The sequence below is a fragment of the Phaenicophaeus curvirostris genome, chromosome 13 (assembly GCF_032191515.1).
Source record: "Phaenicophaeus curvirostris isolate KB17595 chromosome 13, BPBGC_Pcur_1.0, whole genome shotgun sequence".
NCBI classification, from domain to species: Eukaryota; Metazoa; Chordata; class Aves; order Cuculiformes; family Cuculidae; genus Phaenicophaeus; species Phaenicophaeus curvirostris.
In genome coordinates this window covers 9,475,356-9,597,251 of record NC_091404.1, presented here as the reverse complement: position 1 = coordinate 9,597,251, position 121,896 = coordinate 9,475,356, and the positions used below count along the sequence as shown (strand labels likewise).

Here is a 121,896-nt window from a genome sequence, read left to right as displayed (position 1 = left end):
TCCTCTCTACAATAGCACCATTCAGATAAGTAACACTGACCAATCTACAGGGCCGCAACATTTTTCAAAGGACAAAAAGCATTTCTTTCCCATTGAGTTAGCAGGATATTTATTTCCTTGCAACAAAGACTTTTCTGAACTGCTGAGAGATTTGTCAAAATGGAATCACAAGTGATACATTAAACAACCAGAGGGGAGAACTTATTACGAGACATTAATAGAGAAAGCTGCAAGTTCACAAATAAGAATAAGACTGTGTACTTGACTTTGTAAATTCTCAGTTAATGAGAAATCAAACATGAAAGGCAAACATTTAATCTAGAATAAATTTAGTCATTTAAATCACAGTCACTCACAATCCTGCTGTCTTACGCTTCATAATACACAGTAAAGGGCAACTAGCAGGGCATAAACATGTGCCTGCTCAGTGCTCCGGAATATGCTATGGTTATTTAAATATGAGTTATCAAACCACCAGAAGGAACTTTATATTGAGAAAATGCCAGCTCGCTCCATTGCAATCTAGCCCATAATAAAAGGCAGGTCATTGAACTGGCCTCAGCGGTTCCTGGGGCAAGACAACATCTTTCTGTTTCCAAGGACATGCCCTGCTCACAGGGCTAGAAAGTCTCATTGCCTTCATTTGGATGGTTAATTGCAAACGCCCAGAAGGTCACAGCACGCTCAGTGGGCTAGTGTTTTAGGACTTACTCAAGAAAGAAGGAAAGGTGATTTTCCATTCCCACAGGCCAACCACCATATCAGATCTGGATGTCCTACACTCCAGATTTCAGCCATGAAAAGTAAAAGGAGAGAGTAACTTCTGCCTCCTCCACCAGCCTAAGTACCAACTACTGTGTTTTAGGAAGGGACAGCACAATACATAATATTCAGAAAATAGTTTGTATAAGCAAAAATAATACACCTAGCTCCTTCTGAAATTGACTTATTAAGTTATAACACTAACAGAAGAGATTTTTTAGAATTAAATCTTTTTAGAATTCCTTATTTTTAAAAAAAACAATATACACCATGAGAACATGATAAGGATCCGAGTGTTTCATGAAAGATTGTGCAGATTTTCACAGAGAGGAGAAATACAAAGTTGATGCAAATTTTGTCCTCATAGCTATTCCCCTAACCAATGATGTTAAAGAAATCCAAATGCCTAAAGATGGTAAAGGCACATCCATAGCTTAGTGATGGAGAGGAAGATTAGAAATAAAAGAACCGTCATGGTTCTTGATTTGAATAGTTTCTTTTATTCAGCATTAAAAATGGACTCACCCTACCATTTCAGAATTTCATTCTCTGTGGTTGAACCATGTCCTGGATTATCATGCGCTAACACAATTATCCCGCAGGCAGTCAAATATAAGCTTTCCTCTCCTGTTCATCTCTCATGTACATCCATGAGCACATATGGTGTCTCTCTCTAATGTTCCTCCAGCACAAGCAGCTCTTCATTCATTACTGCAATCAAGGCTAATGCTGGAGGATAAAACAAAGAGTGAAAAAACAGCACTGGAACTCTAGGACAGTTGGTCTATGCTGTGAACACACATTGAATAACAGGAGGAATATATTGGTATTTATTGCCATCTGCCCATGGCTAGAACAGCTGAATGGTCCCCATTACATGTACATATCCAGTGCTTTCTGACTTTAGGAAAAGCATTGATAAGAATACACAGACTATTTCAACCCATCAAAGATCCATCTAATAAAGTGTTAGGATGTGGCAGCTGGAACCATCTCCCTGCCTCTGTCCCAGGTGCTTTTCTTGCTCCAATATCATTTCCTATAAGGAACACTTGGGGCTTTTCGTTGGTTGGGTTGGGTTTTATGGGGAGTCTTTTTTCTTAATCTAACATGTCTCCCTAGCAGCGAAAGTTAATCTTAATTGATGAATGCAAAATCTTAGAGAAACCACAAATGCTCTATTCAGCATGTCAGGCTTACAAACGAAGTTCTGGTTCTATCAGGTTTCCACACCACATACAGCTGCAACATTGGCTTGTATTACTAATCATTTGCAGCGTTAGTATCTTGGGTTGTAACAGATGGTGTTTGTGAGGCATGCAAAAGCTTCAGATAGCCAAATGGTACAGCAGTTGAGATAAGGGGAAAAATCCTCAAAACAAAACACCCAACCCTACTGTGGAGGCTGGAATTTGAGCAGTGTTTAAAGTATTCCTAGCCTCTGCAAGCACAGTGGATTTACAGACTCTTAACCCCAAAGAGAATTAGACTCAATCTTTCATATTTCATTATCCCAGCAAACCTGCACAATGCCAGCTAATAGACATTAAGCACAGTAATACAAGTCAAGAACTCAGAATAGGTACGTTTCTGATACTTTGAAAGGCTTGAGCTCCAGATTGTACCAATGGAACTCAGGTGCAGCTCACGAATGTTTTGGTAACATCTCAGTTCTGATGGCAACCAGAAGTATGTGATATGCTAGGGCATTTGAAAATTCAACATGATGTACCAGTAATTCAATTCTGTTGTTTGTAGAGTGTGTAGTAACGTGCTCTATTGTAGCCCAACAAGCTGTAATTCTCATTGCTGAGTTGTTAGCAAATTTTAGGGGACATCTCTGAGCCTCCACCTCAGGGGGATCATTGAGCTTTTTTGCTCACATGATGACCAGGCTTAATAGGCACAGAATGAATGAAGGACACAATGCACATGTTCATACCAGCACTTAACTTTCTGACATCTCAGGAGATCTCTCAGTTTCACATTTAACAAAGAAAGAAAGATGCTACAGCCCAGGGCAGCTGCCAGCCAAAACTACCTAGGCTTGTTTTGAGATGAAAGTATAGAGACAACAGAATTCATTTCTGTCAACTCTGCTGGATTCAAGTCAATAGTAGGTCTTTCTAATAGCATTCTCAAATAATGCAGTAATAAAACGATGACTGTTTGTGTATTGCCTTTGGTTACATAACAATCATTCAGCAAAACATCGGCATTAGGGGAAAAGGCCTACCTCAGAACTAAAAATCGTAGCTGATATTGCACTTTCTTAGACAACAAAATAGGCCCTCCACAAATTCGATCGTTCACTCTCTATCTTCCTTTTACATTAAAAACTTAGGAACAAGACAAATATTAAGTTTTCTTCATTCAATAAAAGCAAATGCCTCTAAAAATATTTTTTAAGACAGCCTTATTTTTTTTCTATAAATAAAACTCTTAGAAGATACTCTGACCACTGCTGCACACCATTGTGGAGAGCTGACTTGCATTAAACTGAAAGCAGCTGGGCTAACTTATTTCTAACTTATTTCCAGGGGTTGTTAGCACTGAAAGACCATCCTGCATTGCTTTTAAAACCTCTTCCAACATACAGGCTTCAGATTTTTTTCACCTCTGGCTAGTGGGTTTTGTTTGATGGTGATATACATGCTGCCTTTGCTTTTAAAGCTGCCTACTTTTGTTTAAACAATGATAATATTTAAGCACAAGGCCAGTCTAAACAGTTCTTTCTACAGGTTTACATGACCTTGACATGCAGCAACACTGGTGTTTATTACCAGTGATATCTGGATGATATTTTTTGATGTCTCACTATCAAATTTGGAAGCACTGAAGAAAGAAAAGCTTTACTATTACTCTTTGTTGGAGCAGGACTAGTTCTGTAGAGGGATGCCCAAGAACATCACCATAGAATCTTGAGAATCTTGTTACTGTAGAACATAAAGCACAGACAATTAATACAGCACTAAAATAAAGAAAAAAGTTCTTGACTGGGCCATTTCAGATAATGCATAGGTAGAAGTGGAACACACCATTCACAGAAGATTTATATGAGCACCCAACAAAACACAGCCAATCACATCTTTCTGTGGTAGCAAACCCAGTCACTTGCCCAGATAATCAACGTTTGCCTTTATTCCTCAGCATGTTAGCCTCACAAAGAAATCTGCAATCTGCTTGTCTGAGTGCTTTCAAAGGGTGTGATCATGGAAAAAAGCAAGTGTTTTCTCAGGTCTTTTCTCAGAGAGGCCAGAAGAAAGTTGAGAAACTTCAGCACTGCACAAAATAGACACATATTGTTGGTCTATTTGCTTCTGCTGTACTGTAGAATTACAAGGAAGTCAATGCAAGTGGAAGAAAAATGGCTTGGCATATATAACCCACAGAGAAGCTCCCAAGATACCCAGTACCTACTCCTAGTTGTACCAGAGAACACATGGATAACCTCACAAAGGTCAGCTGTTGTCTTCCTTAGGTCTTCCATTTATGTTACTACAAAATGATAGCACCAATCACCAGCACAAATTGTTTTTTTCTTTTAAACCATCCCCAAAATCATGGCACCTTACAAGGATTTATTTGCCTCCTCTCATTGCACAATACAGCCATGCACAGAAAAAACAGAGGCATGCTGTGTCAGACACACAGAGACATTAGTATTATTGCTCACTACTCCTGCAGCGGGCTTCATTGCATGCATTTAACTGGCGATTCTCAATTCTAGTTCCTTCCTAATCTTCATTGTTCCACAACAATCAGAGTATTTCAGTGTCTGGTCAGGCAACACTTCCATCAGTTGTATCCTCTACTAGTTACCATTAATGACCAAGCGAGAGTATAAAATTTGGGTTGAAATTCTCTCTACATGTGGAGCTGGAAGTTGTGGAGAGGAGGGAGCTGGGCTCTTCATCCAAATGACAGGGGACAGGACAAGAGGGAATGGCCTCCAGCTCCACCAGGGAAGGTTCAGGCTGTACATTAGGAAAAAATTTTTCACGGAAAAGGTCATTGGGCACTGGCAGAGGCTGCCCAGGGAGGTGGTTGAGTCACCTTCCCTGAAGGTGTTTAAGGCACGGGTGGACGAGGAGCTGAGGGACATGGTTTAGTGTTTGATAGGAATGGTTGGACTCGATGATCTGATGGGTCTCTTCCAACCTAGTGATTCTATGATTCTATGAATGTGGAACTAACCTTCTGCCATAGAGATATGCCGGATATTGAACTTGAGGTTGTTTGCATTAAAAGCAGGTCTGAACTGGAAGCCTTCCGTTAAGTCAGCCGTCTTACAGCAGAGATATCAGCTTCTTAGGTATACAAGCCGCTGGAGATGTAAAATCACATGCTACAGTAACAGAAGCTACATTTTTAGTATTATTAAGCAAAATCACTTGATTGCTATTAATGGTTAAAAAAGGAAATGATTTCTCAAAGAGGCAATCGATCTAGCTAAAGTACATGAGCATAAACTGAATCAGAGCTTCAGAAACTCACTTTACATTTTATGTAAAACCAGAAAAAGTAATATATGCAACAGAGCCATTAAAATGCATGTGCATTTGTGTGCAAGTTCTTTCTTCTCTTCCTTTCCTTCCCAGCTTGATAACTATATTGTTGATAGGAATAAAATATCAGCCTTTACTTGTACACATACCCGAGATCTTGTAAGTCATTACAACGTGTTTTTGAGATTTGCCACTTCACTGCTCTATAAAAAGCTTCCTGAAAAAGTCTTAACAGATGGCCTCTTACTCTCTGAGACTGTTCGCAATACACCAGATGGCAACCTGAAAGAGAAAATCCAACTTACATTTTCAAAACTGAAAGAAATGTGACAATATCCTCACAATAAATATACAGCATGAAGGTAGTAATAAATGATCCGTTTGAAGCAAACTGGCTTTCTTTATTTAAGCAGTGAATCCAGCCCTCATTTTATAACATATTGCAGAATGCTTCATACTCAATGCTGGAAGTAATTTCTGATGCAAGCACAAAGTTTGCTTTAAATGAGCAACAGATTTGAGAGGCAAGTTTATTTGAAAGGGTGAAAAAATGGGCCAATAGCCTTGGGGGTTAAGACTTCATATACTGGATCCTTGGTATCTGGTTTGTGTCTGAGAACTAGTCAGTAGGTTGCAGCATTTTTGCTATTAATCTTAGAAGTATTAAACTTGAGTTGCCAGTCAGGCTCTTGTTAGGGGAAGGTAATGACTGTTCCAGATACTCACTGCTTTCAAGCTTTCTAATTCACCTGCTAGACAGGAGCTCAGCTCATAAGAACTGAATTACGCAGCTAAACACAATCAGCCATTCTCGGAGTTACTAGCTGTTTTTTGGGGCCAGACTATCACTTAGTGAATCAGGATATCTTCAGATAGTGGCAATAATCCCTACCCCACATGTCCTACTAAAACACAAGAACCACTGATGTGGTTAGAGACGTCTTCCAGCAAACATCAGGAAACCCCAAAAGAGGTCTTCATACTTGTACAACATTGGCATGATAGGCGTTCTTGTTTGGATAAAGCTTTGAGGTGTCGCTCTAGTTTCAGCAACATTCATCTAAGTTGTGATCCTGTTCCTAATTGCAAAGCCCTAAAGTATTCTGAAGGGACTAAAAGGGGAGGACAGGTAACTTTCCAACTATCTCAAACAATGGATCAGTGCAATTGTTCCTACCAAGTTCACCTATCACATGCAGGAAATACCTGGAAAGCCCACCAGTTTATTTCTCCAAAGAGTTACCCAGAGACTGGCAGTGGAAATATAAATGCCTACACCTGCCTTCATGGAAATACAGTTATCTGTTGTGCCATCAGGTTCTAAGCAGGATTCCCTGTTAAAGGCAACATGCCATAAGCACAAAATTGCCTGCAGGACACATTACAAAATTACAAACTAGACAGCTGTCCTATCATCACCCATAAAAAGGAAAACATTTCTATAAAACTGCTATTTATTATTAATAATATAAAATATTTATAATTATACCAGATGTATGAAAATTGTCACAGTGATAGTTTCCTTCTTTGCCTTCTCATTGGCAATAAGCCCACTTTCACAAGTTATAAACAATAACAAAAATAACTCTATGAACATAACAATAGGACTAAAGCAAGGCTTTCTGTGCAAGTGTACCACCATGTAGCTGAAAGACCTTTTCTTGTTAGTCTGAGACAGTAGAATGTATGAGTAGATTGGAGAGTTTCAGGGAAGAGGAGAAATCTGCTGAGTTCCAACCCTTTAGGCTGAACTGCAATATGCCTACAAATTTCACCTAGAGCTGAAACAACCCATTCACCCTGAAAACAAACATTGGTTTAGTTGTGTGTTAATATTGTACCACTCTATCATTTTCTGACTAGATATTAGATCCATAATAGCAAAAACTACACCATACAAAAATTAATCTTCAGAAGAACACAGAATAAAGCGACATCGCAATGTGAATATTATTAATGGGGTTTTTTTGGTCATTATGCAGGTTGCCAGTATTATGCTTGATTCGCAGCATTTAAATGGTCTTGTATTTGACAAAGAAGTCAGCATTTTACAATCTTGAGATTGCCCAATTTGAAAAGTGACGGCATTGGACCCCCCCGGTTTTATTACTCTTTAAACTGTTGTTCATGATATGAGCTCATCTCATCCAGTTCCCCACCTGGTGCTCATCAGCTTCTGGAACAAAGCCACACTACCACCTTCACCCCCCGCAACATACTAGTGCACATCTCCTAATTGCACTACTGCCTCCACAGAACTACAACATGCCTTGCAAAGCCACTTTAAAAGCACAGATACATTGCTAAGAAAGGGAATGGTAGTTGTATTGCCTTCATCTGTCATCTTTACCTAGGTGCTAAGTTCTGCAAGGTAGGAGCTGTGTCGGAGGTCACACACTCCTTCCTGCTCTGGGGCTCCTCTGGCTCCTTGGTGAGCTAAGAAGAAAAAAAAGTGGGTTTTGTTGGGTTATCAAGTGGAACCAGCTCCCAAGGAATCAGACATGCACCAACAGAAGGGTGAGGGCAGAGCCAGCCAGCTGTGAATGGCAGCGGGGAGATGGAACCATCCCTGCTATTGGCAGTCAGCTCAGCCGCAGCACAAACCTCCCCCTGTGATGGCTTGCGCGATGCCTAAGCACAACTGGGCCCTCATCCAGTTAGTCTCTCTAGACTCAACTGAGAATGGGAGACTTGAACACTGAACATTTTCATGTAAAAAACCCCGCAAACACAGCACAACTTAAGCAACAAATCTACCTTTGCCACTTGAGTGAGACAGCACAAATATGCAAATCCCAGGGGCTTTCATGCAGTCACATCAGCAAACTTATTCACTTTATGAAAGAGGTTAAAAAAACCTAGAGTCACCATTACATTTCTTTTCCCCTATTCATTCAATGATTAAATGCACGAAAGTCCTTACTTCTACCCCATAAGCCTGGGTTTCCAGTTTAAAACTGATTGAATGACAAGGGATAACAGACGATGAGGGCCTGTCACCATTCACTTCTGGAGCTGGCAGGCTGGAGTGGAGCGCGTTGCCAATGTACAAGCTCAAGAAACAGAGATGCCAGACCCTAAGACATGACTGTGCTGGGCTTTCAGAAGCAGTTATCCTGTTCAACCTCCCCCCGGTGACTGCTATCGATGAAGAGCTCTTTCCTTGCTGGTGCTAGAAAAGGAGGTGCTGGCATCACACCAAATGGGCCAAGGTTACTCATCATGAGATAGTAATCACGAAAGTGCAAGTTGGTCAGACGAGTTATGCTGCTGTACAGCCTGAAGGCCGCCTGGAGAAGATAACTGAAGCAAGGGCATTACTTTTCAGCCTGAGCCCAGTTCCAAATATAAATATTGTTAATAATATCCTTACAAAACTAAAATAACCCTCTGATTCATCTCCACTGTCCTGCCCATAACATTATGAAGGCATAATCCTTTCTTAAAACCAAACACTTCTAGACTAACGCATTTTGCTGCTCCAACACAAGAAGTCTCCTGTTTTGCAGCTCACAACAGGAGCTCCACTGACCCGATTTTATAACCAAGTTTTCAGTTCAAATTACAATATTAATTCCGTAATGCAAACATGACTTTATATTCCCCTTCTACAAAAGGTTCCTTATGAACTTGTCTGTACAGATAGGAACCAACCTGCATTGAGAAAACGTGCATCTCAGAGACTTTGCTTTATTATTTCTGTTGCATCTCCTGAATGTAAAGAGGAGGGGGAAAGTGGGGGGGGAATCCAAAACCAAAGAAGAGAACCAGCTGAAATTAAGTGTGTAGCTCAGTTTTGAGCCAAGCTTATGAGAAACCTGTGCTAGATAGCATAATTACCTTTACTGTCTTATTTCAGTACGAGATATTTTGAACTTCAACAAGCTTAGTGAAGCCTTTGGGATCAGGGCTGATAGCAGGTCTGTCACTCTAGGTTGCTGCTAAATTGAGAAATGCTTTTATCTCTCATCTTGATATTATTAATTAGAATCACATCATTCTTATAATTGTTGTTAAGATTTTACATTTTAGAAAGACTAGGTCTAGTTCCACTCTTAGTAACTAAATAAATCACAATGTAGTAAAAATGGTGTAAGGGAGGAAGGAATCAGGACTTGTGTAAGATGACTATTGAAATGCCTTGGCTTAGGCTCCTTGGGGCAGGGCAAAAACCCAATCAGCTTAGCTAAAGCAAGAATGCTGGGAAATAGCGATTTCTTCTTCATAAAGACTAAGAGCACAGCTCTTAGGAGTGCAGCATTCGAATAAGAATCAGCGTTTTAGCTGGAGACAAATGCAGTAATCACGGTCGTGAACACAGCTGAACTAAATGCCTCAGCAAAACCACTCAGTAATGGCATTAGTCATGATAAAGGAAATGAGTATTTTCAGGATAGGACATACTCAAAGAATACAAACAATCCTTTCTGCCTTCTTCTACGAAGGAACAATTCAGAATATGTATTTGAAAAGCTCGCTACTAAAATAGCAGCACAGTTCAAGACATCTTTTACAGAAATGTGTCTGGAAGATAAAGAGCTCCTCCATAAATTGTTTTTTAATTGTCCTGGTGACTAATTCCTTTATCACCGAGCAGGAACAGTTTGGCAGAAAAAAAAAAAAAAAACAAAACCCAAACCAGTAAGTGTTATTTTTAAAGTAAATTAAAACAACAAAAAAAAATCTCTGTTTTACCTTTAAGCATTCCTAAACTTCCCCTTTATTGAAAAGTGACTGATCTGTTCTGTACTCTATGAAGTTGTAAGGACATGACAAACAGGACTTTGAGCCTATTTGTAAAGTAATCTACTTTTAACCACACCAGCTTCACACACTGATCTTTTCTTCCAAGCACATTAGCCAGCACTGCATGAAGAAAATGCCAATGCAACCAAAGAGATTATATAAAGATTTAGCAGCAAAATCTCCCAGAAATCAGGGGGGTTTTAAACTACATATCACATGAAAATATGCAACTTATGATGTAAGAACAAATGATATTAAAAGGGTGATAATTTTTCTTTTTGCTTAAAATTTGGAAGCACTACTTCCAAGATGCTTCTGATATTAAACAAATAGACAACAGAAGCATTCTACTGCTCTGGTCATATCTCTCAGTGACTTACAGCTGATGACGGTCGACCATATCACAAGCCTTCATTTCAAATGCAAAATAAAGTGTCTAGTGGTAGCTAATATCCCACAGCTTGAATTTCTGTCTCGTGTTCTTTGATGTGTTACTGACCTCTAGTCGAGGAGCTCTGGAATTACAGGGCAGAGCTGCTCCCACATAGGCAGGTGACATCTGAAGAGTTATTACAACATCCTAACAAAGAAGTGACAGCCTGGAGGACTTCTGCCTTGTTTCAGCTGTGGTCCCAAAAAATGCAAAGTGTAGACAAGTATGATCTGTAAAGCAGATGGAAGGTGTATATGAGGTTTATATCTGCGTGAGATTTTATGTAGGAACATCATGTATTTGCACTTCGGAGCTTTTATGTTTAATGTCTTGTTAAATGTCTTGTGACTCATTTAAGCTTCTCAAACAAAGTAAAAAGTTCCTGATCTGCAATCAAGGATACAAGAAGCTGAGAAATCCAGACCTGGCTACTCTTTCAAACTAATAAATGTGTAGGAGAGAGAAGGGACAGATGCAAGAGAGGTATGGGAGCCTTATGAAGCCTAACGAGCACAGAAATTTCATTCTGTGCTACCAAACCTTGCCACATAAACCAAATACGTTCTTGAAAAGTGAACAACTGACCTTAAAACACAGAGCATCAAGACTTTTTTTTTTTCTAGCTGGAAAGAATTCTTAATAATACTCAGTTACAGCCACTCAGGGAGGTCTCCTCAGCCCACTGGCTTCCTTTGGCAGCACTAGCACTGAGGTGCATGTGCTACAGTCTTCCGACACTGGTTCAGCAAAGCATTTTAAACACATACTTAGCAAATCCACTTAAGTGTTTTAGTGAATAGCAATGTACTTCAGTGCATGGCTTAGTGCGTTATTAAGACAGGGTCTATCTTTATTTAATAAAGGTAAATGAAGATTAGCACTTACTTCTTTCACACAGTGAGTACTGAAAGAATCCTTAGGCAAATCATCACTTACAAAGACAGTGAAAAAGTCTGATCTCATTTACGTGGGTTTACATCACAAAGAACACCATTGCTTTAGCAGAGCAACATGGAACAAACACAAAACATACTGGAGGTGTTCCCACCAAGTATTATCTTGGAAAAGAGAGATTGTAGGCAAGAGTAACAAATAACCCTCAAAAGAAATGAAGGTTTGCAAATTCTTAAAATAAGAAGACCCATTTAAAGCAAACCCAGCACAGCTGTGTGGTTCAGAACGCTATACCTCCAAAATAAATAGCTTTAATCAGGGCTAATCTTATTTCAGCAAAGAAAAGCTAAAACTGGCAACAAGAAAATGATTATACTATCAAGTTCAATAAGACAATCTATTCATTTTTAACATCCCTGACCTTGATTTTGTTTAGTAAAACAAGGTATCCAAGTTTTCCAGCTGAGCAGATAAAGGAAAAAGATGAGTATCCCACAGCTGCATGTAATAAGGGCTCCCCAAGTAATGGATCACATCCTTCTTGCTGTGAAATATTTGAGAGGGCTCGAGTAAAAAGAATCATTTCCTTCAGCACAAGATCAAACTCACTTGAAAACAGGAAAATGTGGGAAGTATTAGGCTAGGCTGTAGGTTCAATCAAGGATAGATATTATACACTTCATACCTGCCAAGATTTGTCTTCTAGGAATTATATCCTAATTCTATTACCAGGAAAGTATTTCAGAAAAGGCTCTGTTCTTTAAAGCTTCAATAGCAGACACAGAGATCAAAACTAACTTTTTCCAGACATATGATTAATCCTTGCCCTTTTATTAGGCAATTTGTTGGAGAGAAAGCCCTGCTTAAGATTCACGGCAGCTCTCTGGCCAGGGGAAACATTTCTCTGGCACTGCAGGAGCTGAGCAGCCTGGCTTTCCAGGAAGGAGGACAGGGAGCGGTGTCCTACTGACAGCAGGACAGGGTGAGCCTGTGAAGCAGGACAACAGAGTTTGGTGGAAGGGGAGGTACCAAGGGAAATGGAACAAAGAGCTGCTGCTCTCTTTTTCAGAGAGGAATTACCACTAGCTTTTTCCAGTTGGGCCCCTGTTCTTCATGGCAGCGTCTCCTCATCTCCAACTACTTTGTGTCATCTGTAAACCACATTCAGAAAGCTTTGGAAAAGCTGGAACAGCCTTGGGTTAAAACACCAGATGTGGAATTAATATAGTTTTAGATCCATGTCAGCGCACAGTTCTTGTGTGACCTTGAGTAAAAATTTCAGTTCTGTGGGCTGGAGTCCTCGACCTGTAAGGGAGCAGCAGCCTTCTCTGACTGCCCCCTCTCATCCTTCTGGAGCACAGACACCACGGTCTCTCTGGATCGTTCCAAACTGAAACAGCCTAAACCCAACTACAGCTATCTACACTCTGCTAATGGGAATAATTATTCATAGAGCCAGATTATAATTTAATACCATAAGAAGCTGCATGAATTGAGATATTTAGACCACTTCCTTGTTGCCAACATTTTGAGGTTTTCCCGCAACACAAAATTTACAAAAAAATCTGGTTTAAAAACTTGAATTGACACTTGTGAAATGAGCTATTTCATTTCAACAAAGGTGAAAACTTGCCTTCTGAAGTCAAAGTTTTTTTGTTTGACTTTATTATTTTCACAAAGTAATTGCATTCTCATTTGTTATAATACCCTATTATATTATGTCAAAATTATGCAATATAATAAAAATTGAAATAAAATCGAAGTGAAGGTCCCTGATCTTATCAAAGCAAAACTTTTCAATAAAACTGTCACCAAAGCAATATCTCTACATAAGACAGTTTGATTTAATCAAATAAACATTTTCCTGACAAAATAAGACTGCAGTCAGATGATGCTGAAGCAGCTCTTATAATCTCTACAAAGGATGCATAAGCAATACTTTTCTTATTTGCAGCTACACGTGCAGCCCAGTATAGCCCTGAAGCATGACCAGAGTATGACTGCACTTGTATCTACCTCACCAAGCAGCTTCAGCAGGTTGCAGCATGTTTAAACAATTAGGAATATGTAACTTAGGGGGAACTGCTCTTCAGTTACACAGTAAGGAGTAAACTAGGAATCTTAAGCACAAGTCTGTAATGTACTAAAAATTATGGACTTTGATTCTACTATGGCATCAGGACTAAAAGAAAAGACCAAGGGTTTTGAATACATGTATAATGACAAACTGAGTATATCCAGGACAAAATCACAACACACATTCCAGGGGTAGGTTTTTGAAAATGCTCCAGAAAACAAAGAACTTGTGCAGTCAGTCACGACAAGTACAAAGCTCACCCATTTTATACCCAAAACACAGAAATCAATTAGAGCAGAAAGAGGAAGACCTGAGTACCACTCAGTGTCTGCAGTGTCTAAATCCAGAGATATCAAATATTCCCTTTCCAGTCTTGCTCTCTTTAGATTTGTTCTTTCTACCTCTTTGCTGGATCCTAATCTTTCAGATCATGACTTCATATCCAATTTTACTGTTCTTTACATCTTACTGTTCCCTTCCTCTCTGCTTCTTCAGTGCATCAGCCCCGCTCCATGTCCAACTGCACCTATAGAAATATCACAGACTTTGCTATCTCCTTGTGCTCACTCAAAGCTCCATTATAGTTGGAGCCTTCACACACTGCTGGATAAAAATGTTCTACTACTCCTCAGCATTATGCCAAGTGTTAAAGACAGAGGGCAAAAGGCTCTTTTTGCTGCTTCGTATGGTGGATCTTGACATTGGTAGTCTATCTTCTTTCATAAGCCGAATTCCCACAGACTTTAAAAGGAGATCCATGCATATAAGCAGAGAACATTGGAGTCAAGATCCACCCATACAGATCTGAAGAAAATTTTCATTAGCTAGGAAGTCAAACACAGAGGCATAAGAAGTTTTGACACAATGTCATCTTAACTTGGCTGGGAGTTTCTGATGTGAAGAGCAAGAAGGTCTATAGCCTAAAAAACTGTATAGTGCTGAAAAACCTAGTTACCAAGAGGGTAATTTCATTCTTTATGTAGCATTTCACATTTGAACACTAAGTAACCACTAGAGAGAAAAAAAAAAAAATCAGTGAAGGATTTCAACTGCAATCACTACATACTTCCCAAATATAATTTGATACTCTTTCTATACTAAAGGTCTGAAGTCTAAGCTAAGCACAGGGCCCTGCAAAGGCTTGGTGTTGACCATGACATTTTGGCCACTTTGCCAACAGTGATACTGCTGCCTATCAGAGAAAATACACATTAGCACCAAGAATGAAGGAACAACTCGGACAGAAGCATCATGCCTGTATCTCATCCCTCATGCTGTGGAACATTCATTCCAGCAGGGGACTCCACTTGACCAATACAACAGAACAGCAAGTCACTAATACCTCATTAATGTGCAACAGTGATTAATTAGGTAACATCTGACCAATAACTGGGATATTCAGCTGCTTTTGCCTCTCTCACCACACAGAATCATTTGCAACTCACAAAAAAATCCCAGCTATTAATTCAAAATGCATCCCATTTCCCTCCAGCAAGCAGAGAGCACGGGCCAAAGTCGGGGGACTCCAATCTGTTGCACAGCACAATATGCAGCTACGGCATTTCCATACACTCCAGTGTGCACAGCATGCCTGAAATTAGATCCAAATCTTTCCTTTGCAAACAGCAGGCTGTCAACATTCGAGGAGAGTGTTACAGAGCACACCCAAATACACTGCCATCTCCATTTTCTAAAGATTCTTATTGCTTCTGCTTTGTACATGGTGTATTTTTTCAGTTTTCTTTAAAAACTTTGATTATAGGATGTTGCACATCTATACATTAGAAAGAATGTCATGAGTTATGATTGACTGATGCACAGCTGTTTAGGAACCAAAATATTAATTCCATTGCTTAATCGCTGCTGTAGATTAGCTTATTAACAGAGGCCAGTTTATTGACTCTGCTTTGTGCCAAGTGCTTACGACGGCTACTCTGGGTCCCCGGTGGAATCTCTCCATACATATACCACAGGTAACAATTCCTGCTGATGCAGCATCATGCTGTTCTTCCAGCTGTTCTGGTGCCACCCTGAGAACTAGCGTTAGCACTGGCATCTCATTTATTTCCTGATGCTTGGCTTGCATCCTCTATCCTCTAGAGAGAACAAGAGCACTTTACTTTTATTGCTCCCGTTAAGCTCTTTTGTTCTTCAGCGGAGGCTGCTCAGGCTAGCAAAGCCCAGGGCTCAGGCTCTACAGGGGAATTGTAGAATGGTTTGGTTTGGAAGGGACATCCAGTTCCAGCCCCCCTGCCATGGGCAGGGACACCTCCCACTGGATCAGGCTGCCCAAGGCCCATCCAACTTGGCCTTGAACACCTCCAGGGATGGGGCAGCAACAACTTCCCTGGGCAACCTGTTCCAGTACCTCACCACTCTCATTGTGAAGAAATTCTTCTTTATGTCTAGAAGCAATATTCTGGTTCGTTTGGAAAAAAAAAAGTGCCTTCTCCCTTTCTGTCAGCTGATTTCGCATTTCACTTAAACTATGTCATAAAAAAACCTAACTCGCATAGCACTTGCAAGAGCAAAGTTCTTTTTCACTGCTATGCCTTGGTCATTCTCAGAAGCGTTATGCCTCAACGCAGCAGTGTGCAGAAAGAAGCAGCTTGCAAGATGGACACAGCCTGCTCAGCAGCTCACGCTTATTCCAGAAGGTCCCTTCCCTGAGCACGTAGATACCAGTCTTGATTCACCAGCTGTCAAAGACCATTCTGGTTCACGTCTCCCCAAAAGATTACTGGATTTTGATTAAGAAAGGTCAAGGGTAGCTTTTCCCTTCTAATATAGAGAATGACTTGAGGAAAAAAATACTCATCATCTAGCACTAGGACTTTTATCTCCACTTGAAAAACCAAATTGCCTGAAGTGATGGGAGGCTTACAGAGTATGCACAAGAAAGGAATTTATTTGCATGAAAACAAAGTCATTTATCTAGATACTATGATTTTAAAGTCACCCCAAAAACTTGGGGTTTTATACAAGTGTTTTGCAGAACAAAATGCACAGCTCAGGTAGCTAAGTCTAAGATAATCACCATTCGCCAGATCAATTTTAATTGTACACTGTACTACTGACCTAGCCTAGCAGAGACTTAGATTAATCCTTAACACTTCAATACATCCCCCCAAAAGAACTTTCCCAATATTTGATTTTCTTTTGAAGGAAAGTGTGTCAGAGATATAATTAGCTTTAGCATTAGACTCCAAATCTCTGCCTGGCACCATTCTCAATAAAACACACCTTCAACCAGTGTAAAATCGGTATAGCTGATACAACTGCAGCATTTCACACCAGCTGAGGATCTAGGCATACATGCATAAGTGAGGGAAAAATATGTTTTCATCATGAATAATAATGTTGCAGAACACATGGCATCTTGGGCTGAGTAAAACAAATAACAAGTTCATAAGAAATATACTCTTCTAATTTAGTTTAAGGCAGTAAATAACCACTGTCTTCTAACAGAGAATCAGATTCATGGTAGGTATCTCTACATTAATTAGAAATAAGACTGCCACATGGATTTTCATGAAATAAAGTTATGTCTGTGGCTTCTCTAGGATATTAAAGTCAATTTATCTGAGGAAGATAAGTTATGGCTGACTTTTTCTTCTGGTAGGAATTGGAGCACTTTGAGGATGGTAGCAAGAGTTAAGACTGTCTGAACAATCTCTTATCTATTAAGATACATATTCTAAGAGCCATGGAGGATCCCAAGATGGAATTGCAGTGATCCAGCAGGCTGAGAGAACACAACACAAATTAATGCCATCACACTAGAGCACAGAGTACCTCGTGGCTGTGAGCATAAGGTACGCAAAGCACTTATACACTCAGCCAAAACATTTTTCTCAGATACAAGCTCCCAAACATATTTACCTTAATGTACTTGGCCATATGGAAATCTACTTACCAGCATATCTTCGGACAATTGATGTTCCCCATCCTATGTTGCTAAATGCCACACTATGAAAATGTGAAACTAAATGCGAAAGTTTTAAGTATCATAGTCCAACACCAAGACTGCCAACCCTCATCTAGCACCTAAGCACGTGAAGATCCAAGTTTCACTGGACATGGCAACCCTTAAGTGCACTGAGCAGTTCAGCAGCTATAGCAACTAGCAAGATACAACAGCTAAAAGGCTTCCACCTCTCTTTACTTGTGAGGCCTCATTGAACAAATCCTCATGAAAAAACACAGAGGAGCATAATGGTGTTACCTTAACCTCTTATTTAGTGCTTCAGCGATGAAAGCACTAACTTCATATATATAAATAAATAAATAAGATTCCCTCCTGTATGATAAGAAGTGTGAATCTCCAAATTAAAGCTTTTATTTAAAATAATTAAATTTTGAATGAAACACAAAGTTTCTCTTTTAGCTGTAGTGAGAGGTAAGGCTGATGACAGCAAAAGCCTCAGTACCTCATCACTATCAAATGTCTCCTTGACCACTCTAGCCCCAAGTCTCCTAGATAAAGTGGGCAGAACCTGTTTACTTACACACATTCTCTGCACAGCCTTTCAAACACAGAAGTTCCTCTTTTTCCACCTTTCACAACAGCAGTTTTAGCACAGAACAGAAGACCATAGAGATGATTCAAAGTATGGCCCTGTGTACCCTTGCGTGGCCTTTTTAGAAGTGTTGTGAGCCTGTGTTTGAAAACACAACTGTGTTTCACTCTGACTCCTTCAGTATAACAACAGCTACGATGAGACAAAAGCAATAGCTAATGTTTTGATACAAACAGAATTTTAATTCAATCCAAGTGTTTTGTGTACAACAGGAAGGTTTTATACAAAAAAAGGGAACTGTCTCTTCAGTTGCAAGAATGCACACGAAGAAGTTTCTGAATCCTAGTGCTTCAGGAAGGCAAGAATTTTTTTGAGCAAATTACCATGTGAGGTATTGCTATAGATGTTATAATCCTGGTTTGGATCAGTCTCCATTATGTACAATTCTCCTGCATGGACATCCTCAAAGTCAGCACTGAAGTTGTTAGGATTAAACCCAACCCATACAGTATACCTGTAGTCAATTGTACGCATGGAATAGCCCATTATTCTGATGTCCTTCAGCTTTGGCTTGTCAGAATTCCATTGAGGAGCATCTGCAGGCCGAGGATATTGGCTGAAAGCAACAGGTTCTTCATTAAAACACCTGTAAGTGTCATTGCACCCATCCTTCTCTTCCTCCACCTTCTCTCTGGAGGCATCGAAGTAGTGGACAATACTTGTCCCCTCAGTGCACAGGGCAACATGAAATGAACTCTCTGGGCACACAGGAGGAATTTGCAGGCCAGCAAGTTCAGCAAGTGTTGGAAACAGAGACACAAGCTCAACCACTTTTTTGCTTTGCCCTAGAAGAAACATCAACATACAAGTTATGGAACACGACACTTTGACAGACATTGGTAGAACATTTAAGAAACTTATTCTGATAATTAAGTTGGTGTTATATTGAACGTGCTTTGTTCGGATTTGTGGGGTAACAAACTCGAGGTAATTAAGGGGTGGCAGTTAGCTCTGAAGATACTGGCCTATGCATATATGATGAATGATGAACTTTTAACACGAAAATTTTTGCTCTTATGTTTGTCAGATGTGCAGCCTTCAAGACAATAATATTAATTTCTTCAAACAAAAACTCTTCAGAAAGATAAAGCAAGTTCTAGTGGCAATATAGTGACATGAGAGTGCCTCCATCCAAACAGTTTTCAATGCCACCATTTGAAGTACAGATGCTACACAGAGAATGTTTACTAATTGCTGTTGGAAAGACAGCAGTCACCACTACAAAAGGTCAGTCAACTATCCTTTTAGATACCTAAACCACATAAAAATAAATTGCCTGCTGTGTTAATGCAGACATCTAGCTGTTTCTACTAAAGCAGATCTAACCAAAGCAGAAGTTTGTGTCCAAGGAGTCCCTTCCCCATCTTGTTCCTCATCAGTACAAGAAGCAGAGTCAATGACACTGACTCAAGCTGTAGGTAAAGTAGCGTTACGTCACTGCTTCTTTACATATATGCACTGCAAACAAAAAAAATGCTGGAAACTTACCTTGAGGTACCAAGCCTAAACCAGGGCCAAAGGGGTCAAGGTAAGGGAAGATCCTCTCCCTTTCACTAACAGAGGAAGTTGTCACTCCTGGTACATAAAACATCAGTGGCACACGGGTAGCAACATCAAAATTGCTGTATTTTGCCCATTCACCATGTTCTCCCAGGGACCATCCTAGATGACAAAAAGCAGATTTCAGAGCAGATACTAGGTTGTAATTTAGTAGCCTTTTTTTTTTTACTGTAAATTGGCTCTGGCTGTTGAGGCCACTAGTTTGTTATCAAGGTTATATTAAAAGGCAAATAACAATCTGTGTTTAAATATAACGAAATATTCCTCTAACATGAAAGCTATTTCAACAGCCACCTAAATCTTGCAAGTTGATACTCTTATTAGGGAAATAATTACACCTTTCCTTTTTTCCCCTACTTTAGGTTAGAATTAGCATTAAAACAGCAGAAAATAAGAACTGGGGTGTGTCACAGTGCCTACAAGTCTCCAGATCAATTCCACAAAGCACTCATTCAAGTTCTGGGCAGCTGCCAGCTCTCCAATACTCCTGTTAACACTGTAACTGAGCATCCCTTGGAGCCAAGGCTGCTAGCTATGCCAGACTGCCATATCAAGATGTTACCCCTGAGGAAGCAATAGAGATTAAACCTCTTTAGCTCTCCTCTTCCTCTCAGAAGAGATGCCAACAGGCAGATCTGTTGCCAACTTCACTTTGGGGGAAGACAAAGGAATTCTACGACAGCTATGTTAACACAATTTTTTTGATCCCTTTGCTAGCCATGGTACCAGAAACACAAACTATTTACAGTTAACCACAGCAAGGAAAAGAGGAATTAATTTTAGAACACAAAGTCCAAGTCAAAGTGGCAAGTCAGAAGGAAAATCTAGAGTCACTTCACTACCAGAAGCATTAAACCTATTGTTCCACAGCTCATAAGGGCTTGTTTATACACACGTGCTCACAGAAGTCAAGCCAAATTAACTAAATATGTGACTTTAAATTGATTTAGTTAAGCCATATCCTAACTGTCTTCAGTCAGCTAAGCCACCCCCAAGTTAAAGGGATCAAGGGGAGTTATTTTAATTAATATTAGAGTATTGAAACAAACATGAAATGCTTGTGGTATTTGTCCCATTACTCCAATTCATTTTTTCACCACGAGGATCCAGAGTGTGGAAGACCTCAGTTATGGGGGGAAGCCATATTGCTGCTTGCAGAGCATCTAAACTGATAGCACCGAGAAGTACAAAACACATTTCAGCAGTTAACGAGAAAGCCTGTCACCTACTGTACCAGATGGCTTTTTACAAATTATAAGGGGGGAGGAGCGGTCGCTAGCCTTTCACAGCACTGTTCCCAGCAAGAGTCACTCCTTGGGTAGGAGGTGGAAACAGAGCAAAGCTCAGCCCAGCGTCCTGGCAGACAGCCTCACCACTCACTAGCAAACCCTGAGCCTGATTAAAGAGAGGTGCCTGCAGGGGGACAGAACTGTGCAGACACAGAAGCCTGTGTCAGTCCATTTAATTAGAGATGGAACAGCCAGATATACAAGGTGTGGTAGCTCTGCTGTACATTATATAAACACACACTTGATTACTATGCTAGCACAGAGTTGCACAATTACGTTATTAACAGTGAGCTGGAGAAAGACTTAAATGCTTACCGTGATCAGCAGTAAAAACTACTATTGTGCTATTTGAGAGTCCTACATCATCCAAAGCATTCAAGAGCAGGCCAACTTGTGTATCCAGGTAAGAAACTGCTGCATAATAGCTCTGACGAATCTGCCGCTGCAAGTTAAGAAAACAGAGGAGATACGGTGGAGGGAAAAGTTAATTTTTCCCCAGACACACAGACAGGAGCATCAGGGGGTGGCTGCATAAGTAAAGGAAATGGAGGATTTTACTTGTAAAGCTTTTTTTTTTCAAGTGTCTGTAGCCTCATTAATGTCCCAGAGAAAGTAAACAGGGAGGGGGCAGTTAGAAAATTCTATCTGCCAGAAGTTCTTTCAAGTAAGACGTTGCAAACCAATCAGTTCTGCTGCTCTCAGGGTCCAGCCAGTGCACCTTATTTTGACACAAGCACTGGAAAGTCAAGACAAATCTTGCAAAGAAGAGATACTGAATGGATTGAAGCAGATGAACAGAGTCAGACAATGAGAATCACTGGTAACTGCTACACACATTCCCTTATACCAGGAGCACATACTACTACCACTAGCTGATGACTGATCTCTTCCTCCCTGCACCCCCTGGCCTGACTGCAGTTACAGCGAAGGTTTGCCTAGACATGAACAGCATGCAAGGTAGGGAATTCATAGTATTTGCAAACTGTCAGTTACTGAATATCTGGGAACATCTAAGAGCAGCAGACCACTCCTTTGTATTTGACAAGTTAAGGCAGTTTGACGTCAGTGCACTATATCAATGGCTTACCTGGAAGTCATCCGGAAGTGGTCCATAAGGGAAACTAACATTTAATGCTTTCACATCGTCCCTCTGTCTGACATCCATCCAGGGGTTGTATGCCACAGAAGGCAGTTTCTCTGGCACCCAGGGATCTGGGGCTAATGTGATGTTTTCCAACGGGTACAACTTGAGAAATTCCTTTACAATACAAACACAGATGAAGATTGCCCCACTTCAAAGGTCTATTTTAAACTTCGTGTTGTACAGCTGCAACCATTTCCCCTTGCATGATCCTTTGATATTCTTACAGTTCATTCCCGCTTCCCCAGAGCATAAAAGGTAGCAACACTGCAAGTCAGCCCAAATCAATTCCTGAAAAAACACTGAGTTAGTAAGTACCCAAAACTAGCCTCCAGTATCACAAAGTAATACTGAAACTAAAGGTCCAGCACCACCTCCTCTGAAATGAGTAAGAGTTTTGAGCAGAGTTTTGCCGCCAACTTGAACAGGGAATGGAGTACAGGATCTTGTAAGGCCTCATTATGTCACACTCTATCAAGCCAAATGTTACCGCCACACAACAGCAGTCACTGTTACGGTGGTAGGAGCTTGGCTTCTAGCTGCATGGTCACAATTCATTCACATTAAACATTCTGAAATGCACAGGCAACTGCTAAAGTTAAACCAAATCAAGGCTGGTTTTCAGTTTGCTTTCCAGAAACAATAGCAATAAAGCTTCTGCAGAAAAAGCTTTGAAAAATAAAAGCAAAGCTTGTATGTTTCCCCGCAGGCTTCAGTTTTCTTACCTGTGGGTACCTCAGTGGGATATGTGGTTTATGGTAACCAACAGCCAGGAAGAATTTCTGCTTTTTCGTTTTCAAAACATTCAGTAAGTGTATGGCCTCTTCAGTGCTCTGCATATCAGGCAGAGTACCACTGGGCATTTCTGTCACGTCCACTGGGCACACCAAGTTAGCATAAAGTTTTCCATCTTTTCCCCTACAAGTCTTAAAAAAAAAAAAAAAAGTAACTTCTGTACTTTTCAGACCAATTTGTTTATAAATCCTTCTACCAGCAAAAGATTGTAGACTGCATACAAAAAGGAATTTCACAGTTTCTGTGAACACAAAAGGTGCCAGGTGCGTTAACAACCAAGCAGACAGTTAGTTTCAGGAGCTGAAGAATACAACTTCCACATCTATGGAAAAGCAGAATCCTCTCTAAAGCTGGACAGAAAATTAAATGTAGTCATATGAGAAAACACACAGTTTCTATGATGAATAGAATCTCCAACCTATTGGCAATAAGGCAGAAAATAGTTACACGATCTACACGCACTTTCAATCTTTCTGATCCCAAGAGCTTAGAGAAAGCTGCCTGGAAATTGACTTAGTTTCTGAGTAAATGCCACCAGTGGCTGATGTACAATCAGCAAAGAAAGATAAATTAGACTAAATGGTTACCAGCAAAAGGTGGCCTCAGCAGGATGTTTGGTAGAATTGTTAAATAAAAAAAAAATATGCCACAGATACAAATAGCGTTGTTAAAACCAGTTTTTTTCAGCAGCAAATGCAAGAACAAAGCATAGCCAAGGCTGTCTGTAGCCTCATGGTTGGGGCTCCTAGGTTTGCAGTGTATAGACTTCAAGACATGACATATTACAATGTTTGCATATATGTAGAACAGAATCTTTTGACACTTAAGAACAACAAACTTTTCTAGAAAACTGAATCAGACGGCAAAGTTTCAGATCATTTAAAGATCATTTTAATTATGACTTCCACCCACTCAGCATAGAGCTCTTTATTAAGTTGATTTAAGTTCACCAAGCCTATGGACAATGTTTTGTCACTTACTAAGCAGAGCAAGTTTAGTATGGAAGTTGACAACTGCACTTTTCAGATAGAGATTTGTGACCTAGAACACTCTTTCTTGCAAGCCCTTTATATCCAGTAACTTAAGTTTCAAAATACCAATATAGAAATATTTAAAACACCTGCAGGATGGTCACAAGTTAAAATGATCCACAACTGAAGAGTCAGACCTTCTTCTGGAAGGCTAAGAAACAGAATGCTGGACTGGTTAGTAGTATCCCTGCACAAGGCTGCAGTCTTAAAACCCACAGAACAAAGCCTGTGCTTGACACAAAGAGCTTAGTTGTATCCTGAAAACCCTTCTTTGTTAGGGCCCCACAAATCACCCTTACCTTATCATTTTCATACTTTTCAGTTGAAGGATGAAAGGGTGGAACAGACCAGCTGTACGGGTAGTCATCACTGTAATTGGATGAAACCCCTGAAAAGGGTAAAGACATTAGAAATGTTCTAGTAGTCCACTGAACCATGAGGAGCTTAAATACAGGTGTTTTTTGTTGAAAGGTACTTTTTAATGGTGAGGGAGACTAAGGCCTCTAGAAGAGCCTTACTTCAGAGAACAGCATCAAAAACTCCACTAAACCCCACGATTAATTCCAGTCTTTATGTACATCTTTAATTAGCTCTACTATCAATTGGAAGTTCACATGCCTACACCAGTTTAGTTTGGGGGGTACAGAACTACCAAGAAGAAAGTTAGTATTATAGTATTTTTCAACTCAGTGTTATTGCTTCTTAACTACTGAACTACTTTCCTATTTAATTTGTAGTATTAGTCATACATTCTATATCTCCTGAAACATGAAACATATATATGCATAATTAAGACAATGAGACTGTCCACTACTTTAATCTTCAGTGGATGCCTAACTCCCAGACATATTTTTAGAATTTTACACATTTATTCCCACAATCCCTAAACAAGATGTGAAAACATTCATTAGGTAAGAGTCATCCAATATACAAACCTCTAATACCTTAAGATTTAAAATTAAGACTTAAAGACAACTTACAATTATTGAACAATATGGTTCACGATTATGATTTAGCTTGCCAATACAGGCAAGAATCACACAGTTTTTACTTATATGTAAAGTCTGTTTGCAAGAATACAAACATTAAGCACGCGTACATTAAGTAGATGACAATTGAAACCATACCAGGATGAAAAACTTTCCCCACAGATAGGGTCATGTAGCCATTCTCCTTGAAATACTGGGGCATTGTGGAATAGTTTCCTGCATGTACTCTCCAGTAGGAATAGAAATCATACAGTCGAGTAGTATCAGGTCTGCGCCCAGTAAGAAACGACACTCTACTGGGAGCACACACAGCTTGCTGAGGAGAGAGACACCCGAAAAGAGAATCAATTTGGAACAAGAAGTAAAACACATGTACAAACTGACCTAGGTGTAAGCTGGGCAAAACATCTGAGGGCTTAGGAACTGCACTGAAAATGTTCCCTAGCACTTCAATCTCGAACAAACAGCATCCTTATTAAGACTATCAATTCCCAGTTTTTAGCAAGAGACACATTTATCTAGAATTTGTCCTCAAATAAGCAATTCCAAAGCAGTAAAAGCTTTGGTTATGCATCTAGTAGCACAGACATACATTTTTCTTAGTTTAGTAAAGATAGGTTCATGCAGTACAGTTCAACCCAACCATTTACTTTCTACTGGAAGTACTTAAGGTTAATAAATTCTTGCTTTTTCCAACAGTCTGCCTAGCACCTACTCTGATAAAACCCGTAATTATTTTGTATAGAGAAAACATTTGTATTAAGTTCCTTGTCTCACCTGTGCATATGCATTGCTGAAAACCATACTCTGAGAAGCGAGTTGATCGATGTTTGGTGATTTCACAATCTCATCTCCATAGCAGCCCAAAACAGGTCGCAGATCATCCACGACGATAAACAAGACATTCATGCCATCTAGGAAGAAACAGAATTAGGAATACATTAACTTGAGATACAGTAGAGGCTACGTCACACCAATTTTATATCATTTTTCAACCCTGAAGTATACTTAAGACAAAAATAATATAGTAAGTAAGAACATCTAACAGTTTTATGAAGGAACGCCAACAGGAGGATAAATTCCTTCAACACATAGGAGCTCTTATTTGCCCTAGACAGAACCAGAGCAGCTTTCGCATCAGTTCCCGTCTCCCTGCTTCTTCCAGCTGCCTTCGGACAGTCCAGGGGGTGGTGGGGAACAACGGGGTGAGGTGGGGAACAACGGGGAGCTACAGCTCTGCTGCTACTCAACCCCACTGCCTGCAAGCTCCGAGAGGGGACTTCAGCTGCAGGTGAACCCCAGAGACTGTCATGCCACGAAATCCTGCTCCACAAAGATAAGAAAATGCTTTTTAAAGTTAGGCATCTCATTTTAACAACACCCTCCAGCGCAGCTCAGCCCCTGCTCCCATACAAGTGGTTACAGTTACAACAAGGGGGATATTTTGATTTAAGCTAAAGTTTCATCTAATTAACTGCGCTCCTTCGAAGTTAGATGGCATTTCCCCACTGACAGTATGTTTTCTTTAGCAGAGTTTTCCAGACACTGCTACTTCTTTGGAGACGATATCGGCTGGTGCTTGCTATCTGCTGAAGAGGGGGATCTGCTTGCAGGGCTTCCTCATCTCAAACGCGAGGCCAGGCAGAGCTGGAGCCAAAGCTCCAAATTAGAATCATGGAATCATAGAATCACCAGGTTGGAAGAGACCCACTGGATCATCAAGTCCAACCATTCCTATCAAACACTAAACCATGCCCCTCAGTGCCTCATCCACCCGCCCCTTAAACACCTCCAGGGAAGGTGACTCAACCCCCTCCCTGGGCAGCCTCTGCCAGGGCCCAATGACCCTTTCTGTGAAAAATGTTTTCCTAATGTTCAGCCTAAACCTCCCCTGGTGGAGCTTGAGGCCATTCCCTCTTGTCCTGTCCCCTGTCACTTGGGAGAAGAGCCCAGCTCCCTCCTCTCCACAACCTCCCTTCAGGCAGTTGTAGAGAGCAATGAGGTCTCCCCTCAGCCTCCTCTTCTCCAGGCTAAACACCCCCAGCTCTCTCAGCCGTTCCTCCTAAGGCCTGTAAACAAAAGCTTTGACTGTTACGAAGTTCATAATATTAGAATTACTCCTCGAAAACCAACAGAATACGCATAAGATTTCTGGGAAGCTTTATCCCTGTGCCTGTGAGGGGGAAATCCCTCCTGCCCCGGCTCCCGCCCGGCTGCACGCTCTGACGGGGGTCACCGCCCGCCCCGAGAGAGGCCGCTCGCTGTCCGGCACTCCAGGGCGAGTCTCAGAACGCCTCCGTGCCGGCACTCCGGGTGCCAGCCCGCCCCGGCTTCCCCCACACCCCCCTGACCCCCGGTGCCGCCGCACCTCCCGCCGCGCCGAGCCACCCCAGCAGCCACAGCCACAGCCACGGGCGGGGCCCAGCGGCAGCGCTGCCCGCCGCCATCTCCGGGGCGGGACACGCTGACGGCCTTTAACCCGCCCCGCTCCCCGGCTCGGACCGCCCGCTAGGGCAGCTCCACCGGGGACGGGGGCTCCTGCGGCTCGGAGCCACGTCCGGAGTCCGGGCTCTTCCCGCAGTAGCTCCCTGGGAAGGGGAGCAGCGTGGCATTCTGACAGTGTTTTCTTTCTCATGCAAATAACGGTGGGGAATAAGGAAATCCAGGTTTGGTATTTAGAGTAGCTGTCTCAGAGTCGTATTTGACTTTCATCCCATTTGTTAATCATAGAATCACTAGATTGGAAAAGACCCACCGGATCATCGAGTCCAGCCATTCCTATCAAACACTAAACCATGTCCCTCAGCACCTCGTCCACCCGTGCCTTAAACACCTCCAGGGAAGGTGACTCAACCCCCTCCCTGGGCAGCCTCTGCCAGTGCCCAATGACCCTTTCTGTGAAATATTTTTTGCTAATGTCCAGCCTAAACCTCCCCTGGTGGAGCTTGAGGCCATTCCCTCTCGTCCTGTCCCCTGTCACTTGGGAGAAGAGCCCAGCTCCCTCCTCTCCACAACCTCCTCTCAGGGAGTTGGAGAGAGCAATGAGGTCTCCCCTCAGCCTCCTCTTCTCCAGGCTAAACACCCCCAGCTCTCCCAGCCTCTCCTCGTAAGACCTGCTCTCCAGCCCCTTCACCAGCGAATAACAATGAAGAAGTCACATAATGACAGTGTTTGAAAAAGCCATTAAAGGAAACAAAAATCAAATCTCACTAGTTCCTGGATCTGTTTAATTTTAGTTAATGAAGAAAATGTTACCTAAAATACTTGATGAATATACACAGTACAAAAAAAAAAAAAAAAAGTAAACCCAGGTTAGGTTGACCTGTGTCCTCCAGTTCATACAAAACTGACCTCACTTTGACTTCATTTGAATCAATAAGTACACCACCGCAATCTTTATGTGAGCCATACTGGGCTCCTCTTTTAATCCCCATACAGCACAAAGCTGCTATGGGGGTAGTTTGTTGGTCACTAAGTACTAAAATCTCCAGTGCTGTAAAGACCTGGCAAATTATCTGGCACTTTTATGCCAAAAGTTAGAAACGCAAGATAAAACCGCGTTGCTTCAATGACAATGGAGATGACATGGAAAGCATCGGTAATTCTAAACACTCATGACACTGGCAGATATATTAGCTACGGCACCCACAGCACTGATTTGGTATGAAAGGAGGTGATATAGGGATTTGACATGGAGGGACCACTTAGAGATATAATAGTTGCATTAGTACTTGGACACTATGTACTCAGTGTGTGTGCCGATATCCTGTTATTCTATACACTGAAGGCCAAATGTAGAAACTATATCCTGTTATTCTATACACTGAAGGCCAAATGTAGAGACTATATCCTGTTATTCTATACACTGAAGGCCGAATGTAGAAATTGTGTGTGCTCGGCCTTGTACTTTGTTCTGTGCTAATTTCCTGTTATCTCTGAACAATGCATACTCAGCAAACGGACTGTGGTCAGCTATATAACTTGTATACCATAAAAGGAAAACACATAGGATCGTGAGCTAAGGAGCTGACTGCGCAGACGCAAAAGCTAGAGGTTCAAGGAAAGGACAAGTGAGGAAGACTATGCTCGACCACCAGAAGACCCCTGAAGACCACCGAGGGATAGGACTGCGGCTGCGCAAGGACATTTGAAAATGTAAACTGATTTCCTGGAAAAATCATGAATATGTAAATGAGTTCTGAAAAAAGTAATGAATATGTATACTTGAGCTAGATAAAAGCAGACAGTATTTGTGCTACGATGCACATGTTCGGAGGAGTGATCCCCCATGTGCCTGGCGCTGCAATAAAGAATACCTGCTGCTAGATCGTGTCTGTCTTTGACTCAATCTGGCGACCCAGATGGGACATTCTCTGCTCGGCTGCAAGACCCGCTGAGAACAGGACTCCCTTGGGTACCCCCGAGATTTTCTCGGAGGGACTCCTCGCCTCACCCGGATCATTGCAGGAGCAGACAAGGACTCCATCCGCTCTAAAACAGCACAGGTATTCTTTAATGTTTGTTTTGGGACCGGTCATTTGGGTAGCTTTCCATAAGACATAGAATTAATCTATGCGGGATAGCATTTGTTATACGATCGTATTTGTTTTCGGGTTGTTCAAATAATATTTGTTCTTAGTTTTGTTTTGTTTTGCTTTGGCTCAGAAAAAGGTTTGGATAACGAATTCAGAGACAAGATTAATGGTTTTGGAAACTTATTGGTATTGGGTCCTTATCATAGGAGTGATTTTAGTGATTGTGGGTGTTTTGTGTTGTTGTAAGAAGTGTCCTGTTTGGTGTATAGTATAAAAGTATAAGAATGGGAGGACGGCAGAGTGGAGGAATTGTGAAGAAGAGCCCGTTGGGGTGTGTTTTGGCACATTGGAAAGACGTTGGAGGAGTTCCGGGGGGGAATGTGAATAAGAAAACGCTGATTAAGTATTGTAATCAATGGTGGCCATTATATAAATTAGAGAGTGGCGAAAAATGGCCATTTAATGGGACCCTGCAGTACAATACCCTGTTGCAATTAATGTTGTTTTTACGGCGAGAAGGGAAATGGGATGAAGTAATGTATGCAGATATGTTCTTTACCCTAAGAAATCATCCAGAATGGCAGAAAGAATGCGGGATAAATTTAGCCCCCCAAGACCCTTTAGTGTTAGCTATAGAAAAAGAGCATAAGAAAAATGGGAGCAAGTTAAAGAGATGTTGCTCGGCTTGTAGCATAGGACAAAGGTGCATAAAACTTAAGGAAGTAGAAGAAAGACTGGAGGACTATGTTTCCCCGCCTCGACCCCCTACCCCTCCTGGACCTCCTACCCCTCCCAGACCTAGACCCCCTACCCCATCAGGAGAGTCAGTTGAGGACGAAAATTCAGAGAACTCAGGCGAAGGAGTAAGCGATGATACTCCTGGTAGTGCGAGCTTTTCCCCTATCACAGCTCGTACTCGGAGCAAAGTGGGTCCAATAATTCAAGCCCCATTACAGCAGGCAGTGGGGACAGCAGGACCTACCAGAATTAAAATCCCCTTTTCAATGAGTGATCTGGATACTTGGCGGGAGATCGTAAAGGGATATCGGGATGACCCCGAAGGGGTAGCAAAGAGATTTGAACTCATTATTAAGAATCAAGACCCTGACTGGAAAGATATAGATTTAATGTTAGATGCACTAACGGAGACTGAAAAACAATTAATAATCAAGAGTGCCCGCACTCAAGTCCAGATCCAGATTACGGCTGGGACCCTCCCAGGTACGGTTGAAGTCCACGTACCTAGGGACGATCCTAATTGGGATCCGAATAATGATCAAGAATATCGATTGTTGAAAAGATACCAAGAGTGGATCAGAATAGGCATTGAGACTGCCGTACCAAAGGCGGTTAATTGGTCAAACCTGTATGAAATCAAGCAAAATTTAGCAGAAACCCCCACTGAGTTTCTCGACAGGCTGAGGACAGCAATGAGAAAATATACTACTTTAGATCCGGTGTCCGATACGGGGAGGCAGCAGCTAGTGTCCTTGTTTTTGAGACAATCCTCAGAAGACATCAGGCGAAAACTTCAGAAACTGAAAGAACCTGATATTAGGGACTTAGAAAAATTACTGGAGGAAGCATGGAGAATTTACAGGAATAGGGAAGAACAGAGTAAACAGAGGATGGGACAAATGATTGCGGAGGCAACAGTAGCAGTCTTAGAAAGACCAAGAGGCAGGGGACAGGGGAATAGACAAAGGGAACCACGTCAAACGTTACGACCAAACCAGTGTGCTTATTGTAAAGAAATAGGACATTGGAAAGGGAAATGTCCCAAATTAACCAAAAGACCTCCTGTATTAGCCCAAATAAGTTCAGATCAATGAAGAGGACCGGGGGAATCTACCCTAGCAGATCCCCTGGTTAAAATTGAGCTAGGGGAAGAGAAGAAAGAAGTAGATTTTCTCATTGACACCGGAGCCTCATACTCAGTACTAAACCAAAGACTAATGCCAAAAGATAAGGATTTTATAACAGTAATTGGGGCCACTGGGCAACCAGAAAAGGCTTATTTTTTGAAACCACTTAACTATCGATTGGGAAAACAAATTGGAATACATAGGTTTTTGTATTTACCGAATTCCCCGAAGCCATTATTAGGACGAGATTTATTAGAACAATTAGAGGCAAAGATTGTTTTTCAAAAGGGAAAGGTCAAATTTCAGGTACAAGAACAACAATTGGTAGAAGTTCTAAGTTTGGCATTATTACAGACTCAGCATCATTTAGAAATACCCACAGAAGTCTTAGATTCAGTATATCCAGGAATATGGGCTAGTGAAGTGCCAGGAAGGGCTAAGAATGCTAGCCCCATAATAATTAAGCTAAAATCAGAAGCAAGGCCAGTAAGAATTAAACAATACCCTTTGAAGTTAGAAGACAGGAAGGGAATCAAAGAAATAATTGATCGGTTTCTACAATATAATTTGCTGACGGAATGCGAATCAGAATATAATACGCCTATATTACCAGTCAAAAAGGCAGATGGGAAAAGTTACAGATTAGTACAAGATTTGAGAGCGATTAACAAAATAGTTGAGGACATTTATCCTGTAGTGGCCAATCCATATACGTTACTCACCAAGTTAAAAGACACGTTACATTGGTTTACCGTGTTGGATCTTAAAGACGCCTTCTTCTGCCTACCGCTGGCTTCAGAAAGTCAGAAGCTATTTGCTTTTGAATGGGAAAATCCTGAATCAGGGAGAAAGACACAATTGACCTGGACTGTATTACCCCAAGGGTTTAAAAACAGTCCTACAATTTTTGGAAATCAATCGATTAAACTACCAGAGAAAGTGGCCATTATGCATTGCCGAGGACACCAGAAGGGGAATACAGATCCAGAGGTGGGAAATCGATTGGCTGATAATGAGGCTAAGCGAGTGGCAGAGGAAGCCCAGGTTTGTGCTTTGATACCGGGCGGTAAACCAATGAATTTTGAGCAACCACCTAAATATTCAAAAGAGGATCTAAAACTGATTGAAGACTTAAAAGGTAAGCAAGGAGCAGAAGGGTGGGTTCAGCTGGAAGATGGCCGGATTGTAATACCATTCAATATGACGTGGCCATTGGTGAGGGCAGAACATACCAAGACACATTGGGGAGCAGACGCATTATACAAAGAATTAACCAAAAGAATAATAGGACGCAATTTATATACTACAGTAAAGCAAGTGACACAACAATGTGAAATCTGCCAACGGAATAACCCAGATACAACTAGCCGGTTAAAACTAGGAACAATTGGCAAAGGGAATTATCCCGGGCAACAGTGGCAGATTGATTTCTCTGAACTCCCAAGAAAAGGGGGGTACAGATATCTTTTGGTTTTGACAGACACCTTTTCAGGGTGGCCGGAAGCATACCCCTGTAGGACTAATAAGGCAAGAGAAGTAACCAGGATATTGCTAAGTGAAATTATTCCCCGCTTCGGGATCCCAGCAACTATATCCTCAGATAGAGGACCACATTTTTGTGCTAAGATAGTTCAACAGGTAGGGAAAGCATTAGAGATAGATTGGCAGTTGCACACTCCTTATAGGCCTCAGGCAAGTGGCCAAGTAGAGAAGATGAATCACATGATTAAGCAACAGATAGCAAAAATTAGCCAGGAGGCGAATTTGACCTGGCCACAGGCCTTACCATTAGCATTGCTCAGGATACGAGTTAAACCCCGAACGAAGGAAAATTTAAGTCCTTTTGAAATATTATATGGAAGACCATATCAGTTTCAGTTTAAGGGTGAGGAATTAACTCAGATAGGGGAAGGATATTTGTACGAATACATGAAATCATTACAAAAACAGTTAACAAAAATTCATAAGAATGTCTTAGGAACTCGAGCAAGAGGATTAGATCAGCCGCTTCATGCCTTTGAACCTGGTGATTATATATATGTAAAGAATTTTTCAGGACACCCTTTAGAAGAGAAGTGGAAAGGACCATACCAAGTGCTGCTGACAACGTTCACCGCGGTGAAGATTAAAGAGCAACCAGCTTGGATCCATTACTCAAAGATAAAGAAAGCTCCAACAAAACCATGGACTACTACCCTCGCTGGACCTACCAGATTGCGATTCTCCAGGTTATATTAATTTATGGGGGAACTGAAGCCCGGTGGGATTTAAATATACACCTTTCTTTGACAGAAGGTATTTCACGAATTTTAAATAAGACAAACTGCTGGATATGTACACACATGCCAGAATATAGTGGGAAAAGAATCTCATTAATAGGTATTCCTATACCAGGCAATGAGTCATGGGTAACGTTCTGGGAAAACACTTCTTAGCCTAACTATACTTACAGAACTCAACCTTTAGAAATTTATAGCCCCTCAGTAAGAGAACCTTATTGTAAATGTGTGCAAAGGTGCAATCCAGCCAGAGGAATGGATAAAGGTGGAGAGTGTGAGAATACTATTTATGTAAGAAATCACGCTAGATGCAATAAGACTAACTACATTGGAGCCTCCACCTCTATTAATACTACACTTTGGCCAGTCCCAGAAGGAAAGGGATGGTATTGGTTATGTAATGATACAGCATGGAAGGTATTACCTGAAAATTGGGCGGGGACGTGTACTTTGGGAGCAGTGGTTCCGAATATAACCATCCATGATTATCTGTCAAAAGGTTGGCTCCAGACTCATATTCGGAGAATTGAGCGAGGAATAGAAAATCCCTTAGTAAAACGGCAAACAGCGTTTCACTCCTTTGCTAGGTGGTTCCTCCCATGGTTGGGGGTGAGTGAGCTTGAAAAAGCGATAGTGAATATTTCAGCTGTAGTAGAAGAAATTGAAAATAGAACAGTAGATGCAATACAAGCACAACAGCTTGAAATAAACAGTCTAGCACAAGTAGTGCAGCAGAATAGGATGGCATTAGATTTGCTATTAGCATCACGAGGAGGAGTATGCACAATTATAAATACGAGTTGTTGTATGTATATAGATCGGAGTGGCCGAATTGCTACAGATTTAAGTGAAATATGGGAACAGACAAAAGTACTACATGAGGTAACTAAAGATGATACCACCTGGGGATTCCAAGAAGTGTGGGAAACACTCACCTCATGGTTACCTAATTTACAGCGGCTAAAGCAGGCCTTCATTGCTATAATAGTTATTGTAATCTTAGTAATATTAGTTTGCATATCAGTTAAGTGTGTCCTATCCTGTGGCCAACGGACTACCGAGAGTTATGAGGCCTGGAAGAAAAATAAACTAAAACATCAGGTAGAAACAGGAAGGTATTTTATTAAAACCTTGGATAATAATGGGGTTGTGTAATTGCAAAAGAATTTGCAATGTGTATAGAAAAGGGGGGACTTGATATAGGGATTTGACATGGAGGGACCACTTAGAGATATAATAGTTGCATTAGTACTTGGACACTATGTACTCAGTGTGTGTGCCGATATCCTGTTATTCTATACACTGAAGGCCAAATGTAGAAACTATATCCTGTTATTCTATACACTGAAGGCCAAATGTAGAGACTATATCCTGTTATTCTATACACTGAAGGCCGAATGTAGAAATTGTGTGTGCTCGGCCTTGTACTTTGTTCTGTGCTAATTTCCTGTTATCTCTGAACAATGCATACTCAGCAAACGGACTGTGGTCAGCTATATAACTTGTATACCATAAAAGGAAAACACATAGGATCGTGAGCTAAGGAGCTGACTGCGCAGACGCAAAAGCTAGAGGTTCAAGGAAAGGACAAGTGAGGAAGACTATGCTCGACCACCAGAAGACCCCTGAAGACCACCGAGGGATAGGACTGCGGCTGCGCAAGGACATTTGAAAATGTAAACTGATTTCCTGGAAAAATCATGAATATGTAAATGAGTTCTGAAAAAAGTAATGAATATGTATACTTGAGCTAGATAAAAGCAGACAGTATTTGTGCTACGATGCACATGTTCGGAGGAGTGATCCCCCATGTGCCTGGCGCTGCAATAAAGAATACCTGCTGCTAGATCGTGTCTGTCTTTGACTCAGAGGGCCTGGGAGACTTGCAGGCTGATCTTTCCGTTTTAAGGTTAATAGCATCTCTAACCTCTCCCTATGAATATGATAGCAAAAATCTAGCTTATCCAGTTTTCTGTTTGGCTGGAGCGCCCTTAAATGGCTTTTGTCTCTTGGAGCTGAACATCTCTCAGCTGGTGTCTTCCTGAAGAGGTCACTGCCTTGTTCTCTCAAAAACATAGCTCCATTGAGAAATTTATGGAACTTCCTTAAATGATTATGGGTTCAGTTGGTCCATGTCACCTGACAGCATGATAGGGCTGAAAGTGAAACAACTGACAGCAAGAGTCATGTTTTGTGCTGGATGCTTCATCTCTATCACGTTTTCTGTAACTTGGGATTTCTTTCCTACCTTTTTGTCCCTTGTAGGAGCTATTTTGCTGCCTGGGCAGTCAGCCAAACATTGTAACTGCAGAAGAAATCTTCCTTGATTTACTCCTACAGGCCTGGCCTTAGAAATGGGATCCTGGTTTATTAGCCTTCTGAATTATTAACAGTTCTCAAGTTAAGATAATATTGTTAAGATAATATTGTTAATATTATTTTGACTTTGTTTTATTATTGTGTCTGGCTAAGGATAATGCTTACAGGTGACATACTGTCTTGCGTTGCAGTAGATGTATTTTATCTTGCATAAATATATTATGAATCATTTTTCTCTTTCCCAAACTATTAAGACTCAACTTTTGAAAAAGCAGAATGAAAAACAAGGTTCTAGTTTCTAATTTTTTAAGCCTGGTAATTCTTTGGTTTCTTAGAAGTTTGTGTACTGCCTTGCCACAGATCCTGTTGTACAGGCACGTCTCTTCGGTGTTTGGAGACTGCTGGTCACTCATCCTTTCCTTCCCTTTTCTTCCATAATATTTTCATGCTTTTCTCTCATCCTGATTTCTTACCAGCCTTCTCACACACCCTCCCTGCTGCCGTTTCCTCGCTTTCTCATAGCCTTTGACTTGTTCTTGCCTTATCAGTTGAATACATTGTGCAGAAAGCTCATGGTGTGCAAGTCTGTCAGCTGTTGCCAAAGGAGTTAACATTGTTGTCCACAATTTGCCAGTGAGTATCTCCAGATAAATCACATCTTTGAGTAGATCTGTATTAGGTAATGAATATTGCCAAGGGCTACACGTAGCTATGGCTTTTAATAAATCACATTGCATGTAAGCCTTGCTTCTTAGCTGGTATAAATTATCAGTCCTGTTAGCACTGGATGAAGATTTAGACCATTTAATTTTCAGTCCTTTTTTTCATCTTTCCACAGAAGCAAGAGCTTAAGCTATGATAAATTTTTTCTTTTATGAGCATTTCACTTGCAATGTAATCTTGATTAGTGAGGAGCTATGGGGATTTTCAGTTCTGAAAGTCATCAGATAATCTATCCCAATATAGAATCATCACATAATCTTTCCTGATCTGCTAGGTAACTTCATAACCCTTGTTACAGTCAGGCTCACTGACTTGAGATTGAACAGCATATATCTGCCACAAAGGTACCTGGACTTCATTTAAAAATGAAAAATCCCCTGTTTCTCAGGGTCATTGGTTCCAACAGCTAATTACTTTCACTTAAAAGAAAACCACAAAAGAAACAGAAGGAAGAAAAAGGTTTCTTTAGGCAAAAGAAACCCCACCTCTCTCCTCCCTAGTCAATATTTGTTTAGGTGAATCCTCAGCCTTGATTCTTGTTATGCCTTTTCTAGCTTGGCTGAAGAGTCTTCTAGTACTTAATAGCATGTCTCCAAGAAGCTATGTACAGGACACAATTAAGTGATCTTTTTTTCTTTTTTTCCTTTTTTCTTGCTGTACACATTGATTCATATCTAGAGTAATAACAAAAATTATTGTACAGGCAGTTTTTCCACAATAATAAATAGACCAAAACTCTTGAAATCATGTCCACAGAAGGATTAGTTTAAAAGAATGCTGGCAGAAAAACTGCCTGCTCCACCATGTTACTTTTGTATTCCATTTGCCCAAGGACAAACCTAAGTAACAAACACATTAAGACTGCTTTTAGTTCTTCAGACAACTTGCTGGGTAATGCTGAAAAAAAGAAGTTAACGTAGTTTTTTTCCACCTTTAAAATGACACTTTGAGATTTCCTAGTAATTTTGCTGGAGATAAAATTAAACAAATATTACGTATCAGTGCCCTAAAAATCAGCTGGACATTTACAGTGAGGTAAATGTTTCCAATATGAGTATACAAAGGAAAACAAGCCATAAAAAGAGTGGTTCAAGAGGGACAAACCCCTAGGTGTTATTCTGATGTGACTGCAAAGATGAAATATTGTCCAAGATTTGTCCATTCCTACCTCTGCTTCTACTACCTGGGAGGAGCTAAGCCTGCAGTGGGTAGCATACTTAAGCCCAAACCCACTTCTTCTGTCTTCTTGTGTTGATTCTTACTTCCAGTAGTATATTCCCTTCTAGCAGAATTTGCTAGTATTATATTTTCGTGTAAGATTAGCCTGTTCAATCTGATGATGGCCAGATAGAACTGTCAGTTAATGGGAATGTCCCTGAAGACAATCAGACACTCATGATGCATCCAAATATCATACGATTTCATAGAATCATAGAATCACCAGGTTGGAAGAGACCCACTGGATCATCGAGTCCAACCATTCCTATCAAACACTAAACCATGCCCCTCAGCACATCATCCACCTGTCCCTTAAACCCCTCCAGGGAAGGTGACTCAAGCCCCTCCCTGGGCAGCCTCTGCCAGTGCCCAATGACCCTTTCTGTGAAAATTTTTTTCCTAATGTTCAGCCTAAACCTCCCCTGGTGGAGCTTGAGGCCATTCCCTCTCATCCTGTCCCCTGTCACTTGGGAGAAGAGCCCAGCTCCCTCCTCTCCACAACCTCCTCTCAGGGAGTTGGAGAGAGCAATGAGGTCTCCCCTCAGCCTCCTCTTCTCCAGGCTAAACACCCCCAGGGCCCTCAGACTTGTTCTCCAGCCCCTTCCCCAGCTTCGTTGCTCTTCTCTGGACTCACTCCAGAGCCTCAACATCCTTCTTGTGGTGAGGGGCCCACAACTGACCCCAGGATTCAAGGAGTGGTCTCCCCAGAGCCGAGTCCAGAGGGAGAAGAACCTCCCTGGACCTGCTGGCCATGCTGTGTCTGATCCAAGCCAAGATCCCCTTGGCCTTCTTGGCCCCCTGGGCTCCTGCTGGCTCCTGTTCAACCAACACCCCCAGGTCCTTCTCCTCCAGGCAGCTTTCCAGCCAGACTTCTCCTAGTCTGTAGCACTGCAATTACAAGGAGTTCAAAGACACTGCAGGACAGAAATCAGCTTCACAGCTGACGCCAGCCCTAGCTCTTCACAGTGGGGTGACCGTTGCCACCCACCCCCAAATCCAGCAGCAGATTTCCAGCAGGGCTCAGGCACAAAATCACTGAGGGCACAACGCCCTCAGCCCCACGGTGACCGCCGGAGCTCCCGTGGACCCCTCCCGCTCGGGCCTCTCCTGCTCGGGCCCCTCCCGCTCGGTGCCCGAGCAGGAGAGGCCCGAGCGGGAGGGCCGCCCCCCACCCCGTGCTCAGCGCGCGTGCGCGGAGCAGCGTGTGTTTTCCCCGCCCCCCGGCGCATGCGCGGTGCGGTGCGCGCCGCCCGGTTCCGGCGGGGGCGGGGCGAGGCCGGGGCTGCTGCGGGGCGGCGGCCGCGCCATGCGTGCCTGGTAGAGAGCGGCGGGAGGCCGAGCCGCGATGAACCTGCGCGGCTTGTTCCAGGACTTCAACCCCAGGTGAGGGCGGCGGCGGCGGCGGGGCCCAGGCTGCCTCCGAGGAAGCGGCGGGCGCGGCTCCGCTGGGAGGGGCCCGGGGCGCGCTGCCATCGCGCCGCTCCCGGCGGCCGCCGCCTGCTTGCCGGGCCGGGCCGGGCCGTCTCGTTATGTAACGTTTGAGTTGTTGGGCTTGGTGAGCGGGGGGTTAAGGGCTCGGCTCTGCGGGGCTGAAGGCGTCGCCTTAACCCCAGGCTGGACACGGAGGGCGAACAGGAAAGCTGGGGAGGGAGTCTGTGCAAGGGCACGTAGCGATAAACAAGGGGAAATGGCTTCAGGTTGGAAGGGGGGAAGAGTTAGACTAGACATAAGGAAGAATTTCTTCGCAGTGAGGGTGGGGAGGCCCTGGCCCAGGTTGCCCAGGGAAGCTGTGGCTGCCCCATCCCTGGAGGGGTTCAAGGCCAGGTTGGTTGGGCCTAGGGCAGCCTGATCTGGTGGGAGGCGTCCTTGCCCATGGGAGGGGGTTGGAATTGGAGCGGCTTTGAGGTCCCTTCCAACCCAATCTATTGTATGAACTGTTGACTGTCAGTCTTCTTTGGGTCTCTCTTGCAATTAACAAGATGACAGGCACTGCAGCTTGGAGCTATGCTATCTTGCCAAGCAAGTATGGATACATGTAACTTGTAACAAAACTGAATCAGTTGTATTTTACTGGCTCTGCTGGTACCAGATATTTTAAGACCAGAGGATAAAGCCCCTCCAGTAACTTGTGCAGGGCAGCATGAAATACTGAGTCTCCCGGAAGAATCTTGCTTGTGTAAGAGGCCTTACATGATTGCAGTTACGAAAAGCTGTGTTCGGTTGGTTGTTGAAGCAAACAGATGGGTAACTAATGCTTCAGAAAAAACATTGTTGCAGAGAGGTTGAAATGAACAATTTAAGTATGCATGGTTGGTAGTAATGGAAAAGTAGGAATAGAAGCTTATAAAGGTTTGTTATTGCAAGCAATGCTTGTTGTGTGTTTGGATGGCTCTAAATGGAATGAGCAAGCTGAACATTGGACTTGTGCAGGTAAGTTCATCTTGGATGTTTTGATGTTTGCTGGAACTCTTAGGGAGCATTGGTATTTTACCACATAGTATTTTATTTCTGTATTTATTGAGGAGCAGGGAAAGCAGAAATTGCACAAAAATTGCATGTTGGGAAAGTATGAATAGTCTAGGAAGCTGAGGGATCTCTTTGTTGCTGTGAGGAGTGGCTGTTGTTTTATATCATCCTATGCTGATGTGGTTCCATGAAGCATGTGACGATATGCTGACATGCTAAAACTGCTTTTTCTTAGTAAGGGGTGTCTAAGGCAATGCTGATCTAATTATAAATAAACAATTTTATTATGTGATGAGAGTGAAAGTGGGTAGCTGAGTTGTGCTCTTGGAGTAAGGGTGGTACTTCTGACTATTGCAGCTTTACCCTGTAGTAAGTACTGTACCTGAGGTTATCCATGTTTTAAAATACATACAACTACTTCACTGAAGTGTTAAAGCCTAATTATGTGTTTCATAAAGCAGTATGTGAACCTCTGGTGAATGGGTGGGTGAGGTTTTCCCCTCCTGCATGTGAGGAAATAATGTGCTATGTAATTATTTTGTCTGATTTTTTTGTGGTACAGGCAATTGCTATGCTGCTGCTCTTAAGTATTCTGGATACATTTATTCATTCTTAGGTTGACTGGTTCATAAAATACATCAAAAAAACTGTTTTAAACTTGTAAGCGCCATTCTCCATATTCCAGTTAGAAACTTCACTCTAGATCAGTAACTTTGTTATGTAATTTTATCCACAATATTTTTTACACTCTGATTTGACTTGTATCTAAGAACCCATTTTCTAAAAACATGTACAACTGGTATATTTCTGAGCCTCTAGTAATGCAGCTCCTGACTGGATCCTTGTGGGAGGGAACTATTTATAGATATCCATTCATTAAGTTTGTCATGCAAGAATGCTTTTGATGTGTTCCCTTGAAGCAATGGTTTTATAAGTGCAAGAGATGACATATAATTATGATGAAATACTTGACTTTTCAGAACCGATTTGATTCTTTGCAAAGAAGTTTGACACACGTTTTTTGGTGAGGAAGCATCTGGATTAAATTTCAACTAAGACTGATTTTCTTGTTCTCTACAAAGTTCATGTTAATTTACTTGCCTTAATTTCTGATTCTGTTTTCTTTTGTTTGTTTAATAGCAAATTTCTTATTTATGCCTGCCTGCTGCTTTTTTCTGTGTTGCTCTCTCTACGTCTGGATGACAAAATCCAATGGAGTTACTGGGCGGTGTTTGCTCCCATATGGCTATGGAAGTTAATGGTGATTGTTGGTGCCTCGGTGGGAACAGGAGTATGGGCCCGACACCCGCAGTATCGGTAAGTTGAGGAGATTTCTTTTGAGAAATAGAAGGGACACAATGTGTTTCCCATACTCAGTCAAATTAATCAAAGGGTTTTTTTTAATATCATAAGATACAGCATCCGTATGTTCGTGGAATAGTGTGGTTTTTTATCAGCAAGTGAACTGACTGCTTCCTCCTCCTCTCTTTAGAGCAGAAGGAGAAACCTGTGTGGAGTTCAAAGCTATGTTAATTGCAGTAGGCATCCACCTGCTGCTGCTGATGTTTGAAGTTCTGGTGTGTGACAGGATTGAAAGAGGAACCCATTTCTGGCTTCTGGTCTTCATGCCATTATTCTTTGTATCTCCAGTGTCAGTTGCAGCCTGTGTGTGGGGGTTCCGACATGACCGGTCTCTGGAGGTAACGCTTCATTTGTTATGTGTAAAATTTGTGGCTATGCAAGACTGTCAATTTGGTTACAGTTCATCTCTCAGTAAAGCATGATATGGATGACTGCATCAGTTGAATTAAATGTTTGCACTGACTTGCCAGAGTGCAAATTCAGGATCAGGAATAATATATTTTTTCTAATCTCTCCTAGTTTCTTTTCAGCTACGAAACTGCAGCATGTTTTAAACCTGCTTTTTTTTATTTTTAGTTGTTAACAGAACTCACCACAATCACTAGAATACAGACTAATTCTAGACACTTAAAGGGAAATTACTTAAGAAAATTCCACTGATGGCAAGCACTGTCCCTAGGCAGACATGAGTTTTCAGGGCCCTAGAAAATCAGAGCTGAAAATTTCTTACTGTCTCAGTGTGTTTAGTCTTTAATTTGGGAATGTGGACACTAGGTATAAACCAGTAGGTTTTTTATTTTCTGTCTCCATCTTCTTTATAAGGATTCTTAAGGTCTTCCCACAGTTGTGGCATTTCACAATAAATTTAGAATTCTTACTGAATTGTTTTCTTGTTTTAAGGAATTTTTTTTTCTTTTGCTATGTCCTCAGACTACCCCGTGACAATTAAAAATCCAGTTTTTAGATGAGGTTCAGCTTTTTCAGATTTTTTTAATTGGGATCCCAGCCTTCCAAATTTAGGCATGCTTAATAATACTTAATGTAAATGGAAATGATGTTCCATGTTGCAGTAAGCCAGAAAATTTGTTTGACAGATTCCTTGGTTATCTTGGAAACAGTTTTCTCATGCTAAGAGTTAACTAATCTGTTTTCTTTTTCTAGCTGGAAATTTTGTGTTCTGTCAATATTCTACAGTTCATATTTATTGCACTCAGATTAGATGAGATCATCAGATGGCCGTGGCTTGTACGTAACAAACATTTTCTTTTTATCTTTGTTTAAATGCTGAATTTCATAAAGACATTTACTGTAGGAACAGTAAAGCTGTGCTTCAGGGGAGAGGGACGTGCCATCAACTGCAATTAATGCTCTGATCACTTGTTGAAAGAGAAATCCTAACCAAACGATCCCAACCGGGACACTAAACCAGACATGAAAATGACTGATGAGTTAGGGAATGTGTTGGTAAACATGGTGTGGTAAATAACTAGTTTTATTTGTTGTGTTGCTATGTATGTAAATCTACTTATTCTGCAAGTGGTCACTGTCAAAACTGCTGAGATCTCCTGTCCCAAGTGCCTTTAGAATACAAAAGTGCTGTTTCTGTGCCTAGGTTTTTGTAAACTACCATAAGACTGATAATCCGGCATGATTGTGACAGTCCTTCCTATTTTCAAAAAAACTAGGAAAGAGATCTAGTCTAGAAACTGTTTCAAGTAAGGTGTTCTGCAAGTAAGGTGCAGAAAATATTTGCTAAAATCAATTTCAAGTACTGTTTTAAGTTCATGTGAAATCACAGAAGTCTTATTGAAGTTGAACTCCATTGTCTTACTTTCAAATTGTTTCAGCTTCATGGGGTTTACAAAGCTGAGGAACCTGAATAGTTACGGCTCCTAACAGTGCATGTGATTTGTGAAGCTTTTCTCTTAGAGATTGTTAGTTAAAGAACACTAGACTTAAATTTTGTTTTCTTGTTTTAGGCTGAATATGTAGATCTGAAACTAATAAATAAAACGTATCACTGTTGGGGAGAAAAGAAGTTAATTTCCTTTTCTTTCAGGTTGTTTGTGTTCCCCTGTGGATCTTGATGTCCTTTCTGTGTCTAGTAGTGCTCTATTACATTGTATGGTCTGTTCTATTCTTGCGCTCGATGGATGTGATTGCTGAGCAAAGGAGGACACACATAACAATGGCTGTCAGCTGGATGACAATTGTAGTTCCACTGCTCACATTTGAGGTAGGAGAAAGCATGACAGGTTTTATGTATCTAGTTCTTTTTTCAGTGAGTGATGAATATTGCTATGTCTCTTTTTGAACTTATTAAAATGAGGGTACTGCTTTTTGTTCTGCAATAAAATACTAACAGCAAATATGAAAGAAACCCAAGAGTTCTATGTTTCTGTGCAGTTTTTTCAGTAAAATATGCATCACATTGGAAATGTAACCGCATGTTTCTATGGAGGCTGTTTTCTTCACAGATGGCTGACGTTAAAGATCTGAGATCAGCATATGTTTTAAGAAGCTTGAAAGGGAGTATTGCAATGAAACTGACATAGTGTAATATTATTTTTTTTGCCATTTAGATCTTGCTAGTACACAGACTGGATGGGCATAATTCTTTTTCTTTTATACCCATATTTGTTCCTCTCTGGCTTTCGCTGATAACTTTAATGGCCACAACGTTTGGACAAAAAGGAGGAAATCACTGTAAGTATTTTAAAAATCATAGATACAGACTGAAATTCAAGACTTAAATGTATTGTATGATTGTATTTTCATGAAGGGCATTTTTGTATCTGTTCTCTCTTAAGTGTTCAGATGTGTCTGTTACTAATGTTTTCAGTGTCTGTAGTGTCTCTTGGTTTTTTTTCCTTATTCCTGTAAGAGCCTGAATTCTGCTTAGACTCAACTTGAAATCCCAATGGGCTTTTAATTGCAACTTAGCCTTTTATCCTTCCCTGTTTCCATGGGTTTCGTTCTCATGGGATGTGACTGGAGCTTTCTGCTCTGGGTTCTGAAAATAGTGTAGCACCTACCATTTTTAATTAGCAGGTGTTCTAGTAAGCTGAGCTAGCGTCCTCTTTGGCCAAATAGTGGTCTGTGCTGCTTAATTTTAACTTCAGTTGCCTGAATGGCCAGTGTAGATTTAAGTCTTTCATCTCCACCGCAACTAGCTCCGCCAAAAGGAGTGTTTCCACTTTCAGCCATCTAATGTTAATGAACCAGTGCAGATGAGTAGCTCTTCCCAGCCATGCTGCAGTTCTTGTTTCTTGTTGAAAGGCAATAATATTTATTAGGGTATTTCAGAGTTGAAAGGAAACAACTGTGATGCTTATTATATAAACTCACTTTGGTTTTTGTCCAATTATGAAGTATATTGCAGATTTCTTTCTTTGGTCATTACTAAGCTAATCTCCATACGTTTATTTTACTTTTATATTGTTATTGTATGAAAAATTGGTACTTTTAAATTCTTTTTTTTTTAAAACCTACCCTTGATAATTTATGGCCCAAGTAGCTCTCGGAAAGCCACATGTTGTTTTATCTTCTGTAGGGTCAGGAAGTATTTATGTAAACTTTTAAGAAAGACTATTGACCTGAAGTGAACTTTGGAAGACTTGTGTGAAAATCCACCTTTAAAGTGCTAAGAGAAATACACCAGTTGGCCATGAAGTATAATCTCTGCAAAAAGATGGATAGGTTATATGGGATCTTGTCTGGCAAATGCTTAAAACCTTGATTTTGTTCAGTGTGACAAATTTGACTTGGGCAGGCTGTTCCTTTGAACACTCACCTTTGGCACTGGTTAATAGAGGACTGCCATCTGCTGAATCACAAGTATCACTTATTTAAATGCTCTTTCCAAGTCTTTCATTTAGCAAAATACAGGACGAACACAGAATAAGTACTTTTTTTCTAATCTAGCGCAGGTAATATCAAGGCTGAGGTACGCCTGTCATCACATCATATTTGGCTCTTTGGGAATACTGAATGCATACATTTACTAATCTGTGTGTGCTTATGCCATCACATTCCCTCTGGTACTGGAGCTTCTATGTATCTAACAAGTTGGTATAAATGTCTTCCCACGTAGCACTGATTGCTTTAAGATGCCAAGTCTTTTTGTGTTCTTTCTCTGTGTACTGATGTGACCTGATGCAGCTTAACACGTGAAATGAAATGGATTCTTGCTGTGGTGGTACAGCTGTAACTTATATGTCCGTGTGTATCAATACATGCATGTGCAGAGATGCAGAGGCATGCAAATGCAAGCATATATTCCGTGTGTATATAATCAGAATTGCAACGTTATATGATGGGTGTAAGTAACACACTGAGAAGCAGCACTAATGAATTTGGTATTGTTCATATTGAAACAATCAAAGAGAACTTAAGAGATTGGATTACGTCTGCTGAATTAATTAAATTTCCATTCTCTTTTTTCCATTCTCTATTCTGCAATAATGTGAAATGATTTTTGGTTTTTTTTAGGGTGGTTTGGAATTCGCAAAGACTTTTGCCAGTTCTTGCTTGAAATTTTCCCATTCTTACGAGAATATGGAAATATTTCTTATGATCTTCATCATGAAGATAATGAGGAAACAGAAGAAACACCACTGCCTGAACCACCAAAAATTGCACCAATGTTTCGAAAAAAGACTGGGGTAGTCATTACACAGAGTCCTGGAAAATACGTAATTCCACCTCCGAAATTAAACATTGATATGCCAGATTAAGATGACAGTAGCATATTAAACTTGAACTGGGAATCAGCAGACAAATGTATTTCATCTCATGCCTTGTCCCACTTACTTTAAAATAGGTATTGTTGAATCAGTGGCTTGGATTACACAAATCTGAGATTTTGAAGATAATCTGAGAGTTTTTCCAGAGATATGTGGTGGTCTAATTCGTGAACCTTCCTAACGGGTTGGTTGCACGCTTGCCTGTATAGTATTTATATGAACATTTTAGCAGTGTAATATATTGTTTAAAAGTCTTGTTGTGTACAGTGTAAGTATTATCTAAAAGTATTTTTTTAAAAACCCTGTATGAAATGCCTATGCTGTTCCAGGTGTCTTAGGTCCTAAATATACACTTGATTTCCATGTGTGTTTTAAATGCTTTTTTTTGGGGATGCTTTAATGTAGTGCCTCTTCTACTTCTTTTTCTGTTCAGCCACAATCATTGTCTTAACCAGAGAGGCACAGGAGTGTTGGAACTTCTCAGGCAAGACTAGAAGCCCCTAGGGCTATCCTTACCTCATATGATTTATTTCTCAATGACCCCACAACTATAAGTTTGAGAGGAAGCTGTGAACCAGATGTCATATAAATGATGGCAGTCTGCTTTCAAGAACCATTTTTCTGAAGGAGCCTCCACACTCTTCCTTCCTCATCTGGGACAGACGCATTGCACGATATGGTTCTATTTACTTGCATGTTAAATTTGCACACAATACATCAGTCATGTCTTTTAAAAAAATAAGCACATTTGGAGTTCTTTATATAGGAAAAATCTAGAAAATAATTTTCAGTACTGGTCATAAAAAATACATCTTGTTTATTTTGCCTCAAAAGTGCAGTTCTATAAGTGTATTTGCTATTTCCAACAATTAGTTTTGGAAGGAAATCTTAATGACTCACTGGTATTCAAAATGCTGACTTGTGATGTATGAGTTTGTATTTAGACAGGAAAAATAATAGCGAAGGGCAACACCTACACTTCGGAAGGGATCAGTTCTTCGGGGATATCCACCTGCCACACACCTCTTCTCCCTCTGGCAGGAATTGGTTCCAGAAGCCATCTTGGATTTGAAACAACAGTCAAGTATTTTTGTTCCAGATTACTGAGAACAGCTTTGTTTTCCATCTCCAGAACCTTTTCAGGGGGCAAGTTTTCTGGACATAGTATTGTCTCTCCAATGTCAATTAATCCTGTGTTATAAAAGGAAAATATAGAATCAGTTGGCTTTTTGATCGCCTAAAGAAAAAGTTTCCAAAAGTAAACTTTCCCGTGTACCCATGTAATAGCTCCTGTGTCACCAGAAGAACACAGTATGACACATGCACACCTCAAACCAGTGCCCTTCACTGCAGAAAGTGGTCTACGTGACTGAATGTAGATTGGTGAAAAGCAGGTGAAGAACAGATTAGGCACACATTTGTAACAGGCACAACTTGGTGATATGGAATTCTGTTAAAATAAGCCTGCATCCAAGAAACTACAGCTGCTACCAAAACTCCTGAGCTACACTGTGCCTTGAAACGGCTTCATTAAAACTCTCTGCTCCTACTAGGACACTATTCTATTAGAATTTTAAAAGCATTGAAGTACATGGAAATTGCTGCTCTCTGTGGTCCCCTGAGGGATACCACTTGTCACAAACATTCATTTCGACATAGCTAAAAATATATGAAATATATATATATGAAAATGCAAGATAGATGGTGAACAAATGATGCCTACAAGAAAAGAGTGTGAAATAAAGTACTACATAAAAACTTTATAAGTATCTAGTGCTGCCACATACATTGTACTCCAGCACAATATAAGCAAAGAAACACCACTCCATCCTAAATTCATATTACAGGAACAAGCTTTTCCACCACCCAATAGACAAGAGTAATGGAGCATTTATAAAACTAAAATAGGATTTCTTCATATTACACTCCAACATGACATGCAAAGCATGGCAACATCATGATTTCACTTGACTATCATAGAATCATAGAATAACCAGGTTGGAAGAGACCCACCGGATCATCGAGTAAAACGGTTTCAGCAAGATCTAAGCTCAAAATGCAAAATGTGTGGAATTGACGTAACCCACTTCATACTGTCTTGCCCCACAACAAGTTGGCACAAATTAGTTTTGTTTTTTGTACCATATAGAATCATAGAATAGTTTGGGTTGGAAGGCACCTTAAAGATCATCTAGTTCTAACCCCCCTTGCCATGGGCAGGGACACCTCCCACTGGATCAGGCTGCCCAAGGTCCCATCCAGCCTGGCCTTGAACACCCCCAGGGATGGGGCAGCCACAGCTTCCCTGGGCAACCTGTGTCAGTGCCTCCCCACCCTCACGGTGAAGAAATTCATCCTAATGTCTAGCCTAAATCTGCCCCTCTGCAGTTTGTACCCACTGCCCCCAGCACTTTCACTACAAGCCTTTGTGAACACTCCTTCCCCAGCTTTCCTGCAGCCCCTTCAGGTGCTGGAAGGTCGCTATAAGGTCTCCTCGGACCTTCTCCAGACTGAACAACCCCAAATTTCTCAGCCTGTCCTCGTGTGGGAGGTGCTCCAGCCCCCCCGTATTTAGAGCTGTAGCCTAAAGATTCAGTGGAGAGAGTGTATTTTAAAAACCGAGCCCTGGCTAAAATTCTTTATCCTAAAGGTCAAAGACACTTCAACTTTCTAACGCAATGAAAAAGCCATTTTATTTACAGCTCCGCTCACGGGCCTCAGCTTTCAGCGCCCCCAGCGCAGCGCAGGCCCCGCTCCTCCCCCGCAGGAGTTAAAGCAAAGGAATAAGCGCACGACCGAGCGAGGGAGCGAGCTGGGAAACGCCGCCCGAGCCCGCTTACCTGCGATAACTCCTCTGCCAAATTTTTCGCCTTCCCGCAGCAGCTCCCGCAGCCGCTCCTCGGTCACCCCGAGCCTGTCCAGCAGGATCGCCCTCCACGCTCCGTCCTGCCAGTCGGCGACCGCGATGTGCACGGCGAGGGTGCGGCTCTCGTAGCCCGCCAGCCAGGGCCGCCACCGCGTCTCCAGGCTCTTCACCCCGTTCAGCACCAGCCCCGCGTACGGCTGCCGGAACGAGATGCAGCCCAGCCGCATGGCCCGCACCCCGGGGCCGCCGGGGCGCTCCGGGAGGGCAGATCCCCGGCTCCTCCCGCTCCTCCGCGGCCGCCCCGGGGCCTCCCGCCGGCAGCCCCGCCCCGAGCCGGGCCGGGCCGAGGGGCGGGACGTAAAGGGGGCGTGGCCTGAGGGAGAGGGCGTGGCCTGAGGGGGCGGGGTGCACGGGGAAGGAGGTGAGGGGCGTGTCCTGAGGGGCGGGACGTGACGTCAGAGGGGCGAGGGGCGGGGCGGCTCCGCCAGTCGTAGGATCGTAGAATTACAGAATCACTTGGTTGGAAAAGACCCTCTGGATCATCGGGTCCAACCATTCCCATCAATCACTAAACCATGTCCCTCAGCGCCTCGTCCACCCGTCCCTTAAACCCCTCACCCCCCTCGCTGGGCAGCCTGTTCCAGTGCCCAATGACCTTTTCCATGAATGATTTTTTCCTGATGTCCAGCGTAAACCTCTGTTTCACAGAAAGGGTCTTTGGGCACTGGCAGAGGCTGCCCAGGGAGGGGGTTGATTCACCTTCCCTGGAGGGGTTTTAAGGACGGGTGGACGAGGTGCTGAGGGACACGGTTTAGTGATTGATGGGAATGGTTGGACTCAATGATCCCGTGGGTCTTTTCCAACCTGGTGATTCTATGGTTCTATGATATTTTTTCCTGATGTCAAGCTTGAACCTCCCCTGGTGGAGCTTGAGGCCATTCTCTCTCGTCCTGTCACCTGGGAGAAGAGGCCAGCACCCTCCTCTCCACAACCTCCTTTCAGGTCGTTGTAGAGAGCAATGAGGTCTCCAGTTGTGGAGTCACAGGGTGGCTTGGTGGGAGAAGACCCTAGAAGTCCCCAAGCCCAGCTGCACCTGGCTGCTGCCACCCCCTGTCCCTAAGCACGTCATCTGCCCCTCACTTAACGCCTCGAGGGGTGGGCACTCACCCACCTACCTGCACAGCTGCGCCAATGCCTGGGGACCCTCTCCAGGAAGAGATTCCTAAACAACGCCAGCTGCGAGCGTGAGCCACGGGCACCACTTGAGTCAGGGAAGCCGTTTCGCACAGAAACACCTGGTGGGCTTGCACCTCTCTGCTCATGGCCAGTAGCTCGGTTTTGGACAGGATTTGCCAAGTGTTCTCACCCAGCCCAGCTTCTGAAGAACCTCCCTCCCATGCTGTTACTGTCTGAAATGTTTGCTTGCATCATCATCTTGCTTTTCTAACATAAACATTTTGACCAGTTGTTGTCTGATGGCTGCAGTGATTTCCCTGCCAGTTCTGCTGTGATTGCCAACTGTGAGCAGCGGTACGTGAGCCCCTCGGGAACACAATAAAAATTGGAGACCTCAGAATAAAGGATGATTTGGAAAAGAGGGGAGTTAACATAGATGTATGTTAACAAGTCTTAACGAGGAACGGCTGAGGGAGCTGGGGGTGTTTAGCCTGGAGAAGAGGAGGCTGAGGGGAGACCTCATTGCTCTCTACAACTACCTGAAAGGAGGTTGTGGAGAGAAGGGAGCTGGGCTCTTCTCCCAAGTGACAGGGGACAGGACAAGAGGGAATGGCCTCAAGCTCCGCCAGGGGAGGTTCAGGCTGAACATTAGGAAAAAATTTTTCACAGAAAGGGTCATTGGGCACTGGAAGAGGCTGCCCAGGGAGGGGGTTGAGTCACCTAATGATCCTTTGATTCTGTATGGTCCCACTGTATTTGTTCAGTTTTTATGGGATAACTGATATACATTTTATGTTGGTGAACACGTGTTTTAACAGAGCTTGTTTCTGACACAGACAAATGAAATGACCTTATTAAGGCTGACCCTAATGCTGCTTAGCGTGAGGCAGTGGAAATGGCTACTGATGCAGCAAGTTGAACAGCTGAGATCCTGCCTGAGTTTCTGCAGGTCTAGAAGGTAAAAAAAAGGCAGGTGCATCTGTATCCAATTAGAAATCACAGGAGAGTCATCTTTCCTGCAGAGCCACGTCTATCAGTTGAGGGTTATAAATATGAGAGGTATGTGGAGGGTTTTTCAATGCATGCAGCGTTGTAGAGAAAGTAAATAGCGAGAAGAGAAAAGAAGAGAGAAGGTTCCCAAAAAGGAATAAGTTTGTAATAGGAACAAGGAGAGACAGGCAAGAAAACAAAGGGGGAAAACTAAGAGAAAAGAAAAATTAGTAATGTTTACAACAAGGAAAGAACAATCACCCACTTCAAATTCTGATTTTTGCAATGGTGTTCAGTGACTTAGAATTTCTTCCATGCTCTATTAAACCACATAGTTTTAAACCATAAGAAATATCAAAATTATTTTAACAATTGCAAGAACTCAGAAGTGGAAAGAGAAGGGTGATCTGCAGGATTTCTACTGAAAGAGAGATGGGCTTTTCCTTTACTCAAGAAAGGCAGAGGAACTTCAGACAGCATAAGGTAAGATTAAAGAGATTTTATTTTTTTTTTTACTGAGCCTGTGACTTTGTGAACAACAGGTACTTACTGTTTAAACTTTGCCTGTAACCTTAGTATTTTGTAGTTGCACTGGACGGCATGGTTAGATGAGTCTTTTTCTGATGTTAAGCACTTCAGGTAGCCTCTACAATAGCATTTTTGGTGTACACTCTGAATATTCCTTCAGTGAATGTTTTGTATTCTCAAGTATTTTATGGCTTACATAATTTAACTGTTGAGACATTTTTTCTCTTACTGTTTTCTGAAGTTCCTGCTGTTCTCATTATGCTTGTTTCCCCCTGGATATTTCCACTATCATGTTCGAAGTGTTTTAGATGGAGTCATTCCAGTTCTTTATACAATGCCATAATGTAATAGATGATGTGAATTTAAAGTAATTGTATTTTTTATGGATTAATTATTCTTTTAAATGTACTTTGGCTTTAAGCTATTTCCATCTCGCTAGACGTGCATGGTTAGTTAAAGAACCTGTTGAATCTCTCTAGAGTTGCAAGTACGTCGTGAGCTTTTGTGGGGTTTTTGATATTTGCTTTTGATATTTTTCCACTGCATAATTAGTTTGTGTGACAGTTACCTAATTTGGGGAAAACATGGCTAGAATTTTTTTTTATGTGTAAGTAAGTGCTAGCTTTCGTTTATACTCATGTAACTTATAGCAGGATTTGCATCATGGGTTTTATCACATAAATAAAATACTTATTTCCTGATTCAAGAAAAAAAATCTCCAAGATTCTTAAACTCTGAAATCTAACAGTTCTAAATAAAATGTCAGTAGCATACAACTGGTGTGCTACCACTGAATGTGAATAAGTATTATGTTGAAAATCTCCTGTCTGAAAACTAGCTGTCTTGATTTGTAGAAACGTTGTCTAATACATCATGAAATTATCTGGAAGGCTTAAAACCGGTTTATAGCAGCTTCTAAATAAGGCCCAGAAATTACCAATTTTTGTGTGCGTGTTCAGCCTTTTGTGTGGTGAGTGGTAAATTGGCTTCGGTAGGTTTCCTCAGGATATAAGGTAATGATGTGTGCAGCAGTGAGTTTGAAAAAGAAAATTCATTCTGATTTTAGTAGATGTTTGGCTTGCTTGACATTTTAGAGGCGCGTAGTTGTTTTTTGGTCCCTGTGCCTTTCACGTGCTAATACCAATCACAATTTATCTAAACTTGGCACTGTCTCTCACATGATGATAATCTCCACAACAGAAAATTCTACAAGTTTGCTCTATGCTCCTGTAAAGTATGCTTGGTTTCGGTGTCTCTAAATTAGTTTTTCTTAGCGTGTCCCTAATTTTAAGTTTTGGTAGAATAAAGACTGTATAATTGCAACTACAGAATGTGTCGCTGCTTTCTGTGGAGCTAAAACAATAGCTAGTGCATCATTTATAAGGACTCAGGTCTGATCTCATCTAGATAGGCAAGCATTGCTGTGTTTCTTGTCAAATTCACATAGAACCTGATTTTAAATGATTAAGTACACAGCAATATGTGCTGGGATATCTTGGGTCAAAATCAGGCCAAGGTACTTGATCAGATACGCTTCATTTCAGAAGTGGTTAAAGATACAGTGTGGTATGCTCCACAATGTTGGAGGTCAAAAGTGAAGTTTCAGATGTTAATAACCCATGAAAGACAAGGCAATTATTTGTATTGAATGGTCACCGTTTAATAATAGACATTCACGAGAAGCTGGGATATGTGACACATGAGTTTCCATTGAATTTTCCTGTATTTTAGAACATCAAATAATGTGAAGTATGGTGCTGTGACTCCATATTATTGTGACAGCAATTCCATCTCGTGTATTTCAACCAACTTTCTGCATTTTGCCTCCTTTTTCTTCATTTCACTCTGTCATTCTACTATTGTGTTTTAGGAAGCCTCATTATATGCTGGGAAAGCAGCTCCAAATTATTCTTATACTTGTATAAAAAACTTCTATTATTTGGATGAACTAAAATACTTAATATACTTAAAATATATTAATATATTAATACTTAATATACTTCAAATACTTAAAATACTTAGTATGCTGTTCTATACCTCTGTGTATATATTCTGAGAAATGATGAATGTTTTAACTGTTTTAGTAACCATATCTTTATTTTCTGTAAAGGTTTCTGTTATTTTCAAAGTTGTTACAACATTGTGTTTTTTGAACAATTCTCTGAAAATGTGAATTTGTGTTACTCTCTTTTTTACAACCTACCTCCTCTCGAGAGTAGAGTGCATTTCTGGTTTGTAACATGTTGCTGACATTACTATCCTTGTCAAAAGCTTTGAGACTGTAAATAATCAGTAGTCATAGTTTATTGGTTACTTATAGCATAGTTTTCCTGTGTCTGAGGAATATTTTTAATGAGTTTTTTCAGTGTGGTGAACTCGGTGTTAAAAATGCAGCTGTATTTCAGAGTGCTATTCAAGAATAAAACGCATACACTAAATTTTCTCTTATGCAGGTTTCAGTGTTTTCGTAACAGATCGTGTGTATATGACAGATCTTGGATAAGAACATATGCACTGTTCTATTTTAAGTATCCAACATGAAAGCATAAGGTGGAGAATGAGCATTAGCTTCTAGCATTTATTTGCAGTCAAACGTACTGCCATTTGTAGTGCTCTGTTGTAGTAGCTGGATAGTGGTATGTAGTAGCTAATATACTAGAAGTGAACGTAACTTCTTGTCCATATCATGGTTTCTGTGAAAAAAAAAAAAAAAAATCACTGGAACCATCCTTTCTTTATCAGAATTAGTGGAGATAGTGTCATTTAAAAATAAAGCATGTTGCTATAAAGTAAAAAAAAAATCAAAAACCAAACCAAAACCAAAAAAACCCCCTTGCTTTCTTGATTTAGAATTAGCTCTGTAAATCAAATTGAAAAACATTATTTCTCTTATACAGAAGAAATACACTTACTGGACAAAGAATGCAAGGAAACTTTCTGGTACATTGCCAGAAATTAAAAATAAATCTAATGTGCTTTGACTGTGCTAGGTGTTCTGTTCAAGCAGTTCAGTGCCTTCTGACATCGAACACTTGAATATGGACCGAATAAATGGCTTCAGAAAATACCTGCATGCACATCTTCATAGAAAATGCTTTGGGTGATATGGAAACAAAGATGAATTTTGAGAGTGGTATGAGAAGGATCCATTTTCAGGGTCAGTCAAATTAATGTTTAAACCAGCTTCTACTTGTGGAGTTGAAGCACAGGAGGAAACTTCAAAGACTCTTTTCAGATTTTTCTTTGGCTATAGGAGGCATGAACTTTTATGGAGTATATACATATGAGTCATTGGCAAAGGGATGTGTGTTCAGTCACATTCTTACTGAGGATGCCCCTGCAGATGTGCACGTTGCTTATGTTTTGCTGGGTATGGTGGGGAAGAAAGCCAGCAGTTCGCATCTTCTAAGACAGAGGAGGTGTGATGCAAAGTAGCAACAGGGATCTTACTCTTATTAATGTGGGAGTTGAACTCCTACACTTCCATCATAGATGTGGGGTGGAGGGTCAGCCGTTTCATTGCAAATTACTGGGCATTTTGATTGGATGCTAATTTATTTCAGAAAAAAAGGATAGGATGTACATAACACCTAGGTAAATCTCTGTGTACTTAAGTATCACTGAAATAATTTTTTATGTTACATTCCAGCCTTTAACTTCATAGTTGTCATCAGTGCCTGACTTTTCTGCTTGTCTGGGACAAGGAGACAAACATTGTTATTTTATCCAGAATATTACATTCTAATCCAAAAAATTTCCATGTATGTGAACTGGATGTCAGTTGTGTGAGTGTGAGACAGGCCAGGTCTGTTGTTGAGTTTTATCTGCTTAGCGATTTGTTTCCGAACTTTAAGGTTGCTAATATTCAGAGCCCATCTGCTTTTCTGAAGGTTAAAAGATGGTTGTAACTATAGGCTGAACACCAAGCTAGCTAATTTGGAAACATCTTGTGTAGCTCTCAGTAGCAGTCTTTAGTTGAGATATGTGGATTCATGCTGTGTTTCTAGTAATGAGCTCTCCTTCCCCTGCTGATTGTGATGTCCAATCCACAGGCAACACTGAATGCAATATGTGGCTGCATGGGACACTTTTAAAGATAAGACTGATCAGCACCTTTGTATGGCCATGGGTTCATGCCCTCTGAAATGCTGAAAACTTTTTTTTAATGAATCTGTACTATACAAAGAGGGTACCCTTACTTCAATTGATTGATGCTGTCTGAATAACTTTATCATTACTTAAGTTTTTAATCTCTTTTCAGGTGTGAAAAGTTACTGAAAGTTTTGGAAAGATAATTTAGAATTTTTTCTAATAGACATAAATTTCACATTACCTATGGCAGCTGAAATATTAACTAGTTAATCTGTTTCCTTAGTAACATCTACCTCGTATGGTGCTTAGTGCTTAGGAATTCTTCAACAATTTCTGCTGTGTTTGGCTAAGTACCTTTTGATTCTTTCTCATTAGGAAATAGTTAGAGAGGAGAAAAAAATTGCCTTACCATTTTGAATTAATCACAGAAGACATTCCTGGCAAGAGCTACAGGGAAAAATTCACATGCAGAAGCAAATACACTTTCAAAATGAGTCCTGTATGTTCTGTTGTAACTAATATATTGATTTTGGCTATTGATAAAATACTAGAAAAATTGGAAAATGCGGTTTTTCTCTCTGAATCAAACTGGCAAACTAACTAGCAAATACTCTCTTCTCTGAGAGAAGTGTCTCCACCTCAGGGGGCAATCCAATTCTGTTTCTGAACATACAGGTGAGCTCTTAAATAAGAGGTTTTTCTTTCCTATTCAGATTTTAATATGCATTCTTCGTTTCTTATAGTTAGGTGAGCTGGACCAAATTTCAAGAGTTCTGTTCATTTGATCAGTCATAGAATTATGTGTTGCTGTCTCCTCGGTACCTCCGTATTTTCTTTTCCAGCTTTCCCCTAGGTGGCACCATGACCACAGAACAGCTCCTGCAGGCTGCAGAGCAGGTACCTTCCAGCTACAGATGTGTCTACTCAGCGATGCCAACGCGCTTTCAAACATTGCTTGGTTGTCCTTCTTTTAACCACCTGTACTGTTTCTCAGACATAACATTGTTTCCATGCTATGTCAGCAATAGTAATGATTAGACCGATTATTTTAGTAGTATAAGCTCTTCTTTACTTGAAAGATCATAGAATCATGGAATGGTTTGGGTTGGAAGGGAGTTTAAAGATGATCTAGATCCAGCCTCCCTGTCACCTTCCACTAGACTAGGTTGTTCAGTGCCCCATCTAACTTGGCCTTGAACACCTCCCTGGAACTCTGAAGTTTTAAAACTTCTCCACTTGAGGGAGTTCTTTCTCTTGATGAGGTCACCTGCTTGATGGAAGGCATTTTTATTGTTGTTTTGAAGGCTACTTTACATTTTTCTGACATTCTTTAGAGCACAGAACTTAAATGGTATCTGGTCTGAAGGAGAGCATCAGCTCTGAAGAGTTAATATCATAGCAGCAGCCATTTTTTTAATAAACCTGACAGTTACCAGTAAACACAAACCCAACTATATTGGTCATTCCTGCAGTAGAGTTTTTCTGGAAGGCAGCTGATGAAGGTGTTTGATGATATTCATAAGCTCAAAACAGCTTGAGAAGCAAAAGGTGTCAGGAAAGTCTGATTTCTCTCAGTTCTTTGAGGCATAGATAAAGAAAATGAATAGTGGTTTTCTAAACTTTTGTTCTGTGTGATAATACCGGCATCTATAAGGTTCTAAACTCTTTCCTGCATAGTTTTTTGGGGAAAAATGGCTTTTGGGTTCATAGCTTTAGACCAATTTTTCTCTTCTGATAGATTTATGGCAGAGGACAATGCTTCACAGGTCAGGGGAAGAACTGAAAGCCTCTGCAGATCACACATTTTAGCATTCTCTGGTTCTAGGAAGCAGCATGTATATGGGCTCCATACACAAAAATCAAAAAATTTGTTTGTACTTGTGAATAGTGATTGTTGCAAATGAATGTTTAGTCAATACAGCTGCAGGTGGTAAGGCTATAATCGTATAGGCACACTTCTGAGCTTAGCTTCATTTTCTTCCAGGGTAGTTACAATCATGGGACTCCTCTTTCTGGAGAGCACTGCACACAGAATGTGTATAAAATAGTTCGGTTTGCGACCACTACTTGCAGCAGACCAAGTGATCTAACATCTGCTCTGTAGCAGGTGGGTTTTAGGCCTGATGTGTGTTTGTTGAGTAACAGGGATAGTGATAGTTAAAAAAAAAAATAATAATCCATTGGCAGTAGAAAAGATGATGAGGTAAGCAGTGTATTGAAAGGTCCAGGCAAATATTTTCTGTTTCTGCAGCATCTGAATCTCCACACTCAAGACCTGCATTGTAGGGCCAGAACTTGCCTTTAGAAGAATTCTGAGGATCTCAAAGTTATTGCTGCTCATACTTAATGTTTTGAGCCTTATTCAAGTGTGTCTTTTCACTGTGTGATTCTTTTTTGTCCCTTCCTCCTTCTAAAATCTGTGAAAATGCTTCTAATGGTATACAAGCTGTTGGTACAGCCTTTAGGGATAAATAGCATTTCTGCTTCAAGAGGGCTTCTTGGCATTTTTTACTGTCTCTCAATGCTGTTTGAAGGAGAAAGTCTCAATAGGGCCACCTGACTCTAGCTTTGTTTGGTACTGATGAATTCAGAGGAAGGAAAGATGTGCAGTTCAGGGTAAGTAATCTCCCTCTTGATTTCTTTGTGTGATTTTTTCCAACCTGAATTTCTAGCTTACTGTAGCCTGAGGCAAATAACTTGATTTTCTTCCTCAGTTCTGTCAGGTGATATCAGCCAGCAACTACTATTTCTACGGCAAAGGAAATAGCAGGTATTAGAAGAAAGAATAAAGGAAAAAAAATCCCCCAAAATTGCGGAGTACTTTCTTTGGATATTATAGGTGCTTCCTCTGCATTTTACGTTTTGACTCTCTCGAGAAACACATATAGATCTGGGAATATGTGTCTGTACGTGTTTTGTGGAGGTCTTCTAGCTGGTACTTTGGATGCTCAGTTGCCTTACTTGTACACTAGTCACGTCTGATATTCTTGCTGGTGTCGTGTGCTCTGTAGTTTTTTTATATATGCTGGTAGAACATGGTGTTCTTGTACCTTGCCCAGGCAATCAGTATGTGGTGTCTGGTGTTTTTTTGTTGAAAAATTTTGTTTATAGAATTAGCGTTCAGTAGCTGACTACTGATTTGTTCCCAAGTGTCAGGAGAGCGAAGTTAATGTTACCTCACCCTGCCCTGGAAGTACTAAGGGAATGATACTACATTTGATAATACAGCCATGGGGTAAGTGTCATATGGAGCCTGCAAATGTCTTCACGTTTGTCTGTACTGCTTTTTGTACTGGTAACTTGGCAGAACTCTATTTTTGAGACTAGTTTGATAACGCGTACCTCAGTTCAATCCAGGTTTCTTCAGCCTTAGCAGGGAAGCATCTCTAAGTTCCTGAAGGAGCAATATGGCAGAAGGAGCCAGGGTACCAACAGTGAGGACTTATTCCGTAGGCAGTTGGGAGAAATCTCTGGTTTCACCTCATCTCCTTTGGAGAAAAGGAGCCTGGGGGGTGACAAACGAAATGCTAAGTCATTAATTTTTCCACATTCTTACAGGTTTTCTTAATTTGTTAGACTGATTCTTTTGTGTCTGTTAATTCTACCAGAGTGCAGAGCTTGTACCAAGAGCCTGGTTTTCCCAGGAACTGTATTTCCAGGGATCAGACCAGCTCTGCTCTAATCCTTTGGTCTTTTTCACATCTTCCAATCATTTGCTTCAGAAGTTCCTGACTGGAACTAAGCCACCAACATAAATGCAATCTGTATCTACTATCTTTGAGAGTACCAAACTGATGTCCATGAACATTGCATAGTTTAAGGTCTATTTACGCATATGTGTGCATACGCTTTTAGCATTTTCAATGGTTCTCACTTTCTAGTTACACTTTCAACAAAGTAACAAAGGACAGAAGGCTGTAGGAGAGGGAGCTGTGATGGTTAGATGAATCTGGGTTGCTAAATCCTGGACTAGAAGTGAGCGTCCCAGGGATTTCTGCTTATCTTTAGTCTCTTAATCATTATTTGCTTTGTCACTGGGAAATTAAGTTTAAAATATAATTTATACTTGCAAAGCACTAAAGCAGAGATTAATAACCTACCACATAGTATGAAAGATGATGTGCAAGCAGGTGCTCGATGAGTGGCATGGAGCAGAGCTGGCAGAGGGCCGAGAGTTTATAGCCAGGAGCTGTGGCATCTTGAGAAGAGGCATCTGTGAGAAGCAGTTGCTGCCAGCTCCCATTGAAGTTTGATCTTGCTCAGAGCTGGAAGCTCCTGTTTTGCACATAAGTAAAAATCTAGAGATCCAATACATCCCCCTCTTGAAAGATGTATGAGCTAATGGAGAAGGCAGTCAGAATAAGTAATCAGAGGAACACATTACTGAAATGCTTTAAAAATGCTTATGTTAAAATAGCTGAAGAATAAAGAAATAGTATCCTTAATTCACTTTAAATCCTGAGGATTTGTTTAGCATATTAAAACAGTTGATATAATTGCATTTGTATTGTGGTGATACCCCAATGAACTGCTAGTACTCTTTAGTAATGCTCCCATACCTGAAGAGAGATTTTTATTCTTATTTTCTAAACAACTTGTAACTATCATATTTGTGGGCTGACTGGTCATTGGTAAAAATTAGAATGTTCTAGTGCTCTTGTATTTTGATTGCAGCCCTTGTCCAAGAAATCAAGCTGTGTTTAGAATTCTGAATTTGAGAGTTCTAAATTACAGGGTATTCACAAAATAACACTTCTGCTATCTGAACAGAATATCTTATTGGTTTCATTTTACAGATGGGAAAATTGAGGTATGGCAAACTAGTGACTCTGAAGTCACAAAACACAGTAGCAGCACTATGGTACAAGTCTTGTGTACCTGGAGTCTTCCCTTCATTTTGAAGATGTATCTGTAGGTAAGAAGATCTTCATGTAAAGAGAAAGCACAGATGCTTGCTATGATGACAAACCTCTGATGAATACTCAAAGAAAATTTCTCATTCCTGGGATTGTTATGGGTTCTTGTCATAGGGCTGACTGGTATGCATGAAACGCATGGACCTAAAAAGGAAGCTTAAGCTCTTGATTTTTCACTGGCTCTCTTGCATTTCTTGCATTTTGTTCTGAACATAGTAAAGCTGATGTCAACTTTAATCCTTCTGGCAATGAATTAACAAGTGTAGGTCTTACTCCTGTGAAGTCCCAAGTTCTGTGAACATGAATGTCCCTACTGCTGAATGATAATTTCATCTTTTATAGTTATTGCCTGAATGACAGAAATGCGTGTTTCTCCATGGCTAGTTCTGTGGTTTCTAGATTGGAGTATAATGTCTGTAGTGCCGGATTAATGTTATATGCTGCTGCAAACTGTGAATCTCTGTACTGAGGACAGAGGCCTCCCAGACATCTTTACAGGTGTACGATCTGCATACGGAGTGTGAACTGATGTGCAAGTGTTCATGTACCTCTATTGGAATTATATTCTTAAGCTTAGCAGCTATTTCATGCAAAGTGAAAGAAGATGGTAGTGAGATGTGGGAAAAACTTTACCTGTTTTTCTGACGTTGCTAATGCTTGCATTTTTTTTTCCATTCTAAGTCTCTTAGAATGTATTTTCTGTATTAAGCATATTTAATTTGGAGGATTTGTGGTGAGGAAAGTGCAATGAATAGTTTCTTTGGGGATATGTGACAGATTTGAAATAAAGAATACAAGTTTCCTACTGAGATTTGTACTTACTACTGTGTGATCTGCTGTATTATCTGTAGAAAACGTCTTTGTACATCAGAGAAACAAGGAGACCTTCAGCAGATTGTTTTATTGAACTCTTAATAGACATTAAGAAACATAACGCCAGCACTTCTGCCACATTGCTGTCATTAAATAATAAATCATTGCGATAGCTGCCTAATGGGATATGTAGCAATGCTGATGGTGGCAGTCTAGACCTGAGCTGAAGTGGAATAATTTAAAACACAGAGCAAAAAACAGTAGATAGCAGTGCTCAGCAGAACAGTTTTGGGGCTAGAACCTGGTGACTAGCCACAAGAAAGAAGATAGTAGAAATTGGATCCAAGTAAAAAAAATGATAATGATGTCTCCGTGAACAGACTGGATTTTTCTTTAGCATTAACACATCCTGCACACATGGCCCCCAGTTGAAGATCTGGAGCTGCTGGTATCAGCAGCTTCACAGGGATTTAGAAACAAGGTTTTAATGATGGCAGTTGTGGAAAAAACATGTGGGCAAACTCTGACAGGTGCTTCCAATGCTGTTTGTGTCTGTAAGGGAAAAAAGGAAAAAGTGACTGATACTGCTCTTATTATCCTCATACTGTATGAAAACAAGGTGCAGTGGTTTAATAGGTTTTTTTTGGCTGAGATTTATGCTGTAGAGGCCTTCAGTTGATCTGCAACAACTTTTCTACAAGTCACTTGAGATTTATTTGTTTAATTATAGTATCTTGCTAGCATTTTCTTCACATGTTTTGTGACAGCATAAAACAATGCAAAAGATTTTGGTTTTATATCCTTTAGAAACAGAAGAAACACTTCTTAGGCTAGTGAACTCACAAACCAGGATATTGAATAAAGTGTACTTTAATAAAATAATTTTAAAGCATCTCTTTCATTCTGATTTGCAGATCATGAGTCAGTAGGTCTTAGCATTTAAATTCAAAATTAGATGTTTTGATGTTTCAAAACCAGGGTCTTTTTGGTATTGTCTTAAATTACCTGAAGTAGCTACTGGATTACAAGTAGACAAGCGCTTAAAACTGGTTAATAAGGCTCTTTTAGTAGACAGCTTCTGATAAGAGATTTTCCTTAATGTGAAAATACAGTGCTTTTGGCATGATGCAGATACTTTTGATCTCTGTAACTGACTGGCAGTAAATTTTGACTGTCGGAAGATGACCAGTAGGTTGTCTTAGAGAAGAGGAATGGATGATATGTTACCTTGCAAAACCTGCAGAGCGTTAACAGGGTGTGTTTTTAATGGGAATCTGTGCAACCCACTTGATGGTACTTAGGCTATGTGTGTGTAAAAATATATATAGTAAGGCACTCTTCAAATATGCAGTGAAAGCAGTACTTTAACAGTGGATAAAGTGACTTAAACTCAGTCTAAGTCCATAATGCTGAAGAACTAGTAGAACATCTCTGTTTTGAAGAATATTCGTTGTCTTATATGTGTTCTTACTAACATTCAAACCTAGGTGCATAGTCTATAAAAACAAAATAAATAATACTGTGTTGTAATATAGTCATGTCCCAAGTTTATCCTGAAACTGTGATCTACACTGCAACTGTGATCCATAAAAACATTTAACGAAGTGCTTAACTTGAATATGTGAATAATCCCTTTGAAGATCAGTGGAACTACTCAAGTGCTTAAGACTGCATGCGTGCTGTAGTATTTTGCTAGGTTTTGGCAGAACTTCCTTTAAGCATGTGATGAAAATCACTGCAGTTTTAACATGCAGTACACTTGAGCAGTTGATTTGATGTTTTAATCTAATAAAAATTTAAACTTGTAGACTTCTCTTCTGGGTTTTATAGCAGTATTCTTACACTAGATGCAACTGCTCAAGTATGTTTGCTGGAGGGTGGTGGAAGTTTTATTCATTGGGGGCTGTAAATCATGAACTCTTCATTGGCCTCTAACACATGGAAGTGTCAAAGAAAGTGGAAAAGAGTTCTGGTTGTTGAGAATAAGAACAAAAGCGAACCAAACATCACAAGCTGCAACAAGGAAGATTCTTATTAAACTTGATGGGGGAAAAAAAACCCCAAAACTTTATAACAGGAAACTCCAGCACTGGAACAGGTTGTCCAGAGAGGTTGTGGATTCTCTGCTCTGAGTTAGCCAAAGCTTGCCTGGACAGGCACTGAGCAGCCCAGCCCAGCCCTGTTTGGAGCAGGGTGTTTAGATTAAATGACCTACAAAGGTTCTTTCCAGATCAAGGTCTTCAACAATTATAGCACAGTTCTTACTGCACTAAGGAAGCTAAAGGTGCAGGAAGGAGGGCATTTAGCAAGATGGATCAGTAGCAACCAGAAATAATTCTGCAATTATGTTTCTAATAGGAGGAAGACTTGGCTTTGTTCTTCAACAGAAAATTCAAGCCATCGACAAAAGTCAGCAAAACCACTTATAGTTCTGATGGGCTTACTTTTTTGCTTTGGACCTTACCTGTTCAACAGTGATGATGCAAATACTGTTAGCAACAGTAAGATTTCAACCACTACAAGGAAGAATAGGCTAGGGAAGAGATGCTAGATATTTTCTAAGCAGCTGTATCTGTTAAAAATGTTCTCCTAAATCTGACAGTGAAGTTATTTAAAAGCTTGACTAACTGCCCATGTTCAGAGTACATACTTTGTGTAAGTTTTGGCACCTATGGTATTAGACTGACTACACTGAATAGAGGGCCTCTTTCACATGAATAGGCTGAAGCCTGGCCGTATACCAGTCTAAAACTTAATAGCTAGAGTTTTGTAACAGAATTTGGCTCAGTGACACAGTCGTGCAATTCCAGCTGCTATTTTTCTTAGGGAATATTTGTCTTAGTCCCACCCATAGGCCCTGCTAGTGTTAAGATGGAAGTGTGAGAATTTATGAAATAATCAGTGTCCAACAGCAACTGTAAAAGACATTCCTGGTGAGCTGGGCAGCATTTGCTCTTCCAGATATATACTTTCAGGACACCCCTGCAAAGTTTCCTGTTCGCCTTATTGCTAAATGCAGGCACTGCACCATTTGTCTTTGCCTCCTTAGATTGTAAAGCTTGAATAGAAGATTCACTGCAGAAAGCAACTATAATCATAGAATAACCAGGTTGGAAGAGACCCACTGGATCATCGAGTCCAACCATTCCTATCAAACACTAAACCATGTCCCTCAGCACCTCATCCACCCGTCCCTTAAACCCCTCCAGGGAAGGTGACTCAACCCCCTCCCTGGGCAGCCTCTGCCAGTGCCCAATGACCCTTTCTGTGAAAAATTTTTTCCTAATTTCCAGCCTAAATCTCTCCTGGCGGAGCTTGAGGCCATTCCCCCTTGTCCTGTAATAATAAATGTAATTTTCAGTTTCAGCTTTAGTATGTTTCTTTCTTAACTTTACTTTTAATGTGCAAGTTTCTTTTTAACACAGTTGTTTTTATGCTTTTTGCCTTGCCTCTGGCAAAATTGAAATGCTGCCCTTCCAGCACATGATTTATGCTGTTCTTCACATTGAACTTTGTGATTATGTTCTCAAAGTTCATTGCTTTTTAACCTTCCAAATGCCTACAGACTAATTTAAGAATGTGTGAAAACTGCTACAGATAGCATTAGAACTAGTAAAAAAAAATTTATACAATTTGTTTGACACACATTAAATGTTTCATTAATTTAAATATGTAATCTGTATTTGCATTCTTAGAAATGCATTCTTCTCTCAGGTATATAGAAGTGACGTTCTTTTATATCAGTAGGGATTGCGTGTAGATACCAAGATGTGATGTACAGTCCACAGCATAGCAAGTTGCTACTTCCCCAAATATGTTAAATGTTAGTTTTCTTTTTGTCTCAGTTCCTTGCAAAAGAACAAGGCCTTTTTTTTTTTACTAATTGTCCTGATTTTGAATGATGTAAGCTACCACAATGCTAAATAATTCTATTTGTGTTGTTCAGGAATTATCTAACTAGATATTTTATTGGCCAGGTTTCTATAAACCGGAACTCTTTGTGAGATTGTTTACTGTTTGTTTACTGGACTGCAGAACATACCAAAGAAGAATTAGTTGCATAGAAGGAGTGCAGAAACCAGATTAATTTCTGTGATGTGACTCAAGTGGTGGCTGCGTTCTATTTGTCTGCTCTGGCAGTGGATTTTCAAATTTCCATTGCTGGATATCACGTGGGGTTTATGAATGGCTGATACAATATTTGAATTAGGGGCTTGAATTTTTTTCTCACATCAGGCAAATATCCTAATCTATTGCTAATCTATGTAATCTATTGCTAGGTATTCTACAAGGAGGTTAGTTTAATCTGTGCCTTTGGAAGGAGGATGGGAATCATAGTGTAAAGTGGGAGAAAAAATGAAATTTTGATTGTCGTGAGATGGGAATAACTGTTTCTTATTCAGATCTAGCTCTCTGCATCACGCTGTAGGCAATAGAATATGGTTTTATGGTTTTGATAAACTAGGGTTATCAAATGAATTAAATGTGGCCGGATTCCACTGCAGTTTACTTCTGTCTTTCCCAAACTGATGTTCAGTTAACGGGATAATGCACGTAGAAGCTTCTGGGATACCCACGACAGCACAAGGGGCTGTGTTTAGCTTGAATATCTTGGAAGATGTTGGTACACTGAGTAGTGTTTTCCACATAACTCCTATAATAAGCAAATAAAGCAAACACAGTTACTTTGAAGTTGAATGCCGTAGTACATATGATGCATATAGCCTGTATTATTCTGCATGACCGGGGCAATGTTTTAAAGATAATGTATGCTGTGGGCTTTGGAGAAAGAATGGAAGACGTAATTAAAAGTAACCTTTTAAGTGTGTGTATTTACATAATCAGTATTATTTATGCTATCTGAAACCAATAGGTTAATTTACATCCTCTATAGAACAAAAATACAGTAAAGAACTGTCTCCTGGATTAATTCTAGCTTGCAACAACTGTGTGTCTCGCATAATTGAACATAATATTTTGGGGGCAAGTGATATAAATGGTAGGTTGTTATTTCTAGCTTAACTTGAATTAATGATTTACTCAGATTTTACATTACCTAGTTAATCTTACGTACTTGTGAAGTTATTCTTTGAATGGTAAGGAGTTCTTGGGCCTTGTAGCTTCCAGAAACAATTTGTAGCTGCAGTACTGTCTTAGCTATTTGTTATCAGTAGATAATCTTATTCCAAATCATGAATAAAAAAGGAGTATGCAATAATTGCTCTTTTCTCTAAATTGTTGTGGCCTTTCAACAGAACTAGTGAAAAATCTCCTCATTCCTCCTTGTTCAGTGAGGCATTTACTTTTTCTTTGCTGTGACTGCATGATGAGTGCCTGCTGAGACAGTGTATGTAATGCATACTTGTATGCATCAAAACTGTGGGAGCTCACACTTTAATCACAGGTCTCTGTTTACATGGGGAAAAAAAAAGTTATGTGGGTGTACCACTTGTATCATGGAATTCTCCTTGGGAATTGCTATGCATTTCATATCATATTTGAAAACAAGATTATTTTTTTTATAACAGTTTTGAATGCATGTTGGCATTTGACTCAACGTGAACCTCAGAAAACACCTGAATATCAGATATAACTTATAAATACAAAATTATAATCCATTATTCAGGAAAGAATTCATATTCTGGCTTTTAAAAAGCATTTGTTCTTGATTGTGCTCAAGTTACTCGTATGTGCTGTTTGGCTTTAATCCCAAACCAGCAACAAGAAGCTTGAACCTGCTTGATGCTTAGCAGTTCTTCACAGGCTATGTATGCAGGTGTTATGTCCAAGTGCAGATGACTTCTAGATTCTGTAATTATGTTCAGCTGTGGGTTGGAAACAGAAGATTTCAAAATCCTGTTCTGCCATGAAACTTTACTCTTGCTACAAGCAAATGCTAAAGCTATTAGGAGTACTCTGGGCTTTTCCCAGTCTAGTCGTGTGCCAGTATGTCGAAGGAAGTAGCACTCGACTGTTACATCTCCTGGTGCTTAATAGTGGTGATGCCTTGAAGCTGTAGTTTCAAATATCCTCCCTCACTTTTGAGAGAGACAGGAATTTAGATGAAACTTCAACTTTCTTTCCTTCTTGACATCAATGAAACCAAGAAAGGTAAGTAAAGTCATTTCTTAGTACATCTTTGATCAGGTATTCTGAACCATGCCTCACAAGACATTATTTACTCCTGTTTTTTGTTTTAGTAAGTTTTTTACCTATTTTTTTCCTTAGACATCATCAATATCTTAAGCAAAATACAGTTGACAAAATCAATTTAACTTAAAATTATATTAAGATTCAGTTCAATGCCTAAGACCTGCTGTTACAAATATCAGTAAAGATGTACTGAACATCCATGTCAGCTAGGGAACTTGGCTTTCTAGACCCTACTGATTTATTTGTTTAACAGGACTTTAAAGAAATTAGCAAACATAATCCATAAATAGCCAAAGTTTCAGTTCCTGACTATGCTTCGTGCTTTCAAATGCACAGATTCTGCATTAACTCACAAAAGCACAAGATTTTTGAAACATTCCTGTTGAAGGGATGTACTCTTAATGGTTGGACTTGATGATCCGGTGGGTCTCTTCCAACCTGGTTATTCTATGATTCTATGATTCTTTCTCTGGACAGCTGCCCCAGTGCATGCTCTTTGAAAAGCTGAGCATCTTATAGTGTCTGCAGGAAAATCAACTCCCAGAATCAGTGAGCCTCTGTAACAAGGCTTAATTTATTTTACCTTTCGTAAAAGCTTTTGATTACACAGCAGCTGCCAAGATCTAAACTCCCCTACCCACTTCAAGGCAGTTTTTCTAGTTATACATTTGGCAGTGTTTGTAATTTTTCATCTATTCCCCTAGGCATAATAAAAATCACATACAAGGTTTGAAGTCTTTCTTAGGGGGAGGGGGAAAATAGTGATATTTAATTGACAGGTACCTCTCATAGGACAGCCTCCGAGCAGTGTGTGTGCAGACAAGAAAATTCTTTTTTTTTTTTTTTGCATACTGTGACAAGCAACTATTTTGATCTTAATAGTACCATCTATTTGGGAGCTGACTGCCATATGAACGTGGCTTGTAGAACAGGTACAAGGAATGTTAATGCTTTCTGAAAGAGGTGAACTGTAGATCTAACAACTACAGGACAGTCTTACCTTTGAATTGTGCTTTGGCTAGAATGCAGTACACATTTTACCTTACTTCAGGGGCTGTAACTGCAAGCTATGAACGCGTTTATAATGCCTCCTTGTTAGCTAAGTTTCTATTTGAATGAAGAGTGTGGCAGACCCGTGATGTTTTCCTCATCATATTAAGGTGTTTATTAAGGTCATATTTTGCTCTTTAATCTTAGAGATCAAATAATTTCCTATGTTGGAGAAGAAGTGCCTTGCCTGACAAAATTAAAAACTGCAAAATAAAGATATAAATAACAATAACTAAAAGCATGTTGAATTTGCAAGCATGCTATGTCACAAGGTGGCTACAGCACTTGAAAGGAGTGCTGCTCTATGCCAGTTTGAATACTATTAAAGCAACTGGATGTTTCTAGAAATCTTCTTCCTGAAGTAATATGGGAATATTTCACAAATATTGCAAATTATTAATATATTAACTTGAAAAGCAATGACAGATCATTTCACTCAAATCAAGCTTAATAATCAAAGCCATTTTGATTTGCCTTGTGTCATTCTTTTGAAATAGTGGGCTGCAAAAGCATAATTCTAGCCCAAGGTATTCAAAAGAAGAATGAGTTTGGTGTCTTCTGCTCTATGGCATTACTGTTCAGACATTCATTATGGGACTAATTGAGTTAAAAAACCAATGGATGTGTGTATACTCGACACTTTTTTTTGCAAATCGCTTTATTTTTAAACAGTATTTTTCTCAGTAATGTCACATTATTTTACTATTTTATAATCTACCTCGATGTTCTCAGAAAGTTATATACCATAATAAGAGATGAAGGATAGTCCTTATTGATAACAATCAGTTCCTAGAAAGACTGTATGTTGGAAAACAGAAACAACTATTAGGAAATTTTATTCAGACACTGTATTCTTCCTGTATTTTTCTATCAGATGTATAGAGGCTTATGTAGTCCATGCCTAAAAGATTCAGAAATTAATATTGATATGGCTATGACAGTGAAGCACTGACTCAATTAACATATGTTGCATTATGGTATTACTTGAAATATTACTGTTATAACAACAAAGATGCAATTGGACCCCAAGTGAAAGCCTTTGCAGTAGATAACAACTTCAAATACTTATTTAGAAAACAAATGTCAAGTTCTCAGCCAATCCCTTTTAGAGCAGGCAGGTTTCATTAGCCTGTTTGGTATCTCACAGGTTCTTGTGTAACTACAGGTAGAATAAAACCACAAATGTCATTACTTTGAAGACTGGAAAACAGGCATTGGTTTCTGGAAGAAAAATAAGTCCTGTCACCTATATTCAAAGGAAAAAGCATGTAGAGAAATCTACTGCCTGGAGCATTGCAATGAGAAATTTAAGCTCATAGCTGTGCAGTATGGGTGTTTGTTACTTTTTTAAAGAAAAAAAAAAAGCAATAGCTCTGGAGCACTTTAAAGATGCATTTAGCTCTGCTCTGTTTAGGGATTTAAAGAACACCATTATAATTTGTGCACAGCTCTGTGTTTACTGTGAAAAAGCTTGCTTGGTAATTTGTGCAGTGATTCTTCAGGGGCCACCCAACAGTGTTCAATGTGTAAATATGTTTTTATTACTTTTTATGGAAAAAAATAAATGAATATGACAGGATTTTTTTTTTAAGCTAACATGTAAATTAATCACCTTTCTTTGAAAATTTTAAGCTGTTTTAATACAAGGACCTTTTCTTACTTGGTACAATGGATGAATAAACCCATTGTCAAAACTGTGTTCAGTATAATATGACATCCATTTAATGTCTTTGTCATCAAATTAAGATCAAATGCAAAAGGCTAATGAATACGTTCAGTACTGAAGTGTGTTTTCCAAGGATGACATTTTCTTTTCAATGGAAAAAAAATTGAGAACAGCACACTAACACCATACCTCCCTATATTTCTAGAATTCCCTTTAAGGGAATAATTTGTGAGATTTGGCAAGTTTTCCCTTAACTATGAGATAAAGACCATGTATAAACAATAATATCCTGTCATACTTGGTACCAAATTAGCTGACTGTTATTGCCACTGAATAGAAATGTGTAGTCTGGCTGCTTGCAGAGTTTGTGCTTGGAATTCCAGAAATAACAATATTGAAGTAGACCACTTCAAAGGTAGTTATTCATCATCAGGAAACACTTTGACTGTTTGCTGACTGTTGATCTTCACACTCTTCTACATTTACGGTTTCTTTGAAATCACAAAGGAGGCAAATGCTTTGTAAAGAATGTATTTTATGCTTTAAAGGCCAGGTGCATTGACTAAGTCATCATTTCATAGTTAGGAATTACGGTTGGCCCTGTGAAACGTGAGTTACTTTGAATATGAAGAGGAGACGGCATGTGATGAGTAAGTATTATAACAATATTTGGTGTATCAGAAATGGTGTGGCCAGCAGAACTAGAGAAGTTGTTGTTTCCCTGTACTTGGTGCTGGTGAGGCCGCACCATCTGTTCAGTTTTGGGCCCCTCACTACAAGAAAGACATTGAGGGGATGGAGTGTGTGCCAGTGGGCAACAAAGCTGGTGAAGGGTCTGGAGAAGAAGCGTTATGAAGAGCAGCTGAGGAGACCTGGAGCTGTTTAGTCTGGAGAAGAGAAGGCTGAGGGGAGACCTTGTCACACTCTGCAGCTACCTGAAGGGTGGTTGCAGTGAGGTGGGTTTGCGTTAAGATTTGTGATGGAATGAAAGCAAAAATCAAATATGTGATCATCAGCAGAGGGAGGCTGTTATAGACACCTGCATATACCGCTTTGCATGCGTGATTGTAGAATCCTGTAGGGCTTTCCCCTGCTACTCAGTAGTGAAAGATTTATGTGACTGTTGTCTCTGAAGTGACACACATGGGAGTAATCTTATGGTTTTGTGAGTGGATGGCAATATCAGGAGTCTTTGTATTTCTTTCATCCCAGCCAGTTCATAGGCACTGTACTCGCCATAGCACAGTAGTCAGTTCCTGTAGATACTGAGCATGTGCTGTTCCCCTTGCCCTGCCTTAGCACTGACGCTTGCCCGTAGCACTGCTGTGCCCTTGAAAGGGTAGGGAAAATTGTTTTGCAGTGCCTCTCTTTTTTTTTTTTTTTTTTTTTTCCTTCTGAGAAATCATACAGAATTCTGATTTGAACAGTTACTTGCTGACAGTGGTTTGTTGGAACAGAAGTTTGGGAACCAGTGCTGTAGTCAATTGGAAGTGTGTTGAGATTTTGGATGCATGAATTATAATGACCAAAGTTGCCAGCTTTGACAGTTATTGCATTTAATATTCCTAGTTTTACAGAATTTGCAAGGCATCCTGAAAGATAATTTTCAATGAAGTACAGGTCCCGAGTTTTTTAGTCCTACATCAGGTTCTGAAGGAGTCATAACATACGTAAAAGAAAGTAGTTTTCTTCTTAATACATAGCTAGGATAGCAAAGTACTAGTTCTTAATTAAATTTATCGTAATAATCTTATGGATGTTCTATTCATTTCACTTAAGTGGTAAAACAAAGCTGTTCTGAAGTTCAGAGATGTTTATCTTTATGTTGCATGTAGTTATTCACAAGACTGTCAGAGGAAGATGTTAGATAGACATCTTTATTTCTTATGACTATTTTTGTTCTGCTACATATTTAATATAGGCAATGAATAAAGTGAAAAGTTAATACAAAAATAGATATTGGTGGTGTTTTAATAATAAAGATATCCCATCCTTCTGAAACAGCTGGCACTAGTATAGACTGATAGGTTGCCTTTTCCACTTACTTTTAGGCTATGTATTAGTGGCAGTCTTCATGCTGAAATTGGATCTGTACTAAATGAAAATATAATAATTTGTTCAGTTTTAACAGTGCTTCCCTTATGGTGTCTTTCCTTGAGCCTTTTTATATCATGATATTTTTCTACTTTCTGGGTTGGTGGCTTTTTTACACAAAGACCAGATGTTCTCAAATTAAATTTAATTCATCATGGGTTTAACCCCAAGAGTTTGGGTATTTCTATGGAAGGACTTCAGTTGTCAAAAGCTTTTAGGAGAGGTAGCAATTAAGACTTATTTGTCTATCAGATTCTTTATTTCTTTATAATACTTTGTTCATGCCTTCTTGGTTCATTTTAAGGTAAAGAATAAACAGACACTGACACAGCAGTTTATCCATGCTTAATGTTTTGGTTTTTTTTCCTCAGTTACTCTGTGGTGAACAGCCACTCTTAATTCTGCTTGCTCTTAAAGCCTCTATTCTAAGGACTTGGGCTTTTACAGACTTTGGTTATTAAAATGAGTTTTATTTTTCCATCTGTGAATTAACCTGTATAGAAAAGCTTGTGCACCTCTGATACTCAGTATGAAGAATGTGCAATAGGAAAATCATACATTTGTTTTGCTGTGCATTTGAGCATGGATTTCTTATTCAAAGGTCATATCTCTCTTTTTTTTTTGAAGCATATAATAAATCTGACTGTGCACTTCATTTGGTCTCTGAAAACAAAGTGGTATCCTCTAGACGTGAGTAGGATTCATAATACAGGATGTGAAGCAGTCTGTATATATGCTGTTCTTAAGCTCTTGTTTCTGTAAATTTAATGTCTCCAAAGATTCTCTGTCCCTTTCCTTGGCTGTTGATGGCTTTTATTCTCCTGGGTGCTATGAGAAATCAATCTACTTTGTTTCCAACACAGCAAGATACAAGCGAGAAATTAAAAGGTTTCTAAGAGAAAATATTAATGTTGGAGGTCTTTATACTCAAACAATATATTCTGTTACTATCAGTGTGCGTAGTTATCCCAACCTAGATCTGAGATACAATTGGAAAAAGAAAAACTAAATTGAGGAAAAAAACCAATTAAAATTGAGCACAAAAAAAGAGGACAAAATATTTAAATTTATGTATTCATGTGTATAAATGCATAGAACATTTAACTAGAACTGTTTTGATAGTGAAACTGTTTATTACCAGGTTCATGTGGGACAATATTTTCTCATAATCTTTCTGCTAAAAACAGTTAAGATGTGGATATTTTTTCCTTCATCAATTCAAACTTATCTTGATTATCTTTTTAATTACCCTTTTTTAAAAATCTATTGTTTTGAATAACATGATGATAAACAGAAAAGTCAGATGAGGTATCCATGTCATTCACAATTTTGTTACGTATGAGTTTTGTAAGACAAATTTGGATTTTGCTTGTCTGTCCCTTATTAAGTATTTATTTATGAGCTTATTATGAACATATGTTTGCCTTAGAACATTGTCCTCTTCCCAGTTACTGTCTAGTTCTCACAGGCAGGTCACCAAAGACTGGGTTTAGTTTCTGATATTTCTTAGGTAAAAAGTAAGAAAAGAAAAAATTCAAAACCACGTGTCATGACAAAAACTAATCTTTCTGTGTCTCCATTTCTTCTAGTGCATGCAAAATTAGACCTAAACATCCAGAACAGTTCCATTTTTGTCTTACTTCTGGGTTGTATTGACAGCAGGTTCTTTGTTCCTTTCTGTGAATGAGTAATACATGAAAAGTATCCATGCTGCCATGATTCAGGCAGGCTGAAGTTGAAGGCTGGCAGCTAAAGGAGTGGACATCCCAGGGACTGTGACAGGGAGCAGTTGTCCTTGTGTCTTTCCCCAAGTCTGCTCCTCCTCTTAGCTAAGCACTAATTAAGCAGGGCTCTTCCTTTTTTTGTTCATCCTTTGATGTCTGTTGTTTGCCTCTGGGAGAGGCTGATTAGGTACCCAACAGCCCATTAGATCTTTCCAGACCCAGATAATGGGGTGTACAAACCCCGCATTATGCCCCTGCAAAATCATCCCATTGGGAGCAAGAAGACAAAAAGATTATGGAAAAGAGATTAATAATCTCCTACCCCTTTCTATTATTACACTCATAGTCATCCGTACACAGTCTGTCAGGCATCTGCGTAATCACCCCAGCACAAGTAGAGCGGAACCTTTTTGTAGTGCCTGATTATTAGTGCTGCCGATCACAGAAGAAATCCCACTGAAGTATAATTCAGAGAAGACTGTAGAAGTGAAACTTCACATAAGTGAAGTTTTCATGAATTTTAAGAACTGTTTAAAGTGCCATAAGTGACTTTTCATTATATCTGACTTAATGGTATGGCCTTCTTTATGCTTCTCTCCCCTACTTTATCTGCCCCCTTCAGCTTTGCTGATAATGACAGAGTACAGTTAGTGAGAAATTTAGGGGTAAAGAGAGTCATTTTAAGCAGACACCATTGTAATGTATACAAGTTTCTTCTATATATATTACATAGAAGATTACCCCTTCTTCATACGTTCCTGAGTGATTAAAATGCAGGGTGAAAGAGCTGCTTGTTCAAGAAGGCTCTGAGCTGCTGAATGAAAATCGATTACTGTCCTGGATGCCGACTATTACACTGACTTTAGAATTCAGTGGAAAATAAGCTGAAGTATAGCAACTTTTCTGTGAAGTGTGTCTTGTGTGCCATAGGATGCTACTGAGAAAAGGTCTAGAAGTACGATCCCACCAGCAGTTGTACTCTATTTTTTTTTTTTCCTCCTTCTTATAAAAGCTGTCTATACAGAAAAGTGTAGTCCTTGTAGCACCTGGAACCTTGTGAGGATGCCGTGGTGCTGGCTGAGTAGATAAGTATCAAAGCACACCGGTGACACAGAGAATCCCTCTAGTCTGCCTTGCCAGAACTGGCTTAAAACTGTGACAAGAAGAAAAACAAATTCTATTCACAATCCTGCCTCATTCCATGTCGTAGCTTGGTGACACTGGAGGGAACTAAGTCTAGAAAGCTTTATAGTTCCAAGGAGCTCCATCATAAAAATGTGGTCACTGTTTTTCTGACCAAGGGGTGCTAACTGGACTTGATTAAAAGTCGTGATGTTATTTCTAGTGCTACCAAAGTGAAGCTAGCTTGTGAGAGAAACAGTTTTTCTGTTATGTGTCTGCCCACAGAGATTATTGTTAAATAAAACAAAATAGCTTTTTGCTTAGCTACTGACTTTGAACTAAGCAATAAAAGTGTTTTCCACACATTAAGCGTCAGAGTAAGCTCAGTTGCACTATGGTTCTCATTTGTGTAGGTATCGCTAAGCTTGCAAAGAACATACTGTTTTGGTCATTTTCACAACTGGTGATCTGGGACACTGAGCAAGCTATATCAGTTATCATAAAGCCAGTTTGCAAGTCAGGAGGGAGCAGTGAATAGGTACTCAGAATCATGTACTTGAAATACCCCTCTAAATTGTGATTTCCTTTCGATGTGAGCAGCAATTTGTGTTTTTTTGGTATCTCTGCTTAACACTTCAAGATGTGACGTGTTTTTAAAGAACGGGGAAGAGCAGAGATTATAATTGAAAGTGTAGAGTGGATGATATTTACAAAGCCAGGTTATTCAACCCCTGGATGAAGATTGTCTGTCAGATGAGCCTAATTTATGCAGATAGGAAAGTGTGCTTTGTTGAAAGGTCTGTTCTTTGCTATCAAGCTTGATGGATGGATTAAAGCAAAAGGAAGAATTTCATTAAAGGAACATTTCAAAGTCAGCATTAGGTATACGTATATCTACAAATATTTCCACTGAACAATCTATAATTTCCACTGGCAATCTATAATGCCACTGAGTATGGATCTGAATTCTATTTTCTCCTGTGCGTATGAAGGTGGTGAATCTTTTTTCCTTGTTTTTATGCTAGCCATTGCTAAGTGCTATTATTTCCTCTGATACAAAAATTACACCATTTATGTACTTCCTCCCATAACTGTGTACACTACTCCTAAGCATTCTGAAAAACAGTTTATCACCCACCTTGATTTTCTTGCATGACTTCAGTAGAATTGTGTCCATCCTTCTAATACAAAGAACTACTACTCAAGCACTTTTGATGGGACTGGTACGTGATTTAGCATCATCTTTCTCCAGGATGAATGGAGATTGCAAAAATAGGGCACGAAAGAGGAACAGCATGAAAAACAGTAGTGGGAGAAAGGCAACAGTCACAAAAGAATTTCAGCAATCTACATTCCCCTCCCCTTTCAGCCATACAGGATCACAGAAATAAAAGCTGGCAATGATTGACTATTTGGGGTATACACAGGACAGAGAAGGAAATTCAAATTACAGGAATGCAAACAGAGGGTCTCTTGCTAATCTCACAGGTTTTCTTCCATGTTTCTACCATAACGCATGTTAGTAGCTTCGCGATATCACTATAATGCAACTGTGTAGTAATAACACTTTCAGTTTTCTTTAACAAGCACCTATCAGGTTTTTAAATAGTACCATTTTTTTAACATGTTGCACATCTGATTTGTGAAGGGGAAAATAAGTAAAGGCTAAACATACTGAAATCAGGTAGACAGGAAGAGATATTGAGATGGTTTTTCTCTTGCAGACTTGAATTGAAAAGAACCGAGGATCATCTACTTAACATTTTAAGAAGAAACAGCTAAAAGCGGGAGCTTAAGCGTCTGACAGTAGATCTTTTTCTTGTGGATATAAATGTTCCTAATCACAGAAGGACTAAAAGGCAGCCTCTCAATTACAAGCACAATATGCTCTTTTATGCACTGTTTTATTGGTGTATTGAAGCTGTGACCTGTAGCAACTCTTTCCTGCTGAAGAGCTGAACCACCCCTAGTATTCCACCAGGAAGCTACACATGACCTGTAGCACTGCAATGTTCTGTAGAGACAGATTTAAAAAGCAGAGAACATTAAATGGCCACAGTGCTGCTTCACAGAGGAAAAAAAAAAAATAATCTGAGCTGTGGGAGGTTAGTTTAAAGAGGAACAATGGGTTTCTCACCATGCTCTACCTTTATTGAGCAAAGCCATAGGGCATAGGGGATAAGTTAAAATGCAGGAAGACAGTGTTTCTCCTGCTCTGTCTCTGCATTTGTAGGACTTTGATACTGTATAAACAGTACAGAAGCTCCAAGATTTTTGAACAGTTGTCAGACACTGTGGAATTTCTGCACACAGATCACAGTTTGAAAGATGTAATTCGTTGTTGTTTTACCTGTGCTTGTTTCGTTTTTATTGAAAGAATATGGTAAATTTATCAAAGGCAATGATGGGGAAAACAATATGAATACTTTAAAATATATAGTGCGATGCATTCTTGGGGATATGTTAAACTGTAAATGTAAAAACTACTGAAATGCGACCTCTCTCAATAGACTTTGTGGTTTTGCCTTCTTCACCAGTCTTTTCTCTTATCTCCCCAATATATATCCCATGGTAGTCTCTGGTTTATACATTTGTGCAGCCAGTGGGAGGCCTATCACTCTGCTTACTTTGTACAGTAGCTTACCTTGTGTGTGCAGGGGTTTCCAGCTGGAAAGTACTTGTTGTCAGTGCCTCAGGCTGTTGTTTCTGTTTCTTGCTTTTACAGCTATCCTTGTAAACAAGAACTATGTCTACATTTAGATTTAAATTTTGATGGAAGGCTTTTGTGTTCCAGCTGCAAGAATCTGTAATTGGAACAAGCCTCTAACTGTATTATCCAAATGCAAAGTTGTAATATATTGACTCTGGGATTGTGTATTCAGTAATTTAATATTGGCTTTTTTCCACAGACAGGTACTCCTAGTACGCTAAATGAAATTAATTTTGATTTTTGCTTTTTAGAAATGGGGTTTTCTTTGAGTACTGTACCTGCTCTTACAACTAATAATGGTACGTTTTGGGCTGTCTCCTTTGTCAGATATTTTTTTTCTGTGCAGGTTGTGATATTCACTGTACTTATGTCCAAGTGACTGATCGTAACTCTCCTATGTGTTGGATAGGAGTAAGGGTGGCTCCCTATTCATCTCAGTTTTCTGTGAGTTGGACAAATGCATTATTTCATCCTTGAAGCATAAGCCTCAAATGCATATTTGGGATCCAGCTTTACAAGTGGCATCTGATGGAAACGCATTATCATGGTGTTTTAAGCTTTGCTGAAGCATATGTATTCAAGCACATCCTGCTTCTTAGAGCACGATACAGAACCAGCTGCACTTCTAAACAGATTAATGCTGTAATCATAAAAGGGGGCAACCGAATTATAGCTGAGTCAGCAAATGCTTTTGTAGTAGTGATCTTAATAGGCTCTAAGTCAGCAGTAATGAAAGAAGTAACTGATTATCTGTACATGAGTGGAACATGTAGAAGTCTGTATGGAGGGAAAAGTAGCACGGAGGCGATTTGAATATATCTCTCTAAAGGATAAAAAAGGGAAGGTCTACGCTATGTGTATTAAACACGTCTATTATCAGTTGATCTTGTATTCACTCTTCTAAAAAAATGTTTTCTCATGTCTTGGAACTTTTCTACAAATCTATTTTCACTATGTGAGAGCAGTTGAATTACTTTATAGATTTGCCTTTAACTTTTTACTGTTTTATTCATGGGGCTGTTTTTGTAAATGAAGAAATCTGTGTAATATGGATTATACCAGCTGTGACCAAATTCCACTCTAGTGACTTGAAACATTTAGTTCCAGATTCGGTATTAAGTCTTCCTGGTTGCTCACTTACTCCCCGGCTAGCTTCAGATATCATTCTAAATATTTACAGGAGATGGAACTTTTCTAAATCTTGGGAGATTTGGAAGATAAACACAAGATTTGGAGATGAACACAATGTAATTCTGTGTTGAGTTCTGGAGTTTTATTTCAAAAGCAGCAACAAACATTTGAAGATGCCTATGTTGTGCCTATTCTGTGCATAAATGCTGGCCATTCCCTCTCTTACTGGGAAGTTTCTGTAGCAACAATTTTTCTCATGACAATGCATGTTTTCAGTTCTTAGTATACTTAAAATATCAATTGCTTACAAGGAATTTTAATATTAACGTTTCCACCCTCGTAATGAAAACAATTTCAATGCAGGCAAACTAATGATCTGCTTAGTATGATGAAGTAAGTCACCGGCAGATGGGAATGCGATGCAAGAGTCTTCATTATCTCTTACCTTCCTCTAACTTGCTGACAAAAAAAATCAAAACAGAAGTTGCCAATGAATTGTATAGAATTCTGCCTTTCTGAGCATATTATTCAAAGAAAAATAACAGAAAATCAAGGCAAGAAGCATCCAAATGTAAGTTATAAGCTCTGAAAATTCTTTAATGTTGTTTCTGTGTGGATAACACTACACTGCTTGTATACTTAGATTTTGTTTGTGTTCAAGTACTCATCTTGGAACTAAGATATTCATCCATGGTTTGAAGATATGTTTCAGTTGCCAGGCCAGGTTTATATTCTAAACTTACATGATTACTTTTTTTTTCTTATATGGCTATAATACATAGTGAGGCAGGTGAGCAAAATAATTATATAAGTGCAGTTTGCAGCACCACCACTTTAGAGCAGTTTATTTGGAATTCTTGCAGTTAAAGCCAAATCCATTAGATGGTGCCATGCTGTAACCAGAATTTTCTCTTCATGTGCTTAAACCTAGCTGTACATTATAACCAGCATGATCTTAAATGACTAAACCTATTCTTTTACCACACTGACTTGTATTGGTCAGCCTTAGTCATTATGCGCAAAACCCCGACTATAAATTAAATCTGTAGAATTTTTTTTTATTTGTTTCAATGAAAAGACTGCACCATCCTGAACATTCAACAAAAGAGAAGGCAATGGCAGGACAGATTTACCGCTCCTTTTTCAGTTGAAAGCAGTGTGCAATCTAAATGATTTACTTGTTTGCTAGCCCTGCATGGTGCTGTCTCCTGGGTTATCATTCACCTAAATGGCCAATGTAGTACAATGAAAATGATAGTGTGGTTACAAATTCACAGCAATTTACTGGTTAGAATCTGAAACTGGTAAATTATTTAATTTCCATTTTTTCAGTTACCGTTCAAGGTTGAAAACTTAGACATGGAGTGTTAAAAAAATAGAAAAAAAAATAAATTAGCAGCTTTGGAAGCCCAGATTGTAAAGCTGTGGTGATAAAATGGTGGGCTGGTAGATGTAAATGTAATACACTTAGGGTTTTGTGCAGCATTTGACTTACTCCTGTGTGACATTCTGATAAAAAATTAACACTCTACAGTATCAGCAGAGCCCATCTTAAATGGATTAAGTGTTAGTTAACTGACAGATATCAAAGTAGTTGTTAATGGGGCATCATCGTTCAAATGGGAGTGCTTTTATAATGTTTGCATGGGAATGGGAGGAGGCCTGATTCCCTGCATGTGACTGATGGGTATAAAATCATTGCTAGTATCTAAGGGTGATGTAAAAAAAGTCAGAGTTTCAGGTCATGACCTGCTCAGGGCTCTCATGAAGAAGAGTTTGGGTTACTCTGTGACATCAGCCCACGCAACAGAATCTACCTCTTCATTTTAGTTAGTACAGAAAAATAAAGCTGTGTAGTTAGAGCAAGTGATGCAATCAATATAAAAATGAGGGCGGTATTCTGAGAAGTGAAAACTGAAAATAATCTATAGATGAATTTTAATTATTATGTTAATACAATGTAAGTCCTTGCTCTTGAAGGAAGAGTCTTCCCTGACATTTCCATTGGCGTGTGGCCATGTGGTCACCCGAATGAGAGCTAAGTATTTTCTTTGGTAGGTCAGTTCTAAGCTGGATCAGTTTCCTTATCTGGCTGACCGTGTGGCCTCATAAGCTCCTATGCTTGGTGTAGTTTGGAGCTGGGGAATAATTGGATTGCCTTTTTTCAGTGGAATTCATAATTGATTATGAAAGCAAACCCTGTTACCACACAGATCAGCAGGAGCTCCCACTAAGAAGCCTTGAATAGTAACACTGCAGAGTAATGCAAAGGAGCTAAGGAAGGATTTTATATATATATATATATATAAATACTGCAACATTGAGACCCCTGCAGTGGCAGTTCTGGCATGTATAATTTTACAGGATTTTTTGTGAGTGATTAAATGATTAGAGAAAACATTTGGAGGAGCCAAGCTTCAGCCTCCATAATGGGCACTGGAACAGGCTACCCAGGGAGGTGGTTGATTCACCTTCCCTGGAGGTGTTTAAGGGACAGGTGGACGAGGTGCTAAGGGACATGGTTTAGTGTTTGGTAGGAATGGTTGGACTCGATGGATCTGGTGGGTCTCTTCCAACCTGGTTATTCTATGATTCTATGAAAAAAGAACTTTATTACAATGTATATAATGGCCCAACCACTGATGAAGTTCATCACCATGTGGTATGACAACCTGAACCGTGATGATGTTCAGTGGCATGCTGGCTACATGTCTATCACAGCATAAATAGTAAAATGGCCAGCTACAGCAGGATATATTATAAGCAACTGGTTGTTGTGCAGGTGCCTTCTGCAGGTCAAAACCCAGATCTTGTCAATCAGAAAACTCTGACTGATCTTGGAACATTTTAATCAAGGTCTGTTGAAACTTGAAACAAGACCAGCAAGGACCTTTCACGTGCTTTCAAGTTAATGCAGAATATAGGGTTTAGTGTTTACTCTAACAAAGAGGTAACCTACAGATTGAAGGCCAAGTGTTGTAATTAGTATACTAATTCGGAACCTTCCGTCTCTGGAAACCTTGCTTCAGAAACAGTTTAGGACGGGTGAAATGAGCTTGGCCCACTCAATTTGATTTCAATAAAAGATTTGCCCAGAGTACAAAACCAAACCAGAGCCTGGCCCAGTTTTCCATAACTGACAAATTCCTCTCAGGGAGAGGTTCAGTACTTAATAGTGGGGATGCTGGAGGTCAGAACTAAGCTTCATCGGCAGAACTTCAGGAGGAAGTTTCGCCGAGTTGTGGATGCGTCTCAGAAGCTGGAAGCCTGGACTATTTTGTTGTCTCAGCCAAAGCTGCCAAGAAGTGCTTTAGTTGTGATAGCATTTTTCAAAATGTTTACTTTCATTCTGTTATGTAATGGCAAAATAGTGGTGACAAACTGAATCGTACTAACAGACTTCCTAACAGGAGAAATTCACATCTACTTAGTTTTATGGCTAGAGAGCATGTGTTAAAGGCAGTGAATTGTTAGGGTGTGTCATGTGTGAACATAGACTTAATTATTTGTTCTTTTAAGCTTTGAAATATAAGATACTTGATAAAATAGAAGTCTTTGTAAACTGTAGGGGCCTATTTCCATATGTGGTTCAACTGATCTAATTGCATTTATTACAGTGGATCCTGATTTTATCCATGTACAGATTTAATGGATTACATTCGCCGTGTAAAAGCAAAAGAGGAGGATTATATCGAAGTTCTGGTCCTCCTTGTAGTTTTCAGGATCTCAAAAATAGAGAATGAGGAAATGCATCGAATACTCATATTGCATGATTATTCTGACAAACATTTGTTTGTGATATGGTTGTCTTCACTGCTTAGATTCCACTTGCTTGAGATGATAGCTAAGCATCTGCTGGTCACTGCAAAATCTTGCAAAATAAAGACTAAAATTTTACCTCAACTGACACCAATCAGTGAAGCAGATGCTGCAGAAACACTGAAGAGAATTTTAACATTGTTTTAATTGCACGATAGAAGTCAAGTAGTGTTCATCTCTGTGGGACATTGAGTCTAAGGCAAGGAAAAAAAGGGATTTTTAAGTTATTCTTTTATTGTTATTTCTTGAATTGCTGAAATGTTTTATATATTGAAAAATATGCTAGTCTGTTTGGCATTATTTAAGGTGATTTGAGAAGGCATTTTAATGCTGATAGGCTGTTATAACCAGTGTGAGCACACCAGCTTTTAGTCTAAAGAAGAATTGCTTAGTTTAAACATTTACTTTTTTGAATATGTTGTTAAAAGTGTTACAGTTCCTGCAGACTGTGGGATAGCTTTATTTTAGAATGCATTAACCAAAATTTTAAAGTTGGCTGTAATGCTTGTTTGGAAGGAGACTGAATTTTAAAATTAATTTTGTATCAGAGCAAATAATTTTTGTGAATATGGTGTCTGTGAGATGTGAACTGTGGTGTTCATGAAGTCTTGAGGCTGAAACTGATGACACCACCAAATATTGACCATCAACATCTGATGCATCAGATAAAAATTCTGTTGCAATCAGAAGAAACAGAAAGATACTTGACTGAAGTAAAAGCAGTGGAGTTCTCTATATTCTACTCCAGCCACTTCCTCTTGCAGTGATCTCTCAAACTGAAAGTCATAACTGCTAATGAGGAATCTGGATGGTTTTCAGATGAATAGTTCTTACATCATCAGGAACTTCATGTTTATTCTGCTACTTCAGATGCTGGGTTTTCTCAGGTATTTTACCAGGATGTTTCACTTATCAGAAAAGAGCAGAAACCAAAAAAGAAGAAAGCAGCGTGTCTTACCAAGAACCACAAACAAGTTAAATACTACTGTTGTGTCACTACACCTGCTCAGTCTTTAGGGTGACGAAATCATATCTGTTGTTCTCCGTGGTTACAGCTTCTGTGTCAGGTGTGGTAGTGCAAATGAAGTTGCCTTTACTGCCACAGCTGGGTACTTACATGATAAAGTTTTGAAGAGAAATGAATGGGGATTACGCTTAATTTTATTGGCTGTAAAAAAAAAAAAGAAAAAAGAAAAAAAAATGACAGTCACAATTTTGTGACTTGTAAAATCCTTGTTTATTTTACTAATATAGCAGGGTGAGGGAAACCTAGACAATTATCCTGATAAATAGGATTGATTAGTTAATTCTTCCAATATAATTAATCATTGTAATATAACTTAAGGCAAGCTTCATCTTCATCTGCTGTTTCTACTGCAGCAAGGAATCAAGGAAGTATATGTTGGCATATTGGAGAGAGTGCAGATAGTAACAGAAAAGAAAGCTCTACTATCTAGATTATTTGGTAGCCAGAAGGTGCCTTCTCTGACCCTTTATTTGTTCATCATTAATTTTATTTTTTTTTTTTAAGCATGTAAACATTCTTTGAAGAAAATCCTTGCTGACTGCATTTCTGGGGTTTTGGGCGTTGGGTTTTCTTTCTTGTTTTTGCTTTTTCCCTGCTGACTCAGTTCCTTGGTTTCCATTTAGCTAGGCAGAAAATTTAAGGAAACATTCCAAGAACAGCACAGAGATACATGCCTCCTCTGAAAAACAATTAATTATTAAATTTAATTCATTATATGTTTAAAGTGAAGACCTACTAAAGAATGAGTAAATTGTGCCAACAGAGAAATTCTAGAAGAGGATGGTTAAACAGTATTCAAGTTTTTACAAACATGTACCTGTTTTTTTCTAAAAAGCAAAGAAATATGACTAGGCAGAATATATTGTAACAAAATTACTTGTACACCACAGTGGGAGAAATGTTTTGGTTTATTGAAATAATATTTACAGGTAGGGACTTTGTCTGGGTACGCAGGTAAATCTTTTTAGGAAAATTTTATTCATTTGCTTTTTACCAAGAATTTTACTGGCATATAATTCCCTAATGCAGACTGTAGAATTCATTTCACATGAGCAATGTGTGTTGGGGAATCCCTGAAGCCAGAGAAGGAATGGTGCACATTTTGTAAACTTTCTTCCTCTTATCTGCTCCATTACGAGATGTTCACAGGAGAGAAGACGGATGTTCATACCAGGCCCCATCTGAATCTCGGAGTGGGGCAGTGGGGGGAAGCATGATCTGATTAGTTTCCATTTATAATTCAGTTGTCTTTTAGTGGCTATTCACAGTGCCTATTTGTAAAAACACGATTGGATTATTTTACCACCAGAATATATGGTGTCAGGAAAGTACACCAGTATGTGCTAGGGACTGCTTAAAATGGTACAACCTAATGGAAACTTCTCTGCAGTTTTCCCCAAGGATAATAAAGTTGTGAAGAATGAGCTTTTTGTTGGTAATGTCTCAATACAGAAGAAATCTGGACAAAGATAGTATATCCATCATTATTTCTATATCATGGAAATATTTAAGTGCTATCTACATGAAAACTGCAGGTGGCTTTGAACTGAAAAGTGGTTTTTGCTGAAAACAAAAATATAACATAATCTTGGATATTTATAAGGTACAGTAGATTATTCATAATGGATTGGGAACATATAAGCTGCAGCATCTATCTAGTTATTCTTGAGTACACAGACAGCCATTACCCTGCATCTTTAATTCACTCATGTTTATTGCTTAGTAATGGAAAAAGTTAGCATGTTGCTTGACTAAAGGACTTTCTGCACACGTTTGTGTAGAACCTTTTCTCCAGGTGGAACTAAGGAACAGCCCTAGAAAAGAATCCTTGCCAACTCAAAGCAGCATACAAAGACACAGTACTTCAATTGACAGTGATCCTTGCCGGCAGGATTTCGATCTGAACAGAAGACTCCTTTGAAAGATATTCCTCTTGTAGAAAGTACAGCAAATGCCCTATACATAAAATCCCATGAGCCCTGTTTTTATTTTGGACAGCAGTAAGAAAGAGGGGATTTGGGTGTGGGGTGATTTTTTTATTTTTTTTTTTCTTTTTTGTCCTGAGAAAGCATAGATCCCTCATTTAGGAGGCAGATGGTTGCAGTGGTCATACTCCCTGCTTTGTAACTGGCACTTGGTTTTGGCATGCTAATGATTTCTTGTTACCAAAAATATCTTTACAGACAGGGTCAATTATATTTTTGGATTGTACAGCATGTTGAGCGGTTAGTTAGTTGCACAAGGCAGTTGCTTTATAATGCAGTACACCCCTTCTTCATAATTGGCACCTTTTTGGTATCCCTTTTATAATGGAGGGGTCTATCTTTACAAACAGTTCCTTGTATTAGCATGCAAATGTGCTGGCTCCCCCAGATAGTTTTACACACAGAGACAATTATATTTTTGCATTGCAGGATGTGTGGACTAATTAGCTATAGAAAAATGGGGCACTTAGTCTTCAGATTTCAAGATCTTACTGCAGTACATGATTTTGAGACACTTTCAAGGGCAGGGTAAGTAAAGTTATAGAAAGAGATTGTACAGGCTCATCTCTCGGACTCCGAATGCAAAATGAGTCATTTTATAGTCATGTTGTTCCATTATCCTTCTGTCTCTAGACCACTCTGAAGTGTGTTGGGTCAGATACCACACACAATATCCTGCACGTCAGGGTGAAAAATGTGCCTGTGGATTTGGTCAGGTGAAGAACATCCTAGAACCGATGGGGTTAAGGCTCTACTTCACATTCAGATAGTAGTAAAGATTTTAATTTGTGTGTTATTAGTAGCTGCTTGCTGATTCGTTAACTGTTTTGATATCAACAACCACATTTGCTGACACATTTAGAAGTTTTCATTTTGAATATAAAACTGTCTAAACGCTCTCTCAGGAGAGGAGATAAATGCAGGAGGAAAATCTTTAATATGTAGTGCTTAGGGTAAGGTCTGTCATTAAAGTATTCTAAATTGAGCTGTAGCTGTGCTAAAAACATGGTGCTAAATAAAGAGATTAATTTAGGCTGGAGTTCTATGCAGTCTTTTTTCTTGCATATAACAAGACTACAAATTAAGAAGCAGAGAAAATAATGTTTTGTGATGCTTTCTGTCTGTAGTCTTTATGACAAATTGGTCACCTGTTAGACATTGGTCAGAAGTACAGTGTGGTTGCTACATATACTTTTCATTCTGGCTATGCTGAAAAATCGTCTTGCACTGGATGTTGGTAAGTGGTTCCTGAAATACTGGGGGCTAGGAGGTTTAATTTGGGGGTTTAGTTAATGTGGGTTTTTTAAGTGAAGAATGCTCTGTTAATCCATTTGGTTACTTAATACCCTCTCATATGCTACTGGGGGAGCAGAAAGGAGACAAGAAATAACAATGTTAGCAGGGAATGAATGGAAATTATAGATTTGAAGCTACCCTGACAGATAGTTTCTGGCTCTAGCCTATACTGTAGGTTTATAGACTAAATGATTGTATGTTCTTTTCACACCAAGGAAGAAAATCACACTTGTTCTTGATATCTAATAATGATACCACACAGTATGCGCAGTATGCACAGCCTGAAATCAAGCAGAGAAGAGAGATGGGTTTCCTGCTGCCCAAGGGGACTGATGTGATTTATACATATTTGTGAAATATCTTTAAGAATGGATGCAAATGCTGTTAGAATACAGCAGAATCCTGAGAGTAGATGTTTCCATAGCCTCAGCTGGTACTGCCGCTGGGACATGACTTATGCTGCTCTTGCTGAAAGGAGGGATACTTGCAAACTACAACCCTGACTGCTTGGGGATTTTCATTTTATTAATAAAAAGAAAGTGACATAACAGCTTGTGGAAAGGAGACACATTTTAATAGAAATGCTTTTAAGGAAAACTTTGGCAGTTTATCTATTTTATTTCTTGATAATGTATGAATGTAGAGCATGTAGTACACGTGCAATATATACACACTATACATATGTAGGTATCATAAGTTACTGCTCCTAGATAAAGAGAGAGAAAAAGGAGAGGCAATAGGTAGAAGCTTAGCTCTGCCCACGCTGTCACAGGTACTGCCACTGAGATTTGTCACTGTTGGAGATGAGTAGCAACTTACCATTTCCTGGGGTAGGAAAAGAAATTCTTCTGTGGACTGCTCCTTTCATCAGGGTTGAAAGAAAACACCAACAAGAAAAACAAACTGGTGTTTTCTTTTCTCTCAGGTGAAATGTCAAAATTATTACCAATGCAGTTGTTTAGCAAACAGGTAACTAAGCTGCTTCAGGTTAATTTTTTTACCTAATGGCTTTGCAAACTTCTATCTGTTTTCTAATCAAAAGTTAAATGTTTGCACAACACCACTAAATATAATTTCTTGCAATTCAGAAGAGTTTCTCCATATGAAATATGGAGAATATGAATTTTTTATTAATAAACTTCAGCAAAATGTGTAAATAGCTTGTTAGCTTTTAACAAGATCCTGAAAAACTAGAAATTGTGTTTTATATCATTCTGAGTTGGCTGGAATGTGCCTAAGAGACAAGCTTAAAACTTACACAAGAGGGTTTTTTTCAGTCCAATGAATTTTGTCATGACTTTGTGTGAGAAAAATAGCGAGAGCTATTTGAAAACTCGAAGCTCTGGTTGTTTCAAATCTTATTTATAGATGGTTTTGTTCTGTTAACAGCAAAACTTTGTGCTTTAGCTGAGATAAAAGCCTAGCCTAGGCTATAGCATGTTGCTGAGTTTATCAGAAATGCACTTTCTCCCCATACCTCTAAACACACAGTGTAGATGTTCCTCTTCAGAGAGGCTGCTGCTTCAGATTTCAGTGACGAACATTTTGATTTCTTACCTTGGGATATGCATCTTATCTGTGCATCTTTCATAGCATCACTCTTAAGAAATTTGTCCTCTGTCAAAACAAAACCTTTGATAGAATAGAAAAATGGATAGCTGATCCCATATATTATGGTATATAATGCATCCACATTAGTCAAAATAGAACTGCTTTGATCATAATTTGAAATAAATTTAATTAAACAAACTTGCTTTTTCACCAATAGTAATCTTAAACCAATCCCAAGCAATGGTATCTACATACTTGGAAATTATTTGGATCAATTTCTATTTAATCAGGATGTAAATAAAATGCTCTCAGCCATCATTATATTTATTGACATATTGATGAGCAGCTGTCAATAGGAAACCACATTCAGATTGACTAGGGACAGTAATTTTGGTAGAATTCAGTTAACTCGGGGTTTTGTTTGAAAATTATCTCTGTTTATAAATTATATTACATACTTTGAAATATTACTAGGAGGATGGGACTAACAGCATGACAAATTAATGATCTGATTAACATATGTAATGCACTATTTCCAAATTTACTTGCAATTTGGGGGAGGCAAAAGTTTCTAATTTATTAAAAGAATAGGTGCACACTACTTATTGTTCTCAAATTTTGGTGGCTTAGTTGCTGATGGCTTTTCCATGTGGCATTAGAAGCGATATGAATATATCATATCCATGATTAGTTAGAAAAGCACCAATCTTGAGTAGGTGTCTTGAGGATGGCAGATGGTCATGTCTTTGTATCAATGATACAAAGGAACGGGCCATTTATTTTTAGTGATTTAAATTCAAAAAAAGTATGTTCGGGTTCTCAGGGAAAATATAAACTTGAAGGATAGTTAGGTTGTGGTACTGGGAAATCCATTTTTATTAGATCTCTATGTTAAATAAGGATTTTATTATAAATTCTTTCTGAATGGAATCGATGAGATAGCTACTTTAATATAATTCTGGAGCAAGTGTAAGATATTCTGTCATACAACTCGCAGCAGAAAGACAATGTCTCCATGAATATGCCCATATCTCTCTGCTCTTTATATTAATTATATATAAAAAAGTATTAATCTATAGGTGTAGCTATAGCAATGCCTGGTGCAAAGCAGCTGTCTCTCGAGGGCTAGTCCTGCGGAAGGGCAATAGATTTCTCAGGCCTCATATATTACAAATTGAGACCAAATCTGGAGCTTTGTTGTGCGCTGAAGTTGATGATGTTTTTTTTATTCCCTGGTGCCCAACATACTCATTAATTCTCTCTGTGCAATGTTTCCCCCTCTTGTGAAAAGGAGCGTGCTCTTTATGTAGCCAGCACCTGCCCCTTTCTCCAAAAATTAGCATCCACATTGCCCATTTTCACCCCTCTCAAAGCAGAAAGCTCTCAGACTAACTCAGATTTCTTTCTTTGGGAGGATTTTCCCTCCTCTCCCCCCTCTATTGACTATGCTACTTATGCTACTTTATGTTCCTAAATCATTGCATTACAGGTAACGAGCATCCTGTATATGAATGATTGCTTTATCAGCTTTAGAGGGCTGTCCTCCAAAAGCAGCACTCTCTGCATCATAAGTGTGTGATACAAATATTAAGATATAGTAAGAAATAACAATGTTTATTCTAGAATCATTCAGCTGTGGATCAGAATGAACTTGGTGACTCACTGACTAGGATAGGTGAGGATATATGTTCATATATGTCCAGATAAGCAGGTATCACATTGTTTCAGCTACAACTGATTGCTCCAGATATTCATTTGGTTTTTTACCACTTGCCCTTATGCCTATGTATAGTACAAAAGTTATTCCACTTGCTTATTAAAATGTCATTAAAATAGAGTTAATAAAAGCCAAATATGAGTGTAGGGCCAAAGCATGTTCTTTGTTTGCACCACTATAATTTACAGCACAATTTTACCCATTTTTTTTCTATTCAGCTAAATGAAAAACATATGGCAGGCTGCACTTAAAGCAAAATCAATACAAACAAAACCAAGGATATTAGCAATAGCTCAGCTGAGGGATCACAAAGACAGATCTCTAGTATAATTACACTGTACAACACTACAGTCGGATTGTCTTAAAGTATGTGTCTACCTCTCAGTCTACAAATACAATTAATTATTATGAGAAATAACTTCCACAGGAACCGCTTTCCTTTTGTTCAGGAAAAAAAATTGAAAACAGTTGGGTGTAAACTTCAGAGAAAGGTCATAGGTTAATAGAGTTCGTAAATAGAACAGCAAGGGAATCTAAACTTTAATTACTGTAATATAAATTACCTTAGGGAGACCAAATTAGTGATCACTTAGCCTAGACGTTCCACCTTCCCAGTAGGTTCTGCTCAGTTTGGGGGCTTAACCCAAATTCCCTAAATTTCATCCAGACTGCTGAGATTGTAAACAAATTTCACAATTGCAACTCTTCTCCAGGAATCTTAGGATGCGTTTTTCCTTCCAAATGCCTTTCTGCCTATTTAGCGCAACTGTTTATACGAATGAATCACTGGTGTTTCACTATAAACTAACTTTTGTCTTAAAAAATCTGTGTAAAGAAAATGGCAAAATCAATTGTATTAATTCTTTATGCTGCCATACAGCTGAGAAGAATATCAGGGTTGAGGGAGGGGATGTGCCATTACATTCACATTCTTTAAGCAGTAATTATTGTGTGGATTCTGTTTGTTTTTAATGACGGGCCTGAATACATTAAAATATACTATACAAATAAATGTATGTGACAAGTTGTATATCAATGAATAACTTAAGTACATTCTAAATTTTCAATTCAATGATAAAGTAGAAGTTGAAACACCCATTTTGAATAATTGCTGTGAATAGCAAGATAAAAATTTTGTGAAGAAGCCTCCTTTTATGTTTGTATTATTTTTCCTCATAATTTTAATAAGTGCCAGAGTTTTAGAAGATCTGTAAGACTCCCATTCCAGGATTTGGTATTATAGGAGAGGAATGTTGCCTCTTTCTTTTTATTACTATTTTAAGTGGAGATTAATCTTTGGTAAGAGGTAACTGTGAAGTTGTTTATGATTTATGGGTACTTCTGTTGAGGGGCAAACAAATATATCTGTGCTTTTAATCAAAATGTCTTCAAAGTTTTGTGGCCTGGCTTTGTGATCCTGATTCCTAGTTTGATTTATCCTGTGAGTGATACTAAAGAGTGCTTCAAAGAAACACTCCAACAATGTCTCATCTTAGAAGACAAATAATGAACTTATTTGAAAGTAAGTGTAGATTTTATACTTTCAGCTTGGTAAAATGTTCTGATTGATGAAAAATTGTGATTAATTGCCAGTTAAATCTAGAAGTGTCCAAATTACAGAGTTAGAAAGTTCTAGAAGCAGAGGTGATTTTGAAAAGGGAAACATTTTAAATTAAGGGGAAAAAAAAAGTTTAAATACATTTATGAAAGTAATTGCCTCATGTCTAAAATATTAGAGCAGCACTTTGGAGGTGTGGATTTGATTCTCAGCATTTTCGGTGAGACTTCCTATTGGACCACTCTGTCAGTGATCAAGCCTTACATGTAAAAATAAATAAATAAATAAAAATCTATACAGATGACAAGCTCCCCAAGACCAGAAGTTTTACAGTGCCCAGCACAGTATGGTTTCAATTGAAATGGGATATTTTAAGTTTTGATGCAAATTTATTTGATGCTAATTTAAATTGTAGTAGTACAATTAGTAAAAAAAAAAAAAAAAGAAAAAAACAACCCCCCAAATTAGGCCATTAGTAAGGACAATTCTAAGCAAGGATGTTATCTTTTAATTCTAGTCTCACTGGTGTAGAAGACTGATTCTCAATTAGTTCAATTAATAAAACGTCTGCAACAAACTCTTACGTAAGGCTCCCAGAATAAAAATTGCCTCTTCCAAGCGGCAGTGTAAGATCTTACTTCTTCACTAAGGAGAGCATCCTTCCAGGAGAGGGAGCTGCTTAGCCTAGTGACTCAAGGCTTGCCTGCTGCAATTTTAATTTGCTTCAGGGATGCGAATTTCAAGTGTTCTAAGCTTACCCATGCAGCAAACCTGCCGCTAGCAGCCTGGGTTTAGGTGTGTGTCCACTGCACTGCAGCCTCGTATCCTAAACGGAGGTTATGAAACAGCCAGGCCAGGCGGTGTTTGTTATGATTGCAAGGCGATACAAGGAAAATAGATTCTAGGACTGTCTGGGAAGTATCCCAGATACTCCTGTGAGTGTTACTTCCCTGGGACATACCGATGTGAGGCCACTGGGCATAAAGAGGAATTAGCAGAGTCAGTGAGAAGTCCAGCAGGAGATGCCAAGACTGGCAGAGATTTCCAGAATACTACCAATAATTTCTTTAATGGAATTTGTTTCTCTCCTATAATAAAAGTAACAAAAATTATAGTTGATTTGCTTTAAGCACAGGAAGAATGAGCTCTGAGTTTTGCAATGCATTTTCTGTGTATTGTTGCACTTGCAGAATGTGGTTTGTCTATTATAGTCAACAGTGTCTTTGCATGAAACAGTAAAAAGATGTACAATACTCAATTGAGCTAGTCTGCTTCCAACCAGGAAAACAGAATATGAGCTGTTACAGCAGTTTCAGTTAATAGTGCCCTAAAACATTAGCTGCTTTTTTTTTCTTACTGTGGCCATGCTGGTGCTACTTTCTGTTAAGATGGGATGTTAATTATCAGTTTCTAAGGTAACATGCAAGTGTTTTAGCTGATTCTTTGAAAGCCCTCTATGGAATAATATTCTCCCTCAGGAGGCACGCGCTGTTGGTCCTACTGAATCTGACATATGGGGTTGTCATTCTTGTGCTTAGCTAGCATTGATCTTTTCAGCATTGTTAATGGAGACCGTGTATCTCTACTCACAGTCTTGTCTTCTTTCTGTAACCAAATCTGTGAAATCCATATCTGGTACAAATACAAAGGTAGTATTTGGTATGCCACTTTTCATCATCAAAATCACAAAGAGCTTGTACCCACGCTTTGCATGGACAAGCTCTGTTACTCTGAGTTGCTCACTCTCAGATCAAATGTAAAGATATGTTTGCTGTTGACCTCATTTAAAAGCCCTCTAGAGGAAAAGTCTGAAAAAGTTGATACAATTTGGCATGGTTATTCATTATGCATGGGAAGTGCATTGCTTTATTTTCATTAATTTTACATAGAAACGAGATGCAGCACAACATGCTTTTCTCATATTTGGAAGCTTCACAAAGCTTATGCTGTTATGTTCTCTACACAGAACCTCCTATAGACAGGCAAATCCAAAAGCATTCTGCATTCCCCAGATTATCAGTCCATGTTTAAAGAGCATGAGCCGCTCCTTGTGTTAAATGTTTTTTCTCCTGGAGTAATATTCTGTCTGAAGACTGGTTCTGCAGAATGACTGGCACTGATGAAAAAAATTCAGGTGTGCTAAAAAGATATAAAATACTCCTTCGGCATTTCATTGAAAATGGTAATTAATCACAATGTGAAGATGTAGGCTGTTGAAATACAAAACCAAAGGTACAGAAGTCTATCTTGATCTGTACTGGACTAAAAGTATCATTCGCAAAAAATGCAGCCTGGCTGTTGAGTTTTGCTTTTAGTAGGACTGAGGACACTTACACTGCACCTTTTTCATTAAGTAACTTCAAGTTTCTTTCTGTCCATGTTTTTCTGTCTGAAGGAGGTGACAGTGAAGGTCAGCATGTCAAATCTAGGATGATTTTTAGTAATTAGATGAAAGAATGGAATATCATTTGTTATTGAAATGTATATTGCTTTTTTAAAAGCACACAACAAAAGCTCAGAGAAATCTTGGGGAACTCTTCACACAAATGTGATTATTTACATTCTGTTAAGGTGAATATAATTTCTTTTAACACATTACAGAGTAGTGCAATAATTCAGAATAATACAAAATATAGCATTGTCTCATTAAAAGAATAAATAACAAAAGTATATTAAATGCTTGCATTCAAGCTCAAACCTATTGACTACAACTTTAGATGCAAAGCTGTATGTGTTCCAGGAACCCAAAAGACTGCAAAGGTCTGCAAATGATGTGCAGTCACTTTTTCAGTTGTTCTTCCTATCCCTCTCTGCACCACCCAAAATCCATGGTCCTGAATGAAGTAGAAAGGTTGAAAGTTATTGTCTAAGTATGATTAGTTCTGATTATGGAGTCTGTACTATTTCTGAAATGATAAATATCTGGTTGTTTATGGTATTCTTTTCAGTGTGCTAACACATGCCCTAACACCAAATTAAATGTAATTAATCACTTCTCTACTTTAGTTACTAAAGGTAAACATTCAGCCCTCATTTATCCCTCTGTGGTCTTATTGATTTGTGATTTACTTAGAGCTTAAAATAGTGTAGAGCTGGACCCAAAATATTCACTTCTCATGTAATTTAGGGTTTGACATCAATGGAGATTTTGTTCCACACCTCTGCCCTGTAGTGCCTCATATGAATTCCGTGCAGGGACTCAGAAAACGCAATGTTATAAGTGGAATGTCTGGAGTACGTTTTACATAGCAATTATTACCAATAGTTTGTGAGCAAAGACATAGCAGAAAAAAAGAGACAATTATTGACACTTCTTGTAGTTACTTAGTTAAGTACGGGGATTGGTAAGAGTGATATTACTCGTGTATGTATATTGAAAAAGATAAGCAAAGCTCTTCCTCACTTGAAGACACTGCCTCCTGTATTTCATATCGTATCCAGTCAGAACACAGTTTTCCATATTGGCGTTACAGCAAAAGACAAAAGAAAATGCAGAAACAGGCCTTTCTCTGTTCCAGCCACTCAGCCATCCTGAGTCCAAAGCGGTGATGGAAGCTGTTCTCTTTCCTTCCTGCTTAATCCAACCCTGAGCTGGATTAGCAGTGGCACGTTTCTTTGTCAAAGTGCAAGCTTAGACTAGATAGTCATGTGGATATTCCCAGCTGGGAATGCTGCCCTAAGTACCCTCTCTTGACACACATACGTGGTCTCTTGGCTGCCTAAGACCACTGCCCATCTGTTTGGATGGCGTAGTGCCCAGTTCCCCAGCTCACTGGCCATTTTCAGTAAGGCAGCACTGCCAAATGAAGATTGGTTTAGATTGACAGCTGACATAGTGCTACAGCCCGCTCTTCTGCTAGCAAGCCTTTTTTTTTTCTTTTTTGAATAGCATAGAAGCTTGTATTATAGCCGTATTTAGTCCTGTTCTGTATAGAGTTCTATAGGCAAAATCCTAATCTGATTGAAGCTGTAGCAGCTTTACCAATTACGGATAGAGTCCAATGCTTTGCTTTTTAGACATGAACAGCAGTTCATAACATCTGATGAAGCAAGGAAGAGCTGAGTCTCACCGTGGTGATTTCAGGGGAATTCAGGACATGTTTTTACTTCTTGTTTTGTTTTGTTTCTGCACGATATGAGTCATATGTTGATCCATCTCCCTAAAGGTAAAAGTATCTGACTTCTTGACCAGCTTGTTTATGCCTTTGTAAAGATCTCACGTCCCAATCCATGTATGTGCATCCACGGTGACAGAAGATTCTTCTGCATTTGGGGGCATTCATAAACTGAGAATTTCCATAGCTTCCACATACCTACTGTCTTAAAACTTAACAGTAATGAGCTTCTGATTATAGAAGACCTGACACAAAAAAAAAATGAGAAATTGTGTAGGGTAGCCTTCTGCTCCTTTTTTTTTTGAGAGCCACTGGAAATGTTTTAGATCTCCAGAAATTATTATTTTTTTATTATATGGATTTTTTTTTTTTGTGATGTAATATAAAAGACCTGGTTTGTTCTATGAAATATAAATAATGCAATCCTATCACAAATGAAACATCAGTACCAGTTAATTCCAGTAAAAAGAATTCTATGTTGTTTTTACCAGTTTGTATTTTTACCTGACAGACGTGGAGAAAATTGGGCACTGTGAGTGGCAGTGTAAAAGGCACAGTGGGAAGGGAAATAGGCTGAAAGTCAACCAGTGCTCATTTATTGCATCTGCTGTTGAACTGCTTTATGACCCTTAGCAAGTCACTCAACTTCTCTGTGCTTTGGTTTTCTTTTGGTATTAATTAACTAAATTGTAAATGATTTAGAAACAAGATTTGTACCCTGATAATTGATCTTTTATTTAGCCGAACATATTCTTATATTTTTTGGGAAAATGATGATTTGCTTTCATAAAATAATGTTCTATAATAATGGGAAAACATCACAATAAATGTTCTATATTCTCTCTCATCTGTTTATCCTTCTTTTCCATATTCAAATAGAAAAAAAAAATTTAGATCCTTTAAAACTAAAGGCATATCAAAAAGTGAGGGGAATTTGTTCTTTCCTTAAAAGCTTTTACAAATTTCCTGATGCCTAAAAATGAAAACCAGCGCTTTACTTTTAGATAGTATATGTTGCTGTAGCTGTATTTGTGTTATAATATCTAGACAACATCCAAATACACTGTATTACAAAGAAACATTTCATATATGCTTGTGGTTAGATATTAACTTTCCATCATTTCATTGTTATGTACGTTACTGTTCTGGATATAACCAGTGTCATATGGAAGCCTAAAAACAGACATCCCCTTCAGTAAGATGAGCAAATGGCAGCTTCAACTCTTTCTGTAAAAGTAGGTCAGTTCCCGCGGAAGGAAATTTGCGCTCAAACTGCAGTGCACTTGTGTGCACAGTCCTAGGTCCCACAAACTCTAAATGTTGCCAACACAACAATTCCATAAGCTTCTCTTCAATTAAGTATATGTCTGTCTTTATCCTTTGCTGCATGTGTCTGAGTTGCATGTAGAGTGTCTTTCTCTATTCTTAGTTCAGGTGCTTGGCAAAGGCATTTCTGCTTTTAGAAATTTAGGATTTTACCAGTTAGACAAGGCGTATTGTATTGTTATTCTCTCTTGCCCACCTCAACCCACACAAATGTCTTCCTAGTATCCTTTTAAGAATAATATATGTTTTGAAGCTCTCTGAAAGTAATACAAATGGAGAATAAACTATCAGAATAGTAGAAAAGCTTCTTGTATAACTGCTGAGATATGAAATGGTTTAAGAGTGAACATGATAAAATTCATGTAACTTTTCTACAACTTTCTTGAAGAGGAATGGGTACAGAGGTTTAGATAAACCAGTTTTTGCATTAACAGCAGGAACTTAGCTGATATCATTTGTATTATTTTAGCTATTACTTCTTTGGAAGTTCTAAGTATTGCTCATTCATTGGCCTCTGATCCAAATTCAAACACTGAAAAATTTCGCAGTTACTCTTACTCTTTTCTCCTTTCAAACTTTATTGAGAAACTTCTTAAGGCTTTCATCAAAGTAGTATAGGCAGTGTTTACCCTGTCCATGTTTCTACTGTGTGCGAACACATTTTGAAAGGAGCCTTGTGAATTTTTGTCTCTGGGAGGAAGAGACCATTTGAGAGTATGGTGGAACAGATATTTTGTTTTCTGCTCTCTTAGTGGATATCCAAGAAATAGATGATTGAACTATCAAAATGTTTGTGTATGTGCATAAATACACGTACACATGCTTTTAAAAAACCCACACGTTTATATTTACATGGAGAGAAGTTATCCTTGAGATACCACAAGGTTGCATTAAAGCTTGCTTTGAAAGATTAAAAAAATAATAATAATTGTGTGCCCTGAAGGGCAAAGTAACAAGAAATCTTCCACTCTACATCACAACTAAATATGTACAGTCTACAAACATCGCTAAATGTACTGAGGGATGGAAGGTAAAAAGCCCTACCGTCTTATACTGTTGGAAAAGAAATTAACTTTAGAGTGTAATTGGAGAAACATTGTAGCATTCTCTGGCTTCCACACTTGAGGGAGAATAAAATTAACCAGTAACATAAAATTACAATGTACACGCAAATTAGAGTGCTTCAAAATCCCTTGTTATGCAGTTAGTGGAACTACTGCAGGACCCTCAAACACTACTACTGCCTCTGAAATACATGTTTATGTGGTTTCCAACAGTCTTACAATCTCCAATGAAAAAGCATAATTGTTGAGATAGGAGGACTGTTTTGGTTGCTACGAGATTTATAATTTAGAGAGGAGTTTGTCAGAATTGAAATACTATATTGATGATGTTCTCAGATAATATCTGATCGAGATCTGCTGTGGTAAAGTATTTACTAAAGATGTTTTACAGGTAGTACTTGGCATTATTGGAGCATGCATGTGTGTGTATAAAAGTGTTTGTTGCTATAGAGTCACAAGTTTTACACGATGATAATATGCCAAATCTTTGCAATATGCCAGGAGCACTTGTTTTAAATCTTTCTTGCTAGCATTTAAGAACTTAAAGATACAGGCAGTTCACGGAAGTGCTAGGGGGATGTCTTTGCAAACTAAATAAGCTAAATCACCCCCCCTTTGATGGGCCTCCTTTTAAAAGGTTATACAAAAGGACTGTTTTGTTTGAGCGGATTGCCTTCTACTTTGTGAAAATCATATATAAATGAGTCCCAGATCAATACTCTTGAGGCTGCAAAAGGTAAAAAAAAACCCATAAAAGATAGATCAGAAGCTATATTTTAGCAAAAATGTCTCTTAAGTGCTGTTGTCTGACACTACGAACTCCAATCAATGTGTCAGTATTTTGGAATTTGAAAGGAAATAGGGATCAGACCTGACAATCCAGAGCTGAAATTTGATGCTCTGGTCTTTTTGATAAACTGACAGGCAGTGAAAATTGCACACGTCTGCAGGGAATCAGGAGAAAAAGAGAGACAGTTTTGTAGAAAGTCTGCTTATGATTCACAAAGGCATGCATTTTATCAAAATGGATTGCTTTTGCAGTGTGTGGCAGGTTGCCTTCCTTTTTGAATGGAAGCTTTTGCAGCTTGTAAACCGGTGAGTTTTGTACACACCTACAATATACTATGACTTCAATTGGCTTACAGTTTGATTTGGATTGCTCTCCTATTCTTGCAAACATAGCAAATTTGATAAAAACAGATTATCAAAAAGGAATTGGGAACTTCACCCCAAAAGCTTTTTTTTTCTCTACATGTACATTCAAATTTGACAAAACGAACTTTAAAAACTATGTTTATCAGTAGCTTGAAATAACTGAAAAGTATTCTTCACATTTCATCTTCATAAGCATCGAGTCCATTGGATTGTTGTAATACTTTTCATGAGACTCTCAAAACATGCTGCAAATGCTCAGACTTAGAATATTTTATTCATACAGACAAATATAATTGTGCCTACATTGCAGGCTGGTAAACAAACTCTGCAAGATTGGATGGCCTGCCCAAGATTGCATGGCAACCGGGAGTCCATTGTGGGGACAGAACTCATGACTCCTCCTCAGAGTCACCTCCTCCAAGCTCAGGAGTGATGCATCCCAACAAAGAGAAGGTCAGACAAAAATCCAGGAGGCCTACGTGGTTGAACAACTGACCAACTCAAGCTCAAAAGGAAGCCCACAGAGGGTGGAAGCAAGGGAAGCCTTGAGAAATTTTGAGCAGACAGGGATCATTTTTGGAAAGCTAAAGCCCAGGTAGAATTAATTAGGCCAAGGATGTCAAGGACAATAAGAAAAGCTTCTATAGAAATGTCAGCAACAAAAGGGTGGCCAGGGAAAATATGGGTCCTCTTCAGAAGGAAACGAGATCTGGTTAGCCAGGATATGAAGAAGGCTGATATATTTAACAACTTTTCTGCCTCTTTCTTTACTGGGACAGGGAGAATGAAGAGTTACCTGCCGTGGGAGATAATCAGGTGTGAAACAATCTAAGCGACCTGAAGGTGCATGAGTCCATGGGACCTGATGAGATGCATCCATGGATCCTGAGGGAACTGTTGGATTAGGTTACTAAGCCACTATCCGTCACATTTGAGGCATCATGGCAGTCTGATAAAGTTCCCTCCAGCTGGAAAAGGGGAAACATAACCCTTATTTTTTGAAAAAAGGAAGCAGGGGAGACCTGGGGAACTACAGGCCAGTCAGTCTCACCTCTGTGCATGGCAAGATCGTGAAGCAAATCTTCCTGGAAACTCTGCTTAGGCACATGGAAAATAAGGAGATGTTTGGTGACAGCTAACATGGCTTCACTAAGGGCAAATAACACCTGACAAATGTGGGAGCCTTCTACAGCAGGGTAGCAGCATTGGAGGATAAGGGGAGAGTAACTGACATCATCTACCTAGACTTGTGCAAAGCATTCGACACTGTCCCACATGATGTGCTTGTCTCTAAATTGAGGAGATATGGATTTGATGGACAGACCACTCAATGAATAAGGAATTGGCTGAACGTTCACACTCAAAGAGTTCTGATCAATAGCCCCATGTCCTGCCCCCTCTACTATTGTAACTTAATTTTGTTTTCATACATATAAACATGTTTTGTACACGCAGGCAGCTTGCAGTAGAATTGGAATCCCCTTGTGTTGCTAGAATCTCTGAGCTTTGAAACACTTCTCTTTACAGTTTGTTTAAAATTTTAAAAGATCCCTGGCTCTGTTGCTTTTACGGCCTTTACAGAGGTCACAAAAATTACAGCCTGTAAACTACTTTGTCATTTTAGCTTCAATATATAGTCTTAAAAGAGAGTAAATACCGCTACTTTTCTTTAGTAGAAGAGTGTTCTTAAACACCTTGTTATGTAAGGAAAATTCTCTGAATTTAATCACTTGTTTCCCTGTGCTCCTGGAGACATCGGTGATATCAAAGGGAACTGTCAGCTGTGTTCATAAAGTTTGAAGAGGTGGCTAGACGAGCTGGAAAGTTTGGCTTCTTGGTTTTATTGGCCATTTCTGAAATTAGAGTGCTGTGCCATTTAGAGATGATTGTGCGGCTGTGGGGACAGAAAGCAGTATCGCTGGAGGGGAGCTGCAAGGAACTGGTATAGCAGAATAGAGAGAGGGCATGGCCCTTAAGGGGCTATAGCTTGTCAGACCTCATCTAACTGAATCTGGTTCAGTCTAACTAAAACTGAAATAATTGTTTGCAATTTGTGTATCTTAAAATATGAAAAACGCTCCTGATCTCTTCATCACTGAGGCCTTACTGCGTTCCGTGCCTTTGATGGAAGGAGAAGAATAGCTGTCTTCTCTTAAATGAAGTTACTATACTGTAATCCTTTACTTTATCATACTATACTGTATGATACTGGGCAAAAGCATCCAGTCCCAGGCTGCTGCTGTTTTACCATCCATTATCTTGATTTCACATAGCAGCAGCAGTAGATAAAGTGAGTCTGACCATCTCAGCTTCCAGAAATTCATGTCTAGCTTTATGTTCATGGATCCCCTACATAAATCACGCGCAGTCGTGTCTGAAATAATTCTCTGCCAAGGCTAATACAGCTGTTTCATTCTTATTTCATATCAGGCAGTAAGCAGGGTATGATTGTTTATGCAGCTGGGCACCTTTTGCTCACTAGCTTTGCTCTGTTTCAAGCATTGTGAAGCGTAATCTAAACAGCATGTTATGTTCCATACAGGCCACTTATGTGGAAGAATCAATAATGGAAAAGTAAGTATCGTGTTATCAAACAGGGGGGAGTGTCATTTGGTTTCTTTAACACTATTACATTGCATACTGATGTTTCATTGGAGGTAAAATCCACCTACATTCATTGCAAGCAAGGGAAAACCACTGCTACTACTAGTTCTTAAATAAGTGAAAGGTTGTTTACCCTGGTGTCTTTCCCTCTTAATGTATATTTTCACCTTGGGGAATGGCTGCCTGTTATTGATTTATCTAGTAAAAAGTATAACCCAGAATACATTAAATGCGGTAGGTCCTATTCAAACTGGCAGCACGTGTAAATTTTTAGCTCTTTATTGGAGGATAAAGGAGTAGCCTCTTTCAGTTTTATTTTACAGATATATTTATTTATAAAGGGATACATTATTATATGGCTATTGATTTTTCCAATGTGCTTGTAGTTGTGCCCCTCCTGTGCCTTCTATTTTTTTTTAATTCTTAATGGATATGCAACAATTGTATCCCTTTCAATCTGAGCCTGAAAATTTTTAATTAAATAACTTTCAAGTGTGTTTGTTGCACCTATCTGATTTGACCTAGAGAATCTGCATTAGTTGATTGTCATACTAACACGCTATCGCTTCAATTTTGGCCAGTCTGACAAGTGAAAAATAGATGTCTGACATGTGACAAGCTGCTGAATATAAATTCTGTCAGCATTTGCTCCTGAGAGAAAGAGAAAAGGTGAGTGTTCGGAAGGGGGTGAAGAAGATATGGGGAGTTAGAAGAGGCTGGAAAAAAAGTAAGGAAGAACATTAGCTACTTCTAAAAAGCTAAAAAGAGAGTGCTAACAGTTAGTTGTTAGTAGAAGCTAGCAAGTCAGTCAGCTCTCTTTTCTGTTGTAGATGTATAAACACCTGCAGAAGTGTACCATAATTTCAAATTGATAAGTAAATAAAAGCAGTGAAGAGGGACATTTGTGCTGTTATATTCAGGTATGTTGTCAGATCGACCTGATTCCTGTATTGACTGTGCTGATACTTTGCAGAAGAAGATTATAGAAACATTTTAATCTAAAATTCCCAGCTAAGTTCTAAGTGATCATATCCAGCACAGACTTGAGTCCTGTAGCACATTCTGTTTATTTTCTGCAGTGAAGGCTGTGTCTGTTTTGTTAGTCACGTAGCTGAGAGAGGTGATTTTATTTAATTCTCCTATCTTATTTTGGAGTATGGTGTTCTACGCATATAGAGAATCAATCTTGCTGGTGTTTGAAAAACTTCTCCTAAGCAGAAGTTCTGCTTCTGCCTGGCAGGAGTCAAAAGGGCCATGGACATATTTCAAACCTTCATATACCTGAGCAGTTTATTACTTTTTGAAAAAGTGAGTACTTTAAGCTACTACAAACTTCCTAGCTCTAAATTGACGAACATCCCCCTAAAATTTGATCTACATAGTTAAAGCTATCTTTGTTAAAATATTGTACGAGCATTAAGATATGTTTATTTGATAGCAAACAAACAGAAAAGATCTTTTGACTATTTCTATCCAATGAAGCTTGTTAAAGGTCAGTCCCCTGTCAGAAATCAACTTAACAGTACAGAGGGTGAGGATAATACGTGAGGCTGCACTTCAACACTGTCTCTGTGATTGCCAGCATCTGTTGTGGTTTCCAGACTTGTCCAATGAGATTTGCTAATGCAGTTGTGTGTTTGATGTCATGCTACTGAATGCAAATATATGGAGCATGTTACATCCAATATAGCTCACCCTCAGGGAGAATCTTATTGCCACATTTTCCTTTATACAGTCCAAGATATACTGTGAAGATAATATAGATATATAGGTGAAGTTGAATCATAACTTAGATACTGTATTTGCATCTATAAATATGAACCTGAACTGCAAAATAAAGAGTTCAGTTCAGACTTCCACAAAATTCTTGTCTGTTCAGATCAGAATTGAGATTGAGACCTTACAGTAATGCAAGGATGTTTAGCAATCATTTAGAGAGAATGTTGTAACTATTTGCTCACTTTTTGAGTTTCTGACCATTTCTACTTAAGTGGAATGTTCTGTGGGATATGCCTTCAAATAGTCTTTATCCTTGAAGATCAGAATAGTGATAGGTGACATTTGGAAACTGAAATTAGAGGAGGATTTTTTTTTTTTGCTGACATTGTATCTACTAGTAGGTGATGCAGGGAAGTTAAATGTCTGGAGGAATAGATTCTGGCTTTGTGACTCATGCTTTTACTATCAGTTCATAGAGTACATGGTTTTGAACTAGACTAATTAATGGCTTTACTGTCATGACAGAAAAATCAAAATTAAAGTGTATTATTCCATTTGTAGCCAATGATGGTTCCTAAGAATTCATATTCTGGATAAGAATACATTCCACCATGAATTTTTCAGAGGCCAAGTAAATTCCTGAGTATCATCCCATGGCCAGCCAAATTCATGCGCTCAGATACTGTCATGATAGGTGTGATATGAAAATACAGAGACAGAAACTTTACTCCTGCCATCAATTTTCTACTATTCTAACTTTTCTTGCTTTTTATTTCATTGAGGCTTGTTCTAATGAATCAAAGACTGGCAGGAGCCAGATGTTTATGTGAAGGGAGATCTAAATTTTAGGCAAGTCCTGTGTGTTACTTCTGTTATCAAAATGCCTGACAGCTATCTGTAGAGATAATAACGTGACCATAGCACATTCACATATTATAGCTTGGTTTTGTAAAATATACATCCGTTGTAATGCATTAACATCTCCTTTTACTAATTGAGGTGCTATCATCATCTCTAACAGGCAGAAGTTTGATTGAGTTTTTTATGGGATAAAAATAATCTCTTACCCTGCTTACATCTTCAGAAAAGCTTACAGAAGTATGAGATGCATTATTAACTAACAGTTAAACTTCATTAGTTCCCAGACCTTCTAAAAGAGTCAGACAACATATCTACGATCAAGCTTCTACCTATGTCTTTATTCTAGAGCACTGGGCAACCCAGCTCACTTTAAGCCTTGCCCTGAAAGCAAGTAGAGCACCTGGGACTTGACCTCCTCACCAGTGCTCTTATCCTTTGTATCTGCCTCACTGGCCTCCCATGGAAGGCTTTCTAAATAAATCTTCACTTGAGTACTTAACAGATTACTTTCTTTGAGAGCCTTTGTGCAGCTGACCCAGAGTTCTGATAACCGCAGATCTGCTGAACCTCCAGTAAGGGGCTGCATTAGATGCAAAAGGTAGACAAGCTGGTGAAACAAAGGCTCCTTCCCCTCTAGATTGTTCAGCTATGAAAGAGCAAAGTGAAATCCTATGTACAATCACTAACTATGAGGGTAACACTTCCAAATCTGAATTTTTATTAAAACAGTAGGGGCTGAAAATGCCTGGGCTAAATGCAGGTGAGACAGGCCCCTTGAGAACTATGGTAAAGGAAAGGCGAGTAAATCAATATGTGCCATGGGATATCATAGTGTCTGAAATGGCGTGATAATGGCAGCAGCTGAAGCTTGCATCGATGCAGCAGGAACTGCTTTTTGCTCCACTGATGACAGTTGTTCAATTTCAGGAAATACAGAAAGTTCTTTTTCATTATTAAAAATTAGCCAGAAGGTGTCTATGTACCAGGTACAAATGTTTACAGATTGTTAGAACAGTCCTTTATGTTACGGAACACTAGTCCTACCATACATGCACAGGAAGGTCAATGAGTTATTTAACAATTGTGTTTTACTTACAAAGGAAATAGGGCAACAATGATCTAATCCATTTAGTCTTAATAGTGAAATTTACTCTAGAATGTAAAAAATGTTTTAGCTCATTTAAATAATGGCTGTGATTATAGCACACTAATACGGTGCATTCTATACTATGTAACATGTTATGAATAGCTCACTGAGTGAATTTTTTAGTGTATGTAAATTACATAGAAACACGCAAGGTGCATCTCTGAACTGTTTTTGTAGAGCTGATTGTAGGTCTAACTGCTATAGGAGGAGGCTGAAAGAGCTCTGTTGAGAAGCATTGATTGATTAATAAAGAGTGCAGCAGCAACAGACATAACATTGCAGTTATAGATTTTCCATGCTTTATCTTCAGGGCTTGTAAAGATACAGTGGTGATCAGATGATGAGGTTTTCTTTCACCTTGCAGTAACACAAAACAAATCATGGCATTCTGCAATGCCACAAAACAGCTTTTTGCAGAACACTGAGTAAAAGAAAACTCCTCCACAATCACAACCTTACAGTTATACATTGTCCCTTTTCCTTCTGATCTCCTTTATGAGAGATGCTTCCAACAATAATTTTAAGTAATGTCCCAAAATTAGAAGCAAAGTGGGAACTGTACATTCAAACACTTAGAGATTCTATTTTTATTAAATTGAAAGTGTGAGTGGAAAGTCACATGTGAAGCATGCATGCATTTTGTGCCTGCTGATAGAGACAGAAGATTTGCTGGAGAAACCTGTATTTCAATTCAGTTTAACCAGTATAATGACCTGTGGTTAAAAATCATATTTGTTAGAATAAGACAGTAGCTGTGACCCTGATTAACAAAGAGGAGATATAAACAGATCCAGATTGGCATGTGACCAGAATAAACCTGAGTTGATATTTTTATGTGGAAGTCAAATCCTGGCTGGGAAAACACCCCATTTCAGCTATGGGAGGACTGTTCACATGGGCACTGCTGAAAATAATGAATGTTCTTATTATCTGTCATTTTGGTGCACCCCTGTAACAGACATCTAAATGGGAACAGAGAGAAGAACTGCCATAACAACAAATGTTGTCTTTACCACGGAACTTCTTTGAGGGACATACAAGTTGGAATAGGTTCTTTGAATATTTTTGCATTACTACATACCTCTCCAATAAACATGCACTTATCTAAGCGGGGCCCAAGTTATTTGAAGTTTATTTTAATGAGTTTCATTGTAGGTTGTTTTGTAGCTGCTGTTAAATCCACTGATCTTCCTGTTGTTTTAAACCCATGCTCAATAACATTTTGTCTTTCACTTGGCAACATGAGAGATCTGTAGAAATGGGATGTTTACTGTACTCAGATTCACAAACACATGAAACAAATGGAAGAAGTAGGTAAAATGTAAGATTAGCAAGAACCGCTGGAAGTTTTTCAGGCAGTAGTCTGTTCTTTACATTGACAATAGCCCTTTCATATTTATGCTTTTTTTGTTTTAAGTCACACTGCACCCTCTTTTATTCATTTGCAATATAAATTAAGAACCAGAACAGAGTGCGTGAAGTTCTTACTACACAGTCTTTTTTTATATTTATAGGTACATATATTTTAGAGACTATCACAGAACAAAATTATTTTTAAGAAATAAACTGCTCTTAGAGGAAGCATCTCCTCAAGGATAATTACCTTTTGCCAAGCTGCAATTTAAGTTAGCTGTAGTATTCCTCACTTCCTAAAACCCCAGTGAAATTTTATTCTGAAACATTTAACTTGTTTTGTTCATTTTCAGGGGTGATTTTAGTTTACTCATTGTTGAAGTGGTCTGGATAAATATCTCTGTAAATGTAATACAAATACATTTGCGACACTCTAAGCATTTTTTCTCAGGATAAATACTGGAATAAGAAAACATGAGGTGCCCATCTCTATTAGATATGTTTCTCTGAGGTGTGAGTTGAAAGCTAACTCATTGGTTTTCTGTACAGTACTTGAGCTTAAAAAAAAAGCCCTGTATTCAATGTTAGTCCAGATCTCTTCTCTCTGTACAAGCTGTCACTGAAAAATGCTTCAGTCAGAACATCATCACTAATGATAGATTCCATTTTCAGCATGTATTGAAGAAAACCCTTTTGTTCCACATGCAGCCCACACAATGACGCAGCATTCAATGATCCCAATGTTGAGAACCTAAGTGAATGTTCATTAGAAACTTTAAAGTGTCCAGTTATAACACTAAAAGATTTTTTTTCCTATGCTTTTAATTTTTCTAATAACCTGGAGTATGACACAAAATAAGACCTGACATATTCTGTATATGAAATGACTTGAGATGGTCCAGTTCCCTGCTGTTCAGGTAACATTAACAAGTAGATGCTCATGTTGAATCTGTTCTGTGTCTAAAAACAACAAATTTGATTTCAGAATATTGTAGGCATCAGGGGACTCAAAGTCATACAGTTATAAATAAATAAACAGTGCTGTGCAATTAGCTAACTTTGTGATGTAAAAAAAATGTATGCACTTGTAGGCATAATGCATTCCAGATTTTGCACAAGATTTAGCAGCAGTCTGTTTTAAATATCAGCAGAGAAAATCCTTTTCTATTGACCCAACAAGAAAACAAGTGTGAATTCTAAATCAATTGCTTGCCAACACGTTATGGCACTTTTTAAAGACAAATATGCATATACTTGTATTTTAAACTTTTAAATTACTTTCATCTGATGATTTTAAGTAGATTTCCAAATTTTGATTAATATGTAGCATACAGTATTTCTAGGATCTACAGGGATCAGACTTTTCCACTCTTACAATAAAATTACACGTGTCATGAAAGCCACCAACTATTTCAGAGTGTACAGGAGTACTTAAAAACAGCTCAAAATGGAAAATGAAAAATTCTAGTGGAGACTTCAGGTGAATTTAACTGCATTGTTACTGCCGGGAATATGATCAGAATAAATATTGAAAGATTTCATGTGCCACAGCAGTGCTTGTTAATGTCATCCTGAGGCATTGTTTTAGTATTGAATCTGAGAGGAGAGAGACACTCTATCAACATTGTGTCCTGGGAAGGAATAAAAAGCCACTTCGTCGTGGTAAATACTGAACGCTATCGGCTTGCCAAGTCCTCAGTGGCACTGGACTCTTAATGTGGAAAGCAAATAAAATGGGAACTGTTTTCCAAGAAGATCTACTCAGATTGCCTCAGCACTTGGGTATATTTGCAGAGAGTTCCAAAAGGGATGGAAGAGAAAGCTTGTTTGCCTTGGCTTCCTTAAATACATTTGCAGAATTAAAAAAAAAAAAGCAACAATACATGTGTCTGACAGACTTAAGTCTATTGATATGCAAACATGTTTCAGAAAAACTCTAAAGTAACTAACCTTAGCTAAAATAGTACCCCTGCGGCAGTGCCAGGATCAGCTGTATTCTCTATAGCTGTTTGCCAGCATCTGCTGGAACAAGCTGAAGGGATGAGGTGGATTTATACTTCACTGCTCAATTTTATTTCCGGATCCACATCTTTTACTCCTTCCTCTGCTCCTTTTGCTCTGCACCTGTGTGTCGCTCCTTCCCCAGCAGTCTTTAAACTGCTAACAATTGCTCAGATTCACTGTGCCCTGTCAGACTTTGATTTTAAGTCACTCCCTGGAGCTTTTACTTTAATACCAACAAGAGTATACAAATGGAACACTTTGTATTTCTTTCTCCTAATGCAAGCCAACCTGCCTGGCAGGGGTGATAGCGGTTGGCACTCAGACTATCTATGCTACCTCCTCCCTTCTGCTCTCCCCTTTGCCTGCTGATCACATTTTATTTGGAATGATGCAGAGAGGCAAAGTAGAATAGGTTCATTGGACTGAACAGATGCTAAAGAAAAAAGTGGCAATAAGGTACTTAGCTTCTGCCTGTGATGTCTGGATCCCTTGAGAAAACTTCCTTAGAACAGAAAAGATTATATTATAATGATACCGAAGGAAAAAAAGTGGAGGGTTTTAGTGAGAAATGCATTTTCTGCTCTTGATTTTCCGTCTGTTGAAGACTACCTCAGGTCACTCCTCACTGTTCAGCTCTTACAGAAACAATATTGTATTCCTTATGCCAATTGTTAGTTGTGGAGGAGCCAGAGCACAAGAGGTACTGTCTTCAGAGGTTCTTGGCACTTTTGCATATGCTTGTCATACAGACTGGGTGCTGCAGCAATGAAGAAATAGTAGCTCAATGTTTAGTAATATTGTATTTCTGTCTATGAATGGCGTTGGTCTCCGGTTTGTTTGCAGTGGTAATCTGGGGTGTTGATTTTTAACGAGCAGGGCTTTCATGCTTTGAGTTAAACCTCCACTACAACGACTGAAATCACTTGGGACTCTGACATTCCTATATTAGTTCTTAATTGTGGAATTTGCTGCCCTTGCTGCTCCAGTGGAATTCAAGATTGTTGATCTTTGGGGCTTACTGTGAGGCCTATCTCTTCTCTTTGGCAAAGAAGGATTAGCCAGGAAAGGGGTTATTAGGACCAGGTGAGAGTTTGGTTGAGGTTTTTTGGGGGGTTTTTTTGGTTTGGTTTTTGGGTTTTTTTTTAAACTTGACATTGTGTCAGTCTTGACACATAGTATCCAGTAAAATAATGGGTAAGGATTATGTATTTTATTCATGCAATTGCAGTGCCAAAACCCACATGTGATAATCCAAAGGCTGAAGAGTTTTGAAGTGTCCATTTGATTTTCCTTTAGTCACTGTACTAGCATGAGCAAGCAATGCTTTAGACATAGGCTATGGTCAAGCATTTGATACAGAAGATACCTAAAAGAATGATTTTCCTGTGCAAACTTTAATGACGATAAGGAGAAAGCAACACAGAACTCAGTCGTGTACAGCAGCCAACAGGGATTTTGCTTTTCACTGCATCTATATGGCTCTGAGTCCCTGCATCTTTAATCATTTACATCACTGAAAAGCTTTTTAAAACTGCACATGCAGACATTTTTCTATTGGAGTACCACCAAAAAGTCCGTGTAAGCACAATATGCAGGGAAAAACATGTCTTGAAAATATTATCCTGTGGGGAAAAACAAAAAAAGCAGGTATACTGCAAAGGATTTCTGCCCTTTCCTGGAGTCATGACACTTTGTTAATATTGGGGCTATGCAAACAGATTTATTATTTATTTACTTGGAAAACGAGTAGAAAAGGATAAATCTCGAAGCAATATGGAAGATTCTTAGACTAAAATACCCTACAAAACGCATAGGTAACATTTCTTCTCTTTTTCCCATTCATAGCTCCTCGGTTGTCTCCATGAGATGCTTTATAGTTAGCATTGAAACTTCTGTTTTTATATAGGGTTATTTTTTTAGTTCTAATAAAGACATTTTGATTTGGGAAGGTTGTATTATGGAGTGGCAGGAGATTTATACTTCTCCCCACCTTTCTTGTTAGCTAAACCAGCTTTGTAATGCATTAAATGGTACACCATAAAAGATCTAATATAACCTGAAATAGCTTGGGTTCTTAGAAACATGTAAAACTCCGTGTTAAATGAATATTGCTAAAGCTCTGTCCGATTTCCATATTCTTCCCACATTGTATTTGTGTATAATAGGCTTCCAGGACTGTTCATGACCTTACAGCTGTCCCTTTTGTTTACAGTCCACTGCTCTGTCCTTGAGATATGCTGCACGCAGAATAAAGACAAAATCATGGCTTCAGGCCTCCATCTCCCTCCTCTGGAAGTAAATAAAGCCTATATAAAAGATTCTCCAGTCAGTACTGTTGTAGATACACATGAGTAATAAAAGTAGGATGGTAATAAAAGAAATGAAGATCAAAGGGGTATATAGCTTTTTCTCAGGAACTTGCAAGAAAAAGCCTCTTAATTGTTGGGGTTTTTTTAATTATTAAAACCAGTTATCTTTCTCACCTAAAACTTAATAGTGGACAGATGCATTTCCTAGTAGTTTGACAATTTTCTTTTTGAAAAAAAACTGTATCCTGCTCACAGACAAGCAGCTGGTTTCTTATAGAGTTAGCAAACAATCAACAGAAATTTGCAATACCACTTCACTAGCATGATGGTGATGTTGGGTTTATTTTTGCTGCCATGCAAATTTTCATTCTCTTTCAGTAATTTTTTTTTTCTGCTGATATACTGGTTTTTGGCAGGTGCTCAAAACTTCCTTGTTCAAATGTATTTGCAGATGGCACAGTCGTGGGTTCTGCATGGTGTCTGAGTAGACATTGCACAGCCTGGGACAAAATTACAATCACTAATTATTTTAGAATGAAGGGCATATGTGAGATTTCAATATCAAACATTTTGATAACAGCAGTACTGTGCACAAGCGTTACCTAATGTAACTGTTTATGAAGTTTCGGGGCTGAATTTGGCTGAGTTTTTAACTGAAGGATATGACAGTGAATATCCAGAGCACTGTGGTTTTGGCTAAGAGCTCCATATGTGGAGGATGGCCCAGAGAAATATAAACAGTGCTGTGCAGGTAGGGGAGCTGTGCAGTAACACTGAGAAGTGCAATGGTTTCTCAACGTTATATTAGTGTCCAAAACATGAATGTTTTTACTCAGTTTTCTTCCTGCACTAGAAAATGTATCATTTTAGTCAAATAAATGGGATGAATGCCTGACATTTATATACTATGAAATAATTGTGTGACTCATAGTGTAAACTCAAATAATTTAGATGACAGTTTAAACTTTCTAGAAATTCCCAAGTATTTGTGAATATTTGGATCCATGCTTTTCTGTGGGATTTGAACTTTGTGAATGATTTATAATTGCAGGAAGGTATAGCTGCTTGAGTTAATCAGGTCTTTATGGAGACATCAAGCAGCTATTTCAAAGTGTTGTTCCATATCCAGAGAGTAGTTTTGTCTGTTTGTATGCAAGCAGCTCTGCTGGTGAGGACTGTTCCACAGCTCTGGTAACATTCCTGAAGTTCAGCATCTACTAGGTTGCAACTGGATCTGCAGACGTACTGACTGCATGCTTCTAAACATCCCCAAAATCACCAGCCAGGCGGCAAACACCGTTTTTTCTCTTCTTCCTGACACAGATTTTCTATCTGACACCATTACTTCAAAGAAGGGTCTTTCAGCTTCCCTTCCCTTAATTTCCAGGACCAGTATTAGCCTGCCAGAGCACTTAATAAGGTTAATTATCTCTATTTTCCTGCCCTCCACCTGGTGAACTGTACAGTCACAAACATAAGCAATAAAATCAACACAGTGTGCAGAGGGATTTTAAGCACAAGCCCTCTTCACTTTAACATGAAAAACTGACTTATTCAAGTAGAACAGTCAATTCTCTCCTCACATTTTCTGTGTGTCTCCTTAGTGCTTACAGTTATTCTTTAGGATTTGTCCTGCCAGGATTTATCAGTTCCTTCTCTCCAAATATCTCTGTACTTAAGGCCCTCTCCTTCAGACATGGAGTGTATCTCTGACCTTTTCAATCAGTATCTTTCAATGTCAGGATTTTTACAGATTAAAAAAATACTTTTCTCCTTGTATGAAACTTGACCTTTCCAGCATTTTTCTTGGTCCTTCCTCAGCTTTAGGTAGAATTCAGGTTTCCCAAATTATCAGAATTCATCCTATTATTTATCGGGTGATTAGGTAGGTGTGTATGACATTTAAATGAGTAAAAATACAGTCCTGTTCCAAAACAAGTTAAGCTACCTAGAAAATAACATTGAGATATAAACCCACAAGCAGTCTGTCAGTAGGACAGAATCTAAAGAGTAAGTCATAACACTTGTAGCTCAGCTGTATCATGTAATTTTAATTGTTTATCACTTCTAATAGTTACATGTGTAAGTTTTAGTTACTGTGGGTTGTCAAATGCTCTGGTTAACACTCTATCTCAATTTTTTGATTTTTTCACTTAATTCATGCAATGGCAGTCTGTTTTTTATTGCTCATCTCACTCATGGGAGTCAGGGCATTTACTTTCACGTGCCACATTGTTTGAAAATACTAGTGAAAAGGCACATGAACTGTAAAGAAATCTCCCCTGAAGTCTTGAAAGCAAGCTCTGGGAAATTTTAGGGTGGATGTCAAGACAGATACATGTGTGTGTATGTGTATGGGGGGAGATTAGCATCACATGAGCCTACAGAGCTTTAGCACAACACTTCAAGCAGCCAGAGTGGGTTCTGGCAGTCCATATTCTGGCAGCTGATACTGAGCTGCTAAAACTAAAGAAAAACATGGAACGGAAGAAAAATCAAATAGTAAGAAAACCTTCTAGAGCAAAAGGCTAATAATGAAGATCCCTGGCATTCTTGCTTTCCAGCAGCTCTGCCAAGCTGCGGTATAAGGGACTAGAAAAATCTGAATTCATAAGAGAGAAAAATTATTGAAAAAGTGTTCTGCTACTGCAAATTGTGCACTGTCTGGAGTCCTGTTCCTGTTGCCACGAAAGTCAAAGTCAAATCTGAATGAGATCTTTCTATGTGGCTCTGAAATGTACTTTGAAATAACCTAACATATAGAAATATTCCCTCAAGTAGAAAAAAGTGCTGCTTTCATTAGAGTACTGATTTTAGCAGTCACACAGTAAATTACTTTAGGTTATCATCGTGGAGGTCCCTAGTATGGCACAAGGACCAAATAAATTCTATTCATTTTTTCCAGTATTCCACTACAGAAGATGCAAAGAGATATTAGATCTGACTTATAAAAGATTTTTGTAAAATATGCATCTACAGTTATAAGAAATACAAGGACTTATCCTTTCCCTGCTGAGCTGAGCACCTTTAATTTTCATTATGAATTTATTAGTAGTGCAGGATGATCAGCAGTACAAAAGAACGTGCTTTTTATCAAACAGGTTTCCAGTAAGTTCTTTTAAGTCACACTATCTTTGTTTTAAGGGAAAATACTGCTTTTGTATTTTGGAATACAGCTAAATGATAATGTTGAAATGCAGGCATCTATGAGCTATGCTGCTGTCACAAGCAAAAGCTGGAAGTGGTCCAGAGGCACATGTTCAGAGAATGTTAATGTCATTCCAGGAGAGGAGGAACTCATCACATTCACTGAGGGGTTCAGCAGCATCCTCAGACCAACAGGCTCACAAGAGTGGGTATCAACATAGAACCTTCTGACTAGCAGTTAATTTGATACTACGGTGAAACTGTTTTTTGCTCCTAAGAACATCTGGCCGAGGAAGAGGCGCATTGCCTCCATTTTCTGTTCTCAGGAAATTTTGCTAAAACTTACCCCTAGGTGAGGTGAATTGCATATTTGGGTTCATATTGTCAGTTTGCCTTTTCAGTCCTCAAAAGGAGTTAAAATAAGCTAAAAATGTTATGTGTCCCTGTATTCAGCATAACAGTAAGGAACTGCAAAATCTTGGTGAACTTTGACACTCAAATTATGAAAAAAAAAAAAAAAAAGAGTGTGTGTTTCTGTCAAATTAGAAAATGGAAACTAGAAAACAGCAGCATTTCTGTGCCCAGCATTTAAGATGATTCGGATGCTAGGAAGAAAAAATACTGGAAGCATTTGTCACAAGCCGGAGAATAGATTTTGTGCATAGAACATGACTAAGGTAAACAAACAAGATCAAACAAGAGTTGAGCAGGCTTCTGTGTAACTGAATGCCACATGAAGTGCAGCTGCTTTAAGGATTCTGTGAGAGGGGAAACACAGCTCAGCAGATAAGACAGACAATAGCATAGTCAAACTTCAGCAGTTTCTGATGACCCTGGAGATTGCAGTCATTTTGGCATCTGATTTGGTGTTTTCCCCTATTGAAAATGAGCTGGGGAAGGGCATTGTGTGCACCTCTTGCACCTTTAGTGACAGAGTCTTCAGATTCTGGATTAAACATGTTCTGGGTAAACAATGTCCAGCTCTTCATTCACAGTGACTCACCAGGGTGGAAGTTGGTTATATTTAAGAGTTGGGTTGTAAGTGTTTTATGTAAAATGTCTCAGGGTTGTTATTTAATGTTTTCTTTTGTGTTTGCTCACTTATTTAGCAGAATAAATTTGCTTTTTCTCTTCTTTTATTCTTCTGTTTGTGTCCTGGGGTTTTTTAGCATGATGAACTGTATGATATATTAGGCTATAAATGTAGACAGCACTAGCTGAATAGTATTATCATCCTATTCTGATATTCTCAGTGAGTAGTAAACATAAGGGGAAGTTACTTTGCAGTATACTGAGTACTTGCATATGTTGCAAAGTTGCTAACACACTGTAATATGACATCCTATTTTTATTATGCAATACATTTCCATTGTAAAAAAGCCTTCATACAACATCTTGTTATACATAGAGGTACAGGTTAGTACCCTGACAGTCAGGGAAATACAGTAACAGAAGCACTGCTAATATACAAATGTTTTGGAAGAAAGTGGTAGGCACAGGAACTCTCTTGGCTTTCACATTTATTTTTCTCTAACCCAACTTTTAGCCATCCCCAAGTATATTCCCTGACTACTCACTGTGGTCACACTTCAGTTACTCAAGCCTAGCTTTCTGGCACTTTTTTGAATGCTGGAAGTTTGATACCATTCTGTGGTTTAAAATTATCCTTACAAGGGATATCAAGATTTTCTTTTACATGTTTATTCCTTTATATGGGTAACTTGATGACAGCAAAATCTAAGAACTACGAGGTCAGTTTGTGAGACAAAAGGGCAGAACCATCAGGAAGTTCTGTGGGCTTCTTTCTGTTTCATCATGTATAGTCTAGAGAGGAATGAATATGATATCTATAATGTTCTCAGAATGTATCTTAATGCCTTTATAACCTACTATGTTTTAAGGTCATAAGCCAGAATATCGGCAAACATACTAAAAAAACTGAGTTGTGAGGATTGTTCTTTACTACCCCTTGGGTAGTAAGATAAGGACCACCTGCACAAGTCATCATAGTGTCTTTACTTTGGTCAGTTTGTTTTTGTTGAAAGCTAAAAATATTTTTCTAGTCCTTATCAGTAACACTAGTCAGGAGAGGCTATTTTCACAGAAGAAAGGGCCATTGATCAGGTTTAAATATCATCATAGCAAAAAGCAGTCAAAACAAAGCCAACTGAAAACTGCCTTCCAGGAACTGGGGTAGGTAAAACTGATGACACAAATCCCTCCTCTGGTACCTTTGTGCTACATTTGCAGCTTTGCAGAATATATTCACTTGCACTCTGCTCGGCAGCACAGTCCTGTGTCCTGACAGCTGAGTAATGTTCTGCTCACGTCTTCCCTTGTAAAATGAAAAAAAGTAGATAATTTAATATAGATGTGACAAGTACAAGATAGATTTCTACCCAGCACAGTTCACTGCTGAAAGTATTAGGTTGAAAACCTTTAAAGATAACCAGATTCTTGAATTCTCCCTCATCACCATCCGCCCTCCACAATTAAATACAATACAGAGAAATCTTTAAACTAAAAATTGAATTTATTCTTTGATCATTTCATTGTGAAAAATAATCTTTTATGTTTGTTGTTCCAGAAAATAAACCAATGTCTTTTATTTCTGCCTAAGATGAGTTTTTCTGTGAGGCATGCTAAACACTTTAAGTGCAATTTTTTTTTGCTCTATCGGTGCTTTTCTTTTCTGCAGTTTTTACTCTCCCCTGAACTACAGAAGCAGTTTACCACTACTTCTTGTGGCCATTGTGGCTTGGGACTGAAGTGAGCTTGTTACCTGCCTAGGCAAAGCATGACAAATTCTGTCAATCCAAATTACATTTCTGAGCGCGGCAGGGTGTGCAGCCTGATTTCACTGGCTTCTTAAAAAACCCACACCGAACAGTTCTCATACATGGGAGTGCATTAGGAGTGGGTAACATGCTGAAAATACAGCAATATTGTGCTGTCCTGATGCTACAATATTAATCTTCTATACTGTTCTCTGATATTCAGCGTATTTATGTTCCTCTGCGCCGTTAGTGCTACCCAGTGTTACAGCACTTCTGCCCTAGGCACAGGGTGACTGAGTGCTCAAAGTAAGCTAGATGCTGCTCTGTTCCTCTCAGCCAGTAAGGCTCCTCCTTGTCTCCAAGACAACTCAGAAGTGCAGCAGAGCTGTGGCGGTGTGGGAAATTGGTGAGTCTGAGGGATGATGTGCTGAGGTGAGGACGATTTAAGAAGGGATCCAGCACCACTGCCATAGTTGCATCCTTGGTAGTGGCAAGATTGACTCAGGAAAGGTAGAAGTTAGTCATGGGATCCAGTTCCTCCAAATCCCACTGAGCTTTTCCCAAAATCTTTAATACTAACATGGATTTATTGGTGTTGTCGCACTTTTAAAATCAGTGTTGTAAAAGATGTAAGTGGTCACGACGCATCACTAAATTGATTTTATAGTTCCAATTTCTGCCTAAGGTTATCCAGCAGTGGAATCTGAAACTTTAGGACAGTGTTTCAAAAGTATTTAGAATAGCCTGGTTTTTTATATCAAGAGCAGGCTTATCGTAGGCTTATCGTTGACTTCAGTGGGTGAAATGTTAGCCTACTGCCAAACATTTAAAAAAACTCTTGCAAATTCAGGGGGTGTGTTGTTGCATTTTTTTAATGAAAAAGTTTCCATTAAAATCCTGTTTAAAACTCTTTCAAGACTAGGCGCTTGCGAGGTCTAAAGACTGTCATGAGCGTCAGACGATTTTGTAAAAAAGACTGTTGAAAGTGATGTGGAAAATATAAGTATTTCTTACTGGTGCGTGAATAGGAGGCAATTTAGTGTGAGTAGAAACCAGGTAACCTTTCAGATTACCTTAGAAATTAATTTTAAATGATTTGTAGTCTTCCACTGCCCTGCACTTTTTTAGATATAATGGTCTTGAAGCATTTGTGAGCAAGAATACACAGAGACAGTGTGTCTTAAACAGACTCCTTTGTTACACTGAATATCTGACTAGTCTGATGTTGTCTTGGCCTCATGGAAAGCTGCTGGGTTTTCCTGTGTGCAAGCACCAAGTGTCTAGATTGACAGCAACTAGAATAAGTGTGTTCTCAACACCAGTCTTCAACAAATGTGCTCAGACATCCTTACCAGGTACAGCACCTATTAAATATGGGTTAAGCATAAGTTATGTAAAGTAATAGAAACCCAGTAAACACCAGAAGACTGAAACGGATGGTACTTATCCCTGAACAATATACAAAGTCTGTCAAGCATGTCGTACACTGGCTGGATGCAGACAGATAATTTTATTTCTCTAGGCTCTATTTGATTTTAAAATAACAGTGCAATTTGATTCCAGACAGTAGGAGGCAGTCAAAAGTGCTCACAGCTTCTGTGTAAAACCTGCTTGAAGTTCTTAAATAATGACGTTCTTCTCTAGAAAAAAATTATTTTCTTCCTGAGAGAGTCTCTTATCCTAATAAGAAAAACAAGGGGAAACAGATTGCAAGATCTTAATAGGCTTTTATTTCAGTGGGTTCCATGCCAAGTTCTATCCTTGCATGAGTTCTTGAAACTTCTCTGGTTTCACAGGGACCTTGTGGCGGTAAAAGAATAGATTTTTTTTCTGGTCTTAGGGTCTAAAAAACTTGCTTCTGTATAAAGTGCTTTACACATGGAATGGCTGCTGAAGCAAATTGACTAGAATGGCAGTCAATTTTACACTGCTGCCCTCCCACCTGAAAAGCACTTTTGGTGCCCTACAGAGAAAAGAAATGAAACAGGAGAGGTAGAAACATGCACATGCATACACACATGGAATAAAAGAATGCTTGAGAAGAAGGTTTTAAAAAGAGAGAGAAAGTGGAATAGTAGTGTATACTGTCTGTCCTACATAGTGGTGCTGGATGGGGAAAAGTGTTTCTACAGGATGTGACAGATGAGTGAATGCACATTGAGCAAAGTTCAGTTCTTATCTGCACTAGGATATTAGGTTCAAATAGTTTTGCTTAAGGGCTGGAATATTACCAGGTTACATCTGAGGAAAATGAAGATTTCAGGTTCAAATCAGTTTTAAAAAGATGCATACCTACTTAGTGTCTTGCTGCATTCTAGTTTTTAGGGACAGATTTCGTATGAGTGTTAAGCTCGCATATGTCTGCTGAGTATGTTGTAGCCATACCAGGTTTACATCAGCTACATTTCTGGACCATGTAATCAAACCAGACTACAAGCTTTACCAAATATTGACCAGATGTCTTTAGTTAAAAGTAAAAATCTTTGTTAGAGAAAGAGCCTGACAGCTCTGGTCAGAAGTATTCCTGAAGTTTGGACTGTGAAAGTCTATTCCAGAAAACAATAATCTTTAGCATATTCATTAAAACATAAGTGCTGCTAATGCAGCAGTTGAATTAGCAATGTGAGAATGGGAGGAATAGGAGGACATGCCAGGAAAATATGTTGATGATGTAAGATCTCTCGCTTTTGCAATAAGAATGGTTTAGTGCTATGACATAAAATAAACAGCATGAACATCTGAGAGCTGATGGAAAATATTTTAAGGATGTCTTCTGTGTCCAAAAGGCAGTCTATTTGGTGCTGTTCTTGAATACTCTAGTTTATATTTTCAGGGAAATAACAGAAAAATTACACACAGTACAATAAAACAATTCCATATATGTTATTCCATCTAGGGGCAGCCTAGTATGCTTAGTATGGTACGTGTATATTTTTCCATTTTCTGTTACTGTATCTACTTATGAAAGTAGGTACTATAGCAAAGGTACAGCAATAAATATAATACTTAATTTTCAGAGACCTTCTGCATCAAGTTTTCTCATGTTTGGCAGAAATCTAGTGAACTAATTTGTGCTTTTCTAGCTTTGGAATTTGATCATTGCTAGATGTAAAAGTTCTCACTTGTTCTGCTGGAAATAAAGCACCTCAGTCCTCTTCCCCAGATTCAAAAGAGCCTTTGATATGGTTTGAAAAACACTAAATTCGTGTTTGTTTCTTTTTTTACCATACATATACATGATACTTCAGGTCCTTTTGCTACGTCTTCCAGTACATTGTCTGTTAAAGCTGGAATGCTGGAAAACTTACATCCCAGCTAGGCTTTCCATCACCACACAGAACATCAAGAAAGTGACAGCTTTTTAATATTCCTTGTGTTAAATGCCTTAAAAAATATTGACAATGCTGAAATAAAGTCTGTTTTCAAGGATTTTATCTGATTTCAGAGCTCAAGAAAAAATTTAAACCCCTTCTGAGATTTTCATATCATTATGGAAAACCTTTTTTTTTTATTATTTTCAGATAAATTTCTTCTTTTATATATATTTTGGCTTTTTGAGTACTTCTTATGGTGACAGTCTTTGCAGTGTTGCCATTGTATTCATTTTTCATCTGAAAAATATTTTGTTTGATAGTGACTTGAAGGACACATTCCTCTTTATAAATGCTGATTCTGTGCTCCTCACTGGTTGAAGGTAAGGAGAAGATTCTCAGAAATTTTAAGTTGTTGTAGCTCCATCAACTCATATGCTGATTTAAACAATCTAATTTACTAATAGTAATCATATACATATTTTACTAATCAGTAGTGATCTTACATTAAAAATAATGTGAGTTCTCTATCATCAAAGCGTTGGAGTTATACATTATCTTCTGAAGAACACTAATCTGTATGTTTATTTTCATTCAGAAGGAAATGCGTAATCGATTCTTTCTACCCAGTTTGTTTTAATTAGGTAACTGTCTGGATCTATACTAATTATGACTAAATCTTTAATTTTCTTAGGTAGATATG

General features: G+C 39.1%; 5 protein-coding genes across 5 annotated transcripts; 3 read left to right on the top strand and 2 right to left on the bottom strand.

The window, feature by feature from the left end:
* Positions 1-18,042: 18,042 nt before the first annotated feature.
* On the bottom strand, positions 18,043-27,246 carry IDS (iduronate 2-sulfatase). Its single transcript, XM_069867621.1, has 9 exons — positions 27,174-27,246; positions 25,583-25,719; positions 24,944-25,121; positions 24,116-24,204; positions 22,716-22,916; positions 21,937-22,107; positions 21,165-21,291; positions 19,489-19,662; positions 18,043-18,785 (listed from the first exon to the last, which is right to left on the bottom strand). The coding sequence occupies exons 2-9, from the start codon at positions 25,712-25,714 to the stop codon at positions 18,283-18,285; spliced, it is 1,575 nt and encodes a 524-aa protein (XP_069723722.1). The 5' UTR covers positions 25,715-25,719; positions 27,174-27,246; the 3' UTR covers positions 18,043-18,282.
* A 4,049-nt stretch (positions 27,247-31,295) lies between these two features.
* LOC138726335 (protein NYNRIN-like) lies at positions 31,296-33,612 on the top strand. Its single transcript, XM_069868013.1, has one exon. It carries the CDS (start codon positions 31,296-31,298, stop codon positions 33,441-33,443), a length of 2,148 nt encoding a protein of 715 aa, XP_069724114.1. The 3' UTR covers positions 33,444-33,612.
* Positions 33,613-33,739: 127 nt separating this feature from the next.
* On the top strand, positions 33,740-35,354 carry LOC138726336 (syncytin-2-like). Its single transcript, XM_069868015.1, has one exon. It carries the CDS (start codon positions 33,740-33,742, stop codon positions 34,637-34,639), a length of 900 nt encoding a protein of 299 aa, XP_069724116.1. The 3' UTR covers positions 34,640-35,354.
* Positions 35,355-38,974: 3,620 nt separating this feature from the next.
* TMEM185A (transmembrane protein 185A) lies at positions 38,975-46,693 on the top strand. Its single transcript, XM_069867309.1, has 7 exons — positions 38,975-39,127; positions 41,351-41,527; positions 41,703-41,910; positions 42,734-42,817; positions 43,632-43,808; positions 44,155-44,278; positions 46,064-46,693. The coding sequence occupies exons 1-7, from the start codon at positions 39,090-39,092 to the stop codon at positions 46,306-46,308; spliced, it is 1,053 nt and encodes a 350-aa protein (XP_069723410.1). The 5' UTR covers positions 38,975-39,089; the 3' UTR covers positions 46,309-46,693.
* Positions 46,694-47,098: 405 nt separating this feature from the next.
* LOC138725971 (protein EOLA1-like) lies at positions 47,099-49,500 on the bottom strand. The gene is made up of 2 exons (XM_069867310.1): positions 49,158-49,500; positions 47,099-47,508 (listed from the first exon to the last, which is right to left on the bottom strand). The coding sequence occupies exons 1-2, from the start codon at positions 49,408-49,410 to the stop codon at positions 47,291-47,293; spliced, it is 471 nt and encodes a 156-aa protein (XP_069723411.1). The 5' UTR covers positions 49,411-49,500; the 3' UTR covers positions 47,099-47,290.
* Positions 49,501-121,896: the final 72,396 nt, after the last annotated feature.

Coding starts and splice junctions, on each gene's coding strand:
- LOC138726335 (XM_069868013.1), top strand. CDS start 31,296: ATGCCAAAAGATAAGGATTTTATAACAGTAATTGGGGCCACTGGGCAA.
- LOC138725971 (XM_069867310.1), bottom strand. CDS start 49,410: ATGCGGCTGGGCTGCATCTCGTTCCGGCAGCCGTACGCGGGGCTGGTG. Junction 47,509..49,157: donor TGGCAGAGGAGTTATCGCAG/GTAAGCGGGCTC, acceptor TTTATAACACAG/GATTAATTGACATTGGAGAG.
- LOC138726336 (XM_069868015.1), top strand. CDS start 33,740: ATGGATAAAGGTGGAGAGTGTGAGAATACTATTTATGTAAGAAATCAC.
- IDS (XM_069867621.1), bottom strand. CDS start 25,714: ATGAATGTCTTGTTTATCGTCGTGGATGATCTGCGACCTGTTTTGGGC. Junction 22,108..22,715: donor TCCCACTGAGGTACCCACAG/GTAAGAAAACTG, acceptor TGTATTGTAAAG/GAATTTCTCAAGTTGTACCC. Junction 21,292..21,936: donor CACTTCCGGATGACTTCCAG/GTAAGCCATTGA, acceptor CTTAACTTGCAG/CGGCAGATTCGTCAGAGCTA.
- TMEM185A (XM_069867309.1), top strand. CDS start 39,090: ATGAACCTGCGCGGCTTGTTCCAGGACTTCAACCCCAG. Junction 39,128..41,350: donor TTCCAGGACTTCAACCCCAG/GTGAGGGCGGCG, acceptor TTTGTTTAATAG/CAAATTTCTTATTTATGCCT. Junction 44,279..46,063: donor ACAAAAAGGAGGAAATCACT/GTAAGTATTTTA, acceptor GGTTTTTTTTAG/GGTGGTTTGGAATTCGCAAA.